General features: G+C 38.4%; 1 protein-coding gene and 1 pseudogene across 3 annotated transcripts; one reads left to right on the top strand and one right to left on the bottom strand.

The window, feature by feature from the left end:
* Positions 1-34,415: 34,415 nt before the first annotated feature.
* LOC307108686 (small nuclear ribonucleoprotein E-like) lies at positions 34,416-34,699 on the bottom strand (annotated as a pseudogene). Its single transcript has one exon. The product of its transcript is annotated as a small nuclear ribonucleoprotein E-like (transcript).
* A 4,693-nt stretch (positions 34,700-39,392) lies between these two features.
* Positions 39,393-124,812, top strand: ITGB8 (integrin subunit beta 8). 2 transcript variants are annotated; one of them, XM_079785891.1, is made up of 14 exons: positions 39,393-41,096; positions 66,599-66,684; positions 74,463-74,634; positions 82,873-83,119; positions 86,899-87,064; positions 87,633-87,791; positions 95,041-95,136; positions 98,815-98,904; positions 102,808-102,942; positions 107,006-107,411; positions 111,729-111,954; positions 114,523-114,629; positions 117,479-117,642; positions 117,740-124,812. In XM_079785891.1, exons 1-14 carry the CDS (start codon positions 40,970-40,972, stop codon positions 117,860-117,862), a joined length of 2,304 nt encoding a protein of 767 aa, XP_079642017.1. In that variant the 5' UTR covers positions 39,393-40,969; the 3' UTR covers positions 117,863-124,812. The 2 variants fall into 2 exon arrangements, with proteins under 2 accessions (XP_079642017.1, XP_079642018.1); XM_079785892.1 differs by having other exon boundaries at positions 40,964-41,096; positions 74,476-74,634.
* Positions 124,813-144,179: the final 19,367 nt, after the last annotated feature.

Here is a 144,179-nt window from a genome sequence, read left to right as displayed (position 1 = left end):
TGAGATAGGGAATCTGGAAAATAAACAAACTATATACTAGGTGACTATATGCTATTTGAGGCATATTTCAAATATTACTACATTCAATAGCTTTTTATATGAGACTTCACAGCAAATTAATAAAGGAGGTATTATAAACCCTGTTTGTTCAGATGAGAATCCTGAGGCTAAAGAGACTGAGTAATGTTCTCAAGGTCACAACTGCCATTAAGTAGGGCAGGTGAAGTCCATATTAAATGTTGAATTAAAGATGGGAATAAATGTATAAGTTTTCTTTAACATCCCTTTGTTATAGCTTTGACATCGCTCTTCAATATAAATTCTTGTTCCTGTGTGCACAAATTGACCACAAATTAAGCCAGGAGCCTATGCCTTAGTAAGAATTTAGACTCATTACAGATCCATGAAAGAGAATTTCAGAAACCCAAGGCTTGGGACATCAACTGTCTCTACTAGAGACAGTAATAGAAAAAAGTTAAATTTTTACCTACCAAATCAGTCATAACTTCATTGGTTTATCTAAATAACTCCATCACTTTATTGTAAAGTCAAGATAAAATTCAAAACTGAACTAGGATCTGTACTCTAACAATGTCTGTGACCTTAACATATTTACCCAGACTTTTACCACTCATAGTCATCCCCCAGACAGAGGAAATGACTCATCTTTCTAAAAACTGGAAGTGTTAAATTTAAAATAAAAAGACTTCTTTAAATAAATTATAGGAAGTAATGTAATTGTGGTATTACATATTAATCTAATCCATTTGCAGGCCTTTAATTATTGGCTAAGTTGAAGTTTCAATAAAAGTAAGTCTATAATTGAAAAATAACAGGTAATCAGCAGAAAGAAGCATCTATGCTTGGATTTAATTATACTAGTAAGTTTCATATGAAAACTTAAACTTTTTTATTTAAAAAAGTACATCTATTACTTTTTTGACAAATGTAAAAAAATTTCCAAAAATCAGAAACCATGAAGTACTTCCTTTAATTATAAATAATCTATGATGAATTGAAAATATGACTGTGCTAACTTTTCACTTAAAGATTCAGCTATTCTAAAACTCAATTTTAAGAAGTCCATTGAAATTAAAAGGAAGACTGACCTCACTATGGAAATTCAGCAGGGAAAAGCCTATCTTCAAGGAGATGGTTGGTACCCAGTACGTAGCGTATACATTTTTTACATGACAGAGCACAGGATCTCAGAAGACAGAGAATAGCTTCAGATGAATGCCTCAAAGAGAAACTAAAAAGAAAAAGTTATCTATTTCAAAAGGAAGAAACAAGTTTGAGGTCTTGCTCAAAGAGAAGGTTTTTGCTTTAAACTACTCTAAAAAAGAAAAATGGCTGGCTGATATCCAATAGTGAAGAAAGCTTTGGCATTTCTAACCTTGGATACTTAATGCACGATACACACACAAAAAAAAACATATACTGCAAAGTTCTATTACTAAGCCCCCATAAAAGATCAAGGAATCATCCTATGAAAGAAAGAAAGGATACCTACACAAGACAACCTTCTACTAGCTTTGCACTGGTGCCAGGATCTCAGACTCGAAGGCCCAAAGCTTAGCTGGATCTGGTATTCCAAAAATGCCCAGTGAAAGCAGTAAAATAAAGGCCAAAGAAAATCCTGAAGTTTAAGGTCAAGATCAAAAGGCACTAGGAACCAAGATTATAACCTTAGGTTAATGCCTGGCAGAAAAAAAAGTGACCTGAGCATGTTGTAGGTGAAGCAAAGCACTCATGCTTGGCAAATAGAGTTGATTTTATGGTTTGCTTTTTCTTTTTTGCTATATAGTAGAGAATGTTGGGTATGATCTTAAAGTAATGGGATCTTGGAAGATTATAGGTCTAAATAAACTTTGTTGGACATCCAGTAATATTAGATAAGACATTTCTACTTTCAGTTTTTATTTTATTTTCCTCTGTTCTGGTTACTTTCCTGTAATTTCTATCATAGTTAATGGCACCACCTCTCCCCTCTTTGAGCAACTGAAAAGCAAGGGACTCATCCTGATTCTTCCTTCTGCTATTGCACTTAATATTTGTCTTTAAATAGACTCAGCATTTTAAAAACTTAAATAAGTTGTGTTTAAAAGAAAATTTTCATATTATTAATTAAACTGGAAAACCATTATCAGTTACTATAAAGAAATATATTTTTTAAAAGTCAATGAAAATAAAGCAAAATCATTAAATTTTAGCAGAAATCCACTCATTCTTTGTTTAAAAGGCTGATTAACAAATACAATTTAAGACATAGATTAGTATCAATCTAAGACTTTCTCCTTAGAGAGTTTAAAAGATAATTGAAAAGAAAATTATTTTTGCTTTGTGGGACTTAATTGTTATTTAAAACTGGGTCCTCAAGCAAAATGTCATCTGTAGTTGAGTCCCATACTTTGGGAAGCACTAGACTCTCATCTAAGAAAGAAAATCCAGACTCAATAGCCTGCTATGATCTTACTCCTCAACTTCATTTCCTGCCATAACATTACAGGAACCATAACCCCAAAGTGCAGTGAGACACACACAGCATGACCACATTATTTCAGAAAGCTGAGGAGTGGCAGCCCATTGAGCTCAGACCTCAGGGACCACCGTGCAGCTCCAATGATTTCCTGCAGGAGCTGTGAGCTGCTGTCAAACAGCCTCCGCAGGACTCTGCAAAGCACAAGGTAGGGAGTGGTACATTTTTTTTATAATGTTATCTCTTTTAATGAAGTTTATTTTGTTACTTTTATTAAAAGGGTTGGTGTCATGTATATTTTTCATACTTAAAGTTAATACACAATAGGTGTATAGAAAAGATGGCGACCGGCAGGAAGGTAGGGAGAGAGAGAGTGTGAGTGAGGAACCCATAGAGGAGAGTGTAGATGTGTGTGGTGTGTGTGTGTGTATGAGATAGGGTCAGTTAGATTCTGCAGGTCTTCCAAGGGGCTCCCGAACAGGGCAGCCCTAGACGGCGGAGCCCCGCGCACAAAGCGGACACTTCTCGGCGGCTGGTGCGGACGCAGAGACCACGCCATCTTGAGAAACAGAGCTGCCTGAGACTCAGATCCTGGCTTCTGACACAAACCAGGACCCTGCAGCCACCGGGGACAGAGAACTGCTATCACAGCTTCAGACAAACAAACAACAAGAATCCAGACTTCCCGGCAGATTTCCGTGAGTCAAAGAGCCTATCCCCCTCCTCGCAGGCGCTGATAGCGCCATAGTAACTGATAGACCTGCCCCTCCCCCAAGCTGCTGAGCGCCCACAGCGCGCGGAAAGCGCCATAGTAACTGATAGATGCACCCTTCGCCCTAGCTGCTCACAGGAGCGCGCACAGCGCGCACAGACAGCGCCATAGTAACTGATAGACCCGCCCCCGGCCCAAGCTGCCGAGCTTTGCGCAGGGACGCGCTCCCTCTTAGGGAATTTGGCGCGCGCTCGCGCACGGGACAGAAGCAGCTCCCCGTCGGGGAAATCTGTCAGTGCGCACAGAGGGCTCCCCTTCGGGGAATTTGGGGGAATTTGGCTCGCGGGTCACAGCTCCCCCTTCGGAGATTCTTAAGAGCCTGCACAGAGGGGCTTCCCTTTGGGGAATTTGGCACGCAGGACGGACTCCGCCCCCCTTCTGGGACTTTGGGAGAGTGCACTGAGCCGGCTCACCTTCAGGTTTTTAAGAAAGTGCGCTCTAGCCGGTTTGGCTCAGCAGAGAGAGCACACACAGGACGCAGCTCCACTTCAGGGAATTTGGCACGCCGGACACAGCTGCCTGGGATCCCTGACTCACAGCGCATTCACACTAAGAGCCAGCGACCCCAATTGTTGGTGCGTGCACACACAGGGACCCTGATTCTCAACGAGAAACCGCACAAGGCAACAGAGACTTTGACACTCGAGTCTTGGTGCAGACACAGGGAAACTCTGACTCCTGGCACATGCTAAGGATCTCATTCTCGGCACATACCAACAGTGTGGTGCAGACAGGGCCCCTGATTCTAAATGTGCACACGAGACCACGCGGAACACTGGGGACACTGATCCTGGGCAAGTCTGGTTCCCACCAACCAAAGACAGCCACACGTCCTAGTGTCAGAGCACTTCAGTGAAACTAGGGTGGAGCGAAGTCCCCACAGCACACGGCCCAGGTCCACGCAAACAGAAGCTTGAGCTTTCTGGTAATAGCCAGAATGGGGAAACGAAATAACTCACAGAGGAAAGAAAATGTGGAGTCGCCAAGAAAGGAAATTAGTGAAAATGAAGCTTGCAACATGACCGAAAAGGAATTCAGAGTAATGGTCATGGAATTTATACATCGGATGGATGAGAAAATCAACAACTTATGCAAGAATCAGGAAGAAATGAAAAGTGATATAGCTACAATCAAAAACACCATGGAAAGTTTCAACAGTAGACTACAAGAAGCAGAGGACCGAATTAGTGAGTTAGAAGATCAGGTACAGAAACAAGCTCAAGCTGAACAGCAATTGGAGAAAAAAATTAAAAAGCAGGAGGAAAGCCTAAGGGAACTTCGGGACAACATGAAACGAAGTAACATGCGTATAATAGGGCTGCCAGAAGGACAAGAAGAGCAGCAGGGATTAGAAAATCTATTTGAAGAAATAATGACAGAAAACTTCCCGGATATGGGAAAGATAAAAGTTACGCAAGTAAAGAGAGTCCCAAGCAGGATCAACCCCAAAAGACCCACGCCAAGACATGTCATAATTTCAATGGCAAATATAAATGATAAAGAGAGAATCCTAAAGGCGGCAAGAGAGAGACAGAGAGTTACCTACAAAGGAACACCCATCAGATTGTCAAATGATTACTCATCAGAAACACAACAAGCTAGAAGTGAATGGAAGGAGGTATACAAAGTGTTGCAAAGCAAAGGACTGAATCCAAGAATACTATATCCAGCAAGACTATCAATCAAAATTGAAGGGGAAATCAGGAGCTTTGCAGACAAAAAAAGCCTCAGGGAGTTTATCACCACCAAACCAGCAATGCAAGAATTGCTAAAGGGAATACTGTAAAAAGAAGAAATAAACAGGTAAGAAGGAATACAGACACAAAAATAGATATGACTGCAAACAAATACCTTTCAGTAATAACTTTAAATGTAAACGGACTAAATGCTCCAATCAAAAGACATCGAGTAGCTGAATGGATAAAAAAACACGACCCATATATATGCTGTCTACAAGAGACCCACCTCAGAACAAGAGACTCACACAGATTGAAAGTGAAGGGATGGAAAAATATCTTTCAGGCAAATGGAAATGAAAAAAAAGCTGGGGTAGCAATACTTATATCTGACAAAATAGACCTCAAAGTAAATGCCATAACAAGAGATAAGGAAGGCCACTTCATAATACTAAAGGGAGAAATCCAACAAGAAGAAATAATTCTGGTAAACATATACGCTCCCAATATAGGAGCACCCAAATACATAAAAAAACTCCTGGAGGATATCAAGGGAGAGATTAATAGCAACACAATCATAGTAGGAGACTTTAATACCCCACTATCACCACTGGACAAATCCTCTAAACAAAAAATCAGCAAAGAAACAGCAATCCTAAATGACTCACTAGACCAGATGGAATTAATTGACATCTTCAGAACATTTCACCCCAAAGCCACAGAATATACATTCTTCTCAAGTGCACATGGGTCATTTTCAAAGATAGACCATATGCTGGGTCACAGGCAAAGTCTTTTCAAATTCAAGAAGATAGAAATTATATCAAGCATCTTCTCAGATCACAGTGGCATAAAACTGGAAATCAACTACAATAAATACAATCCAAAGAAATCAAACACATGGAGACTAAACAGCATGCTATTAAACAAGGACTGGGTCACCAGAGAGATCAAGGAAGAAATAAAAAACATCATGGCAACAAATGACAATGAAAACACAACAATCCAAAATCTATGGGACACAGCGAAAGCAGTCTTGAGAGGGAAGTTCATAGCTCTACAGGCCTATTGCAAAAAACAAGAAACAATGGTAATAAATTACTTAACCCTACAACTCAAAGAGCTAGAAAAAGAGCAGCAAGAAAAGCCCAGTGTAACCAGAAGGAAGGAAATAACAAAGATCAGAGCGGAGATAAATGACATAGAGACCAAAGAAACAATACATAAGATCAACAAAACCAAGAGCTGGTTCTTTGAAAGGATAAACAAGATTGATGGACCTCTAGCCAGGCTCACCAAGAAGCAAAGAGAGAGGACCCAAATAAACAAAATCAGAAATGAAAGAGGTGAAATAACAACAGACCCCGCTGAGATACAAAGGATTGTTACAAAATACTACGAACAACTCTATTACAACAAACTGGACAACCTGGAGGAAATGGACATATTCCTAGAAAAATATAACCTTCCAAAAATCAATCAAGAAGAATCTAAACAGCTCAATAGGCCAATAACTATGGACGAAATTGAAGCAGTCATCAAAAAGCTTCCGACAAACAAAAGCCCGGGGCCTGATGGCTTCACAGGAGAGTTTTACCAAACATTCAAGGAAGAACTAAAACCTATCCTCCTCAGACTATTCCAAAAAATTCAAGTGGAAGGAACACTTCCAAGCTCCTTCTATGAAGCCAGCATCACCCTAATACCAAAACCAGATAAAGACAACACAATGAAAGAGAATTACAGACCAATATCCCTCATGAACATAGATGCCAAAATCCTCAACAAAATTCTAGCAAATCGGCTCCAGCAGTACATCAGAAAGATCATACACCATGACCAAGTAGGATTTATCCCAGGAATGCAAGGATGGTACAATATCCGCAAATCAATAAACGTGATACATCACATAAACAAATTGAAAGATAAAAATCACATAGTCATATCAATTGATGCAGAGAAAGCATTTGACAAAATCCAACACCCTTTCTTGATAAAAACTCTCAACAAGGTGGGAATAGATGGCTCATACCTCAACATAATAAAAGCTATATATGATAAACCCACAGCAAACATCATACTCAATGGACAAAAACTAAAAACATTTCCCCTAAGAACAGGAACAAGACAGGGATGCCCACTCTCACCACTCCTGTTTGACATAGTACTGGAAGTATTAGCCATTGCAATTAGACAAGAAGAAGAAATAAAAGGCATCCAAATTGGAAAAGAACAAGTAAAGCTGTCTTTATTTGCAGACGACATGATATTGTACATAAAAAATCCGAAAGACTCCGTCAAAAAACTAATAGACTTAATAAATGAATTCGGCAATGTAGCAGGATACAAAATTAACGCCAAGAAATCTATGGCCTTTCTATACACCAATAGTGAACTTACAGACAGAGAGACTAAAAAGGCAATCCCATTTACCATCGCACCAAAAAAATTAAGATACCTAGGAATAAACTTAACTAAGGAGGTAAAAGACCTATACACGGAAAACTACAGGACACTGAAAAAAGAGATAGAGGAAGACGTAAACAGATGGAAGAACATACCATGTTCATGGATTGGTAGAATCAACATCATTAAAATGTCCATACTACCCAAAGCAATCTACAGATTCAATGCACTCCCCATTAAAATACCAACGGCATATTTCACAGACCTTGAAAGAACTCTCCAAAAATTCATCTGGAATAAAAAAAGACCCCGAATAGCCACAGCAATCCTGAGAAAGAAGAATAAAGTAGGAGGGATCTCAATACCAGATTTCAAGCTGTATTACAAAGCCACTGTTCTCAAAACAGCCTGGTACTGGCACAAGAACAGACATATAGATCAATGGAACAGAATAGAGAATCCAGATATTGACCCAAACCACTATGCTCAATTAATATTTGACAAAGGAGGCATGAACATACAATGGAATAAAGACAGTCTCTTCAATAAATGGTGTTGGGAAAATTGGACAGATACATGCAAAAAAATGAAGCTTGATCACCAACTTACGCCATACACAAAAATAAACTCAAAATGGATACAGGACTTAAACATAAGACGGGAAACCATAAAAATACTAGAGCAATCCACAGGCAGCAAAATGTCAGACATATGCCAAAAGAAATTCTTCACTGACACTGCCCCTAGGGCAATGGAAGCTAAAGAGAAAATTAACAAATGGGACTACATCAAAATAAAAAGCTTTTTCACAGCAAAAGAAACCATCAACAAAACAACAAGAAGGCCCACTGCATGGGAGAACATATTTGCAAATGGCATCACTGATAAAGGTTTAATCTCCAACATCTACAGGCAGCTTATACAACTTAATAAAAGGAAGATAAATGATCCAATAAAAAAATGGGCAACAGACCTAAATAGAATCTTTTCAAAAGAAGACAGAAGGAAGGCCAAGAGACACATGAAAACATGCTCAACGTCACTAATTATCCGAGAGATGCAAATCAAAACAACAATGCGGTACCATCTCACACCTGTCAGAATGGCTATCATCAACAAATCAACAAACGACAAGTGTTGGCGAGGATGCGGAGAAAAAGGAACCCTCGTGCACTGCTGGTGGGATTGCAGACTGGTGCAGCCACTGTGGAGAACAGTATGGAGTTTCCTCAAAAAACTGAAAATGGAACTCCCATTTGACCCAGTAATCCCACTCCTGGGAATATATCCGAAGAAACTAGAAACACCAATTAGAAAGGATATATGCACCCCTATGTTCATAGCAGCACAATTCACCATAGCTAAGATTTGGAAACAGCCTAGGTGCCCGTCAGCAGATGACTGGATCAGAAAACTGTGGTACATCTACACAATGGAATACTATGCTGCCATAAAAAAGAAGGAATTCTCATCATTTGCAGCAACCTGGGAGGAATTGGAGAACATTATGTTAAGTGAAATAAGTCAGTCAATGAAAGAAAAATACCACATGATCTCACTCATTTATGGATAATAAAGAACATTATAATCTTGAACAAAAAGATAGATACAGAGACAGTAAAGCATCAAACAGACTGTCAAATTACAAGGGGAAGGTTAGGGAGAGGTGGGGGAGATAAGAGATCAATCAAAGGACTTGTATGCATGCATATAAGCATAACCAATGGATGCAAAACTCTGGGGGGTGGGGGCATATATGGGAGGGGGGTGTGGGGAGGGCAATGGTAAGATATGTACACATATAATACCTTAATAAAAAAATTGAAAAAAAAAAAAAAAGTTAATACACAATAATGGTTAGGATTAGCACACTACTAAAAATGTAAAACTAAAGGTGGGGCCTGTGTAAGTGTCCTTATTTTGCCAATAATTTGTAAATGTTTCTTCCTACATGCAATTGCCCTGACAGTAAACGATAAATGTAGAATCTTTATTTTGGGTTGATCTTTTGGCATATCAAGTCTTTGATTTTAATCACTACTTGCATCAATATCACCCCATTGCCTAAAACTTTGTTGTTTCATTCTCTGACCCACCCCCTCGCTGAGTAGATCTTACTGCAACCAGGCAATCTCCACAGCCATTAAATGGAGCCTGGAATTAACCACATGTCCTGGGCCCAGAATCCAAAGTGCCTGTGGAGCGTCCCACACATTCATGTACCCAGCAAACTGCAGCCACTCTCCCATCCAACAATTCTGTCACCCAGTGCTCATTGCTGGATGCCTGTCCTAGAAGTCATACACCACTCCCCAGGCTGCAACTGGTGTCCTAAGCTAACCAACCACTGGTTTAACAGGTGTCCTGCCCCCTGACTAGAATCTGGCCTAATACCTCACACCCTGCTCCTAGACACTGGCTGGAGATCTGCTTCCAACTAAATGAGCTCTTTCCTTTCCCAGCCTGGAGCTGAAACTATAGCACTGCCCGGAATTCCTGGTGCCATATCCTCCCCCACCAGATTCCAACCCCTTATAATAAATCATTCAAGGCCCAGAGGCTAGTCCCCCTTCCCTCAGATACTGTGATTGGAAATGCTGGTCACTCACCTACTTTACACACTTGGTCCTAGACCCCTTTTTCCAGCTTACTACTCTTTCCTTGACCTGAAGCTCAGCACATCTCACAGTAGGCGAGATGTGGAATAAGACTGTCAGTGTGCAAAAAGCACCCATCACATGAAGAAATCTTAAAGGCATCTTTTTCATTCAATGCAAACAATCACCACAATTAATCTGTCTGCTGTTTTCTTTTTAGTGAAAAATAAACCTTTACATTCTCTCTAATGAGAAAACAGCAGTTTCCTTTTGTTTTATTGTTCCAGAATTTGATATGCCATAGTAGGATCAAATTATTTTTTTTGAGATACCATAATATGTTAGCTATTAGAGAGCCCAGCTAGTACTTGGATTAAGTAGTTAACTTTGTGTTATGAGCTTGATCCTTTCTATAAAGCTCTCTGTACTATCTATATTTTGTGCTACCCAGTTTCCATGGCAACATGTTTGTCTCCATGGAGAAACAAAAAATGAACACCTGAACAGAGTTGAACTTGAAGATATAAAACTTCACTCAATGAATAATTTGCTCAGAAGCTCTTAAAGAACAAAATGACAAGACAAAAAAGCAGAAGCTATATATATATAGGTTTCAACTTTCAGTTCAGAGCTAAGAAACTACTTCTGATCTCTTTTGATCTGGTGAGTAACAAAATCATTTTTTGGTGTCCCTAATAACAACTTTCAACTGTTCTTTTCCCTAAGGCAGTTTTTCTTTTCACTACCTAGGCAACAGGCCTTTTTAATGGTGATTTGATGGTTTAATTTTAGCAATTTGGTTCTCATAGTGGCAATTTACATATTTCAAGAATTAATGGAATTTTCATAAAGCTGTCTAAATTTAAGTCAACTTGGTTTGAAAAAATAACTTATACACTAAAATAATGAAACTATGAGTAAATGAGAATAAGATTATTTTTAAATAAAAATAAATTTTTCTTTCTTTTTTTTTTTTAATGTCCAGACTTTTCCTAGCCTACCTATTGCCAGTTTGTGCCATTTGAATAGAGCTTGCAAACTGCAAATGGATGGAATTTCAGCTGTTTTGGCTGAATATGAAAGGAAGTCAGTAGCCTTATTTAAGGCTCACACTACAGTGACAAATTCCTAACACTTATTATAGCAGGACTTTGAATGTTACCAGTAAAATAATTCACACCCATTTGCAAGCTGCATTCAAGTGACATAACTCCACTTGTAAAAGACAGCCAGGCTCCCCTCTTTGCTCTGTAACCTCCCTCCCTCTGCCTGCCTACTTCCCCCACTTTATAATCTAGACACCTCCACTTCTATCCCACTTCTTTGTGTCGTGTTCTCCAGCCTTTGTGTTTTGTTTGCCCTTAAGTCTCGACCTCCTTTTCCCCATTTTGTTCTGATGTTCTTACTCTACATTTTCCTCACCTTTTCTCTGGCTTCACTCTTGTTTTTTACTCTTTCCTCTTCATTCTTTAGCGTGTCTTGCATTATCCTTATTTTTCAGTGTCCTTCCCTGCCTTTAGCTTATTTTTATTCTTGCCATCGTTTCTTCCTCTAGTTGCACACTTTCGTCTCCTGGAAGTTTGTGCATTTTGCTCTGTCTTCTTCTTATTATGTATTGCTTTGGATGCCCTCTTTTTCTCTGTCCTGCCATGCATTATTTTTCCTTGATTGTTTGAATCCTAGCCCAACTGATTTTGTGCAAAAGATTATGATTGGACCAACTTAAAATATTTATTTAATATAATAAAAGTGAGAAGAAAAAAATAGCCTCAGAAAATAGCATCTTAAACAGTAGACAGCCTTCTCACAAATCAGTCTCTTTGTTCCCCATGTTCACAGTGAATAGAATCAATGAGATTTGTCATCTTCTATATTTGTGTGGATCAGGCATTATTCACCCTAATCAAGTAGTGAAGAGCAGGACTCTGAAATCAGTAAGTCCAGCATGCTGAGTTGTTGCCACTCAAGATAAAATAATTTTTGTACATTATGTGGTCAACTGACAAGCAGCAGAATAAAGATGTGTCCCAGGATTAACTGTAGTTTTTGAAGCAATAGTGACAAGGAAACAGGACACAAAGGTTTTTGTCCTACTCATTTTTGTATGGTGTTGGGGTAGAAGTACTTTCATCATTTTATATTATTTATTCTATATAGCAGATACAACAGTAAAAATTCCTTGAATACAGATTTTTTTTGCTGGTCCCATACCATCAAATGACATACATTTTGAGTTGCTCTTTTCTTCTTCTTCTTCTTCTTCTTCTTCTTCTTCTTCTTCTTCTTCTTCTTCTTCTTCTTCTTCTTCTTCTTTTTAGTTTTGGGAATTGGATATTCATCTTTCTTTTCTAGATTTTCACCTAATTTCCAAAAGTATACAATAGTGTAAAGATAAATAGTCCACTCAGGTTTAAATGCATTCTTTGAACTATGAGATATATCCTAATATCTGATTTATTCATGACCATATAGTTTTATAAACTATATGAGAGAGCTATATATAATTAAATCTACTGGCATAGTGGCAGATTCTTAATTTATGTGTGGGCATACTTGAAATTAATCTTTAATGTAGATTATATTTATTAAGCACCTAAAAGTCGGGTTCATCCACCGACAAATTTCCAGTCTTTTAAATCCACGAGGGAATATTGGTACCCCACAACATCTACTGCTTTATCACACTCAAAGATTTGGTCACTCATTTTCATACACTTTTTTGTTTTCCTCAGTTTACTGCTTTTGCATTTAACAGTTTTTATCTTGCTTAAAGACAACAGGTTCTAAGAAAGACCATAATTTAGAAATTAAACCACTGTTATATACAATTTTTTAGTACAGAGGAATTTTCCATATCTTTTCTTTACTTCTGATCTAACTGTAGAGCCAACACATGTGGTCATGCAAATTGAACATTGCAAGGTTGTGGGGCCATTCTTGACCCATGTGTGGGGCCCTGTATGGAGCTGGATTCATTTTGCAATGCTCACTGATTCTATGCCATGCTCTTTCTCATCAGATGGAAAAAATTTTTACTATCATAAATGTTTGGTTTATTCTCAAAATATCCTGAAACATAACATTTTAGACTTGGGAAGGAACTTAGAAATCATCTGGTTTTCCTCTCTCATGTTACAGAGAAGAAGGATGCTTCCAGAGAAACAATGTACAGGAATACCACCTTATTACACTTTGCTTGATAGTGCTTCACAGATACTGAATTTTATAAATTGAAGTCTTGTGACAAGTCTATTGGCACAATTTTTCAACACTGCTCACTTCATTGTCTCTGTGTCACATTTTTGTAATTCTCACAATATTTCAAACTTTTCCATTATATTTTTATAGTGATCTGTGACAAGTGGCCTTTGATATTGTTATTGTAATTGTTTTGGGGTCCACAAACTAAACCCATACAAGATGGAGAACTTAATTGATAAATGTTGTATGTGTTCTGTCTGTTTCATCTACTGGCCATTCCTCCATTTCTCTCCCTCTTCTCATGCCTCCCAATTCCCAGAGATACAATCATATTAAAATTAGGCCAATAACCCTACAATGACCCCTAAGTCTGCAAGTGAAAGAAAGAAGTCACATGTCTCTCATTTTAAAATAAAAGTGCTACTCCTGTGAACAGAGTAATGATAAGAAAGCAAACAGCCTCATAGCTGATATGGACAAATGTTTAATGGTCTGTACAGATTAGGCACAACATTCCCTTGAGTCAAAGCCTAATTCAGAGCAAGGCTCTAACTCTCTTCAATTCTATGAAGGCTGAGAGAGATGAAGAAGCTACAGAAGAAAAGTTTGAAGCTAGCAGAAGTTGGATGATGAGATTTTTAAAAAAGACAGACAGCTCCATAACTTGCAAGTACAAGGTGAAGTGGCAAGTCCTAATGTAGAAGCTGCAGCAAGTTATCCAGCAGATCTAGCTAAGATAATTAATGAAAGTAGCTATACTAAACAACAGATTTTCAATCTCCTATTGGAAAAAGATGTCATCTAGGACTTTCACAGCTAGCGAGAAGTCAATGACTGATTTCAAGGATTCAAAGGGCAAGATGACTCTCTTATTAGGGGATAATGTAGCTGGTGACTTTAAGTGGAAGCCAATGCTCATTTACCACTCCCAAAACCCTAGGACCCTTATGAAATATGCAAAATCGAATGTGCTTATGCTTTATAAATGGAACAACAATGCCTGGATGACAGAATATCAGTTTGCAATATTTTAAGCCCACTGCTGAGATCTGCTGTTCAGAAAAGGAAAAAAAAAAAGATTCCTTTCAACATATTACTGCTCATTGACAATATACCTGACCACCCAAGACCTCTGATGAAGATGTTCAATGAGATTAGTGTATTTTCATTCCTGCTAATACAACATTGTGCAGTCCATGGATCAAGGAGTAATTTCAACTTTCAATTTTTATTATTTAAGAAATACATTACACTGGGCTATAATTGCCACAGATAGTGATTCCTTGATGGATCTAAGCAAAGAAATTGAAAAGCTTTTGGAAAGGGTTCACCATTCAAGATGCCAATAAGAACATTTGTGATTCATGAGATGAAGTCAAAATATCAACATTAACAAGAGTTTGGAAGAAGTTGATTCCAACCCTCATTGGTGATTTTAAGAGGTTCAAGACTTCAGTGGAGGAACTAACTGTAGATGTAGTGGAAATAGCAAGAGAACTAGAATTTGAAGTGGAGCCTGTAAATGAGGCTGAATTGCTGCAATCTCATGATAAAATTTTAACAGATGAGGAGTTGCTTGTATGGGTGAGCAAAGAAAGTGGTTTCTTCAGATGGAATCTGTTCCTGGTAAAGATGCTGTGAAGACTGTTGAAATGACAAAAGAATTTAGAATATTATATAAACTTAGTTAATAAAACAGGGGCAGAGTTTGGGAGAATTGACTCCAATTTTGAAAGAAATTCTAACGTGGGCAAATGCTATCAAAGAGCATCTCATGCCACAAATTCATTCATTCATAAAGGGAAGAGCCGACTGATGCAGAAAACGTCATCATTGCCTTATTCTAGGAAATTGCCACACCCGTACCAACCTTTAGCAACTACTACTGTGATCAGTCAGCAGTCATCAAAATCAAGGCAAGACCCTCCATCAGCAAAAATATTGCAACTCTTTGAAGGTTCAGATGATGATTAGCATTTTTGGCAATAAAGTATATTTTAATTAAGGCATGTGTATTATTTAGACATAATGCTTTGCATACTTAATAGACTACAGTATACTGTAAACATAACTTTTATATGCACTAAAAAAAAATTGTGTGACTTACTTTATTGTAATATTCATTTTATTGCAGTAGTGTGGAACTAAACTCACAATATCCATAATATCCTGACCACAATTTTATCACCATATATATATCAACAAAGCCAGGGTTAGAGCCAACTCTCCTGATTCCTAGCCACAGGAATATCTTTTTTTAAGACATTTATGGTGACATAGGAAATATTACATTTCTACCACATAAATCCCATAAGTATAACTTCCTAGACTTTTAGCCCAACTTTATTCCTAGGCAACTTTATATTGTTAGAAAATGGACATAATTTCTGGCTAATTCTCCTTGTGCAGCTTGCTATGCAATCCAGAAGCATACCAAGGGGTTTTCTGAGAGAGGGCTAATGTAGTTGAGAATATTTAGATAAGGAATATTCAGTGCTACTCTTTCATCTATATTACTTCAGTATTGTTTTGGAATATTAAATATATAATTGAAATATATTTTCTTAGGAATTAAGATGTTTACTTTTCAATAATGTATTGGGAAACCACCAGTCTATTTATCTTCTCTATGGAACTTTTCTTTATTAATATCAACCCACACTTTTCCTTGTCTTCTTTTTTATGATTCAATAATAATGTGTGGTTACTCCTATAGTATTTTTTTGTTTGTTTCTGTTTTCTTGTTGCATTTAGAAAGTTTGTTAACTCTATGTGTACTGAATTTATCTTGTAATTGCTTTCTCTCCTCCGCAATCCTGGATATTCATTCAGTTGAGGTTACAACTGGGCTATTTAAGTAGACAAGAAATGACCTAGAGAAACTTCATCACAGAAGTCCTGATTAATTGGAAGCAAATATCCAATTTAGTCTGTGCTGCCAAAAGTGTTGTCAAAAGGGTACATCACAAACCTAAATGCTAACAGAATTAATCATTAAAGAAAAAAATTAAAATGAAAATTACTATAAAGCAATAGCTAATAGTAATGTTTTAAAATGTTTCTTCTTTTATTAGACATTTATATTAATGAAAAGAACAAGCAGGGAGGGAAAACTAGTGCATACCATCATAAAATCATGATGCTTTAAAATTTTTAAATAAATCTTTCTCTTTTTTTTTAGAATTGCAAGAAGTATGTGATGGAGTTGATCATAGACTTTCATTTCAAGGAGCAATGAAAGAAGAGAAGAAAAAACATTAGTACTCCAAGAAGCCATAGCCTCTGGCAGATGTTGCAAGAATGAGTTAGATCTCTGACCTTCTTTTTTTCTGTGGCCTTGTGTCAACTTTGAGTGGAGTTTCCAATTGCACAATGAGCATCTGGACAGTTTTGACATTTTTATTACACTCTGAGTTCTTAAATTGCTACCATTTTGTTTAAAGATAATTTCTTTCAAGATTAAAACAATTATTTAACTGCCAAGGATAATTAATCCCAATCTCATGTCTCAATACCAAACAATTATCTTTCCAGATCCAGTTTCTGAACTTGTACTCATAATCAGAATACCTGTTATTTAATCAAAGTTAAGGTTTGATTGCTTGATGATATTAACATTCAAATCCATTTCTTTCTAGGCCTAATTCTGTTGCTTGTATTTGCTTTGTACTGAATTACTCTGATTTAAATAGCCCGTTTAACATGACTACTTTCAAACAAGATCATAAATTCTCACAAAAGCAAACTAAGGAATTCATAATCATAGCTCTTGGCCGCCACCTAAAGGTTTCTTTCTTACTGTATTTTACATAAGACCTACTGTGCATGCCTTTTATAATAAAATTGTTGGTTATATGATCACATGTATCTACATAAGTATAGGGTAAAGAGACTTCTTTCAGTATGTCTTTTTCACTTTGTGTATTTACATTAACAGCCTATATAATTAAATCTGCTTCCCAATCTATTCTGTATACAAAAGCAATTTAAGCTAGATCCTCTAAATAGTCTGAAAATTTTCTATTCATTCAAGAAAGAGTGTGTCCTTATTATGCACCAATCCCAATCCTAGGCCCATCTTGGAAATAGGAAAATATTTAAGTCACGGTCTCTGACTTAAGAAGCATGTACCAGTTGCCAATGATGTAAGAAACTGATTTCTCTTTTGTCATAATCTAGATTAGAATTATCATTAATCAGATGCCATGACATGAATCTAGAAGTCTAAACAAAGAGAAATGTTTCTCATTTACAACTTTCCAAGGTAAATTCAATCAAACTGATGTTTATAGAACCATTGCTGAATACAATGTATATGCTAAACTCTTCAAATTTTATAAATAACATTAATAACAGGTATAATCTCATGATTATGTTTGAGGGTAAATGGGGTAAAAGAATTAATAATTCCATGCTCCATATCCTAGTCTCTCACTCACTTTTTTTTCCTCCACAAAAATATTTGATTTAATCAAGCACATTATCTCCAACCCCTACTTGGATTCTGACAAAGTCATGCTTTGAGAATTAAACTATTACGAGCTATTATATCATAGTGAAAAGTTAGATATGAGCTCTACAAACTTCTCATTTCAAAATCCATATATATAGAGCATTTATAAACCACCAAAATAATTTTTAGATGTGTAGACATGTTTTATTAGCATGAATATTTGCCATTATGAATTCCATTTATTTAGTCCTTATTTTACTTATAGATCACTATTCATTACTTATTAATTCAAAATATATATTTTTAGGCACTCACTATGTGCCAGGTATCCACCATTGTCAGTGTTCAATAAAACAGACTGGTCTTTGCCCTCAGGTGGCTTGTAAAGGAAACAATCAATTAATCAATCAATAAGGAAACTAAAAGGAAACAACACATGTACTGCAATAGAAGGTAATGTTGAAGAGAAACAAACCTACACTATAGGTAGGGTAATCAAGAAAGGCTTCTTGGAGGAGGCAATATTCAAACAGACCTCCTATATAATAAACGGGTAATATGCAAATCAACCGAATGGTGGAACAACCGGTTGCTATGATGCACACTGACCACCAGGGGGCAGAAGCTTAACACAGGAGCTGCCCCCTGGTGGTCAGTGCACTTCCACAGGAGGAGCACCACTCAGCCACAAGCCAGGCTGACAGCTGGCAAAGCAGCCCACCTCCATGGCAGCACTAAGGATGTCCAACTGAGGGCTTAGTCAGACATCCCCCGAGGGTTCCCGGACTGTGACTGCGAAAGGGCACAGGCCGGGCTGAAGGACTACCCCCCACCCCCGCCCCACCGAGTGCACGAATGTGGTGCACCAGGCCTCTAGTAAAGAATAAGGAGCCAGTTCTGACAAGAATAGAAAGGGTCAGAGGGAATTGTCTGTGCAAAGGCCAAAATATTGAGGGAGGGACAAGAGCAGTTTCATGCCACAGGAATGGAGAAGTAAGAAGGAACCCAATTGTGTAGGTTAAGGACTTTGGGTTTTATCTGAAATAAAATGAAAAACAATCATAGCAAGAAGGAATTGGAGACAGCCAAGAGAAGATGGAGACAGAAGTCTAGAACATAAATGCAGATGGGAGACCTGTGGTGACATGGACAAGGGTAGTGACAGCAGAGGCACAGAGAAGTGAACACACTTGAGATGAATTTTGGATCTATATTCAATAGGACTTGGTGGTAGGCCAGATGACCACTTGGTTCTGCCATTCTCTCCTAGATTGTTATCATTTGCTGATATAAATATAGTTTGAAATGCTGATATAGATTTCCATATTAGATTTAAATATGTAAATTAGATTTTATATCACACCTAAGCTTTAAGTTAGCAAAAACAATAGTTTTATGTAAGTAATTAGAATGACCTAATTGTACACCAGTTAAAAAACACATTATCTAGCATCTTCTGCAAATGAAGTAATCTAAAAAAAAAAAAAAAATTTATGGATAATGGCAGTTTGTATTAAAAGCATCAAAGCTTATTTAATTTTAACCAATTAAAGGGATTTTTTTCTAAAACTGTTAAATATTTCTCTAATCTCTTAAACAGAATATATTTAAAATAAATGAAACTTTTTAAAACTCAGGCTTACAATATTGAGAAATAATTGTTGTGTCTCTGTAATATAGTGGTACCTCTAAATGTAGTGAGGAAAAAATGGGGGTTTCTTTACTCTGAAAAACTGAAAACTAATCTGTTTTGAAATAATTAAATTTTTGTTGATGTTGCTTCAATTGCTGCTAGTTCTCATTGTGCCGGACTGTAGCTCCCCATCCTAACTCCATATTTTTCCTCTTCTCTAAAGCTGGGAACCCTGCTATCAGATTTTCAGGCAAGTTAATAGTAGTAGACTCCAAGTAAAATATGAGCTTTTGCATTCTATTTTGACTGGACAAAGGTTTTGGGTGGGTTTTTTTTTACATGCTGTTTTCACATGAATATTTTAGGTCATTGCTTGATCAGCAAAATTCAAATCAGGGAGATGCCCTATGCTAGCATTTTATTTCCCACATTTTTTAAGATGCTCCTTGAAAATGGAATTCACATTACCATATACATTATCCTTTTAAGTTTCTAAAAAGGATCTGTCCTAATGACGCAACTTCAGCTGCATCGTTATAAATGTTGGTTTTTCTTTTGAAGCTTAAAATATAGTTTTCAAATGTAACATAAAACTTGACCATAAAACTAAACTAAAAAAATCCCAAATTTCTTGACTTGTACTATAATGTTATCTCTTTCCCTTTTTCATTTTGACATGCATGGAAACGAAAACAAATCAAATGTCCACAAAACCCCAATCAGCAACACTACTTTCAAAGTGTCTTTTGACAAATAACATGTGCATATTACAAATGCGAAGGCATGTTTGCAGCAGCTCTCTGAAAGCTACATTCCTCAAAGCTCTCTCTGTATCACCACCTTGTTTCACAGAAGAAAATGAATAAATATGTAATAGAAATGTGAAAATGATTAAAGCATCTGTATAAACAAACAACAGTCTTAATGCGCACAAGAATTATTTTGAGGACTTCTTGAAAAACCAGATACCAGATGCCTAAAGCTGACCTGCCAAGTGAGAATCTTTAAGAGATAAGTCCAGAAATTGTCAAATGAAACATGTATTCCCCCATTTATTGCTATAGGTGGTCCTTAGAAGAATCTTTAGATAGCACTGTCATAAGACTCCAGGTAAGCAATCCTAAATGATCTGCCTTTTCAACTTTGTGGCAGGTTGCATTTTCCAAAGATGACTGTACAATACATACCTTCATGCTTTTCCTTTAAGGTGACATTGACATCTCTCCACCAAAAGAAGGGGTGCATGTTTCCTCTCCTTGAATCTGGACAGACTTTGACTACAGTGGAAGTGATGTTATGTGACTTCCAAGACCAATGAATAAAATGCAACATAACTTCCGCCTGGTTCTCTTGGGAGACTTGCCCTTGGAATCCAGCCACCATGCTGTGAGAAAGCTAAGCAGACACAAGGAAAGGCCACGTGCAGTTCTTTCAGCTATAACTCCCGATGAAACCCCTGTCAACAGCCAGCCATCAACCACCAGACATGTGAGTGAAGTCTAAGATGATTCAAGCCATCAAATTTTATTTGAGCAATCCAAGTAAAGCAAAAACAAATTATCTCACCTTGTTAAGGCCACATTTCTGATTTGTGAATAAAACTAATGTTGTCACTGTTCTAAGCTACTAAGTTTGAAGTGTGGTGGTTTGTTTGCTTTTTACAGAGGAATAGATAATTAAAACAAATTACAAATATTTCTATGGCTTCTTTGGATAAAACATAAAGCCCTAGATAAACCTTCATGCATTCCAATTTGCATTTAAGGATATCTGATTCTATCTAGACTTCCTTGCTAGGTCTCATTTTAGTTTATTTCCTAGATCTATGGTTCTCAATCAGTAATGGTTTTGCCTCCTGATTTGGCAATTTCTGGAGACATTTAATGACTGTCACAACTGGGGAGAAAATGCAATTGACATCTAGTAAGTAGAAACTAGGGATGCTGGGTAAACACCCTACAATGTACAGCATAGCTCCTCCCCACAACAACAAAGAATTATGAAGCCTAAATAGTGCAGAGGTTGAGAAACTTGGGCCCAGATCTAGTCCAGCAGTGAGGTACTTCATTCTCACCATCATGATTTTCTTCACCATCATATAGGTCTAGAGTTCTCAAGCCAGGACTTGAGAAAATTGTGTATTTGAGGGAGTGGGCACAGAATTAGAATATCAGAGTCATCTGTGAGGATTTTAAACCTATATAGGTGAACTTATGGTGCCCAATCCTAGCTAAAAATTAGAAAAATTTGTCAAATTTTATTTTTTTCCTGAAATTCTTATTTTTACTATAATATTTTGGCATTTTTAAGTACTAACTCTATTTATACCAGCTCAATCCCCAACTCTAGATTCTGATTCAAAAAATATTTGATGCCAGTAGTTTTTAAAAGTACCTAGGTGATTCTAATGTGTAACTAAACATGAGAACCAGAAATATTGGTCCCTTTTCCTGGAGATTCTGACTCCTAACTTGTGAGAAGTGTTGGTGGAGTCTAGAGAGTGAAGTTGGAAAATCCTGGCAGGGAATTTTGTGGGCACCCCTCCTCTCCTTGTCCCACTGAGAACCTTTGGTCTACATGCTCTCATGCACTTAGCCTATCATGCTCTGGCAAGAAAAGAATCTGGTGCCAGACTCTTACTTCATCCTTCTGCACTTATTTGGGATGGAAGCAAACCCTAAGGCTTAGTTCATTCTTGTTAAGTCAGTAAGCAGTACCGTTTAGTAAATGCTGAACAGCCAATTCTTATATAATGGGCTCAGTCTGCTATGCACATCTCCACCAAATATCAGCTCTATTTACTAGATTTTCCATTAATTGCTTAAGGTGGACATAAAAACATCAGTAATGTTTGTAGATTTTTACCACTGGAGTGTCGAGCTAAATTAGATCATTCATATAATTTATATAGTTCAAGATGTTGACTAAAGTTGTCAATAGGATGTTCTCCTGTTGAGGTTAATCTTCTAAATAATTTAGGACTTTTTTTGTCATCCACACTCTGAAAAACACTAGTGAGGCATATGCATTGCCATCTGCCTCCGATACTAAGCAGATGAATGTCTGCTTTTTTTTTTTCAAATGACCTGGATGGAGAAGGAAAAAAATGTGAAATAGCCTATTATTTAAATAATTACCTTGGCAAAAATGTATTATTACATCATGACAGTAAGCTTTTCTGAACATGTTATTATTACATTGCATTTGCAGTTTAAAACAAAACAACTGCACTTTTCTTTTCAAAATGTAATTGTCAAAGGAAAACACCAATTTAATAAATTAAATTTTTTAATAATTATTGAGTTGTAGCTTTTCTGTTTTTAACTCTTTCCCACTAAAGCCAAAACCAGAAAGACTCTTTAATGTTAAAATTATGCTTCCTCTCTATAAAAGGGAAATATGAATGTCTCTAATAGTTTCAATGTTAATTGTACAGTGTGTGTGCTATATCTGCTAGAAAATGGTCATGATTAAGACCATTAGCCCTTTACTCAGATTGCCTAAGTTTAAATCCTAAGTCTACCATTTACAATGTGATCTTAGGCACGCTATTTTATCTCATTTGACTCAGTTTTATCTTTTCCAAAATGTTAATAATAACAGTACTGATGTAATAATTAGTTTTAAAGATTAAAAGATAACATAAGTAGAAATTACTTAGCATAATGCCTAGCACATAGATGTACTTAATGAATGAAAATCAAATCTAACTATCAAAACCAAGTGATATTGCCTCTGTCACTAATTAGTTAAGCAACTATAAGTCACTTTACCTTCCTAGTATTCAATTTTTCATGTGTATTATAAAAGCCTTGATTACTAATATTTAATTCAAATTTTATATATAGTATTTCCTCTTAAACTGAAATCTAAAATATCAATTGCTTCTCCCAGGTAAGCTGCTGACAGGAAAGCGGTCTTATCAATATGACTTATACTAGAGGCCCAGTGCATGAAAATTCATGCACTGGAGGGGGGTCCCTCAGCTCAGCCTGCCCCCTCTCATAGTCTGGGAAACTTCAGAGGTGGGAGGTGACCTGGCGATCAGGGGGAGGTGACACCCCATCACACCTCTGCTGCTGCCACTGCCAGCAGCGCAAGCCTCAGCCTGCCCTGGTTACCTGAGCCTCGGGCAGCCCTGGGCGGCTGGGCAGCCACCATCCAAGGCTTGCCTGCACCTCAGGCTGGCCCTGGGCGGCTGGGGGCCTAAGGGGACTGGGGGACTCCGGAGGCAGGCGTGCAGAGCGGGCCTGGCCTTGCTGTGCACCTGCCACCCTGGAAGAGCTGAGGGGACTGGGCACCGCCATCTTGTGGCTGTGGACGCCACCATCTTTGAGGGTGTGGCAGTCAATTAGCATATTCCCTTCTTATTGGCTGTGGGCACTGCATCTTTGCGATGGTGTAAGGGTCAATTAGCATATTCCCTCTTTATTAGATGGATTGTGATCCCAAACAAAAGTTTCCATATTTATCTTCTAAAATATGAAATATGACAGTATACATAAAGATTTTTTGAGAAATGTAGAAGTCTCACCCTCTCAGGTGACTCTCTGACTTCTTTTCAGCATCTCAAAAGACGTCTCCAACTTGTTCATGTACTGTTCTCGGGCTTCTAACATGTCCTTCATGGAGGATGCTCTCCCTAGCAATAACAGTGACCTCCTGGATTCCAATCCAGTAGAGAACTGGAAGCCTTTGTGGTAGTTGATTTTTCTGTAGCATTTGACCTTCTGAATAACTCCTTCCTTTTAGAAATGTTTCAGCTCTTTTGGTTTCTATTAGTGAGCCTCTAGTATCATTGTTCTCTTGCTCCATTGACCATCCTGTCTCAACCTTCAGTTGTTATGTTTCCCAGATTCCTCTTCTTGGCCGTATTCTATAATCCTTCTATATATTCCCCATGGAATGTCCATGACTTTATGTACCATCTTGCATATCTTTACTCCCAAATCTATAGTAATATCTCTACTTCTCTTTTAGGCTTCAAACCTATACTTCCAACTACCTCTGGATAGCTCTGGCTTAGGGATGGGCTTGGCTAATAGTGTGTCTTGACAGGAAATCAGAAAAGTGGAAAAGAATGAAGTAGGGGTAGTTATTCTTTTGTCCCTGCCCTGCAGTGTAGTGTTATCAACTACAGTCACCATTTTATACTTTAGATCCTCAGGTTTATTCATCTTATTAAAACTCTTAATTTTAGTCTTTAAACTTTTCACTCACACCTGCACTTCGCCCCCACATCTGCCACTCCTCCATCTGGTACCAGCCTTTATCTTCCTGACCCTGTTTGCTCCGGGTTCTTTTAGGTCTCGGGATGACCAAGCCTTGAGGAAACTTCTTGTGTTCTACTTCAAAAGCTTTAATCACTCACTTAATCTAACATGTCCTACCAAGACCTTTATCTCTATGAATCCTGCTTAGTCTTAAGGATCGGGTTCCTGGTTAGCAAAAATGATTTTTCACCTTCCTCAAAACATAAATGTATGTGTCTTCTAATAGTTCCTTGAATCTTCTGTCTTATGGCCTAAATATATAAGGAAAGAACAAGAAAGAATAAGGTTTGGGGATGATTTTTCAAGCTCTGGTGTCTTTTTAAAGGAAGGTTGTGTGGCAATTATGCACCGAGTGGGTACTTCTCTCCCTTCTCTAGAGATATATTGTTTGATATCTGGGTAAAATATTGAAGATGAACCTTTAAGTTCTTCAAACTTTTGTTATATTTTATCCTTTAATACTTTAAAGAGTATTTATAAGTAGTTTCTTAAAGATGTTAGGCCTTATGTCATACTGATGTTGCTTAGTATCTTAAACTGTTTTTGGTGTCCACAATAGACAGTCATCCTATCTAATAAAGAGGGAATATGCTAATTGACCCTCACACCATCATAAAGATGACAGTGCCCACAGCCAATAAGGAGGGAATATGCTAATTGACTGCCACACCCTCAAAGATGGTGGCACCCACAGCCACAAGATGGCAGTGCCCAGTCCCCTCAGCCCCCCAGCCACCCAGGGCTGGCCCAAGGCACAGGCAAGCCTTGGATGGCGGCTGCCCAGCCGCCCAGGGCCACCCGAGGCTCAGGTAACCGGGGGCAGCCGAGGCTTGCGCTGCCGGCAGTGGCATCAGCAGAGGTGTGATGGGACGTCGCCTTCCCCTGACCGTTGGGCCGCGTCCCGCCTCTGAGGGCTCCTGGACTGTGAGAGGAGCAGGCCGGGCAGAGGGACCCCTCTTCAGTGCATGAATTTTCATGCACCGGGCCTCTAGTATTATTATATAGTTCTAGGAACACAAAACAACTGGTCAGGGTCTAGCTTCATAAAAATAAATTGCTTTAATGGGAGAGAAGCTGTTATAATTCTAAATGACTTTCTGCAGGCAAAATAAAACACAGAGAGAATAGGCACAATGAAAAGTGGCGAGGGACAGGACACAGAGCAGGTAATAGGTAATTACTATTTGGTAAAAGGAATTGTGAAAAGATAGTATAATTTAACTTATGTCACATCCCATTAGCCATCATGTAGTTCCTACTGCTTTGATACTGAATGTTCACTTGATCCCAGGGAAACAAAAAGAATCAGAGGCTGGGCACTGCCCGCTTTGTCCATTTGACACTAGGAAGGGATCACAAACTTAAATGTCTACAGGACTCAGGCACGTAACATATATGAACAAACCCAGCCTAGGTATATGGAAAGCAGCATCAGACTTGCAGTGAAAAATGGACACTAACTCAAATATACAGTAGAGTGTAGTGAGGAGTGTGGCAAACTAGAGAGCCTGGGTTCCTTCTTATGTGGCAGCAGGCATGCAGTTCCAGCTCACTGCCTTGCAGAAATGTAGGCCCAGTAGTGGCCAATATTGTGATTGTTCAGGAGAAGCTGAAATTAGGGTTTTATGAAATCTTCTGATTTTAAAAAAATTCAACAACTTTTTTTGTTGTTAATCCTCACCGAGGATATTTTTCCATTGATTTTTAGATAGGGTGGAAGGAGGGGGAGAGAGAGAGAGAAACATCTATGTGAGAGAGACACATCAATTGGTTGCCTCTTGCACGCACCCAGACCAGGACCGGGACTGAGCCTGTAACCAAGATACATGCCCTTGACTGGAATCGAATCCTTCAGTCCACTGGCCGATGCTCTATACAATGAGCCAAATCAGCTAGGGCAAAGCCAACAATTTTTAAACCACTCTACAGGCAGATAGCATGAGGGCCAAACAAAACTTATATGTTCATATTTCATTCTGAAACTTGTATTTAACAGTCAGTCAAGAAGACCCAGGAAATCCAAACAAACAGGGGTATATTTGAGAGGCAAGGGACCTTAGCTAGAAGCAATACAAACACTTATTAGGCAAAAGTGTGAAATTTAGACTAAGGAGCAATTGTTATATTTCTTTTGCTAATATTGCCAAGATAGATTACGGCTATCTTAATAAAGCCAATCTCCTTTCCGTTGGCCATCTGATCTCTCTTAAAGTGAAATGTATTAGATATTTTCCATTTGCCCATCCAGTTCCCTTCTCTACCCTCTTTGTGTCCCAAGATGCTGGCCAGTATAGATTGCATTAAAAGGTTACTTATCTCTGGCTTCCATTGGGTTTGGCCTATCTGGGGCATTGGCAGGAGTTTGGAGGATAGAAAGAAATTGACATCAGCACTTTTATTTGCCTGCTCTTTCCCTGCTGGTTCACTGATTGGCTCCCTTCTTCCTATCTGGAGACTCTCTTTATACAGCTCCCCATGTGTCCTCTGTGTGTGTGTTCCTTGCAATACTACCTCTTCTTGACCCTTCAAGCCAAGGGTGCTAACGTCTTCCCACTGTTATATGCCCTATCACTTGCTCCCTTCCATAAAACCTTCCCTATAGGTTTTAATTACCCAGCTTAACTACTTTCCATTTCCTGCTTGGAGCCTGCCTTAAGATGCCATTTCCAAGGACACAATCATTCCCCAGGGTTGGGATCTTAACTAGGCAAAGTTTCTCATCAAGTCATGTAATCCTTATTTTTCTGGGTCCTTTGGAAAAGCAGATGTTTGGCAGGAAGTATCAGAAACTTTGAGAATGTATCAAATCTTAGACCCAGTAACTTCACCTTGGAAAGAATTTTCCTAAGAAAAGAATCCTGTTTAAGAATTTAAATACAAATTCATGCAAATATGTTTATTATTAAAACTAGAGGCCCAGTGCACAAAATTGGTGCACGGGGGTGGGGGGTGTCCCTCAGCCCAGCATGCACTCTCTCCAATCTGGGACCCCTCAAGGGATGTCCAACTGCCCATTTAGGCCCGATCCTACCGCTACTTCATTCTTTTCCACTTTTCTGATTTCCTATCAAGACACAATATTGGCCAAGCCCATCCCTAAGCCAGAGGTCTTGGAGCCATAGCTGGAGTCCAGAAAGGCTGGACCCTCAGGCATAAAGAAAGGATCTGGCCTAAACGGGCAGTCGGACATCCCTCTCACAATCCAGGACTGCTGGCTCCCAACTGCTCACCTGTCTGCCTTCCTGATTGCCCCTAACCACTTCTGCCTGCCAGCCTGATCACCCCCTAATCACTCCCCTGCCAGCCTGATTGCCCCTAACTGCCCTCCCCTGCAGGCCTGGTCCCCCACCCCTCAACTGCTCACCCCTGCAGGCCTGGGTCCCCCACAACTGCCCTTCCCTGCAGGCCCGGTCACCCCCAACTTCCCTCCTCTGCCAGCCTGGTCACCCCTAACTGCACTGCCCTGCAGGCTTGATCGCCCCCAACTGCCCTCCCTTGCAGGCCTGGTCCCTCCCAACTGCCCTCTCCTTCTGGCCGTCTTGTGGCGGCCATCTTGTGTCCACATGAAGGCTCCATCTTTGACCACATGGGGGCAGCCATCTTGTGTGTTGGAGTGATGGTCAATTTTCATATTACTCTTTTATTAGATAGGATAGAGGCCTGGTGCATGGGTGGGGGCCAGCTGGTTTGCCTTGAAGGGTTTCCAGGATCAGGGTGGGGGTTCCCTTGGGGCATGGGGTGGCCTGGGCGAGGGGCCTGTGGTGGTTTGCAGGCCGGCCATGTCCCCCCACGACCCAAGCGGAGGCCCTGGGATCTGGGATTTATTTATCTTCTATAATTGAAACTTTGTAGTCTTGAGTGGAGGCCTGGGCCAGGAAGGGTGTGCGGAAAGCTTGGTTTCCTCCATTGCCGGGGAAACCCAAGCCTCCTGCTCATTCCGTGGCCGCAGCCATCTTGGTTGTGTTAATTTGCATACTCGTCCTGATTGGCTGGTGGGCATGGCTTGTGGGTGTAGTGAAGTGATGGTAAATTTGCATATTACTCTTTTATGAGATAGGCTGGTCAAAATGATAAACAACCCACCTCCCATCCTAGGAACATGCCAGGTATATTTCATTTGTTGCACCAGCTTCCCACTACTTTTTGCTTTCTTTATGCCTGAGGGTCCAGCCTTTCTGGACTCCAGCTATGACTCCAAGACCTCTGGCTTAGGGATGGTCTTGGCCAATAGTGTGTCTTGATAGGAAATCAGAAAAGTGGAAAAGAATGAAGTAGGGGTAGTTTATTTCAGACTTGCTATGACTCTTGAACAAAGGTGACAGAGCTTATCAGTTGGTATTCACACACTCAAAATCTCTGGGATTCAGTAATGCACCCTTCTTTTGCCCTCTGAAGCCTAAGGATAGTGATGCATGTCCCCACAGTTTCTTTTTTTTTAAAATATATTTTATTGATTTTTTTACAGAGAGGAAGAGAGAGGGATAGAAAGTTAGAAACATCGATGAGAGAGAAACATCGATCAGCTGCCTCTTGCACACCCCCTACTGGGGATGTGCCCGCAACCAAGGTACATGACCTTGACTGGAATCGAACCTGGGACCCTTGAGTCCGCAGGCCGACGCTCTATCCACTGAGCCAAACCAGTTTCGGCATGTCCCCACAGTTTCTAACTCAAGGATATAGCACTATCACTAACACCCTGTCCCCATGTTTATAAACAGCCCCTTCATTAATAAATTCTCCTCAAATTACCCAGTTTGAGTATGCCAAGAATCTGGGGGAGTCAAGGAGAGTATTTAAGTAAACTGAACAACAAACTCACTAGGGAATCCTATATAATAAAACCCTAATATGCAAATTGACCAAACGGCAGAACAACCGGTCACTATGACGCACACTGACCACCAGGGGCAGATGCTCAATGCAGGAGCTGCCCCCTGGTGGTCAGTGCACTCCCACAGGGGGAGCAGTGCTCAGCCAGAAGCTGGGCTCATGGCTGGCAAGCACAGCAGTGGTGGCGGGAGCCTCTCCTGCCTCCACTGCAGGCAGGCAGTAAGAAGCAAGGGGTCCCACACTGTGAGAGCCCCAGACTGTGAGAGGGATGTACGCCGAGGGGTCCCGGACTGCGAGAGGGCACAGGCCAGGCTGAGGGACACCCTCTCCCCCCGTGCATGCATTTCATGCACCAGGCCTCTAGTAACATATAACATAGAAAGATACTCATGAAGAATTTATAGAGTGGGGCAAAAGTAGATTTACAGTTGTTCATATGGCAAATACTATAAAAATTAATAAACAAAAACACAAGAATAAACTCTGTGTTTAGCATCCTCACAACTATAAACTTATGTTTGCCCCACCCTGCATATTAACAACAAAAATGGTAAATCCAGTATGAGCAAAGCTCTATTTTTTAAGAAAACAAATAAAATTCACCATAAAAATGCAATATATGCTTCAAATTTACTATACTAAAAACACATTACTTTTTTAATGAAAACCGTTTTATTTAAGATTACTTAAAAGTGAAAGACACTGTAGTTATGCCTAGAGGAATTCAGAAAGCTTTTATAGGCATATTATAAATGATTCTTGACAATCAAACAGGACAATTGAGAAGGAAAGGGGGGAAAAAATCATGTCAGCTGAGATGAGATTAAAGCCTATGAAAAGGCAAGGGGAAGTGCTTGTAGAAAATCAGGTTTCTGTTCTGTAGAACAGGGTAAATGGAGTTGGCCAGAGGGAAGGAAGATGTCATGGAAAATGGTACTGGAAATATGATGTGGGGCCAGAATATTTATGGTTTCATAGTTGATGCTAAAGGCCTGCAGAACGATTGGGGAAATGCATAAGATAAACCATAGAAGGTTGTTGTTATTTTTTTAAGGATAAGATTAGATTTGTGTTTCAGAAGAAAAGCTCTCCTGGCAATGTGGGGATGAGATGACTGGGAGTTCAAAAAAAGGAAGAGAAAAGTCTGAACTACAGGAGCAGTAAAATCTTTAAACAGAAAGGAAAAGACTAGAGACCTTTCACTGAGGTGGGTTTAATGTAATTTGTTAACTAATAAAAGACAGGGGTTAGGCAGCATACATCCCTAAGACAGAACAATAATACCTAGGACACACTAAAAAACTTGATAACCTCTGCTACTTTAGCTTGAAAAGGTTTCGATTGATGGAAAATATCAATTGCATTTTTGTTGTGATTGCTTATCATACTGAAATGTGCATCTTTATAAAATTTTCTTATATTTCTGAATTTTCAGAGGACAAACTTCACAGTCATAAGATTAGTGTTTAAAATACTTTAAAGATTTTATTACATGTTGCCAACTGATTGCAAGAAAGCCAATTTACCATTCCACTATAAATGAGTTCTTATTTCAACCCTCTATTGTTAGCATTAAGTATAGTCATTTTGAAAAGTTTAATGGGTAAATCTTGCATCTCAGTTTTAAAATTAACATTTTTAAAAAATGATGAAGCTGAACTTTTCCTAGGTTTTAAGTATTTGTATTCCCTATCCTCGAATCATATGCTCATGCTCTTTGCCCATTTATCTACTGGAGACATCTTTTGATTTAGTTGTAGGAACATATTCTATGGTATGTATTTTTATCTGCTTCTGAAATGTTTATAAACATGTAAGTTTTAAAGAAATCATCAAATTTGTTGATCTGTTCTTTAAAATTGGATAAATCATTTTCACATTTAGAAAAAAGTTTTATTAGTAATAAAAATTATATTACTCTAATCCATCAGGAATGTCTTCTGGTATAAAGTAACTTTCTAAATTAATGTGTTTTTACAAATAGCTAACAAATTGTCCCAACACCATTTATTAAATTATTTATTCCTTCTTCATTGATTTCAAAGTATATTTTGTGTAATGTTAAATTATTATTGATATTAGAATATATTTCTGAGCTATTCTATTTGCCAACTTAGTCATCTATTTTTATTATTACATATTACTTCCAAGTAAGATAATATCTTTGAGAAAAGATTGAGTTTTACTGATGCTTGTATTTTCCATAGGACCTATCACTTTACACATACTAAATGTTCAATAAATATTTACATATTTATTAAATGGATGTTTAAATTGAATATCCTATGCCTAATTTACAAAGAATTTCCTCACTATGTTAAAAGGTCACATTCTTCAAGGTGAAACATGAAGTAATTTTGAAATTGGAGAAGGGGGCTGAAAATGGAAGCATTCCAAGAATAAAAATACCATGTGAATTTGATTAGAATAATTTAAAATTTGTAGTGACTTCATTCTCCAGAGGCAATGTGATCATGAGAAAATGCTGAAAGGGGGAATGTTAGTCGTGGACTCACTGTGAGTTATTGAAGTTTGCAAAGACCTTTAACAGTATAATGATGTGCAAATCAGTCCACATACCACCATGGCTCAACAGATGAACTATGTCAATAGTGAAATGTTGTATTTATAATGTCTGCAGATACCTTTATTTGAGAGAACTAGTCATGGATCCTTAAAATGCTACACATTCAGAGTACTGAACAATAAAGTAATAATTTTTAAAACATATATCTTTACTTAACCTCCTGACTACATATAAGTTTAAACATGTTAAATTGTAAATAAAAGGCAGTATTAAGTATGTCATCTCTATCATGTACAAATTAGTAAAGCTTTCATGTCAAACTGTACAAGGATGACTTCAGGCCAAAAAGATTGTGGAACAATGTGCTTTGATTAAGGAGACATAAAACTAGACTGTCATAAAGAATGCTAGGATTACAGGCTTCTATATAAAGACGTGCTCATTACATCTATCAATGTGGGTAAAGAATTGTATAGTTACCAGAAAAGGAAAGTTATGTATAAAGCAAAGCAAAGATATTTGATGTTATTTTTATGACAATATGGAAGTCTTAAAGCATTTATGCATTTTCAATGTTGTTTATAGTATAAAATTTAAATAATCTAAATTAGCATTGCAAAAACCCTTGAGAAAATATATGATGACTTCTATAATGTTTCATTAATGACCTCCACTTTGATTCTCACAATAATCTTATTTGGTAGTGTGTGTGTGTGTGTGTGTGTGTGTGTGTGTGTGTGTGTGTTTCATAGACTATTTTTTTAGAGTAGTTTTAGGTTCACAGCAAAATTGAATGCAGAGAGTTCCCATATACCTCCTACTCCTCCACACATATAGCCTCCTCTACTGTCAAGATCCCATAAAAGCAGTATTGTAACAATGGATGAACCTACAATGACACATCATTATCACTCAAAGGCCATAGTTTACATTAGAGTTCAGTCTTGATGTTGTACATTCTATGGGTTTTGACAAATGTACAATGACATGTATCCACCACTGTAGTATTATAGAGTAGTTTCACTGCTCTAGAAATCCCCTGTGCTCCATTGATTTATCCCTAGCCCCCTTACTCTGGCAAACATCTCTTCACTATCTCTATATTTTTGCCTTTTCCAGAATGTCATGTAATTAGGATCATATAGTATGTATCCTTTTCACATTGGGTTATATTCCTTAGCAAGATGCATTTAAGTTCCTCCATATCTTTTATGGCTTGATAACTCATTTCGTTTTGGTGCTCAATAACATTCCATTGTCTGGACATACCACAGTTCATTATCCATTCACCTATGAAAGGACATCTTGGTTGCTTCCAAGTTTTGGCAATTATGAATAAAGATTCTGTTTTTGTGTGGATGTAAGTTTTCAACTCCTTTGGATAAACACCAAGGAGAGCAATTGCTAGATTATATGGTAAGTGTTTAGTGTTATAAGAAACCACAGAAGTCTTCCTAAGTGGCTATACAATTTTGCATTCCCACCAGCAATGAATGAGGGTATCTGTTGTTGCACATCCTCACCAGCATTTGGTGCTATTAATGTTTTGGATTTTGGCCATTCTAATAGAAGTGTGGTGGTTATTTTGGTATTTTATTTTTTGTTAATCCTCACCTGAGGATATTTTCCCATTGATTTTTAGAAAGAGTGGAAGGGAGAGGGAGAGACAGAGAGAAACATCGATGTGAGAGAGACATATCAATTGGTTGCCTCCTGTCGGCACCCCGACCAGGGCTGGGGAACCTACAACCAAGGTACGTGCCCTTGACCGGAATTGAACTCGGGACCCTTCAGTCCGCTGGCTGATGCTCTATCCTCTGAGCCAAACCAGCTAGGGCAGGATCTTGGTATTTAATTTTCAATTCTGGTAGTTATTTTAATTTCATCATTGCATAAATAAATAAACTGAGGCACAAGAAAGTTAAATGATTTTCTCATGGTTCTACAGCTAGTAAGTAGCAGGTTCAAAATTAATATTTTTTCAGATTCCAAAGCCCTAGTGCTTTTTATTCTCTGGGTTGCCTTATAGCTAGACAAGAATAAAATTCAAATTCACAGATGGAGGACACCAGAGAGTAGTTTCCAGGCTCCTTAATTACTTGTCTTCATTAGGTTCCTCTAGAAGAAGACCCTGAGACAAGGAAATACCAGGAAGCAGAGGGGAAATGAGGGAGGGAAAGGCATCCAATAGAGGAGATGCTTGAATACAGTTATCACTGTGAGCGATTGCACTTACTCCTGTAAGGAACCTGGGACAAAGGGGCTCAACATTCCTCAAAATGTATTGTGTGACAGTACCAGTCCTTGAACTGTTTGAGACTGGTTCAGTATAAAGAATGTATAAAAAGTAAAAGTAAATATTTAGAAACTTTTATAACAATTGGATACTTTTATGACACCCATTTTTTAAATAAAAACAATTCAACATCATTTATTGTCATCTGGTAGTAACATAAGGGTATTGTAAGCCAATATGAATAAATAGATAAGAACTATTCTCCCAAAAAAAGGACACCTAAAAAACACAAACTGTATTGCTTTTCAATGATTTCTCATTTCATTACGTCATTTGTAAGTGGAGACACTTTGTAGCAGAGTAATATTATCTCCTTTCAGCATGATCCGACCTAGTTGTTTTCTTGACTTTGTTTTAGAATGACTCTCTTCTGCATCATCTAATACAAGGTTCATATACCCATCAAAACCAATGATACAGCCTTCTATCCACATATTCACTTGCTCATAAAGCCACACCTGATCCGAGATCTATTTTGCAAGTATCTGAAGATGACATTTATGGGCTGGACCATCACCTTCTGCACCTTTTGGCCCTGGCCATGGTACGCCATGGTGGAAGCTAACAAAGACCACACTAAGCCGCCTGCTCCCTCAGAGCCATTTCTGGAATTAAGACGACACCCATTTTTTAATAATTCATTTTTTAAAGTAACAATCCATGATGGACTGAAAATAAAACACTGGTCCAACAATAGTGTGAGATACACTGGTGTAGAACACAAGACCCAAGGTGGTTCTAAAGAAGGAGCCAGGGAGCTAGGGTATTTATACCCCACTTCCTGTCGGGCCGGTACTCAGTTGAGAAGTGTTCATTCCCCAGCACTTCTAGCTGTGTGGAATGAAGCGGTATGCCTGAAGGGACACAGGGGGGTCAACAAAGCATCTGTTGCAGACTTGGCCAATAAAGAATGTAAATTAAAAAATTAATTCAGATACCACATCTCTATAATCATTCGGATAATGAGTTAAAGGCTAAATAAGCATTAGTTTGCTGCATGCTATGGAAGGATAATACAAAGCTAGGATGAAACTATGCACAGCTAAAATGTTTTATTCAAAAGTACCCATGCAGCTAACTAGAACTGCTAACCAAAGCATGGGTTAGTGGGCAGGGTAGCTAAATTAAAGCTGCATCATTACCCAAAATCCAGCTGTAATGAAAAGCGGTAGCATGTGGAAATGGGGATATGTGAGTAATGAGTGTTCGTCACTTTGCAAGGCTCCCTTCACTAACCTAAGGCAGTTTTATGTCATGTTGTTGGGAAACAGAATTAGATTTTCCACTGAGAAAGCCAAAGGGAAGAGCTCCTCTTCCTCACACTCCACGCCTAGTAAGCCAGGGGACTGATAAGTGACTAAAGTTCTGAAAATTAGACATTCCCAACCAGGATTGTGAAACTTGGAACCAGCTGTCCAAAAATGAAGGGATGATTAGAAAGCATTATCGCTACCTGGCCAATACTGCTATTGCTTATGCCTCCTTCCTTGGTTTCTGGCCTTTTCAATCCTGGTCACTCAGCCTCCTGATGATTCTATAAATTCCCAATTTTCTTCCAATAATTTCCTTTTATACTTATGGCAGACACAGTCTGACTCTGTTACTTGAAACCAAAGTCATCATGGATATGGGATGGTAGAGAAGAAATCAGAGCTCTGATCCCTGCCTGCTCAGGAATTCTACTGAAGTGAGGCCAATCTCCTCGCCAACCTGGTTCTTAGTTTCCACATTTGTAAGGTAGGATTAAGTCCCACCACTGTACTTGACAGAAAACTAGCCTGTGAAATGTTCCCCGAATAAAGGGTTCTTCCTTTGGAGAATCCAATTGCATTCCGGCCTGTTAAGTTTCTGGAAAATCCTCCAGTAAATGGTTTCACTTAACTTTAACCCAGCACTTCCCGAACTTAATTATGGAAGTTTTATAGCCTAAAACATTGACATCTCAGAGTTAATCGTCCACAGAATAACTTGGGACGAGAACAGGCTCCAGCAGTTCATTTTTCTTTGACTTTTGCACCTGACACTGGAGTTTGTCCATAATCACACATGGGGCCTTTGAGGAGTCTCTGTATTAATCCATTATGGTAGGGGTTCTTAAACCTCAGTGCACAAAGAACCATTTTAGAAACTCATAATAATGCATGTCGCTGGCACCACACCAGATCTACAAAGTCAGAAACTCCTGGAATAGAACTAAGGAATCACTCTACAGGTAGTTACGTTGGAGGCAGTGTTCAGTTCACAGTATGAAGAACAGTAACTTGTGTAATATTTCAGTGAAACGTAACTTTTACTGGCTTATATTCCTTATCATTGGAAGAAGCTTGAAGTCATAGTCACAATAACATGTCTCAAAGGTTGGACTGTTTCATCTCCTAAGAGCTATGGATGAAGCAAGCTTATAGACAACTTGTGAATATCTGTTAAACTTATTACATATCTCTGATACCAGTTTCTGATACAGGTGGCCCCAACTTATGATGAATCGACTTACAATTTTTTTATTTTACAATTGTGTGAGAGCAACATGAATTCAGTAGAAACCGTACTCCAAATTTTGAATTTTAATCTTTCCTTGGCTAGTGATATGCACAGTATGATACTCTCTCATGATGCTGGACAGTGGCAGCCAGCCACAGCTTGGGCTCAGCCACACCATCACAAGGGTAAACAACTGATACTCTACAGTGCATTCATTGTGTTAGGTGATTTTGCCCAACTGGCTAATGTAAGTGTTCTGAGCATGCTTAAAATAGACTAGGCCAGTGGTCGGCAAACTCATTAGTCAACAGAGCCAAATATCAACAGTACGATTGAAATTTCTTTTGAGAGCCAAATTTTTTAAACTTGAACTTCTTCTAACGCCACTTCTTCAAAATAGACTCGCCCAAGCCATGGTATTTTGTGGAAGAGCCATACTCAAGGGGCCAAAGAGCCGCATGTGGCTCGCGAGCCGCAGTTTGCCGACCACGGGACTAGGCTAAGCTATGCTATTCGGTAGGTTAGGTGTGCGAAATGCATTTTTGACATGGTATTTTCAACTTAGGATGGTTTTATCAGGACATAACCCTATCATAAATTGAGGAGCATCTGTAATATTAAAATGTGGTTATGGTTTTAGCTGTAACTATGAGGTCAATAATTTGTACAAAATCTAGTTAAAAGGCTGAATATACCGGAAAAGGGCAGTCTCCCAGATGTTTCTCTCATTCCTATGATTCCTCTATATCTTATTCATTCTCACCATAAACTGAGTTAGTGAGAAATCAAGATTAAAGTAGTAGGAAAGAAACTTAATTCATCTAATTTTATGACTTATTAACAACTAAAAGAATCTGATGATAGGAAGGCTGGAATGAATAGCTAAAATGTTACTACTTTTACACTATCTGTGAATTTCATTTGCTCTCATTATCACAAATGATGAAAAATTAGCTGTCAGAAATTTCAAAGCAAGACAGCAGAACATGATAAAGACAGGAATTAATCTGGAACGCTTTTTTCTCTGTTAGAATTTTTCAGGTAATATGAGGAAGATAATACCACATTTCTTCACAATACGCTGTAATTCTCTTACAGGAAAAAGAATGAGTTGTAGTGACCAATGGCATTTATTAAAAACAAGGACCTTTTTTTTTGTTCTAGGCCACTAGTTATATTTACTGTAAGAAAACTCTACAGATTATTTGCAGGACTCAAGAGAATTCACTTTTAACTTTATAGACCAAAATGTACAGATAACTTGTTTGTAAATAACTTACAAGGATCACGTCTCACAACTGGGATATTCTGACTTATTTTATTTTGATTACCAGATTGTAACCTCTTTGAAACTGGGAAGTGGTGATAAATGATGCTGTGCTTTTTCTTCAACAACTCCATAAAAGTGGCTTCCTGACATATATTTGCCTGGGCTTCATAAAACAAAATGTGGAAGTCTTTCTTTACAATATACACACACACCCTTATAGGAATGATGGCTTTTTTTCTTTATTACAGCACTGCACTGTCTCAAGGGTGGCTGCATTCCTTTGGATGGTAAAATAATCTCTGGAAAATACACATGCTACCCCACTGAAGAGTACTAATTAGAGTTTGAGCATGTTCATTTTGTGTCTAAATTTCAAGTCCTCATCCCCATCCAGCCACTTCTCAGGCCTTTCCTTTAAGACCACAAAAAGCAAAACTATAGTTGTTTAAAGTTGGAATGAAGGAAAGAAAATAAATAATGAAGCTGAGCTGGATTTCACTGTACATATTTAGAGTACATTGCCTATAGTGGAGCTGTGCTTACAAGTACCAGTTTTTCAGGTTTGAATTATGCATTTGGTCTCTCTCTCAAAAAAAAAAAAAAAAAGCAACAACAAAAAACCTGCTTTGTAGATCCAGGGCACTTGTAATTTTCCAACTGGGTTCCTGGTCTGCTTAGCTAATTCTGTGGGCTTCAATGTGCAGTCCACACCTGGAAAGGGGGAGTTTTCAATGTTGTGGTTTATTAATCAGGTACTTTCCATTCACTCAGTTAACAAATAGAAAACAGAAAGAAAAAAGAGAGAGAGAACGCCTCCTACTTGTTTTTTACTCCAAATATGGAGATGGAAACTATTAAGCAAGTACAGAGGGAAACTCCGGCATACTTCACCTTGACCTGGCTGGACGGGTCTGATGCCTGTAAGGGGAGGCTGCTCTTTGAAAGAGGCTGGCAGGCGGCTAGTGGGAAGGAAACAAGAGGTCAGACTTTACCAGGGCGAACCACGCCTGCCCCTAGAGGTAAAAGAGAAGCATCACTCTTGGTCTGATTGCAAACTGCCTCGTTTTCCATCCGGAGGACTGGGTTTTCTCCCTTGGCCTAGCCTGTTAGTGACAGGACCCAAGGAGGCGCTCGGCTTCCCGACAGATGCGCAGCAAAACACCCCTTCCTGCAGGCACCTGAATTTCTGATCTGCGAGCAGCAGAAATGCCATCCCACCTCCCTCCCTCGCTTCTCTCTCCTGTTTCGCCGGCCTTTGTAACTTCTTTGTTACGTTTATTGGGAAGTTGACTTTTAGGTCAAAAGACCCAAGATAACTTGCAAACGCCCAGAGCCACCACCAGACCCTGGAAAGAGCAGGGCTGCCCAGCCCAGGGTTGATGCTCCGAGTGGAGGAGCCACGAGAAATTCCGGCCAGCAGCTTCTAGTACGGCTCCTGCAGACTGGAAACTCCAGCATATTTCACCTTAGCCTGGTTGGACGGGTCAAGTCTCCAAGTGTTGGGGAGACGCGGGACAGTCTCGGGGTGGGGGAAAGGATGAGCTCCTAACCCTGCAAGCAAAAGTAGGCAGTGCGCGCTCGCAGAACAGAGGGTGTTGGAGGTGGGGTGAGGCTCCCGGACTCCGCTCTGCAGGCGGCAGCTGCCGAGCTTAGAGTATCTCCAAACAAAGGAGTGCGCCGAGCCGGGGGCGAGACGCTGGGGTTTGCGCGCAGCTGCCGCTTGCGCCCAGCGAGCCTCTGCACCCGGTAGGCGCGCGTTAGGGAGCAGGAATTCAGGGAGGAGAGGGAAAAGAACGGGGCGTGCGATTCCTGTTGTAGGGCTACGCTTCAGGAGTTCACGTGAACTCTGGGAATGGCAACCATCAGAGTCAAGGGGGAGAAAAAGAGCTGGAGTGAGCAAAACAAAGAGCGAGTGTGGGCCGCGGTGACTTCATGCCTCACTAATGTCCCGCCCACGCTACTCCGAGCTTTTGCTGCTGCTGCGAGCAGCCCCGGAGCCTCTCGGCGGCCGGGACCCGGCGCTCCATAGCGTGGGGCGGTTTCCTAGCAACTCAGGGCCCTGAGCCTGCCCAACTATCAGCACACAGGGAGTCACCTCCCCACCCCTCGCACCCGCGGGCCCGGGCAGGACCACACCTCCCCGCTCCCCACCAACTGGCCTCCCTCTCGTCCTCACGGGGTTGCACCCCTGAGCGCGCCAACAGCCCGGGCTCTGGACGGCCGGACATCTGAGCTGTACACTGAGGCCAAGAGAACCAGGGCACGAAGCTCCCACCCCGCGAGGCCGGGCGTTAGCACCCCCGCAGCGGTGCGCTCCACTCCTACCCCAGCCGGGAGCTGCCATGCCTCGCTCTGGGTCCGCCAGCGCCGGCGGTGGCTCCTAGGGCGCTCCCGGAGCCGCTTCCCCGGGCTGCTGGCGCCCCCAGCTTCCTCCCGGCCAGCCGGAACGCTGCCACTTCGACTCTGCCCGCTGGTCCACGAACGAGGCTGCAAAGCTGCAACGAAGTGGAGGTGGCCGCCCTGCCCACCTGTGGAAGAAGCTCTCGCTGACTGATGCGACACTGACTGTTTTCCCCTCGGGCCTCACCGGCGTCCCCTCCCACAGATGCAGCATCACCCAGTGAACGTGCATTAGGCTGGTTTTTCCCCCCAGCTTCGGGCTTTGTTTGGGTTTGATTGTGTTTGGCTCTTCGCTAAGCTGATTTATGCAGCAGAATTCCCGTCGGCCGGAGAGAAACAAAAGCTCTTTTCTTTGTCCCGGAGCTGGCTGCGGAGCCGCGCTCGCGTTGCCGCCCCGAGCCTTTGGCAGTCGGAGGAGGTGCTTCTCGCAGAGGTTTCGGGGACCCACCGCGCCGAGCTGGGAGGGCCGCGGGGGCCCCTGAGATGCCGAGCAGTGCCTGGGCCAGCGTACCTGCACCGCTGGTTCCGAGCCGCGGGGTCCGCCTGCCGGGCCTGCTGGAAACGTCCTAGCGACACTTGCTGGGTCCGCGGGCCCCAAGGTGCGCCCGGGAGGCGCGAGCGCGCATCCAGAAAGCAGCCGAGCGGCGGGCGCTGTGTGGGTGGCTGTGCATTATGTGCGGCTCGGCCCTGGCTTTTCTTACTGCCGCATTGGTCTGCCTTCAAAACTGCCGGCCGGGTCCTGCCCCACTCCTCCGGGCGGCCTGGGTGTTTTCAGTTGTTCTTGGACTGGGCCAAAGTGGTAAGTTGTGTGTGTGTGTGTCTCTTTTGTTTTCTTCTCTTCCTCAAAGGTCTTGCAAGGGCTGAGGAGCATCCCGGCCAGTTAAGTGGCCGGGTTTCAGTCTCCCTCCATCTGCCCATAGAACTTCAGAAGGCTAGTGTGTGGCACCATCCCCCATCACATGTGGCCTGAGGGAGGCCAGGTGTCAAGCATGAACGCCCTGGAGTGACATCAATCACTAATTATAAGTGAGGCTACTGTGTGTTGCTCCTGGGTGTTGGGAAAGCAGTAATAGAAGGGACGTTTGGAAGTGTGGGCAGTGGTATTTACAGAAGCCAGTTTAGGGGTTCTGCCCCATCCTTGAAGGCATCCTTAAAGATGCTCCACATCTTTCTAGCATGTGGGTCTAACCACTAGCTTGCATCTGATTCAAGGCTGAGGATAAATGGGTGTAACAGGAGTGAGTCTTCTGTTACTTGAGAACATGAAGGAAAAGGATGGCAACGTACAAGTTTCTTCTGTCACAGTGCTCAGCCTGAATGAATTAAAAGTGCAAAAGCGTTTGGGCACTTTTGAATTATATGCAAATGTTAGATGACACTACTGGGTTGCTAGCAAACATAGTGTAATGGTAATAATCATCAATTTAGGATGCGTTCTTACTGGTTTTATACATGAGCCAAACACTTCTTTTTGCCAATGCAATGATTATTGCTGCAGTTTATGTTTTAATTTACTTTGTGTGTGGCCATCCAGTCCTTAAGTTCTAGTAGAGCCTTTCTCTGACCTCTCCTGTTGAAGGAGAATTGTAATTGTTTTGCAGACCAAAATTTTCTCCAATGCTTTGAACTGGTGTGCCAAGTTTCTGCCTGAAGCTAATTAAAATGGTCAAGTGATACATAGCCTTATAAATAAGGGTTTCTAATGGAAACATCCAGCTAGCTTCACTTATTGGTTGCTTATATCGTTGTCTCATATATGTTTCAAAAGGAATTACCCAGTTATGTGAAATGAGAGCAATTAGAGTAAATTTTTATCTTGTGGTTATTTTTTGCCTTACGTGTTGATTTAAAAATAAGTGAAACTTAAGGCAAAGGAAAGAGTAACATTCATTATCAATTATCTCTTAAGTGGAACATGCATTTGTTACAGCAAATTTTCCACTGAGCATAATTCCATCCTGTATTAATAAGTGACAAAGTGTTTTTCTAGATTTAATAAACAGATACAATAGTAAAACACACACAACAGTAAAATGACCAAAATTGTGTCAACAGCATATATTATGTCCCCAATACGTAGGCGAAGGAAAAAGTTCTACTTGCCTCTAGAATTTGTTAATAATAGTAATAATTTTTATTCATTGGGCTTGTGATGATTAGTCAAGTTCTCCTGTACTAGCATTACATTTCCAGTCAGTAACTATAACTGACTTGAAGCAAATACTATGAATGGGCTCCCTTGCACCTGCAGTTGTGAAAAGGGAATGCTTATCTGAAATCAGAACAAGGCATCCTTTTCCCAGCCTCTGTCAATATACAAAGGTTTCTCATGTATACTGGTTTGCATGGCAGTTAAAAACATGCAAAAAAATTTAAATTACAGCCAGCACAAGTCAGAAAATTAGAGATCAGCATAAACTGTTGTACTTTTGTGATATAGCTACAAGGCTCAAATTATATGTCTTCACAGTGCAAATTAGACGCTTAAAGCAGAATAGAAATTTAGGTATCAGTTACAAAGGAAATCTTGTTCCCTGGCTCAGTAGTTTACACCAAGGAAATGTTGAGGGCATTAAAGCCATACAAAAGAAACCATAAACTGCACAACATACCTTTGGGTTTAGTTTTTGAATTAGAATGTATAGGTCCCAAATTACATAGCGGACTTTTGTTAATGAATATATCACGAGCAAGAAGAATGCTACTAATAAAATCTGAATATTCTTCTGATCTAGAAAATTTATTGGACTTTGTTATTCAATTTTCCCTGGTGGAAATTACTGACAATTCAAGTACCAATAACACTAAAGAGTGGTTAATGAGTAACTGGAATACACTAAAGAATACCTAGAAGTTAATATTTGAAGACTTAAGGTAACAACACTGTTATTTCTACATTTGCTAGTTTTGAAAGGTTAGAAACTTTTTTTAAATATATTTTTATTGATTTTAGAGAGGAAGGGAGAGGGATAGAGAGATAGAAACATCAATGATGAGAGAGAATCATTGGTCAGCTGCCTCTTGCATGCCCCCTACTGGGGATCGAGCCCGCAACCCAGGCATATGCCCTTGGCCTGAATCGAACCCAGAACCCTTCAGTCCGCAGGCCGACGCTCTATCCACTGAGTCAAACCAGCTAGGGCAGGTTAGAAACTTTTTTTAAAAATATGTTTTTATTGATTTTAGGGAGAGGGAGCGAGAGGGGAGGGAGGGATGGAGAGGGAGAGGAAGAGGGAGAGGGGGAGAGAGAGAGAGAAAGAGAGAAAGAGAGAGAGAGAGAGAGAGAGAGAGAGAGAGAGAGATATGAGAGAAACATCAATCTGTTGCCTCCCATACAGAACCTGCAACCTGGGCATGTGCACTGACCAGGAATCAAACCTTCTGTGATTTCACCTTCTGTGTATAATAAACTATTTTTCTTTTAAGTAATAACCAACTAGATTATCATTGTTTTTTAACTGTAGTCTTACTTTACCTCAGAACATATTTTGTAACATAACATTACTTTATCCCAATGGAATCACAGAAAGTATACCTTGTTTGAGTTTGTTGGAAGGATTGTTATCGGTCTCTTGAATCATCATTTTTCCTCCTCTCTACTGGGTCATTTGTAGCATATGCATATCCGTACACACTGTAGTATTCCTCTTCTAATTCTCACTCTCTGCTCTAGCCAAAATTCTTGAAAGAGCTGTCATACTTGTTGTCTCCAATTCTCCTCACCTGCCTGTTGAAGCCATTGCAGTCAGGCTTTGTTTATCACCTCTACAAGTTTCTACTCTGTTAAAATCACAGTGAGCTCCCTATTGCCAAATCCCAGGGCCAAGCCACAGTCTTCATCCTATTATCTGTCAGTAAGTTAACACTGTTGACCACTCCCTCCTTCAAAGCACTTCTTTCAGGGACCCACATGCTCTTGGTTTAAGCTCCTTCTCCATCTCTGGTGTCAGTTCTTCATGTCCCAACCTCCAAATGTAGGAGTGGCTCAGGACTCAGTCCTTGGACTGGACTTTCTCTTATAGCTAGTTATTAAGTCCTCAGGTGGACTAATCCAGTCTTGGGTCTTGAGTACCATTTCTATGATGACAACTTCCGTCCTGACCTCTTATCTGATATTCAGAAGTATAGCAAACTTATTCAACATCTCCACTGTATGTCTAAAGGCAGAATTACCCTAACATATTAAAAAACAAACCTCCAATTTTCACCTTCAAGCTTGTGCCGTTCATACTCTTCCTCATATGAGTAGGTGGTAAATCAGTCTTCCTGTAGTTCAGGATAACACTTTGGTGGCATCCTTGATCTCTCTGTTTCTCTAATTCACACTAGAATTTGCACTTTAAGGACTATAGTGTCCTACAAAAGCAGGTTCTACTATAAATGGTTTAACACAATAAGACACTTGTTTCTGCCTTCTCAGCCTACCCCAGAAAGCAGGCTCTTGACCTCGTAGGCAAATCTTCAGCAAAGATCAAAATAAATACTTACTAATTTTTAATCGACTTTTTACAAATTTGTTTGCTTTCAATATTTCTGTGATAATTATTTTCATTGAAAATTAAGTATAATAAGTAATCCTGACCTTTTACCTCAATATGTATTTTAAAACTGGTTTCTATTTGGGCTATATAAACTGGAATTTGTAGTCTTTTTAAAAATATTTTTTATTGATTCAGAGAGGAAGGGGAAGAGATAATCATTGATTGTCTGTCTCCTGTACGCCCCCCACTGGGGGTCGAGCCCCCAAACTGAGCATATGCCCTTGACTGGAATCGAACCTAAGACCCTTAAGTCCGCAAGCTGACTGACGCTCTATCCATTGAGCCAAACCAGCTAGGGCTGTAGTCATGTTTAACCAAACACTAAGAAAGGTAATAAATAAAAAGACAAACTACTCTAAACCTTTTAATCATTATTCATTTAAATTTTCTTCAACCACCTACATACGGCCTTGTTCCGGGTTTGACAACAGTTAATATTGTGAAGCATTTGCTCTATGCCAGACACCCTCCTGGACATGTGGTATAAAAATAAATATTTTCATGCCCACAACCCTCTGAGGTATATACTCTGATTATTCTCCATTTTATAGGCAAGTAAATTAATTAAAGAGACATTGAATAACTTCTTCAAGATCCCTTAACTAATAAGTAATGGAAACAGAATTCAGACCTCCGTGGGTTTGACTCTGCACTCTGAATCACTATTACAGACTATCTTCCAGGGGTAAAGGGATCCCTATCCTTTTCTGCCTCTCCACAGGCAAGGAATCCATGAGGCATGCCCCTCCAGAGACTTCAAACCTCTTCTAGATCATTTCAAGAATTCTCTGCCCAGGGGGGATGAGGACAAATATGTGATACCTTAATCAATAAAGAAATTAAAAAAAAAAAGAATTCTCTGCCCAAATACTAGTCCCAGACAACTTTCAGAGCCACACTGTGGTATCACTCTGCCACCCATATGCCAAAACCCTAGGAAAGGGGAAGTATACAGAACTTGGCAATGTTGGCAGGAGTGTCCATGCAGGTGAGTGATAGGCAACTTTTAATACAGAATAAAGCTAGAAGTGAGAAAGAAGAGGGGCAGATCAAGGAACAGAGGGGTAATCCTTTACACACTGCCAAGTTCTCAACAAGAAATCTAGAGTGTGAAATTCTAAATTCAGACTTAGCCTTCTAGGGCTTTATAAATGTATATTAGGGAAACAGAACTTATTTTACTTACTGGTTTCTTAGCCTGGGTTGTAAATATTTACTCTTGTTATGCCCACCACAATATGTATTCTTGTTTTGGCCCTGAAAAAGTTAGGAGCAGACTTCCTATTAATTTAAATATTATTGGGAGGTTGACAAGCAATGAAAGCACCAGAGATCATTGCATAAGGAGAACCACCTCATGTCAAGAGAGTTCTAAGATGTATACCAGTTACACTGAATTACACTTTCTTGTAAATGGTGTTATAGTGACTCTAGTATATGCATATTTTAGGTTTAGTTTTATTTTTATAACCTCTTATTAACTTAAAATGTGTCACAGAAAACAACATTTTATGGACACAAATTAGCCAAATTTGGTTGAATCATTCAGCTGTCATATATTGACTATCTATAAGTACATGAATATGTAGAAGAAGAAAAAAAAACCTACCATACTGCCTTCAGGGACTAAAAGGACTATTTTTCAATTTAAAAAACCTATGTTAATGTGACTTCTTTTCTGTTTTCACAGTAAGTTGGTATAATTTGCATACCAAAGAAAAATGTAATTAAAGTCAAAGTGGTTTCTATTGGCATTTTATAATTTAATTAAAACAGTCTTATCTATCAACAAAACTAATAGGGTCAATTTTTGCTCGGAAACTACTAATATTAAACATAAGTTAAAATTATCTTTCCTGAAGTGAGTGAGCCATATAGATATTGGCAAGAAGAGTCCAGATAGAGACAACAGCAGGCTCAAAGGTCCTGGGGCAGAAATGTGCCTGGAATATTAGAAAAAGAGCAACAGGGACAGTGTGGCTAGAGAGGAGCAAGAGGGGTGAGTAGGTGAGGGAGGAGATCTGAGGGATTAAGAGCAGAGAGTTAGATCATATTGTGCTGGGTCCACGGAGAGTTCAGTGTGCCCATGAACTAGTTTTGGAAAAGAATTATAGTTGTATTTTCATATCTAACAAAATATGCATTTGTCTTGCCAAAGACCACCCCATGGTTGAATGTAATTATTCAAGCTAAACCACCCTAATATGTTTTTCAAAAATAAACTTAAATGTGTTGCTTTTTAAAAAGTATTTTTATTATATACTGCATTAGTAAAGAAGTACATATATTACTTTAAAAAATTATCTTTACTGAGTTACTTTAAAAGTTCCCCAACTAAAATTAATTTAGGAAGTCAGAGTAAGATAATTGAATTAAAATTGAAATGTTAAATTATGGTGGTCTTAATGGATATATACTCTTAAGATGATTTTAAAAGATGCTTTTATTTTGAGTGCTATTAGTCAAAGTACTAAAAGTTCACGCTTTAAGATAGCATATAAGGTTCAAAGACTGGCCTTTCATGCTGGCCTTATCAAGAAGCCAGCCATCATTACTCTAGTGAGTTATCTTCCTTTCCCAGGTATTTTTGTTGTTTTTGTTTTCTTTTGTTTTATTCAACAAATACTGTCATATTTGTCAAAGACAGAGTCTGTTGCCACTCCAGATCAGTATTGGTGCAGTTTGATTAGTCTAGAGAATTGCCTCCAAAATTCACAGTCCCCAGGTAGTTCAGTAGCTGCCAAAGGCTAGTTCAAGCCAAGGTCCAAGGAAGAGACCTAGTTTGCAAGTGGAGGAAAAGACTAGTAATGAAAACAGGAGGATAAAGACTAGAAATATGTCTTATTAAGAATGTGAGGTGTGCAGTGGCTTTTTGCCAGGAATGTTTAGTCTTTTGCATGGTTTTTGGATCCAAGTTCCTTTTATAACAAAAATACTTGATATTTTAAGATATGATGAGGGAAAAATGCAGCCAGAGCTAAGATACTGTTGTTCCACATGTATACATATCAGGGTCCTTTCCTTGAAATTGAACCACATTTTCCCAGGTACAGATTTTTTTCTGATTTCAGTGAAGGCCAGATATTTAGTACAATTCTCTGGAAACTGTTACTGATACTGGGTAGGGAAAGGAACCTAGTGGACAGCTTTATTCTTAGGGAGTGAGGTATTACCACTATGCTTCAAAGGGACTTCAGAATATTATGAGGTCAAATGAAGAAAATAATTAAAAGAAAAGTTCAAAATCTACAAAATTAGGTTGTCAGGAACTACCTTAAGGGGTGCCGAACTAGGGAATGTTGTTCCTAATTGCCTGCTTGAGTGGGGCTAGGAGGCCAGGCTGGCTACACCTAGTGTTGTAAAGGTATTCATTAACTGCAGGAGAACAAAGAATGCAGGAAAGTTTTGGGGTGTGCTGGAATTGCTGTAGGACTGGCTGTTCTAGTTGGAAACAAAGAACTCATTGTGCAGAACTGTATTATTGGCAGAAAAACGATCTAGCCAGTTTATTTCTTAGTAAAAGGAATACCTCCCAAGGTATTGCTCTGTTGTCTTTTTGTGCATTTAGTTTGGATTTTTATGGAATTTAAGTCAAGTAGACCATAATTTGCAAAAGAAAACTTTCTAGAAATGATACCTGGGGCTCAAGTTCTAAGAAAATGTATCTGGAAGACACTAACACTGTAAAACATACCCAAGAAGGGAGCCAGTTTCAGGCAGTCTGAATTTTGGTTTAAAAGGAGACACAGAAGCATGGAACAGACTGTTAATCTCAAAGGGAAGGAGATGGGTGGGTGGGTGGGTGAGTGGGTAGGTGGGAAGAGATTAAAGAACTTCTATGGGTCTATGCATAACCCATGGACATAGGATAGACAGTAGTGTGGTAAGGCCTGGGGCGAGGGGCAGGTTCAGGCTAGAGGGGATCAATGAATGTGGCGGGGGGTTGGGGGGGACATATGTAATACTTTGAACAATAAAGATTTAAAAAAATAAAAGGTCTCTTTGGATAAGGGTTTCAACCACAATCACATAGAACCAGGCACTAAGGTGAGAGCCAATGTACAGAAGCACAGTGCCTGACCTCTGATGTTGGTAATGGAAATATGAGGACTAAATCTTATTAGCACGCGTCTTTAATTCAGAGGAGATAGGATGCTTGATGCCTCTTAAAGGATCCCAGGCCACAGGATGCTGGTGACATCTGAGGGAACAAAGATGAGGTGGGAACAGGGGAGGGAGTTCCTGAGCATGTACCTGTGCCCTACTGAGGGCAGCATAGAAAGCTGGAGAATAAAGCCCAGTGCTCCCTGTAAGGATGCACATGATGTTGATATACATGTCCAGGGCTGACCTTCAGCTACTTAGAGGTCAGCACAGCTTTGATGCCAGAGGTCACTGCTCTCTGAGAACACAGTTGCAGACCAGATTACCGGGTGACAGACTTGTTAGAGTAGAAATTTATTTATAGGCATTATGAAAATTCAGATATTATGGCTTTTTGGACAAATTACTGATTTACTTGGCAGTACAGAAATGTTTAATCAGTTAAAACTATCACTGGGTGTTATATGCCTCTTCCCTACAGGATCAACTTCTAAAATACTGACTGATAGCATAGCTTTTTTTTTCTGCTACACTGGGTACTTAACAATTTCTTTGGGCTTGTTTTTTAAAACAAGAAACCCCACATATGTATGGAACCAGGGTTTTCTTGACCCTTTGACTAAATTAGATGCTTCTAGCTCTACAATAAAGAAATTGAGCTCCAACCAGAATTGGGCCTTCAAATTCTGTAGAGCTGCCATAGTGGCAATTTGTTAGGGGTCCAGAAAATCCCAAGAAATATGGAATTATGCAAACTTTGGAAGTCTACCTCTCCAGAATAGTGGCACTCCTATCTATATATGAAAGAATTTCGGTTTTTAAGAACTTTACCCATCATAGCACAAACTCGCTTTTCTAGGGCTTTGAGGATGCTATACAGTAAGTGGCCTAGGATGATGGTTCAAATGAGTTGGTTAAACAAGGCAGGCTGCTGGATGTGACCCCCTCCATTCAAAAGATCATAGGAGATATCACATGAATACTGGGAGACTGGCAGGAAATTCCAGAATCTGAGGGCATATTACCAATAACTTATATACCCATGGCATATTTGGAAAAAGTTCTTTCATTCATTCCCTATCTAAATTTTTGGTGTACAAAGGTGAAGCGTGTTGGAAATCTGGGTGTTTTGGGGGTTGTTCAGGTTGTTCACAGAAGCCTAGGAACAGAGTTTGGAGTCTGGTTATTATTTGGGAAGAGAGCAGAGCCTTCCAGGCTAACAGGAGTAGATAAACTGGCCTAGCTCAGCATACTCAATGGATCAATAATGTAGGTCTGACAGGGTAGAGAGGTTCTTTATAGCCTCAGTCACGGCAAGGGCGTAGCTCCTTTTGACTCATTAAAATATAAGCATACTTGATTGTACATATATATTTAAAGATAGCTTGGGAGTCTGTAGCAGAAGTGAAAAGGGTAATTAAGTATTGGAAGACAAAAGAGATCTGAGGTACAAAAGAAAGCTGAGTAGAAAACAGGGGTTCTTCAGTAACAAAGATTAGACCTGGGGTGTTGGATGCTGGGAGATGATTTCATTTCTCTGAGTAGATTGCTGATATTTTGCCATATTTCACTGATCCAGCTAATTGGGCTGACTCTCGATAGCAACCTAACAATACTGCGTGATTTCTAACAGACAGCATTTTGGAGCCAGACAGAATAGAGAGGCAATCATGTAATAAAAAGACCTGGCAAATTCCTCAAGTTTTCACTGCCCCTCCCTGTCTCCCCTTGAGGTGACATCCTTCTGTCATCTGCTGTCATAGCACCCTGCCTGGTCCTTTTTGTGGCATATTTGTTAAGGTTCTGTCATATGTCGATTATGCTGTCATTCCATAAGCTTCACAAGACAGGTACCCTATTTTTAATATACTGCATACTGGCATGATGATAGCAGGTATTAAATAGCTACCAGATAATTCATGGATGGATGAATGCTACCCAAATCAATACAACTTCCAAATTCCTTAAGACATGGAATTTTCTGCTTTCTATTCCTAGATGATAATGTCCTTTCCTCTTTTGACCAAATCTTTGCCTATTCTCTTCATTGTAATCAAGAAATCTTGTAATAATACCAACAGAGCTGCCCATGAGAATGTGAAAAAGAGTTAAAGTAAAACCCTGGTTATTTAGAGTGCATGTAAAAGATAGTATTTTAGTTAATTAAATCCATGATCATTCATATTTTGACTCTTTCTTTTGAAAATCTCTTAAAGATGTATTTGTAAAATTTCCTGTCATGGTAAGAATTCAGCCTTTGAGATTTGAAGAAAGCCCACAGTTATCATTCAATCAAGCACCTACTCAGTACATTTGACTTGCACTAGTTGCAGTGGGAACAGAGAGGAAGTAAGATTTCACGCAGATTGGATAGTTGAGCTTGGGGAACGGTGTGAGTAAACAACACAAGAGAGTGAGAGTGATGTGTGGCTGATGTGGGTGGTCTGGGCCATTAGTGCTGCAGGGCTTTAGACTTCTTCTGATTCAGACAGAATAAAGGTCAAATGTGTCCTGATGCCAAGAGAGAAATTTTAAGTCTCTTTTAAATATTAATACTTAGTTCTAATATCTCCTATCTTTAGCAGAGAATTATAGTGTAGAGCTTGACTTGCCTACCAGCACTTCTTATTCCCCATCAGAGTGTGTTTTTCTCTACAGAAGGTGCATACAGCAACTTCTAGTTTGCTATACATTCTATTTATTTTGTCAATGGTCTGCCTTCTTCCATTAGAATGTGGTATCTGAGCCCAGACCCTAAACCTTGAGGGAAATATGAACAGAACAGCATCTACCTCAATGATATACCACTTTAAAGGCAGAGATTGGCACTTATATTATAATCTAATAGGTTATATAACATAAACTAAAATCCAATAGTTGCTAGTCATTTAACAAATAATTTTTCACCAACAACTGTGTGGAAAGCACTGGTCTTTGTGTAAAAGACCTTAGGAAACAAAGGACAAAGAACCTCATCCTAATGAGCCTTATATCTTGGATGCAAGAGAAATAAAATAAAAAGTAAACATAATTATTTATAATTATGTAGTAGGTTAGAAAGTGATTTGTACTGTGGGAAATAGTAGAGCAGGATTAGGGGGATAGGAAGGAGTTGGCATTTTAAATGGATTAGACAGGACTGATCTGATTAAGAAAGGGGATGTTTGTGCAAAGTTTTGTAGACAGTGACCAAGTTAGCCTTATGGATAACTGGAGAAGGGGTCGAGAAAAGAGGATATCACAGGATATAAGGTGAAACAGGTGGGAGGATGGAAGGACTGGAGGTGGCAGATTGTTGGTGTCTAGATCCTAGAAGAAGTGAGTTAGAGTAAAAGACAGGAGGTGGTGGTCAGAGAGGGTAATATGGGAAATTGAGATTGTAGAGGGGTTTCAGTTACTGGTAATTACAAGGTCTAAATCTATGATCATGGAAGCAAGTAGTTAAATCAGAGTAGAGGACAAAATAATTGGTGAAGAGAACAAGGAAGTGAGGCATCTAGGTATTGCAAAAGATGAGAGTGTGGTAACAGGCAAAGAGTGAAAGTTCTCTAGAAATGAGAAGGCATCATCCTGGGGCAGTAAATGCCTGCAATAATGCAGAGTTCTGGACAGAGTACAGAACTGTGAAATTGTTCTGAGTATGACCTGAGTACAGAGTGTGAAAGCTGGGAGGGTTTAGAGATGAGAGAGGTGGAATACCCTGGAAGTGGCAGTGAGAGCTAAGGAGGGCAGCTATCTGCCTCCAGGCCCAGTGTCCTGAAGACTTTGGGAGAAACATCAGCCATTATTCATGAGGTCAGCAAGGGAAGCCTAGTCCTCAGGGGAGAGCCTGGGTTTATCAGAGCAAGAAAGAATGGGGAAATTAATAGGAAATTAATACAGGGAATTCTTCTGGAAATGGACTATGAATTTTGGAGAGGACATGGACGGGATTCTAGGTTGTAAAGGAGTGCAGATGGGGAAAGAAGAGATTGTGCAGAGCCATCTAAGGGTAGAGTATGTGGGGGAAATTAGGGCATCTGCAAGTCTCAGACTCCTTGAAGGGACTGGTGTAAACGTGTGGAAGAGAGATTAGTCTTTGTGTACTCAAGGTAGACAGTGGTAGTGAGGCTCTGAGTGGTGAGGCGAGGGGCAGGCTCTGGGGCTTGATCTGGATTCCTGTGGAAGGTAGGGAGGAGGTCTGAAGAAGCCTGCTTTCGTTCTGGTTTGACAGGGTTCACTTTACCCTATCTGCCGAGTAAAGTGGGAGATGGGTTTCTTTGAATGCCTTGGGATCCCCCGGACTCCAGATGATGAAGCTGACTGCCTGCGGAGGTGCACAATACCTGAAGGTGGCACAAACCAGCAATGTTTTAGAAGTGAAAGGGTTTACCGAAGACTACCCTGAGAACATCTTCCTGGGGGAATTTGCTTCTTGCTAAATATAGTTCCATATGTGTAATATGTAAATTATATACACATATGCAAACACACAACTAAATAAACAAAACAAAAATAATTAAGTAACATAATACAAATAACTATATTTCAATGTAGTATGTAAAGATCACAACACAAATTTTTTAAAAGTGGAGAGATCAGCTACATCTGAAGGGAGCAGGAAGGAATTGATGGCAGAGATGTGGAAGTGAGATAAGTATCTAAATTGCATGCTGGAGAACTGGAAGGATTGTAATACAGGGAGATGCCCAGGAAATGCCCAGCAAGCAGAGAGAGGAGGCACACATATTGGTCAGGACATAGGGCATCAGGGGAGAAGTGAAAGAGAACACAGAGTTCGATATAGGTAGATTTGTTTGAACTTTATCATTCAGGTGGCAGGAAATAAATCACCAAAGGCTTTTTATTGTTTAGTAGGGTAGTAATGTGATATATTAAGGACAGTGTATCAGGGAGTGAATCTGGCACTAATGCCTATATTGAATCTTAGTGGTAGATGACGAAGGTAAAAGACTGTGAGAAGTTGTTACAATAAACTAAGGGAGAGATGAATGCTAAAGAGATCTAGATAAAAGTAAAGAAGTCTTGGTGATTCATAGGTTGTTGGGATTATGGTACAGGGAGGAGTTACGGTTCACCACAAAGATTTAAAGCAGAATAACCAGAAAAATAACATAATTAGCAGAAACGTCAGTCAAGTCAGGAAGAGCTACAGACGGATAGGAAGATGATTTTTACTTGAGACTTACAGATTTGGAAGTTCTAGTGAATCTCAGTGGAATTTCCAGCAGATTGAGAATTCAAGACAGCAACTTGCATGAGAGTTTGGAACTACGGATACTAATTGGTGATCATGTGCAAGAAGGTGAGACTTACTAGTAGTCATGTTAATTCATGAAGCCATCAATGCGTAGTCTAGAGAGATGGAAAAATAGTCAAAGATATAAGAAGATGATTAGTTGTTAGAATGGAAGAAGTGATAGAATGTCTACCCACTGTTAAAAGATGGAGGATATTTAAACATTGCTAAACGCTAGTTGCTAAATAAAATTAGGAAATCATTGTTGGCCTTTGAGTGAGCGATTCACTAAACAGATAGAGGGAATGATCTTGGCAAAAAAGAAAACTCTTCTCCCTCTGAAAAGAGAATGAAGACAATTTTAAGTTTGTTGTGTGTTTTTTAAAGTTATTTAGATATTCTGGGTAATACAAAGGTATGATTAGGGCCATATCTTAAGTATTCGAACTTGGTAGAAGTGTTTGGGGATTTGAGGAGAAAGAATTAGAATAACTGAATGTGAGAAATGATGATGGAAAGTCAACGAGATGAATAAAAGCAAGGTCTCGGGGCTAAGTGAAGTAAGAAAGGAATTTGGAAGAGACACAATCCTTAATATGCCCATGACAGTACCCCACAAAGGCAGCTTCAAATGCTAAGATGTATGCTGTTGCATCACCCCATTTGTGTCTGATCTACTTCAGTTTATTCAACTTCATGTTTAGAATTATTGGGTCAGGAGCCTTCCTTCTGCCCCATGCTGTGGCTCCTCTGGAATTTGTCACTCATTCTGCTTTTCTTTGGCCTTTGGACCTAAGAACTCTTTCATGGTTTCATGATCCAGTAGCCCCTTTAGCTCATGAGAATTCCCCACCACAGTCCCTGGCCCCAAGAATTCCCAAGGTGAAGGTAGTGTGATGAGGGCATAATCTGGATGATTACATGGCAGCTAGTGAGGCAGAAAACCATCAGCAAAGTGATGAATACACTGTAAAATTTAGGAAAGTCTCTGGTGATAACAAAGATGGAAGAGCATATTAAATATGAGCTTTGAACTTTAAAGAATAGAGGTTGATACTTTTGGGAGGTAGGGCATGGGGAATAACTCTACAAGCAGCCAGTGAGAACAAGATGATTAAAGCATTGGTTGAAGATTTACCCAAACAATGATGAACTCTGACAAAGCTGAGTTTTGATGAAGGAGAAATAGTAATTGGACTGTTTTGGGAAATATGAATAATATGGAACAAGAATTTCATAGTATAATATGGACTAAAGATTAGCTCATGATATAGTGTCAATAATAAATGTCCTGAATTAACCACTTCTATGGTAGTTTTGTAAGAGAATATCCTTGGTCTTAGGAAGTACACACTGAAGATGATGAAGTAAAGCACTGGAAATTGATATATGTGTATAAGCAAGTACCTAGTAAATTTCCAGCCAATGAAATTTAACGGGGCAATTATTATCTGAAATAATTTAAAGTATTATAGAAAATTAAATTTCTATCTTTTAAAATATTTAGGTGATAATCTTTTTATTATAATTCAGAATTTCCCTTGTCTGAGCCCAAAAGTAAAATTTAAAATACTAATCTAAAACAAATTTGATATAATTTACATCAATAAACTGCATCTACTTAAGGTATCAATCAATGGATTTTGATAGATGTGTGGATGGACCTATGAAACTACCGCCACCGTTGGCATACAGAACAATTCCACCCCCAGAAAAGTTTGCTTGTGCCCCTTTGCTGACAATGTTAAAACATAAGACAGTCAATGAGTCTGCATTACTGGGCAGCTGATATACCTAGCCGAGAGGGTTTGGGATGGCCTTTTAAAATAAACCTTTCATTTTTTAAATACCTTGCATCTTAAAATATTCCCATAAATTAAAAAGAATTGCACATGCTATAAAACACATGTTGTCCACCCATCATGTCATTTAACTCACACTCTATTTTTTAAAATATGTTTTTATTGATTTCAGAGAGGAAGGAAAAAGGAGAGAGAGAGAGGAACATCAGTGATCAGAGAGAATCATTGATTGGCTGTCTCCTGCATGCCCCCTGGGGACGGAGCCCACAACCTGGCCATGTGCCCTGACCAGGAATTGAACTGTGATCTCCTGGTTCATAGGTCGATGCTCAACCACTGAGTCATCCTGGCGGGGCTCACATTCTACTTTTTAAAATGTTTTTACAACTCGGTGGATGCATACAGTACATGAACAAGGGGAGCATTTTCCCTACCTCATCAGCAAGGAAACAAAACCTCAGCAAAGTTAAATTATGAAGCCAAGGTCAGAGGACAGGCAGAGAATAGAACAAGTTGCCTGCTGCCCTTTCCAGATTTGGCTTCCAGTGCAGAACTGGAAATTCACAAATGGAAACAGCAACTACAGACATCATTTCAAGGGCTTCTGCCTAATTAACATGCAGCCCAGAGCCATCCCCTGGCAAGAGGTTGGGGAAACACAGTTGTAAATGGAGAAGTGCTCCCCCATACTGAGCAAGTGCCAACCAATCTAATTCAGGCAGTTAGTGAGATGTTCAGGCTGGGGCTTTGGTGTTAAAACTCAAAGTTTCCTTGTGCATGGAAACAAAATGAATTTCGAAAAGGGCACTGAAGCATTTAAGAAGGTCTTTGGCACTGAAGATAGAAAATAATCCTACAGGGAGAATCTAACATCTTCATCTATAAAGTGGGACTGATGAGAGGAAAAATAATGACATGCTACTTGTGTGAAAGAATTATCTTGACCTAAATGGGGATTATTATTGAGTCATCACTTAAGGACTTATAATAGTACAATTAGCAAGGGTTTTAAATCATACTTTGGTATAATTATCTTTCTTTATGGTATTTCCTATTGCATATAGTGTTAAAGAAAAAAAAAAAAAGCTCTAGTCAGAACTGGGTTCAAACTTGGTCTCTGTACTTACCAGCTTTATGACTTTGGGATGATACTTTGCCTAAGCTTTAGTTCCCCATCTGTTAAAAGGGCATAGTAATGCTTTCCTCATAGGATTTTCACAAAGTTTCAATGAGATAATACATATAAAGTGCTTAGATCAGGCCCCCAGAGTAGTTACTTAGTAAATTATATTTCTATTATCTCTAATTTTAACCTATTGTATATATAAATTTAATTTTCAAACGTTAGAGTAAAATATAAATATAAATACCTTTCTGGTCTTTCAAATGTAATTACAGGAAAACCAAATGCTAAATGAACTAAAATTCACTTTAAGTTTTAATTTATTTATTTTACTTAGAACAAGTCTTTACTATATAGGGCGTTCCTTTTCTGCTCTAATCAAGTGCACACATGTGATGCAACTTCAGCTTTAAAAAATATAATGTAGAAAATGCATTTTTACTACCCTGAGGCATTTCTTTTACCTCCTTAGCTATGGCATTTGTGGTTTTGACATGAATTGTGGTGTGATTTTTTTTTAGGGAGAGAAAGGACATTCATACCTGCCAAGAGTCGGAGAGGAAAATAGGAAGAGCCCCTGGAACTCTAGTATGTTAGATTAAAAACATTATTCAGAGCAACAGAGTGGGAAACCGGTGAATATTTTGGCTTTTATAAAAAGGGAGTGTGCCTCATAAACAGGACAGTTGGAATGTATGGAAAAGTTCCAGTTAAAACAAGACACAAAGCACATGACTAATATTGCTTTTCCAAGTTAGACAAATGCAGCTTTAACCAGACTTTGCCTCAGGGGGGACTCCAGAGCCCTCCCTGAATCTTGAGATTTTGATCCCTTTTGAAGTTCCAAGTCCAAAGTTATACTGAGAGGTGCTGTGTTTTGACCCCCTTCTTTCTTCCTGAGTTTCTCCCACTTTCTCCCAAATTCCCACCAGGTGAGTGAGGGTCAGAAGACAAGCTGATGTACTCAGATAAAGGAGCAACTGCAAAACTAAACGTGACCCTCTTCAGGAATGGTTATTATTGTATGTTGGATACCTGCTTGGCCCACCAAGAGAAACTACATTGTCTAGGAAATAATATGAACTGCAGTGTCATTTTCGTATGTAAATGACAAATATTCTTAATACCGTACTTTCCGGCGTATAAGACGACCTTTTAACCCAGGAAAATCTTCTCAAAAGTCGGGGGTCTTATACGCCAGAAAATACAGTAACCCACCCATCATTTGGCAATAACTCACTTTAATTCTAAATTGTAAATACCGTATTTTCCAGCGTATAAGACCCCCGACTTTTGAGAAGATTTTCCTGGGTTAAAAGGTCGTCTTATACACCGGAAAGTACGGTACTCTTTTATCTCTTCCTCATATCAATGAATATATATCAAGGTGTAGATAGCATGTAATCTAAGAACCAACAAATTTTAACCAGGTTTCAGCATGGTACCTATCCTTCAAAACCTGTCAGGCCCTCCTTAATGTGAAGAGACTTCTTCATCACTAACTGGCATTCTCTCTCCTGTCACATTTCCTGTCACCTCAGTATGGATTGCCTTGCTCATTGTTTTTATTTCTTGTTTTACACCACCACATTACTGCTCACTTAGGGTGGCCTTAAACCTCAGCTTACCTGAGCAATTCCAGTATACACCTGCTGTACAGTGTAATGAATAGTTCCCCCTTTCAACTGTTCTTATGTAGAGCATGAGCTATACAGTCATCCAGTGTATGCTGCAAAGGTTATTAGAAAGTGTGTAAATGAGCACCCTTCTTGGGATGGCCTGTTTGAACACAAATGAGTGTCATTAGTGGTTTCTCATTGATTCTTATTGTAAATTCCGTCATGAACAGAGTTTTGATTTATGCCATCTCAGCCCACTTTAAGTTCTGACTCAAGTTGGGATTGCCCCAAACAGGGCAGGGCAGGTGAATGGAATGTACAGCGCTGCCCCAACATTTCTTAACCTGCCCAATGTTAAAAGTGGCTTTCCCCCTCTTTACTTCCCAAAAACCTTTATGCCAAGCATAAAATCCTCCTGAACTCTCATGAATTTTTTGCTATGTAACAAGGGAGGTTGAAACTTGTCTCTGAAACATAAAGACCTATAATAATAAAAGCGTAATATGCTAATTAGACCGGATATCCTTCCAGACGACCTTCCATAAGAAGCTGGGGCTACAAGGGAAGCCCAGGTCCCGGGTGCCTGTTGGTGGCCAGAGGGAGAAGCCTGGGTCCTGGGTGCCAGAGGGAAGCCGGTGATAGCAGCCGGGGGAAGGAATTTCGTGCATCAGCCTCTAATTACATATAATAAAAGCCTAATAAACCTGGTTAGGGAGAAGCAAAGATAAAGTGCTATTTCTTAACATGAGCATTATATGAAAGTTCTCAGAAAGAAATTACTCAACCTTATGCAGGGGAGGAAGGGGTCAATTGAAATCTGATTTAGATCTCAGCAATAAGGGAAAAAAAGCAAATGCAATTATATTGCTTTGTTCAATAACTGGGTTTTGGAAATGAAGATTATTTTAAAATGTAAATAATCAAGAGTTATAAACCTAAGAAATTAAACTGCCAACTTGATCTCAACTTAGGATATCATTTATTCATCAGACATTTCTTGAGTGTGTTTCAGGCACTAGGATCAGATTCTGGGCCTAAAGAACACACATAAGCACCTTTCCTCCAAGAACTGCTAGCCTAGTAGCCTTACTTTTCCAAGAAAAGAGAAAAAATGAAAAACAAACAAACAAACAAAAAAACACCTCTTCAAAGTGTATGGTCTATTTCGTGTAAAGTAATGTTCTGCTTAAAATTTGTAAAAAGGCATTTACGTTAATCCTTCTCAAGTCTTCCTCTTATTATCAAAACTCAGGTGAATTTTCCTCTTACATCAGAAACAGTTCTGAGAGACAACCCAGAATGAGGGCAGCAACTCCATGGTGATGTGAGTGGCTCAGACTCTTTTACCTTTTGCCACCCTTAGCATTAGCTTCCGCGAGAAAGGACCTCTTGAGTCTGAAGATTGCTGCTGCTGGTCTAGACATCCTTCCAAACAGCTGGTGCACTATCTCCAGCTGCTCTGGGTTCTGGCCATTAACAGCCCAGAACTGCCACCTTCTCAAAAGAATTGGCCTCCATCAAAGCAAGCCACATGGCTCAGGGATGTCTGGAGGTTAACCCATCCTCACCGCCTAGCTCCCCTCCACCGCCTGACTGCTCCAAAGTAGCACAACATTGTCATACCATTTGTGCTCCGAGTTCTGGGTGGAATCAGGCTGAGGCCGACTTCAACTGCAATTACATCTTTGCTTGGCACCTTCCCTAGTCCTGACCTTCTAACCTCATTTCCCCTTTCAATAAATCACTTGTCAAGAATCTCTATCTCAGGTTCTTCCTCTCTGGAGCTAAGACAATGTTTCTTATGATGTCCTCATTCCCTCATCTTTTCTTCTGAGTCCCTATATAAGAACTGAACATTATCATACCACCATCTATCCCTCCAAATACAGCTTTAGACCATCAAACCTAATCCCTAGAATAGCTAACAGAGAAGACAAGAAACAAATCCAAGCTGCTTTCCACTAAACATAAATATGAGTGTATGTTTTTCAAGTGCAAGTAGAGGCAAAATTATTTAGATTAAATGGTTTTCCCAATAAAGATACCCATTTTCATTTTCATGAGCTGAATGCTTATTTGCTACAAGTTTGAAACAAATGATATGGTAGAGAAGAGGAATATTTGGCTGGGTGTTGCTAAGGAGTAGTACTTTTTGATGTATAATTTTATAGCAAATTACAATAGTTAAAATGAATTTTTCAATTAATTGTATATGAGCATAGCTGAAATATGCGTTTGTTGCAAAAAATATTTTAGTAAGCTGAAGTTTTGCCACAAATACATTAATTTAATTATATCTGCTTCTTTGTCTATTTCAACAGTAAAGTTATATTTCATATATTCTGAATACTAAAGAGCAAATGAAAAATGCTAATAAATGAAGAATGCGGTTTTGTATTATGTTTATATGACATTCAAGGGGAAATAAGTAGGAGGAAGAGAGAAATACCAGTAGTCATCCTATTTCCTTGTTCCCTGTGTTTTGAGACACTGCCTCGGGCTCTATCTTCCTCTTAATCCATCTGGAGATCTTCAGAGCTTTCTACCCAGATCCACCTTTCCCAGACAGCTCCCTATGGAGCTTTTTCTCCCAGGCCCCTTTCCTTAATCCTTACTAAAATTGAATTGCCTTTGGTTTTAGTTCCTGTGCCTGCTTTTCCAAGAAGTAGCCCTAACCACCCTCCCCTCCCTATGTGTTTGTAGGGGCTTTTAGGAAACAGTTCCTCAATCAAAATGTGGAATAACTAGGTAACGGCAAATTATCTATTTGTTCGTTGTGATTTTTTAAATCAAATGATAGCATATGGTAAATTACTGTATACAAGAGAGCTTTCAATAATCAGGTAATATGTTTTAAAGGTATCTGTAAAATGTACATGACCATGATACACATCGAGAGCCAGGAATACCCAAAGTTATACTTCAAACTTTATTCTATGTGTGGTCAATTTGCCTGGTTTTGAGTGCTATTAAAGTATATTATGGACCCATTATAACAGTGCTTACTTTGTTGTTGTTTTCTCAAGGAAGTAGCTTTTATAATTACCCAAATTTAATTTAATTTGTAGAGTAAATGTAATTAGGAAGAGAATACTGCCTGGGGAAAAAGTGCATTTCTGCTTTTTTCACAAATCATTCTGTCTAGGAGTAACAGGAGAATCTAGAATGATTTATTCTTAATACCAAGGACTATAATATTTATCAGTTTTAGTTGTTCCTTCTTCCAGATAACTGTGGAGATCCTTTAAATTTTGTTGAAATTTTGTGGCATCAATTTTAGAACAGAAAAACATTAAAAGTGTTTCCTAAAACTTTCACTGATCTGATCACTTGATTTACAGAAAGATCCCAAACTAAACATTGAACCTTCTATTGTCTTCTTTAAATTTTTTTATCCATTTCCTTCCTCCTTTCACTTCTATGGATTAAACATTCTCAAAATAATATGAGTAAGCCCATCATCTAAATTAAAGAACATCCAAGAGAGTGTCATGAGTATGCAGTTTCCCAATTTTTGTTTACTCTATCCTGTTAACAATGGATATTTATTATACCTCATGAAAGAAGTTAAAGAAGTCATTTCACATAAGTCCTAAACATTTAACTCTGGGAAGCAACTCAAAAATTATTCAGATTAAGTTAATGTTCACTTTGCAAAATGTGAACAAAATGAAGGTGTTATAAGACATTTTCAGAAACCCAATTACAGTCGATAGTCATGCCAAAATTTTACCTGTGATAGATTGGACTGATGTGTGTATACTTGACTAAGTTAGATCTTAAGAATCATTTTTAAATAACTAAAATACAGTAACTTTTACCTTAATAGGGATTTTTATATATTAGCTATATTTTTAAACCTTTGCCTTTATGACCCAAGTGACTTTATTTTAAAGACAGCCAATTACATTTACAACAAACTTAAAGACACATAATGCCTTCCTTTTTAAAAAGCTAGAATTAAATGCACATTTATGTATGAATATATGTATATATACAATTAACTCATATAATATTAATTATAATAACACTACAATAGTCCCTTTACTGAGTGTCTACTATACCAGAAGTACTATTCTTGGCATGCGTATACTGGCTCATTTCATCTCATATTGGTATTTTATATAAGTGTAGTTAGCCCAGGGTTACTGTGGAGGAAATGGAGCCCCAGCAAATGTAGGTAACCAGCCTAGGGGCACATAGTAGCTACTATGGAGCAGTGCTATGAAAATTTGGAACCTTGCTCCCAGTATTCATTTAGCAATACTAACTCATCACATTTGTTACCTACAGTTGTAACAAAATGAGAGAAAAGCAAGACTCACAGCCCATGCTTATGAAGGAATAAAATTATTCAGAAAGTACAAACGGACTGATGATATGATGTTAAATCCTCCACTGATTTCTGTCAAGGCAGCACATTTTTTAATGACATGTGATTTGTGAGGCACTTAGGACTTAAAAAAAAAAGTACAAAAGAGGGTTCTGAGGCTATGTGGTTTAAAATATTATCCTTCTGCTTCCATTGGCTTAAGAATTTCCAGTACAATCCATTTTAAAAAACTATCCTTAATGAAAACATGGTGCTAGAACATAAAGAACAAGGTCTTTATTGCCACAACACTGGACAAGGAGCTCCTACCGTCCTAGAGGGAAGAAGAACCACTCAGGCACACCCTCTAATGAGGTGTCAGCAATGAGAGCTGCTAGAAACCACCTCTGGAAAGTCGCCTTCCTGTGATATTGAATCAGGGATGGGAATGAACTGAGTAGACCCAGAGGCTGATGACAAACTGCCAGTGTCTATAAACAGAAGTCATACATTGATTTGTGGGCAGTGTAAAGCATTCTACTTGCACAGAAGTGTGTGTGAGAGACAGACAGATACACACATATATACACACACACATTCCTAACACATAGTGACAATAGCCCCATAGTAGCATATCCACTTAGTATAAAGAATTGCTATAATTGGTGTAACATTTTTTGTGTTAGGTTTTTACTTAATTGCATGTTTTAAAATTAAAAAAAAAAATCCTTAAAATGCTATTTACCAAAGTGTATCTGGCTTGTCTTCTATAAATTCTAACCATGACACTCTACAGCAAGAACGTTCGACACTGTTCCCCTGGAGTTCAATTTTTGGCCTTCCTCCAGTTCTGCAGAACTTTAAGGCCTACCCACCTCCTCCATATCCATTTATAGGATCAATTTTCGGTAGTCCTATAGAGTCTGAGAAATGTCAACTTTTAAACCTGGGAAGTATGGACAGAACCAAAGTCTCTATCCCTCATAGTCATCGTCCTCAGGTGTCTGATGTTTCAGAACAGAGGTTGGCCTAGAGCTTTTTAAAGGACGCAGCCAGAAAGCAGAATATAAAGAAAACAGATTTTTGTTTGTATCTTCATTATTTACCTCATGTGCTATGGAAGTGGGAGCCTGACTTGAACTTGAATTTGGGTTGACCTAGGACAGAGTGAGAAAACCATTACAAACATGAGGAGCAGAACTGTAGGGTCTGCTGCTTCCCTTCCAGGAGATTGCAGTCTTAACTGCCAGAGCGAAAGCCCTACCGAGTCAGTAAAAGGCTTGGTCAAGTATGATCTGCAGTAAGCTTAACTCTTAAGCTTAACTCTTAAACTTAACCCATGTTCCCATTGGGTTAAGTTTAAGAGTTGTAAAAAGTTAGTAAAGGTCAAGTTGGATCTGCAAATGTGCTTGATTTCTGGACCTAAATTGGTTTTCTTTCTGGAAACAAGTAAAAAGGTCACTCCCTCTTCTGACTACTTTAGGAATAAGCATCTTTTACAGTTTTGCGCTAAGCCAGTTGGAAGGATTTTAGGCTATTGGAGTCTTCCTAGTTAGATGGCCACACTGGTAGTAAAGGGAGCCCAAAACAGTATTTCTTTTTTGTCCTTGGAATTCCAGGCCAGTGCATCTATATTAGTGAAAGAGTTTTAGATAATGTATTTTAAAAGTTGGTATAAAGCCAAGGACAAAGGGTACAAGGGGACACAGAGGGGAGATAATAGAACAGCAGGGATGTTAGGGAAGGATACTTGCAGCTTAACTCATTGCTATCTCGGGAGTTACAGGGAAGAGTACTCCCTACCACCCCAGTTAGCACCTCTCTGCTATGATTACTCTCCTACAGTTCCTCTCTCTTCTCACTGCCAACACCCACACCGTACCACCTCCAGGTCAGAACTGTTTTCGCCCTGTATTCTAGAATGTTTGGGGCAAGTTGTAAAAGAGAAACCAGTTGGATGGGGACAGCTAGAGACTATGTGGGCTCTGTTCTCTTTCAAACTATCACGTCCATGTGTGATTGTGCATGCACACAGAGTCTTCTTTCATGCCTGTTACATTTTTAAAAGAGACGGGCACAGATTAGAAGAAAAAAGAGACATACTAGATATGACTGCCTCTGGGGAACCGTCCCTCTAAAGCAGTGTGATGGGGGGGGGGGGGATTTAGATGGGAGATATCTGTATACTATTAACAATAAAAAATATCCTTTTATTGCTAATAAAAATAAAAATAAAGCAGAGTGAGCATCTCCTCACTATGTTCATAGTGCCCTGGTGGTCGGTCCCTTGTGCTTATCACACTGTATTTCACTGTCTGCTTATATAGTTCTCTTCTCACCTGAACTGTGAGGTACTTACAGCGAGCATGTCAATGCTATTTACTGTGTGCCTGTGAGTGAGTTGAATAGTATGCTGTGGTTTCCAGTGTCCTTGGGATATTTCAGAGTAAACAGTAAAGGATAGAATGTAGGAAGCATGTAGGGATAATACAGAAAGGATGTGGCCCTGGCTGGTTTGGCTCAATGGACAGAGCATCAGCCTGCGGATTGAAGGGTCCCAGGTTTGATTCCGGTCAAGGGCACATGCCCAGATTGTGGACTCGATCCCCAGTAGGTGGTGTGAAGGAGGAAGCCAATCAATGATTCTCTCTCATCATTGATGTTTCTTTCTCCCTTTCCCTTTCCCTCCAACATCAATAAAAAATACATTTTTTAAAAAAAAGAAAGGATGTGATTATTCCACTAAAAACTCATAACAAAGTAATGTATGACTCATTATTATATTTTATGTATTTAAGTATATAGTGATGAGTCTCTTCTTAATGGTGTAAGTAGTTTGTGGCTAGAGGGACAAAGGTAAATAGTTTCCAAGTACAATTATGTTATTAAAATGTCACAGCCAAGTGTGGGTATCTACGGAAAGTGAATTGGTCATGAATTAAAGTGGTCCAGTCAGAGTAATTAAATGAACTAAAACAATTCATTCATTTTAACTACTTTACCTTTAAAATACTGAATCATGTCTGGTTCTGATATTCTTCAAGTCAAAATAATCAATATTAACACAAATTAATTACAATATATGTCCTTCAAGATTATTTCTCAGGAAGGCCATTCACTATAACTCAATGTGGATTTTCCTGCTGAGATTGAGGTCTGTATTTGATTATTCTTATAGGAAAAATTCTAGATCCAAAAACACCTCATTGGTTCAGATAATATAAATACCGTGAAACTTCAACACATTAAACACTTTGGAGGGTTCTCTACTATTGCAGCAGAATTCAAGCCAAACCCCAAAACTTAGCTAAAATCATACTTCTACTACTCTCATTTTCCCCAAATAATAAAACCAAATAATAACTATCCAGGAAATGCAGTACCTATTAATAGCAATGAGCAGGTTAACTCCTCCCAAAAGAAGTTGTGTATTTTTTGATGTCATGTACTTAAAAATATTGTCATCTTATTTCAGTTTTCAAAAAACATTTTTGTCTAGAACTGCATATACTTCCCAACAGGAGAATAAGCCATAAGCCCTCATTTTGTCTTCCATTTCAGAAAACAGCAGATGTGCATCTTCGAATGCAGCATCCTGCACCAAGTGCCTTGCGCTGGATCCAGAATGTGGATGGTGTGCTCAAGAGGTGTGCCTAATTTATTTATTTTTCTTTCTTTGTTCTTTTTTTTTTTTTCTCTTTTCTGTTTTTCTCACAATCGCCCTTCTCTGTAGCATAATTTCATTGCCCTGAAACTCTGTACCTTGAAGGTGCATCAGGAAAACGATACTGATGAGCATCAGGAAAATTTTATTTGGTTTTATGCCTGGAAACAGCATATCTGGCTGAATATAAAGTATAACCTTTTTATTAGGAAAATTATGGTAATTTTGAAATGAAGTGCAAACCATTTTATGTTTTCCATCTGTTCTATAGAGAAAATTGGCAAATGCAGATAGTAACTTTTGCTTAGGTCAGAAGGCTTTGTGTGAAATTCTTGCTGCAGCTTGGGGCATTCGGTTATATATCCAAGTTGGATCGTTGTCTTGTACTTGCTTATTAGAGAAAAGCAAGCTAATTTATTGGTCTGTTTCATTTTTTTTTTAAATACCTGGAGATAAGTGATTTACTCTATCATAATATTGTGTATCAATTCCTTAGGTACTTATGGAAAATGGAGTGCTTTTCTTTTGACATGTGATAGTGTGTACATTAAAATTCTGTGGTATAGAAAATAAGAAATGTTTATTGTTAAAAATTTGTGTTTTATATTCTAACAAGAGAAAAATATCCCAATATCATCTTAGTAAAATAATTATAATGCATTCCTTCTCTAAAGTAGTTTTGTGGGTGTTGGTGTTGGTAATCTCTAATTAGAACCACCTATTATATAAGTTGTAATGAAGAAGCCATCTGCTAATTTGGGGTTTTCTTTTTATGAGACTGCGTAGGTAATTTTGTATTTATTTATGTAGCCCCTGAGAATTAGAACAGATAGAACTTTAATGGCCTTTTGCTTGCGATGAAGAGAAATCTCTAGCTTTACTTCCTCTGATTTAGCTCAAAAACTGCACCTACCATCGTCTTTCCAACCTCTCCTATTACTGCTTGCTCTTATGCATCTCCAAGGAGGAAAAAAGAAAGGTGAAAAGTAGCAAAAGATAGTGGATGTTACTTTCTTCCATGAAGCAAGGCAAGAAAGTGGTAGGGGAGGGGTTCATGGAACAGTAGCCATGTCTGAAAGTAAGTGCCCCTCCTACTGACAGCCTCAAGGCTTCTGAATGTGGCCTGGGTTTTACCAGTGAAAAAATCAGATGTCACTCAAAACTAGAGTTTCTCTGTCAAGAATGCATCATAGCTTGATGTTTCCTGACCCTAACCCAATACTCCATTTTTGATTTTTACTGTATCACTAAGGAAAATCCTTAGAGTCATGGAGTTTGGGCCAACTTGACATCAGTTGCTGAGAACTTTAGTGTGTGTAGTTTAGAAGACCTTTCAAAAGATGGTTTGGAAACGCAGTTATCAGCTAAATGCACCATGCCAGCCATATAGAAGGTCTGGTTCCAAAGGGACCCCCTCTCCTTCTCACCCCGCTGCTGGCACGAAAAATCTGGAGAGTCACAGTTATGGGAGTTGCAATGTCAGGCCTGCCAGGGGAGAAGGGATTTTGAGTATTCAGAGGCATGGCCAGTCAAATGGAAGGAGGTAAGCCAAGGGAAGAGGTGGGTGGCTGCCAGGGCAGAGAAGACAAAACCTGTGTATGCTCTTGATCAAATCCCCATAAAGGGATCTCAGAAAATATTCAGAAATGACTTGGCTGTTCATGTCTCAAAATATTCTATGTACTGAAGGGTAGTCTAATTTAGAGGTTGAAAAAGCAGGCTCTGAAATGAGATCACCTTGGATTCCAATCCCAGTTCCATCCATTTCTAACCATAGTAACCATATTAACATGTCCTCGGAACCTCAGTTTTCCCTAGCTCTAAAATGGACATAATAACTGCACTTATGACACACTGTTGTAAAGATTAAGTGAAACAGTGTGTGGGAAGCATTTGGCAAACAGACATTGCTTAAGAAATGGGAGTTGTTATTATAAGAACTTCGGTGAAACTCTGGAGCAATTCATTCAGGCTTAGGAAAATCAGTATTGCCTGCGTTAAGAACACAACCCTACGTGAAGCAACCAGTGTTAGGACTTGGCCACTAGACACGTCATTAACAGAAGGAGCTGTCCACTCGTACAGGCTGACTTGACATCACCAAGAGAAAGAATGCAGTGGTTAGTTTTGAAAGATCGCCCACCGCTTAGGTAAGCATGCAACTGATGTCTATTATTCCTCAATCAGCAAGGGTGTAGGGACAGAGAAGGAAGATGTGGTTTTATCTGTTCTTAAGCCTGCCTTATATGATTTTTCAAAGCTGGTCAAAAGTAAAAGAAATGCTGAGGAAATTCATTACCATCAAACCAATAAATGTATTACAAGAAATGTTAAAGGGGCTTCTTCAAAATAAAGAACAAAAAAATATGAATAAGAAAATATCGCAAAGAAAATTCTCACTGACAAAGGCAAACACATAATAAAAGCAGTAGTTCAACCAACACTAAGCCAGTACAAAGGTTAAAAGGCAAAAGTAGGAAGATCGTATGTAATTACAACAGTAAATTAAGGGATACACACAAACACACAAAAGAAGGTAGAATAGATTGAAAAAAAATAAAATAAACATGGAGGGGGTGAGTAAAAATGGTAGTGATTTTAGAATGTGTTTGAACTTAAGCGACTGTTAACTTAAAATAGACTGCTATAATCATAGGTTGGTATATATGAAGCACATTGAAACCACAAACCAGAAATCTACAAGAGATATACAAGAAATAAAGAGAAAGCAATCCAAACACAACACTGCTAAAAGTCATCAACATACAAGGGAAAAGAGCAAGAAACTAAGAAAATAAGAGAACTACAAAAACAATCAGAAAACTGTTAATAAAATGCAATAAGTACATACCTATCAATAATTACCTTAAATGTAAATGGATTAAATTGGCCAGTCAAAAGACAAATGGATAAAAAAGAAATGGTACATACAGGGTGTCCCAAAAAATGTATATACACTTTAACAGCTGACTCAATTACATTTTGAAAATGAAATGTATTTTAATAAACACTGCTTTTATAATTATTCAAAGTGTGTATACATTTTTGGAACACCCTGTATATACAATGGAATATTACTCAGCCATAAAAAGAATGAAATCTTACCACTTGGGACAACATGGATGGACCTAGAGGGTGTTGTCTTGGGTGAAATGAGTCACAGTGAAGGACAAATGCCATATGAATTCACTTATATTTGGAACCTAAAAAGCAGAATAAACAAACAAGCAGAAACAAACTCATAGAGACAGAAATAAACTGATGGCTCCCAGATGGGAGTGTGTTTGAGGGGCTGGGTGAAAAAGGTGAAGGGATTAAGAAGTACAAATTGGCAGTTACAAAACAGTTATGGATGTAAAGTACAGCTTAGAATATAGTCACTAATATTGTACTAACTATGTATGGTATCAGACTTATTAGGATGATCACTTCACAAGTTATTATAAATGTCTAACCAGTATGTTATACACCTAAAACTAATAATAACATTGAATGGGAACTGTAATTGAAAAATAAAATTTAAAAAGTTTAAAGAAACTTAATTGGTATCTATTTTTCTTCAGTATTCATGCCCTGAAGCTAAATTAATGATCAGTTTGTTGTAACCACTTTAGCTAAGAGACTCTTATGACCTGAATAAAATTAAACCTATGAACATATAGTACATATATATATGACTAGTTATTTCACTAGTTATATCTATCTATATATATATATATATATATATATATATATATATATATATATATATGACTAGTGAAATAACTAGTACTAAGAATGACAATTGTACTATAAATAACAAAGCAATGAATAAAGTAAAACTAAAACAAGAAAAAACCTCTCTGTGTATTCTCTCTCTCTCTCTCCCTGTGTTCTCTTTTTTCTTCCCCGCCCCCACCCATCTCTTTCTTTTTAATAACAAAAAATAAAAGATTCCTAGAAAATTTACACAGGATATATACTCAATTTGCCTACATTCTTGTGTAGCATGTAAACCTGCCATTATATATATTTATATATATATATAATTTACCTTCTCTTTCTCTCCATGCTACAGAAAAGCAATTGAAAAATATTGAAGATAAACAGAACCTTATCAATATTACCTAGTTTGCCTCATGTTCATTTTTAACATATGTGACGGACTTGACCAGTCTCTTCCTCTCCTGCCTGATATGTCAGATACAGGTTGTGATTGCAGAGCCAGAAGTTTAGAGGGCAGCCTGGAGCATAATTATATTAAAATATGATACCAAGGGCATTCACTATCAAAAAGAAGATGTTAGAATTCTTTCATTTCTGGGCAGATTGCCAAATCTGAAATTCAGGACTCAGAAATGAGGAGGATAAAAAACTTTTCTTATGTATCTCCCCAGATTATTCCATTAAATGGGTGAAAGTAATAACTGAAGAAAAGCCAGCCAGGGTAACTTCAACATGGCCTTTTCATTCCAAATAGGTTTTAGTATTTATTTATCTATTCAAAAGATAAAGTAATGTATTTTAGAAAGAAAAAGAATACACTCGTTATATAATAAATACAATGAAACACTTAAAGGAAATTTTTATATGACATAAAATTTCCATGACTGTAATATCAATTCAATTAATAACCTCAAAATAACTAAATTTATACTTTAGAATTTGATGCCAAATTTAAAAACTCAACATTTGATTCTAGTTTTGTTGTTGTCGAGTTAATTGGGGTAACATCGGTTAACAAAACCATGCAGGGTTCAAGTGTATAACTAAACAAAACATCACCAAATAGGTTTTAGATGCAGACAGTTGAAGTCTAAGTTAGCTTGAGTGCTTCTTGTAGAAAAAGTAAAACATAAGAATTAGAAGAAATTAAAATGCCACAAAACACCAAAAATTAAACGGGTGTGGCTTCAAATTCTTTTCTTTTATACAAAGTGGAAAGTAGGCCACAGTGGATAGGGGCAGCATTCCATTCTTTATTTTGATGCCATGGTCTGTTCTTCCCTTTTCAACCCTAATTGTAAAATTGGCAATGTTTTTATGACTTAGTTGTGTGTGTTGGGTTTTTTTTCAATAGAAGTTAGCTACTTTATTCCTATTATTATTTCTGGCCTCTGCATTGGCCTTGCCTAAGCCCGACATAGTTCTTGCTGCCTGGGCATTTACACACTATGCTCCTCTTCCTGTATTTTCCTCCAGAAATCCCTGTAGCTCACTCTCTGATCCTTCAGTTTTGTTCAAATGTCATCTGACCATGCTATTTAAAAATGCAAACAAGAGCCCATCTCCTTTTCACATCCTTTTAAAAGATAGCTGGCATATATTATATTCATTTCAAGTGTACAACATTGTTTTTACATTGGAGTAAAAACAACCAGGCTGATTTAGACATTGCAGAAAATTGAGACTATTTGGCCTTTATCAGCAAACTGATTTGACATTTCAAGGTCAAATGGCATAGCATGATCTATACTTGCAGTGAATCAATCACATTCACTTCTTTTCAATTCTGTATATACAAATAGCAAAACCCCTAGCTGAAAAAGAAAAATCAGTTATTTGTACTTTATCCCTTTCCTGATTTAAAGGCTTGGGGTCCTTACATCTGTAAAACACATGTCGCCCTTGGTCTGTGTCCTTTCATGTGAGGCATGAATGAGCACATATTCCCCAGGCTCTGGCACAGGTGGGATTCCCCACCCCCATCTAGCCTGAGGCTTTCTGATGAAAAGTTACAATAAGAGTATATGCCACCTTTCTCTGAGGAACTCCAAGTTGTTTATAAACCAAATCTCCCATTCTTAGTACCTCTAAGTTTTATCAGTAGATAGGGTAAATCTGAATACACAAAATTAAGGCTTTGAACATTTTTAACTTAGGTCTAAAATCTAGGTGTATGGTCAATAGAAAAGCAAATTACATTTTTTCTGTTTCCATTAAGTCATTTACCAAATGACATCTGAAAAAATTGATTGAAAAGGAAATATTATTCTCTATTGTCTTTTCATTATATTTATATTACAAGTGTGATCAGTACTGTAAAGGGTCACATAGTAAACATACTTTTTCTGTTGCATGTTCTCCTTTTTATTGTACTATAGCATTTTAAAATCATTAAAAAAAACACATTTTTAGCATTAAAGCCATAGAAAAAAAAAAAGCCATGGGTTTTATTTGTCCCATTGTTCCTAGTTCTCCAACCCTTGTTCTAAATTGAGATGGGAATTAAATTAAAATCCTTATATGAATGTTTTTATATTGCCTACCACCATCCCATCTAATTACTCTCCACTGCCAGGGATGTCCCTGTCCATAATTAGTGAGTGATCTCATAATCAACTAATATTAAACTTAATAATCTCCATAACCCTAGGACAATCTGTGCTTCCCCTAAGTTTAATGGCCATGATTATTACATTTCCTTGCTTCATTGCTGAATTCACTGATGTTTTATTGACTCTTTGATGATAGGAACTCTGTCTATCTTGTTCTATTCTGTATCCTCCGCACCTAAAATAATTCTGTCTCTGAGTAAGTATTCAATCCACATTATTTGATTGAATGATTAATTAATTGTTAATCCAGTTCTCTGAATCAGCTGAACTAAAGGAGGAATGACTGAATGCCAGATGGAAATAGCCAGAAAGGCCCTAGCCGGTTTGGCTCCAGTGGACAGAGCGTCGGCCTGAGGACTGAAGGGTCCCTAATTCAATTCTGGTCAAGGGCACATGCCTGGGTTGAGACTTGAACCCCAGTATGGGGCATGCAGGAGGCAGCCTATCAATGAGTCTCTCTCATCATTGATGTTTCTATCTCTCTCTCCCTCTCCCTTCCTCTCTGAAATCAATAAAAATATATTTTTAAAAAAGAAAAGAAATAGCCAGGAAGATCACTGAGCAAATAAATATCTAGCTAATGTGTAAGATAATATCACATATAATTCAGGCCAACATTATATATAATAAAACATATTTCTGTACTTTTCAATACATATCTTGTTCTTAGGAAAAAACCTGGATGATTACATGAAGAATAAAAATATCATTTTCTTCACAATTAAGATAAACTAAATTTCAAGGTTGCTCCATAAATTCCAAGTTTATTGGATGGCTCTTGGATAAACATCAACTAGCCAATGCTGAATGATAATGAACATTTTAGATTTAGTTGCAAAATAAGGAGAATTTGAGCTGCCACCTTATCTCCCTGCCTCATTATGAGCATTGATCGTACTTGATTATTGAATTACTGTTGTGTGTATAAGAAGTTGGCAGTTTCATAGGCTAAGAAATGTAGATTTCCAATTCATTCTCTTATGAATTTTCTGTACTTAATTAAGCATGTGACTTCTGAGGACTTGCTCTTGTATTCCAAACATAACAATATGTAATAAACATACCAGTTGAGTTCTTTGAGAACTGAGGCTTAAATTTGGAACCACTGAATGGTCTATTTTGGATAAATTTTCTTCTGGAGCAGTCTCTCCAAAGTAAAATATTAAGTTGGTATAATTTTACAGTGATCAGTTAACAAAAGTACTTGGTTTAAATCTCCTCTTTAATATTCATTTTCTTTTTAAGTAAGATTTAGAAATTAAAGCTTTACTTAAAACAAATTTGCCAATACTCTTATTGGAAACATGCGGCTCTTTTGAATAGTTGCATAAGTGGTGCAATATTAGAAGATGGCTTCTTTGCAAAAGTTGTTATGTGGTTTTCTTTGGTTTTAATTGAGATGATATGCACTAAAAATGTCAGTGATTTTCCTTCTTTTAAACAGGATTTCATTTCAGGTGGATCAAGGAGTGAACGTTGTGATACTGTTGCCAATTTATTAAGCAAAGGATGTTTGATTGATTCAATAGAATACCCGTTTGTGAATGTAAAACCAACTGAAAATGAAATTAATACCCAGGTGACACCAGGAGAAGTATTGGTCCAGCTGCGACCAGGTTTGATGATTTTCAAATAAATCTATGATGATTCTTAATTTGAAATTACACTTAGTTTTACTTGCTCATATTTAATAATGTGTGATAGGCAGTATTGTTGTAGTGAAAATAACAGTGGGCTCAGAATCAGGAAATCAGAATTCTAGCCTTTATTGTGCCTATAGCTAGCTAGCTGTGTGGCCTCAGACACTCCAGCAAACTTGACGGCACTGTATTATAATTATGTGTTTCCAGACTTGATCATGCTGTAGTGTAATTGTGTTCTTGCTCTACTGCCAGCCCTGGAAGAAAGAGAACATATTTTATTCCACTCTGTTTCTCCGATGCTGGCATATAGTAAGCATTCTATAAGTATTTGTTGAATTTATTGGTTGAATAATTAATTAGTAAGAGATATGAATTAAGCTAGGTCCTTAGAGCCTTTGTGATAAACTTTTAGACACAAAACTACAATTCATAATTGTCATAATTAACTTGAGCAGCTTTGTGTTGGCCCCTGACACTAGTACACACTCTACCTCCTATATTTCTTCTGTACTTGCCCTTCTATCACATTGTATTCCACAGTTTGGCATATGTAATAGGCCACTAGAAATTATTCCTTTTCTGCCAGTGCTAGAGAATCCCAGTATACAACCTCATATGGCAAGATAAATTCAGGTACACAGGTGTGCATCACTCACTTAAATATGTTTAGTTTTAACTAATATGCTAGCCTTCATTTTATTTTGTTCTGGGTGGTCTTGTCCTGTCATTAAATTTTTAAATAACCATATTGACACACAAGTTCCCTATTCCAAAGCTGAACTATTTCTTCCACACTCTTGGATTACCAGAGAAACAAAGTCCATTTCTTTTTTGGCCATAGCATATTCCAAGCTTCCAATTAAAACTGCTCGTAACCATATAAAACAATTATACAGCACAAAGTATGGATATATATGAGCAACAGTTGGAAAAGGATACACAAAAAAATGAAAGTAAGATTGTGATGCTTGCCACCTTCTGTTGCTGCCATATACAAAGTGGCTTAGACAACGGGAATTTATTTTCTCATAGTTCTAAAGGCTAGGAAGTCCAAAATTAATGTGCTAGCTGGTTCAGTTCCTGGAGAGGAAGAGAGTGTAACAGAGAGATAAAGATAGAGTGAAAGAGCTCCATTGTGTCACTTCTTATAAGGACACTAACCCCCTCATAAGAGCCCCACCCTCATGACCTGATCTAAACCTAATTATCTCCCAAAGGGCCCATCTCCAAACACCATCTCATTGTGAGTTAGGACTTCAGCATATAAATGGGGAGGGGCACAATTTAGTCCATAGCACTTGATAAATAAAATAATATTTTCAAAGGTCATGAAATAATTTCAGAAGTAAATCAAATTTTAGACAAGAAAACTGATTTCCAAAAAGTGAAACTGTTTTTATAGGCCAATATCTCTGAGTACTGCACAATAAAATTTGAAATCGAGAGGATGAACAAATATTAAATAACAGATTACCTAATAAAAACTTCTGAATAAATTCTATCACCAAGTATAAATAACAACTGTAGTCATAGACTATTTAATAATAATAATAACAGCAAAACACATCAAGATATATGGTATGTGACTGAAGCTATTCTCAGGAAAAGTCAAAATTTTAAATGCTTTTATTATTAAAGAAGAATGAAAAAAATAACTAAGTATCCAAGTAAAGGTATAGGAACAACAAAAACAAAATCATCATAAGGAAAACAAGATGAAGGAATTCATAAGTTAAGAATAAAACAAAGTTAATGAAATATAAAATAGAAATAAAAAAGGAAAATGAATGTATAAATCCAAGAGCAAATTCTTTATAAAACCTAATCAAATAGATAAATTGTTGACAAATCTAATTAAGAAAAAAGAACAAAAAAGCAAATAACCTAATTATATAGACTATAATCAGAGAAACAAATAATGTGAAAAATACTTTAAGAAAATATTAAACACAAAAATCCATGGTAAAATGTATAAATCTTGATAATATAATTTTGTAGAAAGTGTGATTAAAAATTGACTCAAGAAACAAGGAAACCCTAAGAAACCTAATGAAAATATAAAAGTACACATGAGTGTATATATAATTTGCCTCTAATTAATATGATTATATCCTTTAAAACTGTCTTTTTAAAAAATATTTGAAGATTTGAAATTATAAGGTCCATTTTTTTTCTACTGGTTTGTTACATTTAAATTTATAAACATCAATGACTTTAGCTTGGTCCCTTTTGTAGATATAATGGTGACTGAATCCTCCCAAGACTATAAATTAATTAACAGTTCAAAAGTTGAAAAACTGTTTCAGTGCTGTTTCCACAATGATAGTAATGATTATGATAATAATGGCATAATGGTATCGAGGCAGGAGAAAGATCGACAGACTTGGGAGATAATGGGGAGGTAGCATCCTCAGAGGTTTGTGATTGATGATGAGCGTGGGCACACATGGGCTTTGGCTCAAGCATCTAGATGAGAAGGGGAGGGTTGCCCTCTGTAGAGGGGGTGGTAATGAGTTCAAATTGGGACTATTTGGGTTGAGGTAGTGACTTATATGTATGAGGCTGAAGTTCAGGGGAGAGATATAGACTGGAGATAGAGACATGGGAGATGTCAGCATGAGATGGTAAGTGAATGCAGTAGGCATAAGATCATGGGTAGTAGAAGAGTGAAAAGAGAAATGTTTTGATGTCTAAGTCAATTATTAAGGGCTTGATTTTATTCAATTTCCCTCTACTATTTGAATTTATGTTTGCAAATTAATATAACTGTCTAATGTGTGTAAGTCATCTTTCCAACACAGCTATGACATAACTATCTATAATAATAAAAGCATAATATGCTAATTAGACTGGACGTCCTTCCGGACGACCTTTTGGACGAAGTCAGGGCTGCAAGGGAAGCCCACGTCCTGGGTGCCTCTGGCAGCCGGAGGGAAGCCCGGGTCCCAGGTGCCAGAGGGAAGCCAGTGCCAGCAGCTGGGGGAAGGAAGGCCTACTCTTGCACGAATTTCGTGTGTCGGGCCTCTAGTATTTTATAATCTGCATATATAGCAAAGAGTCATTAAATTAGGTTTATTAAATTCATCTAAATAATGCATTGTGACATCAAAGACATGCCAGCTTTGGGGCATCCTACCTAATAAAAGAGTAATATGCAAATTGACCATACCTACGCTATACCCACAAGCCATGCCCACCAGCCAATCAGGAGAGAATATGCAAATAAACCCAACCAAGATGGCTGTGGCCATGGAGAGCAGGAGGGAGGCTTGAGTTTTCCCGGCAATGGAGGAAGCCAAGCTTTCCACTTGCCCTGGCCGGCCCAGGCCTCCACTCCAGGCTACAATGTTTCAATGATAGAAGATAAATAAATCCCAGATACCAGGGCCTCCACTTGGGTTGCCAGGGGGTGTGGCCGGCCTGCAAACCACCACAGGCTCCTCGCCAAGGCCACCCCACGCCCCAAGGGAACCTCCACCCTGATCCAGGACACCCTTCAGGGCAAACCAGCTGGCCCCCACCCATGCACCAGGCCTCTATCCTATCTAATAAAAGAATAATATGCAAATTGACCGTCACTCAAACACACAAGATGGCTGCCCCCATGTGGACACAGATGGCCAGCAGGGGAGGGAAGTTGGGAGAGACCAGGCCTGCAAGGGAGGGCAATTGGGGGCGATCAAGCCTGCAGGGGAGGGCAGTTAGGGGTGACAAGGCCGGCAGAGGAGGGAAGTTGGGGGCAACCGGGCCTGCAGGGAAGGGCAGTTGAGGGGGACCCAGGCCTGCAGGGGAGGGCAGTTAGGGGTGACCAGGCAGGCCTGAAGGGGAGGGCAGTTAGGGGCAAACAGGCTGTCAGGGGAATGGTTAGGGGGTGATCAGGCTGGCAGGCAAAAGCAGTTAGGGGCAATCAGGAAGGCAGGCAGGCGAGCAGTTGGGAGCCAGCAGTGCTGGATTGTGAGAGGGATGTCCGACTGCCCGTTTAGGCCCGATCCTAGTAGGGCAGTTGGACATCCCTCGAGGGGTCCCAGATTAGAGAGGATGCAGGTTGGGCTGAGGGACACCCCCCACCCCCGTGCACAAATTTCGTGCACCCGGCCTCTAGTAATATATAAAGCTATATTGTACTAACTCCAGATATTTAGAAACATCACTCCTCATAATGTCAAAGTCCATTCCATCATGATACAAATAAGAGTTGAGGGTTTGCCCTAACTGGTTTGGCTCAGTGGATAGAGCATCAGCCTGTGAAGGGTAGCAGGTTCAATTCTGGTCAAGGGCATGTACCTCGGTTGCAGGATTGACCCCTGGCTCTGGTTTGGGCACAAGTGGGAGGCAACCAATTGATGTGTCTCTCAACATCGATGCTTTTCTCTCTGTCTCTCCCACTCCCTTCCACTCTCTCTAAAAATCAATGTAAAATATCCTTGGGTGAGAATTAATTAAAAAAAAAAAGAGTTGAGGGTTTGATACAATGCATACCTAAGTGTAAAATGTATCTATCCCCTAATATTGTTTTGATTTATTTGGTTTGGTTATAGATAATCACTTTACTGCTTACTGATAAAAATTCATGACTTTCAATATAACATCTATTAAGAATTTTTTTAAACTTTTATAAATATTTCTATAACATCACATACTGACTAAATGTTTAAAAGAATGTTAGGACTATATAAAAACATGTATAATATATAATGAATATTTAAAATGAGTTTTTAAAATGACATTTTATACGTATTTTCTGGCGTATAAGATGACTTTTTAACCCAGGAAAATCTTCTATACTCCCAGTCGTCTTATACACCAGAAAATACGGTATTTTATTTTACTTTTCACTTCTTAAACTATACTTTTTTTTTTCTTATTTTTACCTATCAATCTTATGGAAAAGTAATAACAGAAATAGGTCACTGATCCTAGTTGATGTTCCTTAAGAACAATGAAATGAAATCTTTAGGAAGATAGGAAAGAGAAGAGAATTGTCTAATTCTGCTTTAGAGTAATATAATCCTATATAATAAAAGGCTAATATGCAAATCGACTGAATGGTGGAACCAGTCGCTATGACATGCACTGACCACCAGGGGGCAGATGCTCAATGCAGAAGCTGCCCCCTGGTGGTCAGTGCGCACCCACAGGGGGAGCAGCACTCAGCCAAATGCCAGGCTCACGGCTGGGGAGCACAGTGGTGGTGGCAGGAGCTTCTCTCACCTCCGAGGCAGCACTAAGAATGTCCTATGGGGAGTGGGCCTAAGCCGGCAGTCAGACATCCCCCGAGGGATCCCAGGCAGCGAGGGGGTGCAGGCCAGGCTGAGGGACCCCCCCATCCCCGCCGCCCGAGTACATGAATTTCGTGCACTGGGCCTCTAGTGTATATGATAAGGATTAGTATAATCTATACCTCACTCATTCAAAAAATATTTCAAACTTGATTCATTTTAATATTGTAAAGAAAAAAGTTCTTTATTTAGTGTAGCTTAACCTTTTGCACTCGGATGTCGAGTGTGACTCGACACGGTTAGCATCGGTAGCATAGAGATTAAAATTGCAAGCGAGTGCAAAGGGTTAATTTAAAATGTAAGATTTCTCAGGTATTCTTCCTAAATTCAATAATTAAAAAAAAAATAAAAATGCAGAAATTATGCATTTCCCCCCCACTCCTGCACATATACCCATTTTACCCACCACAAAAATTCAGAATTGTGCTGGAGTCTGTGCTTTCCTATTTTCAACCAGTCTCATTCTTGGGCCTTCTTTTTCTCCTGCCCAAGTATAATTAATAGTAATTGGCTGCTCTTTCTTCCTGCTACACTTTTGTACATTCTGTTATGGTTTTTCAATTTCACCTTATGAAGAATATTTTAAAATTATCTTTTCTTAATGCCCAGTCATATTTGTTGTAGCCAGTACTTCAGAGATGCTTACTCCATAATTTGAGTGATTCAAAATCATGCTAAGAACTTTTAATTAATTAATTCTTTGGGCTATTCAAACCAATACTGGCAGTAGCTCTAAGTAGGTCTCAATTTTCCTCCAAGTCCTCTTTCTCATTCTCTTAAAGGATCTGAGCCTTTAGAATCTCAAAAGATATGAGAATGAAGCTTTCCTGGAGATAATAATATACATGGTAGTAGCATAAACATTTTGGGGCTAGAGAATCCTTTTTCCTCTTAAAGAGAGAAACGAAGACCCCCCCCTAAACTGTGGGGAAAAAATCATAGATATCAGCTTCTTACTGTGATAAATATGTGGGCCTTTTAAAAGGCTATATATAAATGTGCTTCAAATATTGTCCAGTTAAAAAACATTTATAAGTGGCTATGCATGTGCAAAATCTAGAAGCTTCAGAGATGGATAGACAGTTCTTACCCTAATGCTGCTCTAGTAATAGTAATGATAATAATTACTAACATCTAGTGAGACCAAGATTTGCTTGCTGGGCTATGAGCAACTGGCGTGTGTTGAGGGCCCTTATGTGACTAGCATTTGCTTTGAGCTCCCTGAATAGGCCTCCAAGGACTGTTTTGCTGATGCTTCACAGACTCTGCCTCTGAGATAACCAACAATATAACAACCTGCACAATACACTTAACTGGTTTATTTTGCAATGACTATAAAAAACAGACAGCCATTCATCTTTAGACAGAGCCACCATAAACTGCAATGATCCACCAAGATGAAAATAACATGTGGCCCGTGCCTAAGGCCTTCAGCCGTATCTCCAAGTCAATGATTAAAAAGCAACTACGCAATTTGTAAAAAATATAAAAATAAAAATGTTTCAATACTGACCCACACATTAAAGTTCAAACTCCTCCTCATGAATCACACTCCCCAGTTCTAATCCATTTCTGTTTTTCACCGATCCAGCCCCGTCGGCCAAATTCTATCATTCTCCTAAATTGAAATGCTTTACAGAAATTGCAGATACTTCTACATGGTCAGGCTTTTTCACCAGGTACCAAAAGCTGAGCCCAGCTCCTAAATGTAAGGACTGAGAGAGTTGGCTGGGCTGGACGATACATGCCAAATTTCTACCCCAAACTCTTGGGCCAAGAAATTAGCAGTGTTACAGTAAAGGGGTTTCATCCACATATTGGCATATTAGGAATGAGTGAATAGTCCTGTTCTCCCATAATTATTAGGTACCAGAAAAACAATAACTTATTACTTTGAATGCATTCCTTAATCTGGCTGGAAAACTTCTGGTTTGTGAAATAATTTAAGAGAAAATATTGCTACTTTTAAGCACATTAAGACTGCAAATACCAGTATGATAGGCTAGATTAGAGGATCCCTTTAATCGGTAGATCAGACTACCAATTATGCATACAAATTGGTGTTTTAAAAAAATATTTCCATTCAAAATATTCTCCATGGACAAATAATGACTTACAAAGCATTTACTTTATTATTTAAAAAAGTAAACTTCACAAAGTATTTAAATTGGTAAGTTTTCACCATCTACTTAAAAAAAGAATACAGAGCTACCAACTCTGCAGGGCTGTCCCTGGGAGGCTCCCACGGCTCTCCTTGTGGCCACCCTCTTCTCACCCAGCTCCCTTCCTCCATGATCCCTCCGCCACATGTTTATTGAGAGAGAACCCAGCATGGTCCTCACTGTGGCACTGCTGGCTACTGTTCTTTAGACCACTTTCTCATTCCTTCTCACAACTAACTGCTGAGAAGAATCATATCAAGTAATTTTGATGATGTACTAAATGTTTTTGAATTGCTTACTATACTTCTCAGTAACAGAGTTTCACATCTCATATATAAATATGCCTTAATCCGAAAGAGTGAATTTATACCTGAAAGCAACCTTTACAAGAACCATAGCCACCTACTCTATCTTGAGGTGGAATGCTGCTTGCTGTCTTGTGCTGTGCTTTTCTAGATACTAAATACATTAGTAATAAATACATTAGGTAATAAATACATTCCCTACTGCATTTATACTGAGCTGGTCCATTTGATGATACTATCTCTATCTGCCCTATAAAAGTGTGAGAAATGCATTGTAAGAGTTGGAAATTCACACATTTGTGTGGTTTTCAAATTGCCTTAAAATTATTCCAGAGTATTCCTGATTTCATAAATTACGCACAAATCTGTTATTATTGTTCTATATCTAAAATGCGACTTATTTATTGACAGTTTATCCTGAGATATTTAAAATAAATACATGATATTTGTCTTTCTTTGAACTAGGAGCTGAAGCTAATTTTATGCTGAAAATTCATCCTCTGAAGAAATATCCTGTGGATCTTTATTATCTGGTTGATGTCTCGGCATCAATGCACAATAATATTGAAAAATTAAATTCCATTGGAAATGATTTATCTAGAAAAATGGCATTTTTCTCCCATGACTTCCGTATTGGATTTGGTTCATACGTTGATAAAACAGTCTCACCATACATTAGCATCCACCCAGAAAGGATTCACAATCAATGCAGGTATCTAGTGTTTGAGGTGGATATCATAATGCTAAATGAAATTTTCTTCATATTAAATCTCAGTTTTTATATAAAGAAATTACTAAATTTTATATTTTTGTTTTATTAAATGAGAAGTGAAAATATTTGGAGGGGAAGTATATTCCTATCTGAAAACTTCTGAGATTATCTGTTGCTTGGGCTTTTTATTTTTTATTTTTTTCAAATATCATTCACTTTTTGTCACACATAAAACACAAATAATATGAGTAATTTTGGACAAACCTCCAATAATCAGGCTTCCATGTATATAAATACCTCTTTGAACATTCTGTATTTCTCCTTTTTGATTGCTTCAAATTTGTTGAACTAAGGTTTGTTGAATTTATACTACTTATGTTGCTAGTACTGCGTCTATTTCCCCTTACTGTATTGTGACTGTGGATTACGTTGTTACCTATGATGTGACTACTAAGCAAACTCAGCTAACACATGGAGGGTAGGTCATAAAATGAGAATTTGCATTCTAGAAAGAGCCCTTTTTCTTTTGAAAGTTCAATTCTAAATAGCATATGCCCCACTATAAAACAAAACCGACCTTAAGAATACAAGTTTCTCACAGTGGTCTAATTAGCCTGTTGAGTTTTCAGAGAGAAATATAAATGTTTAGGGCCTCCTTAATAAAACATTTCATTTTAACATCTTATTTCCTACTTCCATAAATAGCCCAGGCCACTTCATAGTAAGTACACACACTTATTACCAAAACAGTGCTGCTGTAGTGCAGCCAGGACTGAAACACTGCAGTGGGGTTCCTGAGACTTCTTCCTGTGGGGATGCACCTGAGGAATGACGCCCACTTTTTGGAACACCATGGAATTCTCAAAACAATTTTTTTTAAATACTTTTATTGATTTTAGAGAGGAAAAGAGAGGGAGAGAGAGAGAAACATCAATGATGAGAGAGAATCATTGATCGGCTGCCTCCTGCACATCCCCTACTGGGGATCGAGCCTGCAACCCAGGCATGTGCCCTTGACTGGAATTGAACCCGGGACCCTTCAGTCCGCAGGCCAATGCCCTATCCACTGAGCCAAACCAGCTAGGGCTCAAAACAATTTTAATGAACTTTGAATGTTAGTCAATAATTGCACACCAAGCATCAATTTAACAAATAGCACAATATTTTAAAATAATCTAATAATAGTATAGTATTTTCACTGAAATCCTAAATAACATTTCCCAAAAAGTGTTTTTCAGTTGTTCCATGGTCAAATGTGATAGGAAATCACTACAAATTTTTATCTCCTCTTCAAAATTAACACTGCATATTAATATAATAAAGTCCCTTAAGTGTCCTATCCTATCTAATAAAGAGGATATATGCTAATTGACTACCCCATCCTCAAAGATGGCGGTGCCCACAGCCAATAAGGAGGAAATATGCTAATTCACTGCCACACCTTCAAAGATAGCGGTGCCCAGTCCTCTCAGCCCCACCGGGGCAGCAGGCATGCGGCAAGGCCAGGCCCACCCCGCGCACCTGCCTCCTGAGTGCCCTAGTCCCCTCAGCCCCCCAGCCGCCCAGGGCCAGCCCGAGGCATAGGCAAGCCTCAGCTGTCAGCTGTCCAGCCACCCAGCGCCAGCCCGAGGCACAGGCAAGCTGCAGATGGCAGGTGCCCAGCCACCCAAAACTGCCAGAGGCTCAGGTAACCAGGGCCGGCCAAGGCTTGCGCTGCCGGCAGTGGCAACAGCAAAGGTGTGATGGGGCATTGCCTTCCCCTGGTCGCCAGGTCACCTCCAGCCCCTGAGGGCTCCCAGACTGTGAGAGGGGGCAGGCTGGGCTGAGGGACCCCCCTCCAGTGCATGAATTTTCATGCACTGGGCCTCTAGCCTATATATATAAAAGGCTAATATACTAATGTCCGACCATCCGACTAGTTGCTATGATGTTCACTGACCTCCAGGGGGCAGACTCTCAACACAGGAGCTGCTGTGAAGTACACTGGCCATTTACAGAGAAACAGCACCACAGACCTGGCACCCACAAAGCAACACTCAGCTTCCCCCAAGTGGGACACAGGCCCCACTACCACACCGGAGTGACACCCCACCAAATCGCAGCTGATGCTGCTGAGACCCCATGGTGCAAAATGCAGCCCACAGCCCAGCCCAGCCTGAAAACTGTGGCGCTGTGGGTGCCAGGTAATGATGTCACATAGTAATGCCTGGCTTCCCTAGTGACTAGCCTAGTGACTAGCCTACTTGGAGTTTCTTCAGCCCAGGAACATGACTTGCTTTATAGCCAGGTGGAAACATTTCACACTTTAACCAAATGTCTGTGAAGCATTTTCCCGTGCCTCATCTCATTTGATCCTAACAGAAGTCCTGGAGTAGATAGATAGGAGACTTGGTGGAATCCTATTTTCTTTTCATTAGCCAGAAAACAGAGATTTAGAAAGCTTAGAAACTCGACCCGACTGAAAAGAAGTAAGACATGGTGGACCTTGAAAATGACTTCAGGTTTTCTCACTGTGCAGAATATAGTCAAACACTGCTGCAGTTAAATATTTTACCCTTTGCTCTCCCTGCGTGATCTATAATAATACTCTGCTTCGTGTTGATATTTACTGCTGTGTTGCTGACAAGTACCTGAAAGAGAAATTGGGGTGCTTCACTGGCCTGGAAAAAGTTTAGCTACATCAGAAAGCAGGTCTAATTAAGCAAGTTTATTCTATCCTATATAATAAAGAGGTAATATCCAAATTGACTGTCATGCCCTCACACAAGATGGCCACCCCCATGTGGTCACAAGATTGCTGCCACAAGATGGCTGGCAGGGGAGGGCAGTTGTAGTCAACCAGGTGAGCAGAGGAGGGCAGTTAAGGGGTGACCAGGCTGGCAGGGGAGTGCAGTTGGGGGGGACCAGGCCTGCAGGAGAGGGCAGTTGGGGCAACCGGGCCTGCAGGGGAGGGCAGTTAGGGGTGACCAGGCTGACAGAAAAGGGCAGTTCAAGGCAACGAGGCCGGCAGGGGAGGGCAGTTGTGGGCGACCGGGCCGGCAGGGGAGGGCAGTTGGGGGCGATCAGGCTGACAGGCAGAGGTGGTTAGGGGTGATTAGGCTGGCAGGCTGGTGAGCAGTTAGGAGCCAGCGGTCCTGGATTGTGAGAGGGATGTCCGACTGCCAGTTTCTGGGTCGAAACCGGCAGTCAGACATCCCCTAAGGAGTCCCGGATTGGAGAGGGTGCAGGCTGGGCTGAGGGGACCCTCCTCCCTTCCATGCACAAATTTTGTGCACCAGCCCTCTAGTATATATATATAAAAGGCTAAGTTGACTCGCTTATGTGCGATATATATAAAGCTCTAGCTGGTGCCAATAGCATGCATGTGTTTCAATCTGTCAGTGTCAATCGTGAATTTGGTTGACACTTCTATTATAAAGAAAGGGAGAATAGCGATATTAAAATATTTCTTCTAATTAATTTCCTCTCAATGTGCATGAATTCATGCACCAGGCCACTAGTATTATATAAGAAACGTGTTTAATATTCTTTATTTTTTAACACCAAGTTATTATACTCCTATTTCTTACTTGCAAAGAAATATTGACCAATATTGAACTTTCCTTAGACTTTATAAAGTACGGATTTTAACTAATAAAATTTCCTTGGCAAAACAAACAAAAAAAACAAACAACTATTACCTTCTCACACCAACCACACAATTTTACTGTGAGTAATATTTTGGATCTTTGAAGGAAGCATAGCAAAACAGAATTTTCATTTCTTCTTTACCCACACAGCGACTACAATTTAGACTGTATGCCTCCCCATGGATACATCCATGTGCTATCTTTGACGGAGAACATCACTGAGTTTGAAAAAGCGGTACATAGACAGAAGATCTCTGGAAATATCGATACACCTGAAGGAGGTTTTGATGCTATGCTTCAGGCAGCTGTCTGTGAGGTAAGTTTCACACCATTGAGTGTTTGTGCAAATGCAAACTCCCCAAGAATTTGGGATTTTCATTTTCTTTTTGATTTATGGACTGAAAACATAGCATAGAAGAATACCTATATCTCTTATTCATCAGCAGTGTTACTCATTTTGGTCTATGTTTAGGACTGAGGAGCTAAATTTGGAGTGGGTTATAAATAGGAAAAGATAAAAGGGAAAGATTAACTTATGTACTTGGAAAATCCTTTCCAAAAGGGTTGCGCTTTTCACTCACCACCAGGAAGCACCTGCTGTCCTATGCACATCATGTTGGGTGTTCTGCACTTCTTATACCTGGCTTGTCTTCACTGGGGGATCACAGAAATCTCTAGCCAAGAACTATTGTGGCCAGTGGCTGTAGTAAAATAGAGAATATACAAATAAAAGTTAATTCTATTTATGAGACAGCATTGTATTTCTGAACATCCTTCCAGCCTGACTTGATGTCTGGGCATGTGAATTTATTGTTTACTTGAGAGAAAGACCATGGTACAAATCTATGTTATTGTACGAAGTCTAATTACATGTTTCTTTTAAGAGTCATATTGGATGGCGAAAAGAAGCTAAAAGATTGCTGCTGGTGATGACTGATCAGACATCTCATCTTGCTCTTGATAGCAAATTGGCAGGCATAGTGGTGCCAAATGATGGAAACTGCCATCTGAAAAACAACGTCTACGTCAGATCAACAAGCATGGTAATGTAGCTGTAGCCTCTTAGTAGTCATGACTATTTATTTGAAGCATAAGTTTAAGTGGGCAATTCAGCTATTCCTGTACCAAGAAATTACCTCAAGGAGCATCATACATAGTTAGGATAAGCCATGAGAGAGAAGTTCTAGAACAATGAAATATAAAGCTAAAATACTTTGACAACATCTAGCTGACTTTCTGATGTGCTACAAAGCACTATATTTATAAAAACAAAAGTGATAGAAGAGCTTACTTTTTATGCACTTGAAGGACCCTAAAATATATGTGTGTTTACATATATAACTTTGCTTTATATAAATAAACTAGTTCTTCGGGGTTAGTATCTAAAAACATATGAAGGATTGGTAAGAAAAGTGTCTTTGGCCTGAGGACGCCTCACAATATAACAGGTAGAATCTAAGTAGAGCTGGGATTTTTTTTTTTTGGGGGGGGGAGTAAAATAAGGCCAGCTTTCTATATTCTATATCTCACTCCTTCCCTATGAAGCTTATCTATATTTAGGGACTTTTCTTTTTAATCAGAAAATATCTGGATTGCTTCCTGAGGGTGTTTCAGCTCTGAGTCACATATTTACATATACTCTCCTAGTATCATATCTTTCCCAGCATTATTTATGCTACATGTAGAAAATCAACTGCAGAAAGCATCATTTATTTCTGACATTGACACATATTTATACATTCATACAAATATTAGAACAGAAACTTCCAAACTTTCTCAGATCTTCGTACTCTAGTGTCTCAGTAATTTTTCCCCTGGTGCCATTAAGCCAAAACAAAAACCAAACCAAACCAAACAAAAAACCTGACCATTCTGTTTTTTAAGTAGTCAAGTCCAAAAACCTTAACTATTTATGTCTTAAAAACTTAGCAGTCAGTTAAAATATACATTATGAAACTCATATACATATATTTGTGTCCTTCTTAGTAAATCAGTTACTAATGGGAACTTCCAAGCCTTGGAATCAGATTGGACATGGCCGCCCTCATTTCCTGTTTCTCACTGATTTTCATTCTGCCCAGCTTTGCAAAGACACAGTGTCTTCTAAAGGAACCAAGCCAAAGGTAGTCTTAAAACTGTGAACTACATCCAGGTACCTGAGAGATGCCAAGTATCACTGTGTTTCCCTTAAAAATGTAAGACATTTCCAGGCACCCTGTTGAGTGTACTGCAGTACTCCAAGACACCTCCTGCCCAGTTTGGGAACTGCAATATTTAAAGCATATAAATTATGCTGAAAAGTGTGTGGTTCCCATGAGTAAAATTTAAATTGTTTAAATTTAGTTAATGTGGAACATCTTACCAGACTTATTCAAAGTCTAGAGGAGCAATTGCACTACGGCATAAAACAAGTTCAACCCTTGGTTGGTTTAGTCTCTTGAAGGCAGCCTCAAATTTTAAAGATTTTAAAAGTTAACTATAGAGTTTGAATTTAAAAAGGTAGGGTTTGGAGTTATTTCAGCTGTCTTTCCCTTTGTTAATTCTCTTCTACTCAGCCACATTTCACTTTGGTTGACACATCCATTTCAATTTAGTCATTTCTTATCTTTCCTTCCTTCTAGTTAACCTCTTTTAATCCGAGATGGAATTTCAATTTGTTTTCTTGGGAGTGGAAAAGACAAGAGGAATTATTCTATTGTGAAACAAGGAGAAGCTTATCTTAAAAATAAAAACAATAATCACATTATTCTCAAATTGCAATGCATTATTCTTTTGAAGTCTTGCCAAGTCACTGAAGTCATCTCTCCATAATTGCATTTTAGAGGGTGCTGTTGCTCATCTAGGAAGGATTCCTTAAGGCAAAGAAATGCTCTCATAATTTTAGACATATGCCACGCCATATAACCTTATGGAAATTAATTATAACTCTGGTGGAATTTTACAAAGTATTAGGGCTTTTATGACAACAGGAATTTGTATAATCTATTTAGTCTCAAGATAATAATAACAGTATTTCTAATATGGCCAAAATAAAGTATATAATAAAAATTTTCACCTCACTTCATGATTCCTATTTTATTTATCTCTGTTTAACATTGCATAAAAATGTAACTTTTTTAATTAATTAGAGAGATAATTTTATAATGTTAGCACTTTTGGGCGTTATGAACATGCACAATCAGGAAAGTAAAGGAACTGTCCCCCAGGCAGAATACTCCAGAAGAGTTTTACTAATAAGTCCATGTGCAGTAGGTTTTTTTAAAATATTGTTACAACTTTTAAAACTAACAACATGCCCGTTATCAGCTGATTGCTCTCTGAACTATCTGCTTTAAATTGTAAATGTCGTGAGAACAATAATGACTTCAGAAACTTCAGAATAGACCTAATTTTGAATGCTTCTCATACGAGCAGTAAGTAACCAGGAAATGATCTCTGCAAACAATATCTAGTTTATTTTTTCTTTTAAATTGAAAGCAAAAGTTGCACACAGAATCAAATTGGCCAGGCTTACACTAGCACTGCTTTTATAATGGCTCTGATAATGAGAAAAAAGTAATGGTTTGCCTCAGTGACACAATGGAAACAAAATTTGATGAAAATATTTATGAATTGCAGTGTTCCAATTAAATTATGTTTCAGTTCACAGTTAAGCATAAAACATTTTAGTACTACTCAGTGATTGACAAGCATATAACAATTATTAGTCCATGTCCCTCACCTCAGTAACTAGGACATCATGATTACAATTGATACTGGGTCAGGCAGGAGCCACAAACTCAAATGCTTCAGGGGCCAGTTACCAAGGGTACATAAATCAGACAAGTCAAACAAAGCATATCCAAGAGCCCAATGTCTAGCCTTTAGTAATGGCATCAAAATGTGTTTCATTAAGTTTTTTAGTGAAAGCTGTTTTTTATTAGGCAGTCATTGTGTGGTGTTTGTCCCTTACATTTACACACCACCACCCAACAACTCAGTGAGGTGCAGATATTGCTATCACCTTCATTTTATAAATGGGAAAACGGAAACAGTAAAAGGATCAGGAACTTGCGTGTGGTCAGACAGCCCAGTCCTAATCAGTATTGCCTATGGTAAATGCCAAGCAGTGTGACATCAGGACATGAGCTGCTACTGACCGCTAATGTAAGCTGCTTAATTAGAGAATGGTAAGTAAAAGCCTTTACACATGGTAACACGTTTAATTTCCATCATAACTCTGAGAGGTAGATACTGGTATTTATACCTCTTTTATACATAAGGAAACTGGATCACAGAGAGGTTAAGACAGCTGGCCAGTGTTACATAGCTAGTAATTGCAGAAGCAGGAGTTGAGGTCCCAAAATTGTCTGTTTTCAGAGACCCTGCTGATGGTATGGTTCTCAACTGGAGTGATTCTGTCCACCAGAGGACATCTCAATGTCCAGAGACATTTTGCCTGTTACAACTGGGAGAGGTGGGAGAAATTAGCATCTAGTAAATAGAGGCCACAGATGTTGCTAAATCTCCTCCACTACACAGGACAGACCCCCAACCACAACACAGAATACCTGGCTCGCGAATGTCACTAGTGTCACTGATGAGAAACCCTGGTCTATGCAATTTTACTGTGTAGACATGTACATAGAAAATAGGCTGAGGACACATAATGTAAAGTCTTCATTTCTAAATAAATCTCTGTTGTAAGATTGCTTTCATGTTGTCTCTTTCCTCTAAAAAGTAAACTGTAAAAAATAGTCCAGATGATTGAGAACTTGAACGAAGGCATTGGGGCTTGGGGGGGGCATATCATGATATTCAATACTACAAATTCTATATTATTTTACAAAATTTTTTTATGAATCTCACTTTTATGAAGAGAATTTTAAACCGTTCTTTTTTTGCCACTACATATGCACATATTAAAATCCTCCCATAGCCCGGCCAGCATGGCTCAGTGGCTGAGCGTCAATCCATGAATCAGGAGGTCATGGTTCAATTTCCTGTCAGGGCACATGCCTGGGTTGTGGGCTCGATCCCTAGTTAGGTGGTGGTGGTGTGTGGGGTGGGGGGGGGCTCTCATCATTGATGTTTCTGTCTCTCCCTCTCCTTTCCTCTCTGAAATCAATAAAAATATATTTTAAAAATTCTCCCATAAATCACTACACAGATATCTCTTTAACCAAAATTGCTTTCAACAAATCTTTCTTACCCCTTCCCTCTGACATTTTAAAGTCATTTCCCACAAGTCACAATGAAGGTGTTGGTGAAGAAGAAAAATGTGAAAGAATCCTTTTGCCCTTAATTACATTGCAGCTGTCTTGGCACACTGCTTTCCCTTCTTCCAGGAATGCCTGTTATCACTATTAATTATTCTCAGAGTTTAGAGAAACAATGTGTGATGGGTTAGAGTAGACGAAGGGGGAGTCAGAGAAGAGGAGCAGTGACGTCACCACAACAGCTGGCTGAGTGGGAGTGTTCCTGCTAGTGAAATACTAGACATAAAAGATAAAATACTTAAAAGATAATGTGCTTCATGGAGAAAAGGGGAAGGGGTTTCAACGATGGCCATTAATCCACAACTCTCCTGTCAACAGTGGTTTATTTAAACATCTGTTAAGCATTTGTAATTTTAACAAATCTGCATCAAGGTACTTGGAATTTTCTTTTAAAACAGATTTATTTCTAGGGTTCAAAATAAATGTGTTCTTTTAAGCTTAAAAGTCCAGTTGACCTTTTTTTTAATGAGCTTTTGACCAAACTAGAACTTTCTTGATTTAAATTTTGTGTACTTTTGGTCAACGTGACTTCCTGTTTTTGGAAGGGGAAAGAGATTAAGAAGGCTTCAAAAGCTGCTTATATCTTGGACTGTGAGTTTAGTATAAGCTAGTTTAAAAACATATGGGTTTAATTTTCCTTAAAATATGAATGGTTTTAAAAATTAAGAAGGGGGAATGCTTGGCAAATTGTGATTATTTTTTGTCAAAGCAAAAATATTTGAAAAGTAGTTGCTGCCATTTAGAAATACTCCCAATACAGCTAGACTTGCCTTTCCTTTACTTGTTGTCTTTAATTTACTAGCATTATGCAAACTATCATGCATCTATTTTAAGAGTATACATATTATTAGGAACAAGGAATAAGAATTTATCTGGTAGGATTTATATTTGAGGGATTATTTTTGCATTACCTTAAATTTATATTTTATGAATTGCTCTGGGCAAAACTGTTCTTATGGAAATCCATGTGCTAATACTTTTTTAACTTCTTCATGAATTGGCTTCATATCACATTTAAATGCAGTTCATGAAAATTTGATTTGCTTCTACCACAGCAATTATAAATTATATACCAAAAAAAGCATATGTGTTATGGTTATTATCTTAGTCCATTTGGGCTGCTGTAACAAAAACCCATAAACTGGTGTTTTTTTAATATTATATTGATTTTTTACAGATAGAAAGGGAGAGGGATAGAGTTAGAAACATCGATGAGAGAGAAACATCAATCAGCTGCCTCCTGCACACTCCCCACTGGGGATGTGCCTGCAACCAAGGCCCTTGACCAGAATCAAACCCTTCAGTCCACAGGCCAACGCTCTATCTCCTGAGCCAAACCAGTTAGGGCTGGGGGGCTTATTAATAACATAAATGTTACAGTTCTGGGGAGTGGTTAGTCCAGGAACAAGGCACTGGCAGATTCAGGGTCTGGTGAGAGCTTACTATCTATTTCATAGGCGACACTTCTAGCTGTAAGCTCGCATGGTGAGCTTTTTCTACTGGCCCTCTTTTATAAGGGAACTAATCCATTCATGAGGGCTCCACCTTCATGACATAATCATATCCCAAAGGCCCTCCTCCCAATACCATCACCTTGAGGGTTAGGATTTCAAGACATAAATTTGTGGAGGGAGACACAAATATTCAGATCATAGCAATTGCTCATGTTAGTGATAGTATTTTAAGCACAAGGCTATCTTCTATGACTTTGTATATACATTTAATATATGGGTCACAGAACTTAGGCTATAAGCAAAATTAACAAAATTAGTTTTTTACTAAGTTCACTTATTTGTCAAAATACAGAAATGTTAACCAAGATTGTTTAACAAAAGTTTCCCTTAAACAAACACAATTAGAATTGGAGGCTAGAAGGGGGAATAAAAACTACATAGTTTTTTGAACTTGGGCCACATGATACTAATTAGGCTCAGTCACAAGATCCATGGCTAATGTAACTAGGCACCAATGGGCAGGTAAAGTTTGACATCACCTCTCTGAGAGGTGTGTGGTATGAAGTTGTTACTTGAGATGATGAGTTTAATTTCTAGAAGAGCATTTACAGAAAGAAAAAATATCAAGTACAATATCTAACAATATCACTAGATGTAGCAATTTCCAAGTTGTCATATTTCTCATATATACTAAAATAAATTTTATTCCCCTTCTACTCATCCCAAGCTTTCTCACTACTACAAGGAATGTCACAGTTGGCTCTATGTAAGTTTTATTTATCAAAGTAAAACAGATTTATTATATATATAACAAAAAGTTTAAGTAGAATAATATGTTGAGAGATCTGTAACCTATTGAGGGAAGTAAAATCATGATAATTGCTATTAGTTTGAGTACCTACTCTATGAAAGAAGCTGCACTAAATAGTTCACATACTATTGTTATCTTTTTCATCTTGCCAGCAATCATGGAATCAGATACCATTCACATGTTAGAGAGGATGGACCTAAGATAGAACTTTTATCATAAAGTGACAACTTGGAATTTGAGTACAGGGTTTTCTGCTTTTAAACAGAATTTGTACTATATCATGTTATATATCTTGATATATAACATGATATATATATTAGTATGTATGGGTGTATATTTGTGTATGCATAGGCACATATTTGCCTTTAAACACTTTTATTGAATTTTGCCTCAGAGTGTGATCGTCACTAATATATCTGTCTGAATATTAAATTATCTTTCAGTTATATCACTTTGATCACAATGTTAATCTAAAGAGGCACTTAATACTTTGTGTACTATGTTGAATTCATCCCTTTTCATTAGACAAATGCTATATGCTTTCATGGAGCTTTTGTCTATAAAATATTCTTTAATACATTAAAGAATGTATTAGATGTTGATCTTATTTTTTTAAACAATTTAAATGTCTCCAGTAAAACCATAACCCTTCCCAACAAAACACATTTTTATGTCAGTCATGTGGTTTCCTTCCTAAGAAATGTTTGGATATGTGTGGGATCAAGCTACTAAAGTTCACTCCCTTCTTTATTTCATTGTCCATTAACAGGAACATCCCTCGCTAGGCCAACTCTCAGAAAAGTTAATAGACAACAACATTAATGTCATCTTTGCAGTTCAAGGAAAACAGTTCCATTGGTATAAGGTATGTTCATTCCCAAATACAAAAATTAAAATGTTTGCTTTGGTAGTTGAAACTAGAATACTTCTTTGAACCCCAGGTAAGAATTCTAGAGTATTCTGAATACTGTATTAACTAATGTATACTACACAGTGTCTTAAGTTAACATGAAGTATAAATTTTCTGTATAGCAACTAGAATAAAGTGTGGGCACTGATACTTAGTGTGGTACTAATGGTGACAATAATGTAAAAAGTAGTTCACGCTCGAGCTACACCTTTACATCCAAGGTCCTGCTTATGTGCTAGTCCATGGTAAGATCCTTATAATAGACTAGAGGCCTGATATACGAAGATTCGTGCAAGAATGGGCCTTCCTTCCCCTGGCTGCCGGCACCGCCTTCCCGCCAGCCCGGAGCCGCCTTTCTGCCTTTGCTCTGGCCCGGAGCCACCTTTCTGCCTTTCCACGCTGCCCAGAGGCCCAGAGCTGCTGGGGCAGTGCAGAACACCTGAGTCATCGCCATGGCGATGATGCAAGCATCCCACCCTGCCCCCAGCCGCAGGGCACCTGCATATCAAATTAACCCACCATCTTTGTTGGGTTAATTTGCATACTCACTCCTGATTAGCTGGTGGGCGTCACGAAGGTACAGTCAATTCACATCTTTTTCTTTTATTAGTGTAGACTAGAGGCCCGGTGCATGAATTCGTGCACCAGTGGGGTCCCTCAGCCTGGCCGGTGGGATAAGGCCGAAACCGGCTCTCCAACATCCCCCAAGGAGTCCCAGATTGTAAGAGGGCACAGGCCAGGCCAAGGGACCCCACCAGTGCATGATCAGGGCCGGGTAGAGACATGGGATGTTGGCCAGCCAGGGAGGGACTGCAGGAGGGCTCCAGGGCATGTACAGCCCGTCTCGCTCAGTACCGATCTGCCGGACCCCAGCAGCAAGCTAACCTACCAGTCGGAGCGTCTGCCCCCTGGTGGTCAGTGCACGTCATAGCACTGGTCGACTGTCTGCCCCCTGGTGCTCAGTGCACGTCAAAGCGAGCAGTTGAGTGGCCTTAGTATATTATTAACATATTACGCTTTGATTGGTTGAACCGCCAACCAGATGACTGGACACTTAGCATATTAGGCTTTTATTATATAGGATTATGTTGGGGAATATCAACTTGTTAATAGCAGCAGCTTACCTAGATTTGGTCAAGGTCATCCAAAAAAAAAGAACAAGAGGAGCCATGGAAGTGGCTGACCAGCCAGAGCCTCCCCACATAAGAATAAGTTTGTGTCCAGAATCCTTCTGGCTAGGAGAGACCCACAAGCAGAATAGACATTTAGCAGCTATGTCACTCTGGCAGCACCACAGGACCACCATCCCCCTCCACCAACACTATTCTTCTGTGCCCTACTGTAGCTTGCTTTTTGCAATCTTAGGTTCTTTCTTCCAAGAAACCCTTTTTTTCTTCATTTCCATGATGCTGTGATACCCTAATTTTCATTGCACATGTCTGTTCTTGGATTTTCTTCAACTCCTTTGTCATCCTTGTTCTTCCTTGCTCCTGATGCCTTTTACTTATTTTTTTAATACTTCAGATAAACTACATTTTCACTTGACTTCAATATATACTTGAACCCATTTCCATTTGCCTGAAGCTCAAATTCCATTCTCCACCAGCTTCCATAATACCTGGCTACTTATCATATTGACCATATGAAAGCACTACTTTAATCATACTCCTTCTTTCCTTAGAAATCTATAGTGAAACTTTATTTAATTCACTGTTTTCCCAAATGTATATACCTGACCCCCCTTTTAATGTAACAACCATTAACATCCACAGAAGTAGGACTCTTGCCCAAATCCAATGCCCAAACCACTTTATTAATGACAGTAACAGCTTCCACTTATTGAATACTTATTATTGTCAGGCACCAAGTTTATTAACTCACTTAATATTCTTAACAACTCTTAATAATGAGGGTAGTATAAATAATATGCCCAATTGTAAAGATGAGGAAACACATTTAGATTTATTTAAATCACAAGTGTGACCAAAGTGCTCCCTAAAATAAAATATTCCCAGGATTCCCTCTGATTTAAAGGATCAAGTCTTTAATATAGCATAAGAGACCATCTGGTCCCTGCTTGCCTCTCTGGACTCATCCTCCATTATTTTTGCCTTACATCTGTCCCTCCAGCCATGCTTCTAATTTTCCTGGGCACACCATTCACCAAGCTCTTTCTATCATTTGTGCCAATGTTCTTGCCATGCACCCACCATGCCTGGAAGCCCTTCTCCCTTGTTACTTGACTAAATCTTACTCATCCTTTAAGATACAGCTCATATGTCACCTCCTCCAGCAAGCAGTCCCTGTCAACCTTCCGCAACCCTCAAATGCTTCCTGGATATCCCTCCCATTAGGGTCTGTGCATTCATTCTTTTGCTTCATGTGGACATTGTTTTGTGAAATTGTCATTTATGCACCAGTGGGATCCTTAAGAATGGAAAGTAAGTGGCCTAGCAATTTAGCGTTTCCAATGTGGTACACAATAGGTGCTCAACAAAGGTTTTACAAATAGATTTAAAAATGTACAGGAATACATTTTCCCTATTACCTACAATTCCAAGTTGATAGTGTCTATGTAGTGGCTGGCATACAGCAGGAACTTAATACTTATGAATGATAAAAATGAGTGTATAAATGGATTTCAAGGCTTTCCATAATCTGGTTCCTTGTAGGTTAGTTATGCATCCTTCACTCTAATCAGACTGGTTTCTTCTCTGTTCTTATTTTATCTATAATTCAGATAAACCCTTAAGGCTTTGCTAATTCTTTTTCTCACCAGGAATACCTACAGTCTTCTCCATAATTATTCAGTAATTAAGAAGATCCATCAAGAACACCTACCAAATGAAGCTTCCCCTTGTAACTATTATTTTTTCTCCAGTCTGGGCCAACATGTGATAAAGTTCATTCCATGAAACAGTCATTCTACAAAATGTTTATATATGTTACATAAGAAAAGAATTTTGTAATTAAAGAAATGGTGGGAGCCCGGCTGGTGTGGCTCAGAGGTTGAGTGTCAACCTATGAATCAGGAGGTCACAGTTCAATTCCTGGTCAGGGTCCATGCCCGGGTTGAGGGCTCGATTCCCTGAAGGGGGCATGCAGAAGGCAGCTGATCAATGATTCTTTCTCATCATTGATGTTTCTGTCTCTCTCCCTCACCCGTCCTCTCTTAAATAACAATATATATTATTTTTTTTTAAGAAATGGTAGGAAATGCTGCACTAAATAATGCTAAATCATTTCTGAATTGCAGGACTTCTCTGAACCTTCAATTTGCAAGTGTACATTTTGAGTCTCTAAGTGAAAGAAACCATGTGTAGAACTTGGCAAACTTATCTTCCCTTAGGACCCTTTCATGTTTAAAATCTCTTGAAACTATGTTCCATGGAATATACTTTGAGAAATGCTGGTCTGTACTTTGATTGGGTTTTAGGTCAGCATGTAATTTGTACATTCACACACACTCTTGCATATACACATATACACATATACACACCATTTTCTTTTCTCATATTTTTTGATTCATGTAATGTCACCGCTCACTGGTAACTACAAGAATTTTCTCACTTGTTGATTGCTAAACCATTGCATATGATTGTCATTAATAAATTTTATTGGTATATATTCTAGGACCTTCTACCCCTCTTGCCTGGTACCATTGCTGGTGAAATAGAATCCAAGGCTGCAAACCTTAATAATTTGGTAGTAGAAGCCTATCAGGTATGTACACATATATTCCAAATAATTTTTAACCCCAGTTTCTATGACAAGTTACAAACTAGTGCCGTATCATCTTGAAAGGTGTGGTAGGAAGAACATTACATTTAGAATTGAGAACCTAATTCAGCCCTGGCTCTCCCATTGACGAGCCATGGAACCTTGCGGGGAAAGTCACAGGTATGTGCCTCAGTGTGTCTCACTGACAATAAACCCAGGTTGGGCTGCAGGCAATCTAAATTTCCTTCCAAATCAAACATTCAGTGAGTCACCAAATCAAGACTATAGAATATACTTTATACCAAGAAATTTCACAACTTCCTATATCATAAAGATAAAGTAAGAAACCCATACTGGTATATAAAGTGGCAACCTGTCAAATAAAATGAATACCTGGGATATAGAGATTACTAAGAGGGTTTCCTTGTCCAATCAATTATTTTAGCAGTTTTATGAAACTAGTTTGAGCAAAAGGATCACCTTAAGAGATATTCTATTTTATTGACAGTTGTATGCTGTCCCCAGGCTGTGAAGAGTGGATGCCAAATGCCAAGATATAAAGAAACATCTGCTCTTTCAACCTATGTCATTCCTGAAAAGAATTCTCTGTTAGGATGTTGTTATAATAGTGACTGTTACTTTAATTCCACTAAGAACCAGTTACTTTCCACATGTGACCTCATTTAATCTGCACACCTGACCTATAAGGCAGGGATTAGTATTCCCATTACGCATTTGTAGACCCCCAAAGAAGCTAAGCAAATTAACCAAAGGTCAAACAACTAACAAGCAGAAGAAGCAGGAATAGAATCCAGGTCTTCCTTAACCCCAGGCCCCAAGTGATGCCACCCATTTTGTTTTGTTTTGTTTTCATTTTACATAGCATCCAAAGACGTGCTTTATTATACCTTAAATTTATGGACCATTAATCAAGTCTCACTTCCCAAATTTCTCTCATTCCCTTTCTGACACAGTAGAGTTGAATAGCGGAAATAGTAGCCCAAGCATTGTGAGAAATCCCAGGCTTCTCATTTTCTCCATGTAACATCTGCCTTCAACTCGGGTACAGATGGGAAAGACAGAAAGTAGACACAGGATAGAAAATGAAGGACTTGTTTAAACTTCCTTTTTTAAAAAAGAAAAATTAATCTTGTGAAAAAAGTTTTTAAAGGAAAATAAATCCTGTGAGATTTTTTTTTTTTTACCAAAAAGTTGTTTGTATATCTGAAAATACATTGAAGTAAGGAAGTGTATTTTTAATTCTATTTCTTTCTCACTGTTACCAATGAACATTAGGACTGGCGAAGCTTCTTATCAAAGAAAATCAACTGTGTGTACAATTCATTCCCATCCATAGTTTGTTCTCAAGAATAATCAAAATAAGGAAGGAGTTCACAGTATTAGAAGCCACCATAGTTTTTATAATATGAATCCACTTATTACCCCCAAACAACTAATATAAATTGACAGACTTGCCTGGGTATCAGGCTGCACCAATGAAAAGGAAACAGCAGCATTTGGTTTTAGGTTTCTTATTTGCATAGGGTAAGTATGTGAAGCCTTAAGCTAATTGCAGTTCTGATTAACCTTAAACAAGGGAAAAATACTAGTAAATCGAACAAAAACTTACTCTGGCTAAGTAATCTCCTTGAGTTGAGATTCTGTTATTATTTTATATATCTATATTTTCAAAATGCTTCTGAAATTTCATTTTGTTTTCACAGTCCAACAGAAACAATTCACAATTCATTGATGGAAAAAAAGAATAAAAATATTTTCATTCTAACTTTTCACTTTATTTTTAAGAATTTTATAAAAGTACATACAAATTTAGTACATGGTGAATGTAATTACATTTTATTTTTTATCTTTTACATCAACACCACCAGAATTAAAATGACATAAAAATTATAACTCTAGCCCTAACCGATTTGGCTCAGTGGATAGAGTGTCGGCCTGCGAACTGAAGGGTCCCAGGTTTGATTCTGGTCAAGGGCATGTACCTTGGTTGCGGGCACATCCCCAGTAGGGGGTGTGCAGGAGGCAGCTGATCGATGTTTCTCTCTCATCGATGTTTCTAACTCTCTGTCCCTCTCCCTTCCTCTCTGTAAAAAAAATCAATAAAATATATTTTTTAAAAATCATAACTCTAAAAACAATAGTAATTTAGCTGAAATTAAGGGAAAATATATTGAATAAAACAATTATACATTACAAAAAATAAATTCTACCTCTGTACCTTTCAGTCATTAAAAGTGAAGCTTAAGACTGTGTTTGCAGCTTAACTTCTAAATGCCAAAACTGGTCAACATTTTAGATATTTATCTTCAATACCCTTCTTGAAAACATTGGTATAATAGCTCAAGGTTTTAAGAGAAGCAGAATTTCAGAAGGGCACTCAGAATATGAGGAATTTCCTTCTGATCCGTCAAACCATCACCATATCAACCCCATTTGTATACCATTAGAAGTTCCTGTTGGTTTGCCAAAATTGTTCAATTAAGTGATTATAATGTATGAGCTCTTTGGGAGATAAAAAATGTGGCTCATACAGTCTTACCTAACCCAAAATAAAATTTACTAATTTGAGGAAGTATCTTGTTTTAAAGAGTTACTACCATAATTCCATGATTAATTATAATTAGTATACATGTGTTTATTAATTATACAATTGAAGAAGAAAAATTACTCAAGTAAAGAATTAGAAGACAGTGGAAATTATTTTCTTTTCTTCATATCCATCTACTCACTCTCTTTCCTTAGGTCTATATGTCATCTTTTTCCTTCCTTTTGTTTACAAGTATATGTTAAGGATTTTTGCATGTGTAGACTCTTAGTTTTATAAAATGAAAATACACACAGATCTACAGTATATATTTAATGTAGCTAGAATTTTTGGAACTCAGAGATTGTAATGGAAGAAATGTGTGCTTGATACATGATTTACATAAATGGCATTACATAAATGATTTTTGAAAGTTTGCATAAATGAGTGGATGGTTTTCTGCTCAGTAAGGGGATCTAGTTCAGTATTAAGAATTGGAACAGATTTGATTGACACAAGCAAGCCTCAGGAACTTGGCAAAAATCCTAGGCCATTCATGGAGAATTGACTAGTGTAGGACCATATCAGGCAGGTAATTCTTTTGCCTATTGTATAGAAATTGCCTCCCAAAAATTGTCTTTCAATTTTGTACTAATAAGGCATTTTAGCCTTCATGATAATCTCAAGTATTTGAAACTGAAATGTTTCTTGACAGCTGTAAAGGTCAGACGTATGTTTCAGATTTTAAGCTGTCAAGATTTACCCTCTTTGCCCTGACCAGTTTAGCTCAGTGGATAGAGCATTGGCCTTCGGACTCAGGGGTCCCAGGTTCGATTCTGGTCAAGGGCATGTACCTTGGTTGCTGGCACATACCCAGTGGGGAGTGTGCAGGAGGCAGCTGATCGATGTTTCTCTCATCGATGTTTCTAACTCTCTATCCCTCACCCTTTCTCTCTTGTAAAAAATCAATAAAATATATTTAATAATTAAAAAAAAGGTTTACCCTCTTTGATGGTATGTGTTCTCAATGTTTTATTTAAATTTTATTACATAATATAAATATTATTGGATTAAATGATTATTTTTGTAACAAGCTGAGTAAGATTTATCTTTGAAGTTATCAAATTACAAGAAATGCATGAAAATATATTTAAAATAGAGCAATTAAATGCAGATAGTTTAATCTTCAGTATTTCTTACATATTTCAAATATAATTGGGTTATTATGTGGAAATGATGTTTTTATTCATCCTTTAATAGAGACAGAATCTTTTAAGTTAAATCTAGAATGACAGTAAAACTGTTAGTTGCTTATATTTGATAATGCTATAGTATAAAATTTAAAAATGATGTCTCTGCAGAAACTTATTTCAGAAGTGAAAGTTCAGGTGGAAAACCAGGTAAAAGGCATCTATTTAAACATTACCGCAATCTGTCCAGATGGGACCAGAAGGCCAGGCACAGAAGGATGCAGAAATGTAACGAGCAATGACGAAGTATGTGGGTGCGCGTTTTTCCTATTTCAAGTAAACTAAGCTGTTTGGTATGCTTCCTCACAGAAAATCAAAACATCCTGGAAACCTTTACTTACCTCTGACCCCAAGGATCTTATTTAAACTTCAAAGTAACTTTTATTGTCTCTTTGCAAAGTTCCTACTTGTTTTAACTTCATTGACTGTTCTCTCAAACTCTCAAGTTAAATATAAGTATATATTATATTAAATACTTATTCAATGATAATATCTTTAAATCTAGGTGTCCCAGCCATTAAATATTAGGAAATCACATCTCCTCAAATAAGTAGTGTCTGCATTTATGATGATATTAATTTTTTTGGTTTTAAATCTGAAAATTCTCAGAGCAAATGTGAAACTGAAGGTGAATAAGCCACAGAAAAGAATGGGAGTTATGGAGCAGTTGATAAAGACTAAGAATTCCAAAATCTTTCACTTTGTGATTGTACCAATCTATAATAATAAAGGGTAATATGCTAATTAGACTGGATGTCTTCCGGACATCATTCTGGATGTCCTTCCTGACGAAGCCGGGGCCAGAGGGAAGCCAGCCTGGGTCCCGGGTGCCTGCGGGCGGCCCGAGGAAAGCCAACCCAGGTCCCAGGTGCTGGAGGGAAGCCGGTGCCGGCAGCCAGGGAAAGGAAGGCCTACAATGGCACGAATTTTCATGCATCGGGCCTCTGGTACTCATAATGATCTAGGAGGAGGTAGGGAAATTTGTTAGAACAATAAAAAAGAAGTGTCATCATTTAATTAAAAAAGGATGAAATGTGGAAGAGAGGGGCTTATATTAAGGTAGCATCAGGAAACAGGACAAGAGGAGATAGAGATTCTCCAGTGACCACAACAACAGAGAGTAAACACACCAAAACATGCTTTTAAAGGGAATTATTCTTGGATGAAGTGATTTCCAGTGAGTCCTTTACCTCTTGAGGCATTAGTTGCCTCATATTTAAATGAATAGCTTGTACTAGGAGATTTATAATTCCCTTTGCTTCCATTTCTAATGCTGTATAATGTTATTAATTATTTTAATGCCATTATATAGAGAAAAAGAATAAGAGTTATTCAAAGAGATAGAAAGTCCTAAGATCCTAAGATTGAATAAAAGAGAATCTTCCTTTCTTTTTAGTGTGAATATATGTATTCCTCTTGGTAAATTTAGAATCTGAAGGTAGTATAGTTGTTCCAACAAGTTGTATATTTGAAATTAGTTATTGCTAGTTTCGAGTTCTGTAGGTTCCCCCATAGTCATTCCTTGGATTTTCATTAAAAAATTATATGCCAATTTATAAAATACATATTTGATTTTCATTAAATATAGAGAAAACTTTATGCTAACAAAAGATAGCACTGTTACTTTCTGAGAAAGGGTTATCTTCTTAGAAGTAGTTCTTTCTTTCAAAATCGGTTTTGGCAAAATGTTTTTCCTTATTTCTTACATTTTTCTTTTCTTTTTTTTTTTTTTTTTTGTGTGTCTGCATACCTTCATTCCCCTCACTTTCAATAAGCAATATAAACAGTTTGACTCTTAGAAAGAATAATATGACTTCTTAATTATATAAACCCTACATTTTGCTCTACTATTAATACCGGCAATGACTATATTATTGTATATATCTATTAATCCTTAACATTCTTAAAGACAACAAATTTATCAAATACATTTCTAAAGCATATATATATATATATGTGTATATATATATATATATATATATATATATATATATATATATACATATATATATATATGCCTAAATTTAGGTATTTCATAGTATCCTATCTAATAAAAGAGTAATATGCAAATTGACCGTACCTCTGCTACACCCACAAACCACGTCCACCAGCCAATCAGGAGCAAGTATGCAAATTAACCCAATCAAGATGGCTGCGGCCACGGAGAGTGCAGGAGGCTTGAGTTGCCCCCAGCTATGGAAGAAGCCAAACTTTCCACCCGCTCTGGCCTGCCTTGGCCTCCGCACAAGGCTACAAAGTTTCAATTACAGAAGATAAATAAATCCCAACAAAAATGACTGTGGCCACGAAGCTGGAGAAAGCAGAAGGCTTGAGTTGCCCCCAGTGATGGAGGAAGCCAAGCTTTCCTCCTGCCCTGGCCTGCCTTGGCCTCCGCTCAAGGCTACAAAGTTTCAATTATAGAAGATAAATAAATCCCAGATCCCAGGGCCTCTGCTTGGGTCGCCAGGGGGCATGGCCGGCCTGCAAACCACCACAGGCCCCTCACCCAAGCTGCCCCATGCCCCAAGGGAACCCCCACCCTGATCCAGGACACCCTTCAGGGCAAACCATCCAGCCCCCACCCATGCACCAGGCCTCTATCCTATCTAATCCTATCTAATAAAAGAATAATATGCAAACTGAACATCACTCCAACTCACAAGATGGCTGCCCCCATGTGGACAGACACAAGATGGCCACCACAAGATGGCCAACAGGGGAGGGCAGTTGAGAGGGACCAGGTCTGCAAGGGAGGGCAGTTGGGGGCAATCAAGCCTGCAGGGGAGGGCAGTTAGGGGTGACCAGGCCTGCAGAGGAGGGAAGTTGGGGGCAACTGGGCCTGCAGGGAAGGGCAGTTGGGGGGGACCCAGGCCTGCAGGGGAGAGCAGTTGGGGGGGACCAGGCCTGCAGGGGAGGGCAGTTAGGGGTGACCAGGCCTTCAGGGGAGGGCAGTTAGGGGTGACCAGGCCCGCAGGGGAGGGCAGTTAGGGGCAAACAGGCTAGAAAGGGAGCAGTTAGGCATCAATCAGGCTGTCAGGGGAATGGTTAGGGGGTGATCAGGCTGGCAGGCAAAAGCGGTTAGGGGCAATCAGGAAGGAAGGCAGGCGAGCAGTTGGGAGCCAGCAGTCCTGGATTGTGAGAGAGATGTTCGATTGCCTGTTTAGGCCCAATCCTACCTGAATTTCATGTACTGGGCCTCTAGTCATGTATATTTGTGCTAGGCTTTTTATTTGGGATATATAGAAATATCTATCTATATATAGATTGATAGATAGATAAGTAGATAGATAGATACCCATCTACCTATATTTATATCTTTATATATATATCTATTTTTCTCCATTCCAAACAAAAAGTCTAGTACAAATTATTTTTAAATTATAACAGATTTCAGTCTAACATGGAAAAAACCATATAATCTTATTTGTCAAAGTACCTTAAGATCATAATGTGGGTTAACAAATATAAATAGACACATAAATCCAACTGTGTGCAAAAAATAAAAATAGAGAAAGGAAAAATTTGGCAAGAGAAAGAAATTCTGTAGTTTCAGAAGGGAACCAATATCTCCCAGCCCAGATTCTTCTTTCTAGACTAACCGCTCCACTAAGACAAATGTATGACCTTGCATTGAGATCTAAAGATTTGAGAGTAAGAGTCCTGGATATTTTTTCCTTGGCTAAATCAGAGAAAGTAGCAGTCAATGCATCCTTTAACTCTCTAGTTCAGTGGTTCTCAACCTTTCTAATGCCGCGACCCTTTAATACAGTTTCTCATGTTGTGGTGACCCACAACCATAAAATTATTTTTGTTGCTACTTCATAACTATAATTTTGCTACTGTTAATGAATCGTAATGTAAATATCTGTGTTTTCTGATGGTCTTAGGCGACCCTGCTAGCGGTTCTCAACCTGTGGGTCGTGACCCACAGGTTGAGAACCGCTGCTGTAGAGCCTAAGACCATCAGAAAACACTGATATTTACATTACAATTCGTAACACTAGCAAAATTACAGTTATGAAGTAGCAACAAAAATAATTTTATGGTTGGGGGTCACCACAACATGAGGAACTGTATTAAAGGGTCGCGGCATTAGAAAGGTTGAGAACCACTGCTCTAGTTCATTAATTAGGAAACAAGTAAAATTAAAGAGGGATGTTACATCTATGTATGAAAGAGTGAATGTGCAATTTATAAATATTAATTTCTGTAAGATGGAATATTGATTCAAAATATCATTAACAGATATCATATTGGTAATAAAAATAATCAAGACATGTATTTTTCTCCTCCCCTGCCCCAAATTTAGGTTCTTTTCAATGTAACAGTTATAATGAAAAAATGTGATGTCACAGGAGGAAAAAGCTATGCAATAATCAAACCTATTGGTTTCAATGAAACCACTAAAATTCATATACACAGAAACTGCAGCTGTCAGTGTGATGAAATCAGAGGACCTAAAAGAAAGTGTGTAGATGAAACTTTACTAGACTCCAAGTGTTTCCAGTGTGATGAGAATAAATGTCATTTTGATGACGATCAAGTCCCTTCTGAGAGTTGCAAGTCACACAAGGATCAACCTTTTTGCAGTGGTCGAGGAGTTTGTATTTGTGGGAAATGTTTGTGTCATAAAACTAAGCTTGGAAAAGTATATGGAAAATACTGTGAAAAGGATGATTTCTCTTGTCCATATCACCAAGGAAATCTGTGTGCTGGTGAGTATAAATATATAAATATACATGCAGTTTTCACTAGTCACTATTAAATTAGCATATATGTTAAAGTATCTTTAAATCACAGCTTTATAATTACTAACCCCAAATCTGAATTTAATTTTTAAAGTTTCAGAGTCCGTGAAATTAAGGCATGGCAACAAATTTATATCACATGATTCTGATATTTATATTTTAAATAATTGTATGCAGTAAGTAGTTAAAAATAAAAAACAATAATGACTTATTATTCTCAAGTATGACTTGTCCTTGTGAAGATATATGCCAGAAAGGAAATTACAGATGATGTCTGACAGGCTTGCTATAATCAGGGTATTCTTCTAGAAGGATCTGATTCATTCTCATAAGTGGTCACTCCCTCCAGCTTGCTCAGAGGATAGTGAGCTTTAAAAATACACTTTTTATTCATTGGAAAATGCTTAATGCATTATTATAGGTGATATTAGAAAGTTGCAGTTATTTAAAACTCTCCAGTTTATTTTTGTAACAATACCAGACACAAAATTGTCAAAAGACAGCATTCTTCAAGAAAATAGTGGTTTCATTAGCAATCTAAAAGATTAGTCCCAGAGGCCCACACAGACCAAATTTTACAACAGAAACCTAAGCACTTTCTGGCTAATTCAGTTTACTGCCATCTGGAGGTTAGAGTCCGGAAAATCTGCAGCATTTAAAAATTAATACAAATCATTTGTTTTTCAATGAATTAATTTTTCTGTGACAATGTACTAAATCCACTTATTGTTAAAACGCCTTTTTAGTATTTGCATTTTGGTAAACAAATAGTAATTAAATTATTGATAAATATTTCATTGTCATAAGCATATGGAAAGTAAAAAAACTATACAAAATAAATTTTTTGTGTGTAAGCTAAAATTTTGCCCTATATCACATAAATATGCGATGGCATATTGCCTTTTTGTTCTATTATATACACAAAATATTTTATATTTTAAACATGTATTCAGCTCAACCTGCTATCATAGGTAAAATGGATTATAGATGACTTTAGAACAAAGCAGTAATTATCTGCTAATTTTTTAGAGCTAATCCTGTTTGGGAGAGGGAAGAGAAAGAATCTGAGATCCTTTCCCACAGCTGTGGATATATCAAAAAAGTTTGAAATGCACTGAAAATCCCAGCCTCTGTTTATAATAAAAATAGTGTCCCGGTGCACGAATTCGTGTACATTGAAAGGAAATTAATTAGAAGAAATATTTTAATATGGCTATTCGCCCTTTCTCTATAATAGAAGTGTCAACCAAATTCATGATCGACAATGACAGATCAAACCACACGCGTGCTATCAGCGCCAGCGAGAGCTTTATATGTATCGCACATGTACGAGTCAACTTAGCCTTTTATATATGTAAAATAAACTTGTTTAATTAGACCTGCTTTCTGATGTAGCTAAACTTTTTCCAGCCCAGTGAAGCACCCCAACTTCTCTTTCAGGTAATTGTCAGCAACAGAGCAATAAGTATCAACACGGAGCAGATTATTATTGTAGATTACACAGGGAGAACAAAGGGTAAAATATTTAACTGCAGTATTGTTTGACTATATTCTGCACAGTGAGAAAACCTGAAGTCATTTTCAAGGTCCACTGGTTCTTATTTCTTTTCAGTCAGATCGCGTTTCTAAGCTTTCTAAATCTCCATTTTCCGGCTAATGAAAAGAAAATAGGATTCTACCAAGTCTCCTATCTACCTACTCCAGGACTTCTGTGAGGATCAAATGAGATGAGGCATCGGAAAATGCTTCATATACATTTGGTTAAAGTGTGAAATGTTTCCACCTGGCTATAAAGACTGGTCTGAAGAAACTGCAAGGAGGCTAGTCGTCGCCAGGGAGAGGAAGTCAGGCATTGCTAAGTGATGTCATTACCTGGATGGACATTTAGCATATTAGCCTTTTATATATATAGACTAGAGGCCCGGTGCACGAAATTCGTGCACTGGGGTGGGGGAGTCCCTTAGTCCAGCCTGCCCCCTCTCACAGTCTAGGAGCTCTCAGGGGATGTCCTACTGATGGCTTAGGCCCGCTCCCTCTTCAATGGGAGTGGGCCTAAGCCGCAGTCTGGCCTCCTTCTGCGGGAGGTGACCGGTCTGATCAGGGGAAGGTGCCACCCCCACCACCCCGCTGCTGCTGCCACTGCCAGCTGCCGCAGCCACCAAGGTATTTTCATCAACACGGACTCCAGTCCCTTCAGCATGAAAAAATGACAACTTTCTTTAGGCGTTTTCAAGATGTGTCTTTCATAGGATATGACCTTCCTTTTTTTTTTTTTATCCTCACCTGAGGATATGTTTCCATTGATTTTTAGAGAGCGGGGAAGAGAGAGGGAAAGACAGAGAGAAACATCAATGTGAGAGGGACACTTTGATTCGTTGCCTCCTGCATGAGCCCTGACCTGGGCCCCGGCCAGGGAGGAGCCTGCAACCTAGGTACATGCCCTTGATCAGAAATGAACCCGGACCCTGCGGTCAGCAGGCCGAGGCTCTATCCACTGAGCCAAACCGGCTAGGGCAGGATATGACATTTCTTAGCCCCTCCAGCAGCGGACCTTATTTTTTCCCTCCAGGAGTGTGGTGGAAAACCCCTAGATAAGCTTCTTGGATTCTTCTTATCCAAGTTACCGAGAACACTGTGAGTGACAGTGTACAGGGAGCTTAGCCAATGAGCGGTCAGAAAGGTGTTTCCTCTGCAGCTCATGCGCAGACGCCCCCCTGGTGTGTGCCCGCTGGGGTGGGGGCGTGCTCTGCGCCGTGGCCACTCAGAGCATGCCCCCAGCCCTGGTGTTGTGTCTGCTGGGGTGGGGGCGTGCTCCGAGCTGTGGCCAGCCCTGGTGTTGTGTCCGCTGGGGTGGGGGCATGCTCCGAGCTGCACCGCAGCCACTCGGAGCACGCCCCCATCCCTGGTGTTGTTTCTCCGCTCCAGCCCGCCCCCAGCCCCAGCCTCCCCACGGCCACTGGGGCTAGGGGTGGCACACAGTCCCCTCCTGCCCATCTGCGCACGCAGCTCCTCCTGAGCCAGTCATGATGCAGCCTCCTCCTGAGCCGGTAGTGACGCCTTAAGGTGGCCCGGCTAATTTGCATATTACCTCTTTATATATAGATATAGATATCAAAAATTAATGTACCGGCGCTCTTCTATATGACTATGATACTACTGACACACAGGCAGCTGAGAATCTGCTTTGAATTATTTGTATATAAATTGTAAGTGCAAACTGTAGACTGACAAGCATTTTCTTCACTAGTCTCCCTTGAGAATAAAAACACATGTTCACAGGTCGGTTGCCTAGGATTAGTGGTGCAGCCTGCTTACAGGGAACAGGGTCTGGCAGGCGTTTGTTTGGCCTGAACCTCATTAGTTTTACGCTTAGCAAATTGAGCCAATCCAAAAGTACACCCTATGTAACAGTTACCTTGTGAGGTGTTCTGCAATAGAGGGAGGGAGGCAGAGAGGGAGGGAGGTAGGGAGGGAGAGATGGAGGCAGAGAGAGAGAAGGAGGGAGGAGCCTGTGGCTAAATTAGCCCAAGAAACACTACATAATCCTGTAAAATGTACCCCCTCTTGAAGACTTCTAGTTCACATCAGCATATTAAATCTTGGATACTTCTGCAGTCTAAAATGCATTAACTACATATAACTAGTGTTTTTCCTCAACTTATTTGTTGGCATAAATGCCCCAACCCCAACAAACATACACATCTACCACCTTGCTTTCTCTTCATACCCCGTAATAATAGTGCACAGCATACTTTTGATGTTCCCTGCCAACTGATGTCCTGAAGACGTGAAACGATTAGTTTGGCTTCTCTAGAAATCTTATCTTTAAACTTGCAGAACTGAAGCACTAGAAGGTTTGCCTCAGGAACCTTCAAAGTGATCCCAGGCCCTTGGCAATAAGGAGAGACAAAGAGAATAAATTATGGAAGCTATTAATCAAATACCCCTGTTTTCAAATCAGGCAGTTAACATTATTTCAGTCTTCGTGGCTTAGTTATGTTTGTGTTTTTAATTTAAAACTGAATATACAGTGACTTTCAAGTAGTTGGGCAGACTTCACGATTGTCAGCACAATACAACAGCATCAGGAGATTACACTAGAACAGCTTTGGAAATAGACACTACATCCTGGCATTGTTTATGTCAGACAAGTAGAAAATGATGTTGTTTGCACTCACCTCACTGTCAGTGTGTTTCCATGGAAATGGGAGGGGAATTCACATTTGGAAATGCTTCACAAAGTCGGCGGCCCCAATAACTTAGATCCTCTGGTGTCTGTTGCAGGGCACGGAGAATGTGAAGCAGGCAGATGCCAGTGCTTCAGCGGCTGGGAAGGAGATCGGTGCCAGTGCCCATCAACATCAGCCCAACACTGCGTCAATCCAAAGGGCCAAGTGTGCAGTGGAAGAGGCACGTGTGTATGTGGCAGGTGCGAGTGCACTGACCCCAGGAGCATCGGCCGCTTCTGTGAACACTGCCCCACGTGTCACACAGGCTGCAATGAAAACTGGTATGTGTTCTCTGACTCCAAACATGCATAAAGCAGTACTCCATTACAGCTATGCTTGTCCTTAGTTCTGCCTTTCATAACCCTAGAAGTGCTGCATCTTCTCCTCCGAATTAATTATCATCATGCTAAAAGAGAACTGAGTGGGGGATTTGGGAATTTTAAGACGTAGATTCCAATTTTTGGCCACTAGATAGCTGTGGAGTATCAGAATTTAACAAGGCATTCACTGCCTTCAATTTTGAGAATAAGGTTTGCTTTCTTTTTTAACCTTTTGCACTCGGATGTCGAATGTGACTCGACATGGTTAGCATCAGTAGCAGGAATCGAGAAAAAAGCAAGCGAGTGCAAAGGGTTAATAATAATATTCAGTATCATAACAGTTCATTGGTTCCCCCACCAGTTTTTTAGATATATAATTGGCATATAATCTTATGCAAGTTTAAGGTTTATAATGTGATGATTTAGGGGTTGCTTGCTTCCCAGCTTACTATTAATTAGCTGTTTGATATAGGGCAAGTTGTTGAAATTCTCTGTGAATTTTCTGAGGATATTCTCTATCAATATTCCTGATACCAGAAGTGAGGAAAATAATACCTTGCTATAGTTCTGTGAAAGAATTAAATTAGATAATTCATATTTAAAAAAACTTTGTATTTATACACAGTAATCATAGAAAAAATGTTAGATAGTATCACTGAATGATGGTGGTTATGAAGCACTAAAGAAACAAATGATGGATAAATGAAAGGTGATATGTTAAATGAAGACAGCATTATTGTTTTGTGCCAATAATTAATTTCCCAATAACAGTTTGAGCCCTGCTCAAACAAAGCCACTACTCTAAACATTACTGTACATTCCAATTTGTTTTATTCAAATTTTTATAGCCTTCACTTTCTTGGATTAATAGCACAAGTAAAATTTTTAAAGAATGCATAGCAAATTATGTCTCTCTCTGGAAATGCATTTCCTAAACATAATGATGGAATTAATTCTAATGAACTAAACAAAAATTTGAACTGTGTATTTATTGCTAAACTTTCCTATTAGTGTCTTAATATTCATCTTCTAAAACATCTTTGCTAGTTTGTGTGTGTGTGTGTGTGTGTGTGTGTGTTAAGAGTATTCATTTCCTATAGATTTTCTTCTCAAGATGGAAAAGTCATTTTATAAATATTTTTCAATTACAGTTTACATTTAATATTGTTTTATAATGGTTTCAGGTCTACAACATAGTGGTTAGACAATTATATACTTTACAAAATGTCCCCCCCTGATATTTCCAGCACCCACCTGGCACCATAGAGATATTATAATATTATTAACTATAACCCTAGGCTGTATTTTATATCCCCATAACTATTTTGTCATGACCAATTTGTACTTCTTAACCCCTTCATTTTTTTCACCTAATCCCGCAACTCCTCTCCCCTCTGGCAACTATCAGTCTGTTCTCTGTTTCCATGGGTCTGCTTCTATTTTGTTTGTTCATTTGCTTTGTTCTTTAGATCCCACATATAAGTTAAATCATATGGTATTTGTCTTTCTCTGATCAATTTATTTCACTTAGCATAATACCCTCTAGGTCAGAAATCCGTTGTATTTTCATACCAATAATGAAATGTCAGAAAGGGAAACTAAAAAAAACAGCCCCATTTACAATTGCATAAAAAAAAATAAAATAAAATACCTAGGGATAAATTTAACCAAGAAGATAAAAGACCTGTATTCAGAAAATTGTAAGACACTCCAGAAAGAAACTGAAGAAGATACAAATAAATGGAAGCATATACCCTGCTCATGGATAGGAAGAATTAACATCATTAAAATGTCCATATTACCCAAAGCAATCTACAGATTCAATGTGATTACTATCAAAATACCAAAGTTCCTTTTTCACAGAACAAGAACCAATAATCTAAAAGTTTATATGAAACTACAAAAGATCCCAAGTTGCCACAGCAATCTTGAGAAAGAAGAACAAGTTTGGAGGTATCATGCTACCTGATATCAAACTATACTACAAGGCTATAGTAATCAAAACAGCATGGTATTAACATAAAAACAGCACATAGAACAATGGAACAGAATAAAGAGCCCAAAAATAAACCCACACTTATATGGTCAATTAATATATGACAAAGGAGGCAAGATCATAAAATGAGGTAAATACAGTCTACTCAATAAATAGTGCTGGGAAAATTGGACAGATACATGCAAAAAATGAAGCTAGGCCACCTTCTCACACCATATACAAGAATAAGCACAAAATGGATTAAAGACTTAAATGTAGGATTCAAAACCCTAAAAATCCTAGAAGAAAAAATAGGCAGAAGAATCATTATTTTGATTTTATATGTTATTAAACTATTTTAAGTGGTTAGAAAGTAACTTTGCCATGGTATTAAATTCAGCCAAAATTACAAATAAGTGTCAGAGCTTTCTTTCCCAGTTTTACAAGGCTGCTATCCTAAAGCAGTATTCTATTCTAATTTATTTCTTGTAGAAAATACTACAGGCTACAACCTTTTAAAGATTATATGTTTTCATTTCTGTTTCCCCTTACAGGAATTGTGTGCAATGCCTTCACCCCCACAATCTGTCTCAAGCTATACTTAATCGGTGTAAATCCTCATGTGCTTTCATGGAACAGCATTATGTGGACCAAACATCAGGTAAGCCAAAGCTTAGTAATCAAAGCACTGAGAAAGTATCGAATCATGTTCTCCAAAAGGGCCCATAATCAGCCATCCTAAAGAATGGACTAGCTGCTTCAGTGTTTTCAATATCTCAGAGATGGTACTCAATAAAATTAGCTGAGTGCGTCTGTCACGGTTGGCTGAAGTGTTAGATCCCCCTTCTCAACTACCCAGGTAAGTTCCCATGCTGTGCACCTCCATGGAAGTACACCAAACATATTTTCTAGAGAGGCCTCAGTGAACCAAGGAGTTTCCTATGTGGAGTTCATTTCACCCTTAGAGACAATATCTATGGAGCCATAATTATTTTTCAGAAACCAAACTTGCTTCCAGTTATAACCTTCCTCGTGTCAAACCAACATTTTCATGTTTTGGGGGAAGCCAAAAAATTCTAAGTAGCAAGATATGCTTTTGTAAAGTGCATTAAGTTCAAAAGGGCTATTCCTTCCTAATACTTTTCATTATATAAATAAAAGTTAGTGTGAATGATTATAAAGGTGACACAATGGAAAGGGTATGGAACTTTTAGTCTGAAGACCTTGGCTTAAGCCATGTCCCTTGACATAGTAGTTAAGAAATATCAGTCTCTTACAATACTTCCCTGTGCCTCAATTTTTTCATTTGTAAAATGGAGATGGTAATACCAATCTCGGAGTAGTGTAAGATTAAATGAGCCAGTGAACATGAAATAATTATGTAAATTAAACGATGACACATAATGAAATTATGACTTCACTGAAAACATTCTTAACTGCTACTATAATCTCTCTTACAGTAAGAATAATCCTAGCTCTTACAGAGAGAGCACAAAATAATAAACTCTCTCGAGTTTTGCTTCCTTCTTCCCTCCCATCCATACTGATGTTAGCCCATACTGAATTTGGCTTTGAAAAGAGCCCATGTGCTGCCAGCTGGGGCTGTAGCAATCACTCCCGAAAGCTAAGTGCCTTTTCTAATAAATGGAGCCCTTACTGTCAACATGTCATTTGTTATGTTAAGTAAACAGACCTACCGTGACCTAAGTGTGGTTACAAAAAGTATTCCATTAAAGCTCCTTAGAAAAAGCCCTTACTTGACCTAAACCAAGATGATAGTCATGGCCATGGCTTAATGTTTGCTGATCCAAAATGACATTTAAAAAATGCACGCAGATTTGGGCCCCGAAAATGTCATCTATCCTAACCCTTTATAAACATTTGTAAAATGTATGGGTAGCTAGGGGAATCCCCTCCCCTTCACAACTCTTGTGCAAGGAGAGAGAAAGGGCATGTGTTAGCCACCTCTATTATCTATTCATTCAATCACACTTAAAGAGTGTTTGGTCTTTCTGGCTAAGCTTCTACTAGGCGAGAAGCCAGTAAGTGGGATCAATCCACATGCCCCCTATAAGGATATTAGCTGATTGAGTAGCTCTGAGTCAGCTAGGGGAAATGACAGGCTGTCAGGATGGAAGGCATGCATGTCACAAACTTTAAGGCCGCTGTGAAAGACTCCAAGGGCATCATCTTTGAATCGAGCATCCTGGATTCTCCGTGTGTGAAACAAAGGAAAACTTGCATTTTGTGTTCGGTGCTTCTATTCCAATTAGTAGTCCTCCAGCCTCTCTTTAACCTTTCTTTCAAGGAAATCTTATCGTTGACCAAAAGAAAACTGCGCTCTCTCTTCCCATTTGGAGAGGAGCCCTTGCTCTTGTTACTGAGCTCTTGGCTTATTCAAGAGCACACTTGGTCATCCCTGGGAATTCAGACACAGATCACCCATTGGTGGGTGATTGCTTTTCTAAGTCTTGGCAGGTCCCCTCCCAAAAGGCCCTCCCTCTCAGGGAGACCTTCAGATGTTTAGGTGAAGTCCCCAAAGTCTAAAGAATAGGCAAGAAACACATGCCTCTTTAGGCCAGGAGGTAATTTTTGAGTCTGGGACAGCTGGTAAGTTCTGTGGAATACTGATATTGTGCAACCACGTTCCTCTTAGATTTGGATAATACCTCTGGCAGCCACAGAGTCTGTAGACTTTCCAACTAGAGTTTGCCAAAAGTCTAGTGCTAAAACAGAGACCTAGCATGCCCCTCCTCTGAATGCAGCATATCCTTTTCCAGCTAGTAATTATTTACTCTTAAAAAACTACAAGTGGAATATTTAGATGCAAAACTTGGTTAACAGACAAGTAAATAAAGAAAGAAAAAAAATTGAGGAAAGAGATTTTGTGTATTGTCCTGAACTGGACACTCTTATTTCCTGGAGAATCTATATATAATAATTATGAAAAGTGACACTGCAATTTCAAAGGAAATATTTTTTCATCTGTTAGAGTAGTACTGATTTTAGCTTCTGCAGATGTTTACTTTATTTTCCATTACTGGTTTGCATCAAATGAAGAGGAGCAAAACAAGGGGAACATAAACTAATGAGGGGTGCTGTTAAATAATTTTTTAAATCCCAGTTTCCACTTGTGATCAAGGGAACACATCACAAAAACTGTCCCTCTCTCTATCATGGATCCAATTATATTTGGTTAAAAGATGTGGACATATTCCAGTTAATACTACTAAGAATCAAGCAAGTTGCAAATAAATACTCTTATTAAATGCTTAATTGTGGCTATTCTACAAAGGAGAGTTTTATGTTAAAAATATTTTAATAAAGGTGTAATAAAAATTTGAGAGTCTTCTTTGAATTTACAGTAATGGCAGTCCTCTGTTTTTAAAATGTAAATTTGCAAATATCTCTGCTCCTATTAATTGAGATGGTAAACTCTGTTTACTTGTTGGAATCCTTTGACCTACTCATTCCCATTTTTAATCAATTTATTTGTTTGCTTCATTACAGAATGCTTCTCTAGTCCAAGCTACGTGAGGATATTTTTCATCATTTTCATAGTTACATTCCTGATTGGGTTGCTTAAAGTCCTTATCATTAGACAGGTGATATTACAATGGAATAGTAATAAAATGAAGTCCTCAGCAGATTACAGGGTGTCGGCCTCAAAAAAGGTCAGTGAATTCTAAAAAAAGCATTACTATCAGTATGCCATCGTCTACTTCTAATATTTAGGTCCTTAATTAATGCTAATATTTCTTCTCCATTAAGGACAAGTCAATTCTGCAAAGTGTTTGCACAAGAGCAGTAACCTACCGACGCGAGAAGCCTGAAGAAATAAAAATGGATATCAGCAAATTAAATGCTCATGAAACTTTCAGGTGCAACTTCTAAAAAGATTTTTAAAACGTACTTTATGGGAAACTGGATTTTTAATAATTGCTCCTAAAATTTTAGTTTTAGAAGTCACAGGAGGAGACAAATTGTTCTAGATCATGCTAGTTGCTGGTTTTCACTGGAATGGAGACTGACAAGCATCCTCATCATCATGTGACTCACATTGCTGCTGACTTTTTCAGAGAAAAAATGTGTCTTACTACTGTTTGAGACTAGTGTCATTGTAGCACTTTACTGTAATATATAACTTATTTAGATCAGCATAGAATGTAGATCATCTGAAGAGCACTGATTACACTTTACAGGTACCTGGCCATTCCTAAGCTTCCCAGAGAGAAGCAATACTTTTGAGATAGTTTTGGCATTGTGTCACTGCAAGGGTACAGTAATCCCTGCATGGAACATGCAAATGAAAAACAATAATAAGGCATTTATTCTAATGTTGCCAAACACTTCAACATTTGGCAGTGAATCTACAAGAATAACTAGATGAGTAAATGATTAGTGTTTCACTCACGAGGTGAACAGATAAAACATTAATCTTAAGGGTTATTGCTTTTGAAACTGTAGTTTTATGCATGTGTGTTTGTTTTCTTCTTTTTACAAGATGGATACTAATTCCAACATTCTCTCCTCTTTGCCTTTATGGTTTGGTTTTCTTTCTTACAGGATAAGTTTATATATGTCACAGATGACTGGATTAAATAAGTGCTATGTTACTACTGCCATAAAAACTTAATAATACAATGTCACTTTATTAGAATACTGGTTTTAAAAGCTGAATGTTTAATAAGGGACACTGTAAAGTAACATCAAAATTTGAACAGCTTCGTTGTTTGAAGATGTGGAGTCTGATATCTTCTTACCTGGTTAACTGGACAGACTATTTCACCATTTCATTTGTCTAATCATCAGGTTAAAATTCAGAAGATATTTAGAAACTCTGCCTCAAGCAAAGTGCCAGACTTTTGACTGAGCTTTCTCAGATATTTACTCTAAGTAGATATTAGCATTTTTTAAATTAAAAGTTATATTAGGTTATATAATATAGTATCGCCTCAACCCCACTGACTAGAATTCTAAAAGTATGCAATTGGAGGAAGATAAACAATATCTAAGAAATAAGCTAATTCATCATTTTAGTTAGTCAGGGAATCAAGTTTAAGTGATGTCTCAAAAACCATACCAGTGATTAAGTGGCAGCATTTGAAGACAATTTCTATCTTATTGCCAGGCTAGTGTTCATTGCACAATATCATGCTACCTCTTGAGTCTTTAAAATATCCAATTGGCAAGTGTTTTTAAATGTGATTTACTGAAGTCTTAAGTATATGAGCATGAGAAAATTGCAAAGCAAAGCAGAGTCATTCAAACTGAATTGGCCATGACTAGTTTCAATAGTTCCTGCCAATCAACTGCCAAGAGTTACCTACAGGTGTGAAATCCATTCATGCCTTAGCCTGTGCGAACAGCACCCCCTAGAATTGTGCAGTGCTCACCCCGAGATTGATACAGAGGCTATGAGCTTTTATCTTCCCCAGTGGAAACTTCTTCACAAATACCATAGCCCTACAGATTTATTCTCATTTTATTGGCTAGAAGTCCAGTAGTCAGAGCTTTGCCTATGACAACAATGTCTTTTTATAATTAACATCCCAGATTTACTGTCTTTCAGCACTTGAGTTAATCCAAGTGCTAAATATTTGCATTTCAATGAAGACTAAAGTCCGTACCCCACATTCTACCCAAAAGTGCCTTTTAATACATAAGTTGCTCTGGAGCCAACAAATAAGCCAACTCCATTAGCTGTCCCCATAACCAAGCAGTTATGACTCTAAGTTGAACTGTATTTCCTTCCCCAGATGAGAGACTGGGGACACTGACATAATTCAGTACTGTGACTCACTTGTTTAAGATACCCTTGACCACCAAGGATAACGTAAAAATCACATTTTGCAGTTTGTCTGTCACATGTAGCATCCTTTTTAAAAGGAAAATAAATGGATACCTGACAGTCCCAAAAGGAAAAAGTGGGAAAATTCCATTTATTAAAATGCTGACAATTTAAAAAATGAACATTATGATGTTCATAAACTAATTTTCATGTGGAATAATTATCCAAAAGAGCAAAATAAATTGAAATCCTGAAAGTCCAGAGTTTATATTTTTACACTCTCACTAGTTTGCACTAATCTATAACAAACTGAAGCTGTTGTTGTAGGGAGAGACAAACTTCCTGACATGCTGTTCAAAGCTAGATGATGACTGTTATGTGCTTGCTTGCTTTTTTTTTTTTTTTCCCACTTAATGATCTAATTCTTAAAGGTTTTAGAACTTATATTTTACTTGAATAATTGGTATGTTCCTGTATAGTGGTTTGTGAGAAGAGAATTAATATTTGACTAATTAGAATTAAAACATAAGGGAAAACAGGGTATTCTTAGATTAAATAATATTTGTAAATAGAGCCTATTTTCATTATGACCACAGGAGCCTTTTAAGATTCACTGATATCAAACACAAGTAATGACTTTTTAATGATTAACAAAGTTAGGAACTTGAACACTTTTGGTACGACAGCATTTCTGTGCCCTAAACGACTTATATTTAAATTACATGTGCCATGTAATGACTTAGCAATGTGCCAGACATAACACTACAATATAACTGTATGCATTTGATTTCTCTGGGGACATCTTCACACTGCAGTGTACATGGGTTTTTAAGCATTTGATATCTTTTTCAAAATTTGTTAACATTTATGAAGTTATACATATTCTCTGCAAGACTCAGAAATTCACTAAAAATCTGATTATGTCCTAAATATTCAAAGCAGTTTTAGTTAATAAAGATTTTAAAAATTAAAATAAACAAAATAGATTTTTTGTCTTCAGGCAAATTTTTTTTAAATCATTATTAAAATTACTTCATCAGATGTAATCCTTCACTAAAGAATAAATTCCAATGTAATACATTAAACAATAAAGAACTTAAATTAAAAAAAGAATAAATTCCAAATATTTCTTAATATTTCCTAATCTCCATTAAAGATATTCTTATGGCATCCATGAGACATTGATATATTTTTATGAGGGACTATGAAAATTTTTCTCTATAGAATTATTTACTCCGAGTACCTGATATAGCAAATTAGATTCAGTGCCTTTTACTTCCTTTCCTTACTCCTATTTTTTTTCCCAGTCAATTTTCTAAGGGATTGCCCTCAAACTCAATAAGCCCAATTATGAAAAATAACCAAATGTAATGGAATAATGTTTATTTCCAAACACCTCTTAATAATTTTAAAACTCATTGGAATCCATGTACCTGAACAAAGACAGATCCATTGAAAATTAAGAATTTTAAGTTCTCACAACTGTTAAAGATTCGGTTTTAAAGGATTTGAGACATATATTTTAATAAAAGTTTCAAGAGAAATATAACTACTTGGGAGTTCAAGCATGTGCATAATGTATTGTTTTATTTGCTCTAAACATTTAATTTATGACTGTCCTTACCAATATATACTGACCTTAAGAACTCCATTTCATGCAATGCAAATTGAAATATATCATCTTTCAAAGAAATACAGAATTATTTTTCAGATCATTTCCCTTCTCTTTTATAATTCCTCTATGGAAAATTTGCTGTGGGTAACTGATTATACACATTCGTATTTCATTGATTCTGACACATCCGCTTTTTCAGTATAACATCTCTGAAATTGTGATGTATCTTGCAATTGTTGGCATGTTAGATGCAGTGTTGAAAGTTGTGCTTGAATAAATGGTACACTAATTTTTAACTATATGTTCATGAGTATAGGGACACTGCTTTCTTACAAATATTTGAATATTCATTTATGATGGCATATGAGCCAGTTTTCAGTACAACTGAATCACATACAACTCAGCATGGATCCTAATTGTCTGATTATGAGCTCACATCCTGCAGACCTTTAGGTTATTAAAGCTCTTTTAACCTCCTCTTTATGCCAGTGGCTATGATTTCTGCAAAGCCTGGTTTAACTGATAAGAATGAGTAGGTTTCTCCCAGTCTTGTTAATAATTTTTATTCTTTCTATCCCTTTGTAATGAATACTTCTATATTATCATCTCTCTGTTAAACAAAATTAAGTGGGAGAATATTACATGTAAACATTATGATTACATTTTGCACCATCTTGCATATGTTACATCAGTGACAGGAGAAAAATATGACACAACCAATCAGTGCTGTTGGGAAAAAAATAACTTTCTCTTTGAGTCCTTCTACATTTTTATTCTTCTTTAACATTTCTCTTCTTTTGAGTGATTTTTTTTTTCTTTTGGCTCTGATAAATTTACCTTCAAGCCCATGTAATGACTGTCATAAAAATGCATATTTAAATTATTTTAATTATATGAAACAGTTGTTCAGCTATCTGGGCAGATGTTAACAAAACACCTGAGAGTAACAACACTACTCTTTTATCTACCTGAAATACTTTCCTACATAAAATGTATATTTTAAGCTAACTCTTTTAATCAGGTTTGAACCTCTACAATCTAATTTCAGTTTAAAATTATTTAATCCAACAATTAAACACACACACACACACACACACACACACACACTGCAGTTACCAAGGATGGAAACTGTGATTTGTCTAAAGAACTTTTATTAACTTTATATTATACCATAGATAAATATGATTTTGATAAGAATTCACACAATGACAAATAGGGTACATGAATTTTATTAAGGATATTGAATATCAAATACTTTCATTCTAAATTATAGGAAAATACAAATTTGCACATGTTAATATAGAAATTCATTTTCGGATATTTAACATAACTTTAGAACTATTTTACATTTAATAGCTACTTCATTTTTAAACCTCTGCAAAGAAAATTTAGAAATGTTTTTAAATTATCAATGATATAACCTTATTTGTTTCATTTAATTAATGTTGCCTTTGTAAAAAATTTTTAACATAGAGTGTATTTTTAAATTAAAATATTTAAATATAAAATAGCTCTAAGAAACATTCTCATTAAGGAAGTTTTTTATTATTTCTGGCTTTGAATTATACATAAAATTAAATCTCCTTAAAGTACACAGAAGATTGGGGAATATGACAATTTCATATAATATACTATGAAGCTGTTCATATAATTCTGATTGACTACTAACTGCTGTTTTATGTATTTATTAAAGAGCTGACACTGTAGTTGTAAGATGTCTATTTTTCTAACAGAGCTTATGATAGCTATGACAAGGCATTTAATTAATGCATCATTCTGTTTAAGCGTAGGTGTTAATTACTATAAAATTTATGTTTTAAAATAAAAATCTAAAAATCTAAGAATTTGCCTTTATTTACCATTGTGCCCCTACATAACCCTCACAACTACCAGACCACAGCACACTGTCACAAAAGTAAATGTAATAACATTCATATGTTGTCATTGATAGAGGACATTACATAATACCAAAAACTACTAATTCTAGAAAACTGTAGAAAAGACATAGGGTGGAGGCCATCCTAATTGCTCTACTTACCTTTTGATTGCTGCCCAATGATGGAAGCAGAATGACTACCCTAATTACAAAGAACTGAAAAAGTAGCACCTTGATATAAATATGAATGTTCACAAACTTCAATCGTACATTCTCTAGAGTCATGTTTAAACTATTGAAATTTATGAAATGTCCCTGCATTGTAATTTTTTAAAATTTTAATGTAGAGAATGTAGTAAAGCAAATGAGGGGACACATTAAAAGCTAAATAAGACATGTAGACAGAGTCCTGTCCTTTAGGAGTTTTAACAGTTTGAAGGAAAAGGTATGTGTAGCAAATCTATATAGGATTGGGCTAGAGAGATCAAAGGGAAACTATCAGGAGGCCTCACAACTCAGAAGTGTAAGTTACAGTCTTTTGGATCAGAATCCTGATTTCATTATGAATATTGTTTGGCCCCAATTCCCCTCCCTGTTTAGTAATGAGACCCACCCGCCTGAGTTTCAGTAGAGCACATAGCTAACTTAACTACTCAGACTCCTTTGCAGCTAAATGTGATCACAGGACTAAATGTTAGTCAGTAGGATGTGAGAGAAAATGATATGTGCAACCCCAGATCACAACAACTTTTTTGTTGTCTGGATCAACTAAAGCAGCTTCCTTAGCAAAAGAAGCCATGTGCTGAAATTGTCAGAGTTTCCCCTTCAGTCATCAAATGCTCACCTCAAGACATCCCTGGTAGGAAAACAATTTCTTTTTAGCTAAACCACTGCACTCCATGTTATATCAGATAATCTGTGTTATTCAAATAATTGTCTCACTGAATCCTTAGCAATACTAAATCCTATTTTCCACAAATTTTCAAATAAGAAAAAAAAGGCACAGAGAAGTTAGCGACCTTGTATAAATGCACGCAGCCAGCAAGTGGCCAAGGGAAGATTCATATCCAGATCTGTTTTACTCTCCATAAAGGAGTGATCCTATGTTATGAGAGAATAGATTTTACTAGTTTAACTAGTTTTAGTAGTTTAACTATGTCTCTATTCTCCCCCCCCCCAACAAAAAGTAATAAAGAAAGTTGAGCTAATATATGTGTACAAATACTACATAGGAAGAAGTAAACAGACCTTTAGAATATGAAAAACAAAATGCTAAGCATACTCAGATGCTTGAGTTAGACTGCAGCAGGGTCCATGGAAGATAAATTTGGCTTATAGGCCTTGGAAGAAAGGTGAGTATGGACATGCTAAAATTCCATGTCAAGAATTTAAACAATCATTTTGCTAGGTGGATATATCCCAACCATGAATGTGCCATAATCGTAGCTCTTAAATTCATTGAGAAAAAGAATGAGTAGGATATGATACCAAGTATAAAATATTGGTTAAGAATTTCAGCATTTAACAAGAGATGGTTAAATAAACTTTTTTGAATGGGAGAGATTCACATATTTATAATGGAAAATGAACAAATGTAGAGAGAAATGTTTATGTGAGGAAAGTTTGGATTGGTCTAAAGTACAATAGGGGAACATTTCAAATTGTGACAAAGAGGAGTCAGTCAAATGAGTTTGGAGAATTTTCATGAAGTAAATAGACAAAAGAACAAAGGGAGGGAATATGAGCTACAGCTGCAAGAAGATGTGAGAGAATTTAGGGACTGGCTAGATATAGGTGATAAAGAAGTTAGTCAAAGAAAATTCTAATGCCAACTCTGAAAGTCACTATAGACTTCTATCCAAATTGGATAAAATTCCCATTCTGGTCTCACACACCACATTGTTCTTGCCAACCCATGACTATTAGACTAAATTCTAACTTGATCAAAACATTTGGCCAGACAAAACTAAAGCTGTAAATTTTTAAACTGTGTCAATTATCATGCTTTCAATATTATAAAATAAACCCATCTAAAAAGACATACAGTAACTTCTTTTTATCTATGAATATTTTTATCATAATTAGCAGCAGTGGTGGGCTACTTGCAAAAAACAAGTGTCACCTTGGCTTTCAACTTGGTAATCTTTTAGTATTATTTTGGACTGGTATATTATTTAGTCCTTAGACCCTAATGCTGTTTAGACTCCTTCCAATGAATTACCTTTAGGTCTAAAAACATTTTCAGACTATAGTGATGAAAGGAGAATTCTTTCTTTATTGGGCTTTGTCATTCTCCATGCTGTTTTAACATTGTTATGACTACAAAATATATTCTAACCATCACTAAAGTCATGAGAGATAATTATCCACTTAAGAAAATCTTAATTTACCATTATCAACAATTTTTATACATTTTCCCCTATTAAATTTGAGATGCTATGGTTTTAAAGAGTAGTCCCCAGACCAGAGGCATCAGTGTCACATGAAAATTTGGTAGAAATGCAGACTTTTGGTTTCTGCCCCAAATCTTCTGAATTAGAAACTCTGGGAATGGGGCCCAGTGATCTGTATTTTAACAAACTCTCTAAGTAATTGTAATGCCTGCCAAAGTTTGAGAGCCATTTCCACGAAGAGTGAAACGTAGCATCAGGAGACTATAGTTATAGATTATACTTACCAGTGCACCTAGGCCAATACATGATACTCAATATCCAGTACTCAATTAAGTGTTGAGTCAGTCAAAGATGTTTTCTTTTCTATGAGCCCCTCAGACATGTCCCTGAGAAAATATTATGCTCAAAATGTTTGTATTTTTATAGTTAAAATCAAAGTAATAAAATCATTATCTGCATGTCATTTAAAAAAATAAGGTGGACTTCTATTACTTTTTATAACAAGACACATCTCGTATGTAGAGTCTTACATTAAATACCCTATCATCCACAGCCAGGTCTCATTTTTCTGTCACAGAAACCCTCTCTATCCTTAGCAAAGGCTAAATGCATACAGATCGTGTGTGTGTGTGTGTGTGTGTGTGTGTGTGTGTGTGTGTGTGTGTATGAATCAGCTGGAGGATATCCATTACTGCCATAAATAATAGAGAAATTCCTAACGTGGTTTGTGGAGTTCCATCTTAGAGGACTAAATCTTTCAATTTCTCATCTTCACCAAAGTATGCAACTTCTCTCCTTCCTCCCTCAAAGACACTTAAAACTGTCTAGGTCTGGCCCTGGTTAGGTGGCTCAGTTGGTTGGAGCGCAATCCCATACACCAAAAGACTGTGGGTTTGATTCCTGGTCAGGTCATATACCTAGGGTGCAGGTTCCATCCCCATGTACAGTTTGGTTTTTATGATGTTTCTTTCTCTCACTCTCTCTGGGTCTGTTGGTTGTCTTCAGGGAACACAACTGGACAGTCACACCAAGGACAGCTGGACACAGCATCCCTTCCTTCCACTCCTTGGTCACTGTAGTAGAAAATCCTTCTGCTCTGTCACATTTTGAGGAATCACATTTGTTTACTCTTTTTCTCTCGTATCTAAAACACGCCTTTCTCCCTTGCCCTAGATCCAGTTTTATCTCATCTTGAAAAAAAAATGTAGCTCTATGGGCATGCATCCAAATCTATCTCTAGTCCACTAAATTTTGCACTTATTTTGATAGTATTTCTGGGCTTGGAAAAAGGGGAAAAACCTTTTGGTGCCAATAAATAGTAAAAGAGAAAGAAAATATGTATGTATGCAAGGGTAAGGTAGACCCAAAGAATAAGAAATGGTACTGAGAACCTATTCTGGGACTCTGGATAAAAAGAGACAGCAGGGATGGGAAGGAAAGAAGATTAATTCTTTTTCTTTGAGAGATCTCTGCTTGAAGTCTCTACCACACCTTTCTTTAAGGGTTGGGTAAGGGCTATTCCCTAACCTCTAGCCTAATGGAGTTTCATGGGAACCACTAGGAGCTTTGAAATGTATTCCTGACATCTGGGAGAGAGAAAGGTCTGATGTCTGGCTCATGCCAGAAAAAGCAGCTTTGTCACAGATTAGTGCTGATAACACATAAGGCTATGGCCTGGTACTACCTCCTAGGAAAAACTAAAGGGGATGAATGGCCAGGACTAGGTGTGTCTATACTAATTCTAACTGTCTATTATTATTCTGTAGGTTAGACTATAATTTGAAATAAATAAATAAATGCCATTTTTCCTTTCAAATATCAAAATAATATCAGACTATATATCAGATTAAATCAAAAGTAGAGGCCTGATGCACGAAGATTTGTGCAAGAATGGACCTTTCTTCCCCTGGCTGCCGGCACCACCTTTGCTCTGGCCGGAGCCACCTTTCTGCCTTCCCACGCTCCCCAGAGGTCCAGAGCGGCTGGGGTGATGTGGAATGCCTGTGTCGTCGCCATGGCAACGCAAGCATCCCACCCTGCCCCAGCCGCTCAGTGCTTGCGTATGCAAATTAACCCACCATCTTTGTTAGGTTGATTTGCATACTCACTCCCGATTGGTTGGTGGGCATCACGAAGGTATGGTCAATTTGCATCTTGTTCTTTTATTAGTGTAGATAATCATTCTCAAGAATGATTGTAGATCTAACAACTCCCTCTCACCTGACCAGGAAATCTGAAAAAAAATGTATATATTGAAGAAATGTTCAATATCACTGTTTATTATATTCTTTAATTAATTGTTATATTGTAGTGCATTTAAATTTTATGAGATTACTTTGCATAAAAATATTCACCTTAATCTACAGACTGATTTTGCAAATATAGGTTACTTTTCACTTGGCAATTTCCTAGCTTCCTTTTGTTTGATTAAGAGCTTTTATTTTAAAGAAGGAAGGAAGGAAGGAAGGAAGGAAGGAAGGAAGGAAGGAAGGAAGGAAGGAAGGAAGGAAGGAAGGAAGGAAGGAAGGAAGGAAAGAAGGAAGGAAAGAAGGAAGGAAGGAAGGAAGGAAGGAAGGAAGGAAGGAAGGAAAGAAGGAAGGAAGGAAGGAAGGAAGAAAGAAAGAAAGAAAGAAAAGAAGACAGATAAGATGTTTTTCAATATTTATTTTTATATATATATATATTTTATTGATTTTATTTATTTCAAAGAGGGAGAGGGAGGAAGAGAGAGAGAGAAACATCAATGTTGAGCCCTAACCGGTTTGGTTCAGTGGATGGAGCGTCAGCCTGGGGACCTAAGGGTACCGGATTCGAATCCGGTCAGAGGCCTGTGCCTTAGTTGCAGGCTCCTCCCCTGCCAGGCCCTGGTTGGGGCACATGCAGGAGGCAAGCAGTTGACATGTTTCTCTCACATCCGTGTTTCTCTCTCTCTTTCCCTCTCTCTTCCACTCTCTCTGGATATTGATGGAAGGGTGTACTTGGATGCAGATTAAAAAGTAATAATAATAATAAATAATCCTACCTAATAATAGACAAATATGCAAATTGACCATACCTCCGACACACCCACAAGCCATGCCCACCATCCAATCAGAGCGAGTATGCAAATTAACCCAACCAAGATGGCTATAGCCACAGAGAGCAAGGTTTCCTAGGTAACAGAGGAAGCCAAGCTTTCCGCCTACCCTTACCAGGCCTAAGCCTCCACTCACGCTACAAAGTTTCAATTATAGAAGGTAAACAAATTCAAACAGAAATGGTGGCAGAATGGAGCTTGAGAGAGCAGGCCAGGGTTGCTCCCGGCAACAGGGGAAGCAAAGCTTTCCGCACACCCTGGCCGGGCCCACCCGCTTAAGGCTACAAAGTTTCAATTATAACCCCAACAGAAATGGCTGCTGGCCATGCAGGGAGCCCCAGGCTTGGCTCAGCTCCAGGCTACAAAGTTTCAATTGTAGAAGGAAAATAAATTCCAGATACCAGGGCCTCTGCTTGGGTTGCCAGGGGGCGTGGCCGGCCTGCAAACCACCACAGGCCCCTCACTCAGGCCGCCCCATGCCCCAAGGGAACCCCACCCTGATCCGGACACCCTTCAGGGCAAACCAGCTGGCCCCCACCCCTGTACCAGGCCTCTATCCTATCTAATAAAAGAGTAATATGCAGATTGATCATCACTGCAACACACAATATAGCTGCCCCCATGTGGTCAAAGATCCTTCCCCCATGTGGACACAAGATGGCCACCACAAGATGGCCAGCAGGGGAGGGCAGTTGGGAGGCACCCAGTCTGCAAGGGAGGGCAGTTGAGAAGGACCAGGCCTGCAAGGGAGGGCAGTTGGAGGTGATCAACCCTGCAGGAGAGGGCAGTTAGGGGTGACCAGGCCGGCAGAGAAAGGAAGTTAGGGGCAAACAGGCTGGCAGCGGAGTGGTTAGGGGGTGATAGGCTGGCAGGCAGAAGCGGTTAGGGGCAATCAGGAAGGCAGGCAGGCAAGCAGTTGGGAGCCAGCAGTCCTGGATTGTGAGAGGGGTCCCAGATTGGAAAGGGTACAGGCTGGGCTGAGGGACAACCCCCCTCTGTGCACGAATTTTGTGCACTGGGCCTCTAGTAATAATAATAAAATGACAATAGCCCTAGCCAGTTTAGCTCAGTGGATAGAGCATCAGCCTGCAGACTGAGGGTCCCAGGTTCAATTCTGGTCAAGTGCACGTACCTAGGTTGCAGGTTCAGTAGGGGTCCATGCAAAAGGCAACCAATTGATGTGCCTCTCTCACATCAATGTTTTTCTCTCTCTCTCCCTCTCTTCCACTCTATCTAAAAGTCAATGGAAAAATATCCTCAGGTGAGAATTAACAACAACAACAAATTTTAAAATTAAAATAATAAAATGACCACATTAACATATAAAAGGTGCTCTCTTTTGCCCTTGGAAGAATTGTGAAAGACCAATTACTAAGCTTCAAGATTTCATTTCAATCTGATGACATTGAGTCTGAGTAAAAAATATGTCAAAATCGGATGACTAGAATGGTAACTATATATGTCATCTTTTAAATTGCCTTTATTAATAAAAGATAAGTATTCAATTTAAGTTTCTTCCTAGTTCCTTAGTCATTTAGTAAGAACAGCATATATCTTAACTCTCTATTCTAGTAATGGGTTGATAATTGCCTAGTCAGTAATCATTTAAAAATAAGAGAATAGATGAAGAAACTCATACACTTCCAAAGAATTAGGGAGAAAGTAATGCATTCTTTAAAATGATGGTGAGTGAAGGTGTCAGTGAGTCTTTATAGTGGGTGTGGGTAGTTCAATAAAAAAAGAGAGAGAGACAAATGGGGAAGACAATGTCATAGCAGGGAAAATCTTCATCACTTATCTACCAGCCCTTACACACACACACACACACACACACACACACACACACACACACACACACACAGAAACACACAGAAACACACATATACTCTATGAGATAACACCTCATGACACAGCTGCCCAGCACTTCTTTAGGATTTTTTTCTTATGTATAATTTACATACAATATGGTGCACAGATTTTAAGATTACAACTTGAGTTTTGATAAATGTACACACCTACGTAATCACCACCCCAGTTAAGATATCGAATATTTCTGTCCATTCAGAAGGATCCTTATGTCCCTTTCCAGTCAATAAATCCCCTCCTGTGATGGTTAATGGATAGTTCTGTGGGTCATTTTAGGGTGAGATTTACATTTAAGTCTGTGGACTTTTCGTAAAGCAGATTGCCCTCCACAATGGGCTTAATCCAATCAGTTTCAGTTGAATCAGTTTGTTCTACTGCTGAACAGAACAGCAGGCTGACCTCCCTCAAGCAAGAAAACGTTTTCCAGGAGACTGCCTTTGGAGCAACATCAGCTCTTTGGACTTCATCTGCAACATCAGCTCTTTCTGCTTCTCCAGCAGACTGCCTTTGAACTCAAACTTCAACTCTTCTTTCCAGAGTCTCTAGCCTCCCCAGTTAGATGCTGCACTTATCAAGCCTCCACAAGTACATGAGCCAGTTCCTTAAAATAAATCCTTTTAGTTACACATGCATACATACACACACCCCCTTTTAGTTCTGTTCCTCTGGAAAACGTAGTATACCGCCACTTCAGTACAATCACTCTTACCATAACCAAACAGCTTTTTTTTTTTTTCAATTACAGTTCACATTCAATATTATTTGGGATTAGCTTCATATATACAGCAAAGTGGTTAGACAATCCTGTACTTTACAGAGTGCACCTCCTTTCCACGGCTTCAAGTACTCTCCTGGCCCCATATATGTTATCATGATATATATATATTCCCTATGTTCTAATCTACATCTGTGTGACATTCTGTAACTACTAATTTGTAAAGCTTAATCCCTTTCTTTTTTACCCAGCTTCCCAACCCCACCTCCCCTCTGACAACTGTCAGTCTGTTGTCTCTTTCTATTTAAACAACTTTCTTACTTGTCATTTCCCTCCGAATTAATAGCACTCACCTGACATTTACCCAAACCTAATCTTCTCAGGGCAATACTGAAGTATGAAAGCTAACATAATATTTAAATACATTATATTTGCTTTTCTAAAAGTCAGGTTTACTGTAGTATAATAGAAAACTACACTCTTTTCAGAAATATCTTGACAAAAATACACGTAAGTTGTATAACCACTACCACAATCAAGATAACAGAATGTTTCCACCATATCCAAAACTTTTCAATGTCCCTTTATAGTCAATTCACTCTCCCTATCCTCAGCCCCTGGCAACCACTAATCTAATTTCTGTCCCAATAGCCTCCTTTTACTAGAGTGTCATAAAAATGGAATTATGCAATATATACCTTTTGTATATGGCTTCTTTCCCTTAGAATAATGCTTTTGAGATTCAGCTATGTTGGCATGTATAAGTAATTCCTTTTTATTGCTGAATTGTAAGAGTCCAATTTCATGACCCACTCATTGGTTGAACAGCATTTGAACTATTTCCAGATTTGGGTTATTATGAGTAAAACTGCTATAGGCATTCTCATAAAATATTGCACAGACATATGTTTCATTTCTCGTTTAAATACCTAGGAGTAAAACTGCTAGGTTAAATGGTTAAGTGTTTGTTTAACTATCAAATTGTTTTGCAAACTGGCTCTACCATTTCACATTCCCAGCTGCAATATATGAGTGTTCCCATTGCACTGCATCCTTGTTAAGACTTTGTAGTGTCAGGATTTTAAAAGCCATTCTAGTAGGTGTGTACTGCTCTCTTTGTGGTTTTAATTTGCACTTCCCTGCTGACTAAAGATGTGAAACTTATCAGTGCTTCTTTGCTATCTGTAGTGGTCAGCATTAAAGATGCCCCCCCCCCCAAAAAAAGAAACAAACAAACAAAAAAAAAAAAAGATGCCCCCAAAATGATCCCTAAATACTGGTATTCGCACATCTCTGTAGCTAGCTCCTAAATTTAATAGGGCTGGGTAACAACTGGACTGTGGAAACGATAGTGTGTGACATCTAAGGCTAGGTTATAAAAGCCATTGCTGCTTTTTCCTTTATCTCTCTTGGCTCACTCACTTTGAGGTAAACCAGCACCATGTAATAAGGACATTCAAAAAACACCATGGGGAGAGCCACATGATGAAGAATTCGGGTCTCCTGACGGTAGCCAGCACCAACTTGCCAGCAATGTAAGCCATTTTTTTTCTTTATTGATTAAGGTATTACATGTGTCCTTATCCCCCCATTGTCCCCCTAACCCCCTAATCATGCCCTCACCCTCACCCCCTATTGTCTGCATCCATTAGTTATGCTTATATGCATGCATACAAATCCTTTGGTTGATCTCTCCCCCTTACCCCCACCCTCCCCTACCTTCCCTCTGAGGTTTGAGCACCATTTGCAATAGCATAGATGGAGCTGGAGAGCATTATGCTAAGCGAAATAAGTCAGTCAGAGAAAGATAAATATCACATGATCTCACTCATTTGTGGATTATCATGAACAACATAAACTGGTGAGTAAGCCATTTTGAAGGCAGATTCTCAAGTCCCCAGTTAAGGTTTTAGAAGACAGCTATAAAACCAGAACAACCAGTTAAGATGTTTCTGATTTCCTGACCTGCAAAACTTATGAAATAAATGTTTATTATTATTTTAAGCCAACATTTAGTAAATTATTACAAATTATTACAGGTAATACATTATTCATATTTTTTTCTTTGGTAGAATGTCTGTTCAATTCTTCAGTCTATTTGTAAAATGGATTATTTGTCTTCTTATTATTAAGGAGTTCTTTATATACTTTGTGTGTAAGTCCTTTATAGGATAGGTGTTCTTCAAGGATATTTCTCCCAGCTGTTGGCTTGTTTTTTCATTTTCTTAATAGAATTTGTTCAAGAGGGAAAAAAAATTGTATTTTTATGCAGTCCAATTTGTCTACTAGTATTTATTTCTTCTATGATTCATGTTTTTGGTGTCATAGCTTAAAATTCTCGGCCTAATGAAAGGTTGATGGATTTTTTCCCCTGCTTCCTTCTAGAAGTTTTATAAATTTAGGGTTTTTTTTAGGTATATAATCCATTTGAGTTCAATTTTTGAAAACTTAATTGTTTCAAACATGATTTCCCCATTACATAAAATGGCACCTTTGTAAAAAAAGAAAATGTTGACTATATGTGTATGGTTCTATTTCTAGAGTCCATTCTATTCCATTGATCTGTTTGTCTCTCCTTATGCCAATATTGTATTGGCCTTATTACACTAGTTATAGAGTATAAATCTTGAAATCAGTTAGTATGAATTCTCCAGCTTTGTTTTTTATTGCCAAAATTTCTTTGATTATTCTAGATATTTTGCTTTTCTATATACATTTTAAAATATGTTTCTCAGTTTCTATAAAAAAATCTTGCTGAGGTTTTGGTTAGGACTCAATTGAATATAAATCAATTTAGGGAGAATCAAAATCTTAATAATCAAAATTCCTCAGGCCATAAAAAGATATATCTCCATTTATTCAAATGTTCTTTGATTTCTCTCATTAATGATTTATAGCTTTCATCTATAAATATTACTCATATTTTGTTAATATCCCCATGTATGTTGTATTTTAATGCAGCTTTAATAGTGCTGTTTTATCTATTTAAATTTTCCATTGTCAGTATAGAGAAATGCAATTAATTTTGTGTATTAACCTTTTATCTTGTCACCTTGCTACACTCATTTATTAGTTTTAGTAGCTTTTTCATAGTTTGGGGAATTTTGTATTTAGACAATTATATCACCTGTAAATAAAATAATATTATTTCTTCCTTTCCAAATGGTATAGCTTTTATTTCTTACCCTGCTGCACTGACTAGGACTTCCAGTGCAATGTTGAATAGGAATGATAAGAGCAGGCACTTTGCACTGCCTGCAACTCTCAGGTAAAGGCATTCAGTCTTTCACCATTCAGTTATTAACTATTGGATTTTATATGTATGCCCTTTATGAAGCTGAGAAAATTACCTTCTGTTCCTCATATGCTGAGTTATTTCATGATGGATGTTGAATTTTTTCAAATGTATTTACTGCATCTATTGACATGTCATTTTTAAGCTTATTGATATGATTTACATTCATTGATTTTTTAAATGTTGAATTAACCCAGCTGCTTTTTTTGCAATTATTTGTTTCTTATTTATTTGCTTAATTTATTGGGTGATATCTATAATAACAAAAGCATAATATGCTAATTAGACCGAACACCCAAACAACCTTCCGGACGAAGCCAGGGCTGTGAAGCCCAAGGCAAGCTGCCGCAGCTGCAAGGGCCAAGCCCCTTGCACAAATTTTGTGCATCGGCCTCTAGTTGGTTAATAAAATTATATAGGTTTCAGATGTACAATTCCATAATACATCATAGGTACATTGTATTGTGTGTTCACCCCCCAAGTCTCCTTCCATCATCATTTATCCCCCTATATCCTCTTCTACCTTTCTCCAACCCCTTTCCCTCTGGTAATCACCATAACTCACCTGCTTTTAAAGACTCACCATATAATTTCACTCTACATATTCAACCATATTTTGCACAAGGTACAATCACAAATCCTATCTATCTTGCTTGACTGATGCTCATCCTTTGCCCCACAATGCTCTTTTGCCTTCACTATCTGGATCCTTATCTCTCTTCAAGGTTTAATTTAATTCCACCTACTCCATGAACCTCTCTCCATTCTAAATTCCTTCTTAATGGGCCAATCATTTGGACTTGAGCACTCTTCCAAACCATTTTTATTAGCAAGAAACCATGTCAAGAAGAGAAAGAAACTGCTAGGGATCAGTGGATGGAGATAAGAGTCAATGTGAGAAAGTACTGGGAAGGTAGGGAAGAATATTTGAGTATTACAACTGATTTTTTTTTCCTGGTACAATTACACAGGGAATTTCTTGTACTAGTTCTGGGGAGATTCCAGTAATGTTATGCTCATAGACAATCCTCCTCCCACCCTTACTGCTCTTGGAACAATTCTGGAAGACTACACAATTTTTATTTTTATTTTTGATGGAACTGGAAAGATAAAGAGACCGTCCTGTTCTCTGAAAATCTTTTGTAAAAATATGGGTAAAAGAATAAGATAAATGTTACATTTATTTACTCAATAAATGCTCATAAGTACCTTGTGTGAAACACTATTAAGCTTTGTGGAGATACAAAAATAAACCTGTTTGACATCTCTAAATTTAAATTACACATAACATCCTGTATATACTTATTCTTTCTTGTTTTGAAATCCCTATTCCTTTGTAGTCCGCCGCCCCAGACACACACACTCAGCTGCCTTCCAGCCATGAAAAAATGCTATTCAATATACAAATACTAAAATACATGATTACATAAAAACATAATTAACTTAGCACTATTTTACAGTTTTACACAACCAGTTTCATTATCAGTTATTGAATAATCTGTAAAAATCATGTTGAATATTTTCTCATCTTTGACTAGAAAACCCAGTTAAAATCTAGAAAACTGGTTTTCATTAAAAATTAAAAATGGCCGAAACCGGTTTGGCTCAGTGGATAGAGCGTCGGCCTGCGGACTGGAAGGTCCCAGGTTCGATTCCGGTCAAGGGCATGTACCTTGGTTGCGGGCACATCCCCAGTAGGGGTTGTGCAAGAGGCAGCTGATCGATGTTTCTCTATCATCGATGTTTCTAACTCTCTATCCCTCTCTCTTCCTCTCTGTGAAAAATCAATAAAATATATTTAAAAAAAATTAAAAATGAATTGGTGAAAGCCAGCTTTTCTAATTAAAACTGCATGGGATCCTGGAACAGTGCAGCTTCTGATGCTGTCAGGATTTCCTGTGATAAAACTGGCACCTGTTTCCATGGAAGTATTTTGCCACCTAAGCTCTCAGACATTTTCAGTTTTGGCTTTCATAACTATCTCCAGATGATTATTAAATTACCTGGGTAAGGAACTTAAAATTGTGAAATGATCCTTTTTAAAATTATTTACCTTAGTGTGGAAGACATAGTACATAGTAACTGCCTGGGTAAACAGAAATTGCCAAATATTGGATTAGCACTACCTTCTGCCCTAACCCCCAGATCAGAATCTTAAAACACAGCAGTAAAAATTTGGTGATTTCCATGATCCAAAACGAAAAACAAAGAAGAAAGTCTTATACTGTAAATGATAGTGGGGATTTTTTTCCCTTGTATTAGAACCCAGCTAACTAAGTTCAGCTGGAATTTATAGCACTCAATGGTCAAAGTCAAATGTATACCTTGAACTACAAACAAACATTAATTGCAGTAGAAATTACAGATTAGAATAAATTATGAATGCCAGTTTTATGTGTTATCCACAATCAAATTCTACATGCAAGTTTTAATTCAACCTTGAATAATTTAGGAGCCATTTGCCTAAGAAAGTCTATGTATTCTCCTTTCTTCTATCCTCTGATACTCTGTTTTTTGGTATGTTTTTCCAGTTAAGCTTTGTCATCCTAAAGTAAATAATGTATTAGTCCTAGAAAAGATGTGATGGGAGAAGAATAAACAGCATAAAATAACTTATAAAAGGAATGTTTTACAAGTCTACAACTATGTAAAAAGTCTTCTTGAAGAAGACTTCTATAAATCATTCATGAGAACCAGTATAGAAAATCTAGAGTATCTGAACTGAGAGGGAATGTAGGAAGTATCCAGAGGAGGAGTACTGTACCTTGTTCACCCTTTGCCAGCTCCTGCAGAGCCATACCACATTGAGAAACTAATCTCCACTAACACACAGAAATCTTCCCTCAGTATATCCCCTGGTCCCTCTCGCTCTTCACATCCTCCCCTTTGTAAGGTGTATCTGCCATATTACTTGAGAATATTTCATTTTCCTATAGAAGATAAGAGAGCCAAATAGAATCAATGAAACTCATAAGAAACATTAAATATAGATAACAAATATAAAAGTAGCTTATGAGACACAAGAGAAATCCTTAATTTGTGTTATGCATAAAAAGTAAGATAGTAACTCATGAAGTGGGTTTCTTAGACATCAGTAAAGTAAAAAGAGCCCTAACTGGTTTGGCTCAGTAGATAGAGCGTCGGCCTATGGACTGAAAGGTCCCAGGTTCGATTCCGGTCAAGGGCATGTACCTTAGTTGCAGGCACATCCCCAGTAGGAGGTGTGCAGGAGGCAACTGATCGATGTTTCTAACTCTCTATCCCTCTCCCTTCCTCTCTGTAAAAAAAAAAATCAATAAAATATATATTTTTAAAAATAATACTTAAAATTAGACTTCATTGAACTCTTGCCATGTTCCAGGCATTCTGCAAAGTACTTTATCTAGATAATCTCATTTAATAGTCAAAACAACCTTATACTAGTAAGTAGATTTATTATCTCCTTTAAACAGATAAGAAAATTTAGACTTACCATGATGAGTTTCCCCAAGGTTACACAGCTAGAAAACATAGTCAAATCTTAAACCAATTAATGTATCCATTTCTGTCTCTAAAGTCCATTATGTTAATATTGTGTTTAGTGCCCTTTATCAAAACTTATTATAACTTTGTAATATATTTTAAAATCAGGGAACATGATGCCTTCAACTTTGTCTATCTTTCTCAAGATTGTTTTGGCTATTTGGAGATTTCTGTGGCTCCATATGAATTTTAGGATTATTTGTTCTATTTCTTTGAAAAATTCCATTAGACTTTTGATAAGAATTGTGTTGGCTCTGTAGATTGCATTGGGTATATTGGGCACTTTAACAATACTGATTCAATGAGCAAGAAATATTTTTCCACTTATTTTTATCTTCTTCAATTTCTTCATGGCTTGTCTTTTTTTTTATATATATACAGGTCTTTCACCTCCTTGGTGAAATTTATTCCTAAGTATTTTATCCTTTCTGATGCAATTGTAAATGAGGTGTGTGTGTGTGTGTTTTTTATTTCTCTTTCTGGTAGTTCAATATTAATGTAGAGAAACAGAACAGATTTTTATGTATTGATTTGGCATCCTATAACTTTATTAAATTTGTTTATTCCAACAATTTTTTTGTGGAGCTTTTAGGCTTTTTAATAATATCATGGCATCTACAAATAGTGACAGTTTTATATCTTTTCAATTTGGATGCCTTTTATTTCTTTTTCTTGTCTAATTGTTCTGGCTAGGACTTCCAATAATACTATGTTGAATAGAAGTGGCAATAGTAGGCATCCTTGTCTTGGTCCTGATCTTAGATAAAAGGCTTTCATCTTTTCAGTACTGAGTATGATGGTAACTGTGGCTTGTCATATATGGCTTTTAGCATGTTGAAGTACATTCCTGAATCAGTTTCTGCAGCAACTCCATGAGTCTATCATTGAAAACTGCTGGCCTGGCTGGTAATTCTCCAGCACTTCCAGCCATCTCTAGAGGTAGACCTGTCATCAGCAGCCCGATAACAAGAGAGGAGGACTGGGGGAAGTATACTACAATAGTGAGAACCAGGGAATTAGAAAAGGAACAGACAGTTTCTGCTCCAGTTGGTAAACAGAAATGCCATTAGTCAGGATTCATGTTGAATGAATTGTTGAATTACAGGAAGTCTTCAGAAATGAATTCCTTGTGATTGCTGTGAATGAAGTGTAAATACTTAATAAGATGATCTATCTATCTATTCTATTTATTCTAGGGTGATTATCTATTCTGACCTATTACTCTGTCAACCTACTCTTACAATATTTTAATCATAATAGGTAAGCATTTTAGGGGCAAATCTCTCCATTTTATATTTTTTCTTCAGAATGCTTTTAGCTAATTTCATTCTTCCAAATGAAATTCAGAATTTTTGAATCAATTTCCACATCCACCCAAGAAAGAAATCCTATTAGTAATTACATTGACACTTCAAAATTAATTTAGTAAGAACTGACCTCTTTAGAAACAAATGCAACCTTCCTATGCAAATTCAACTCCTCTTTTATACCTCTCAATACAATGGTGTAGCTTAATTCACAGGCCACAAAAATGTTTTGGAGGATTATTCCTGTATATGTCAGAAGGCTTTCTTTTTTGTTATTCAACAAAGCAGTGATTTTCAACTGGTAGGCCGCAAGAGGCACACTGGTGTGCTACAAGAATTTTTAAAACATGCAATATCTGACTATAGTCAGGGGCACTGAACTCTTTGCCCTTAGATTGTCAAATAAAAAAAATGACAACAGTCAAAACAACAATAGCCAACTGGTGTGAATGAGTCAAAATTATACATATTTTTTGTCAGATTAGCAAAAAATAATTTTTTTGGTGTGCCACAGAATTTTAGTAATTAGTTTATATGTACCATGAGATGAAAAGGGTAAAAAATTGATGCAATGAGAGATATCCACATCCTTTCTTCATTATAACTTCTAACTAGTTATAAATTGTATATAAGAAGATTACTGATTTCATTTCTATTATATTCAATCTACTTTTTAAATTCTAAGCATTTTTATTATTTTCTTGTGCTGGCTAGGTTATATACAAGTCATCTGTAAAATATATCATAATCTGTTCTGCCTTCATAAAATTCTTAAATGTTTGTTCCTTTCACCTGGCTAGCATGGCTCAGTGGTTGATCATCGACCTATGAACCAAGAGGTCATAGTTTGATTCCCAGTCAGGGCACATGCCCAGGTTGCAGGCTGGATTCCCAGTGTGGGGCGTGCAGGAGGCAACCAATCAATGATTCTCTCATTGTTGATGTTCTATCTCTCTCTCTCTCTTCCTCTCTGAAATCAATAAAAATATTTTTCTTAAAAAATGTTGTTCGATTGAATCATAGCATCATTTCTAAGGTACAACATCCATCTAAGAGAGTAAGAATGTATCTGGCTCTTATCAATCATTATTATCTGATCAAGGTGAGTTCACTAACCAGATCCTTTATAGGAGAATATTTCATTGAGATAATGTATTAACAGGGAAAGGAGAGAATATATTGGTAGAAAGAAAAGGCTGGGGGTTGTTTCTAGGGTTGTGAGGTAGGATATGAACAAAGCTATTACTCTTGGCTGGGAAAATACCAAAGAAGACTGTCCTCTATTGTGCAGGGATAATTAGGGAAGGCTCTGATCTCTAGTAGCCTTGCCACTTATCAAACTGGTAATTTTCTAGGTCTCCATCTAGCTACTGCTTCCACTTTATTAAATGACAAGAAAGAACAGAGTGAGAAATACTTTCACAAGGAGTTTGGCTGAATACCCACACACTTTCTGAATTGCCTAGGGCTGCATGTTTAGGATATGAATAGTAGAATATGATGGATTTAATTATTACACAGCTGGATTATGAAGCATTTTTCTAAGTTTATGGAATTATGTTAGCACACAAAAATAAAGAGCTTCATTACATTTAATTCTAGGATCCTAAGATTTTTATTTTTTTTTCAAAAAGTCCTGAAACTCAACATTACAAGGAAACAACTTTAGGTAGAATATTAGCATTTTAAATAATTGTAAATAGACTAGCAGAATGAAAGTCTTTATCTATAAATTCAAAACTTCTCTCTCACCAAGCACCATATGGTTGAAAGTAAGAAAAGAAAGGAGGAAGGAAGGGGAGGAAAAAAACATGGGAGAAATTCTTACACTTCACATGATTTTTCCAATGAAAGAATCAGGTCTAACTCTATATTCTACTTTATTTTTATTTAATAAGTATGCCTTTCTGCAAGCCATCTTCCAGAATATCTTTGAGGAAAAGTTATTTTTAGGATCCTCCAGATGGAAGTACCTTTCTAAAAACCAGAAAAGCCTAAGAAAATTATTACTTTAATAATAATAACGAAGACTTTGGGTGTAAAAAGACTAAAGTTCAAAACTTGTTTTCAGACCTAATGAACTAAGACTTTACAAAATTATTCAAGAATAGCTTTCATTCTTATCCTATCTAATAAAAAGGGAATATGCTAATTGACCATCACTCCATCACAAAGATGGCTGCACCCACAGCTGAGGCCAAATTCCCATAAGGAACCTTAACAAGCAATCAGCAGGGACCTGAGGCTACACCCTCCCCCGCCCCCATGGGGCTTGACATGGGATCTCAGGCCACGCGCCCCCCCACCCCCACCAAGCAGGGCTTGACAGGGGACCTCAAGGTGCGCTTCCCGTCCTGGTGCTGGGCTATGGGACCTCAGGCAGTTCCCCCCACCCCAGCACCAGGCCGGGGGACCTCAGGCCGCACACCCCACCTGGCAGGGCTTGACAGGGGACTTCAGGCCGCGCCCCCCACCCAGCAGGGCTTGATGGGGGACCTCAAGGTGCACTTCCCATCCTGGTGCTTGGCTAGGGGACCTCAGGCTGCTCCCCCTGCCCCAGCGCCAGGCTGGGGGACCTCAGGCCGTACCCCCACCAGGTGGGGCTTGACAGGGGACTTCAGGCCGCACCTCCCACCCCAGCACCAGGCCAGGGGACCTCAGACTGCACCCCTGCCTGGGTGGGGCTTGACAGGGGATTTCAGGCCACGCCTCCCACCTTGGCACCAGTCCGGGGGACCTCAGGCCATGACCCCACCAGCGAGGCTTGCCAACGGATCTCAGGCTGTGTCCCCCACCTGGCGGGGCTTGACGGGGGCACTACAAGGCATGCCCCCTGCCCCGATCTGGGCTGGGGGACCTCAGGCCACACCCCCCATCCTGGCACCAGGCCAAGGGACCTGAGGCTACGTCCCCTGCTTGGTGGGGCTTGACAAGGGTGGGACTGGCCAGGTCTGGATCTAGCCCAATGGGGGTTGGGGGTGGCCGGGTCTGGGTCTCAGGCAATTTTGAGGCACATGTGGGTGGGTGGGGACTTGACTCTGGGTCCCGTGGTGTGCCCCAGACTCTGACAGGAGAAAGGTTTTCATATACATTTTACTAATTTTATTTCATCTCTGACACTTCTATTATAGAGAAAGTGTAAATAGCAATATTAAATTATTTCCTCTAATTAATCCCCTTTTAATGTGCACAAATTTCGTGCACCGGGCCACTAGTCTTTTTATAAATGAACTAAGATTATTTACACTAAGGGTGGAAAAAACCAGCCTAATGTTCGGGAAATCATTAGGTAGAAAAAGAAAAATTCTAAAATTTAAAGCTAGAAGCACATATTTCTTAATTGGAACCAAATAAACATCATCTGTTATTTTCTTATCCAGCAATGTCAAACCCTTAAAATCTCATTGATTGTCGAGTGGGTTATTAGAAAAAAAAGAAAAGAAATTAGTATTACACAAATATCTATCTCTATATATAAAGAGCCAGGGACCATAACATCCTAAATGACCGAACAGATGACCGAACCCGGAAGTCAGTCCTGCCAAGGGGGCTGCAAATCAGGTCCAGAGAAAGGTCTGGAGAGAGAAGCAGGGTCTGATCCGCAGCTTCCGTGGCAGCTGTTGATCAGCCCTTGCTTCTCTTTCTCTCTGGGCCTCACCAGCAGCCATGGGGGCTGCTGATCAGTCCCACCTCTCTGATCAGGCCCAGAGACACTGACTGGCATAGAAACCGACCAATCAGAACCAAATCTGGGTGAACTGCGAGGAGCCAATGGCTGCCTAGGAGGGGGAGCTTTTGATGCTGACTGGCATAGAAACCGACCAATCAGAACCCAATCTGGGTGAACTGCGAAGGCAGAACCTAAGGTGGGGACTGAGGAGAGGTTTTAAGGACAACAGCTGTTTGGTGTAAGGTGTAATAAAGCAATTCAATTTTTTAATGACCGGTTTGGCAGTATAGTGCATATGGCTGGCTATCAGTCCAGATATAGGGATGACGTATTATTGTCTGCCAAGAGCATCTCCTCCTGTTGAAAAAGGCTCCCCCCTATTTAAGCAATCCTATCCTATATAATCTATCTATACTAATAAAAGGGTAATATGCTAATTAGACTGGGTTGACCGGCCATCTTCCAGACGTCCAACTTCCTTCCAGACAAAGCCATGGTGGTAGGGGCCGAGGCAAAGGCAGTTAGGGGCAATCAGGACAGCAGGGGAGAGAAGTTAGGGGCAAGATCAGGCCAGCAGGGGAGGGCAGTTAGGGGTGACTAGTCAGGCAGGCAGGTGAGTGGTTAGGAGCCAGCAGTCCCAGATTTCGAGAGGGGTCCATGATTGGAGAGGGTGCAAGCTGGGCTGAGGGAACCCCCGTGCACGAATTTCGTGCACCAGACCACTAGTTTAATTATACTAAGAGAGGAATATGCTAATTATCCATTATGCTCTGAGGCATAATGACCAACCTCGTAAGGACTGGATCATGGATCTGTAGGAGTGTGGGGGAGCGAACTTCAAGTGGGCAGCGAAGAGTTACAGGATGGGGCAGGGCAGCAAGCAAGTGGGAGGTGGAGAGCTACAGGAGAGGGCAGGGCAGCAAGCTATGAGGGAGGCCAGGGGGAGCTACAGGAGGGCGGCACCGACCTACTGGCGCACAGATTCGTGCACAGGGCTACTAGTTTAATTATAAACAGTTAAATACAAAACTCAGTGAATAAACATCCTTAAATATTAATCATAAATTAGAATATATTAGTTTTTG

Source organism: Cnephaeus nilssonii (genome assembly GCF_951640355.1).
Source record: "Cnephaeus nilssonii genome assembly, chromosome: 12".
Lineage (NCBI taxonomy): Eukaryota > Metazoa > Chordata > Mammalia > Chiroptera > Vespertilionidae > Cnephaeus > Cnephaeus nilssonii.
This window is presented reverse-complemented; position numbering and strand designations above follow the sequence as displayed.

Bases quoted from the DNA above. Each gene is read 5' to 3' on its own strand.
- ITGB8 (XM_079785891.1), top strand. From the start codon at position 40,970: ATGTGCGGCTCGGCCCTGGCTTTTCTTACTGCCGCATTGGTCTGCCTT. The intron at 107,412-111,728 runs GTGAGTATAAAT...TGTCTGTTGCAG, and splicing joins CCAAGGAAATCTGTGTGCTG to GGCACGGAGAATGTGAAGCA. The intron at 111,955-114,522 runs GTATGTGTTCTC...TTCCCCTTACAG, and splicing joins ACAGGCTGCAATGAAAACTG to GAATTGTGTGCAATGCCTTC.